Source organism: Myotis yumanensis, unplaced genomic scaffold (assembly GCF_028538775.1).
Source record: "Myotis yumanensis isolate MYYU_CA2020_CCGP unplaced genomic scaffold, mMyoYum1.0.hap1 SCAF_15, whole genome shotgun sequence".
In the NCBI taxonomy this organism is placed as follows: domain Eukaryota; kingdom Metazoa; phylum Chordata; class Mammalia; order Chiroptera; family Vespertilionidae; genus Myotis; species Myotis yumanensis.
In genome coordinates, this window is record NW_027223766.1 from 31,643,331 (window position 1) to 31,787,509 (window position 144,179).

At 40.8% G+C, this 144,179-nt stretch overlaps 1 protein-coding gene and 1 pseudogene across 1 annotated transcript; one reads left to right on the plus strand and one right to left on the minus strand.

Moving 5' to 3' along the window:
* Positions 1-5,077: 5,077 nt before the first annotated feature.
* EIF3H (eukaryotic translation initiation factor 3 subunit H) lies at positions 5,078-91,498 on the plus strand. The gene is made up of 8 exons (XM_070392065.1): positions 5,078-5,243; positions 21,627-21,783; positions 75,794-75,961; positions 77,424-77,523; positions 78,718-78,867; positions 86,112-86,232; positions 89,256-89,388; positions 91,276-91,498. The coding sequence occupies exons 1-8, from the start codon at positions 5,112-5,114 to the stop codon at positions 91,371-91,373; spliced, it is 1,059 nt and encodes a 352-aa protein (XP_070248166.1). The 5' UTR covers positions 5,078-5,111; the 3' UTR covers positions 91,374-91,498.
* On the minus strand, positions 5,352-10,457 carry LOC138993419 (large ribosomal subunit protein mL42 pseudogene; annotated as a pseudogene).
* Positions 91,499-144,179: the final 52,681 nt, after the last annotated feature.

Below are 144,179 nucleotides of genomic sequence, written 5' to 3' on the forward strand. Positions count from 1 at the left end.
CATCCCAAATTGAAACTCTCCACTCATTAAATAATAACTCCTTATTCCTCCCTCTTCCCACCTCCTGGTAACCATTATTTCACTTTCCCAATAAATTTGACTATTCTAGGTACTTAATGTAAATAAAATCCTATAATAATTGTTTTTGCATCTGACATTTCATTTAGCATGTTTTTAAAATTCATTCGTGTTGTAGCATGTATCAGACTTTCATTTCTTTTTAAGGCTGAATAATATTCAATTTCATGTATATGCCACATTTTGTTTATTAATTTATCTGTTGAATAGTTTTCAACTTTTGGCTATTTTGAGTAATGCTGCTATGAATACTGGTGTACAAATATTTGTTTATGTCCCTGCCTTCAATACTTTTGGGTATATACCTAGACATGGAATTGCTGGACCATTTGGTAATTCTTTTTTTTTAAAAAAAATTTATTTCTTTATTGATTTCAGAGAGGAAGGGAGAGGGAGAAATAGAAACATCAATGATGAGAATCATTGATTGGCTGCCTCCTGCACGCCCCCTATGGATCGAGCCTGCAACCCAGGTATGTGCCCTTGGCCAGAATTGAAACTGGGACCCTTCAGTCCACAGGCTGATGCTCTATACACTGAGCCAAGCTGGCTAGGGTGCATTTGGTAATTCTATGTTTAATTTTTTTAAGAACTGCCATACTCTTTCTCACAGTGGCTGTACCATTTTATATTCTGTTCATCTGTGTACAGATTGGGTAATTTCTATGTTGCATCTCCAGTCACTGATTTTTTTTCCTCTGTCCTTTCCATTCTGCTGTTAAACCCATCGAGTTTTTATTTTTAGTTATTGTATTTTTTAAGTTCTAAATTTCCATTTGGTTCCTATTTATATCTTTTATATCTTGGCTGAGACTTTCAATTTCTTTGCTGAAACATTTTTTAAAAATATATTTTATTGATTTTTTTTTTTTTTTTTTTTTACAGAGAGGAAGGGAGAGGGATAGAGAGTTAGAAACATTGATAAGCTGCCTCCCGCACACCCCCTACTTGGGATATGCCTGCAACCAAGTTACATGCCCTTGACCAGAATCGAACCCGGGACCCTTGAGTCCGCAGGCCGAAGCTCTATCCACTGAGCCAAACCGGTTAAGGCTTTGCTGAAACATTTTACGTGTGCTTGTAATGGGTAGTTGAGACATTGTATGATAGCTGCTTCAAAATATTTTCAGATAATCCTAACATCTCTGTCATGTCAGTGTTGGCATCTATTGATTGCCTTTCTTCATTCAGTTTGAAATCTTTCTGGTTCTTGATGAGATGATGATTTTTCAATTGAAGCATCGATTTTTGCATATTTTGTTATGGAACTCTGGATCTCAAGGCCTCCTGTTTTAGTTGGCTTTCTCTGACATAGCTCTGGCAATGGAAGGAGGGAGTCCTTCCTTTTACTGCCCCATGAGGGTACAAATAGAAGTTCCATGTTCAGCCTTCACTGACTCTCTCAGGAGTGGGAACAGTTCTTTGTCACTGGTGGGGGTGGAAGTTCCAGCTCCAACTAGGCTTCCAGTGATACCTTCTGGATGAAAGGGGTAGGATTGCCTTATTACTGCTTTCCAGGATGCCTTCATGGGGTTGATGGTCTCCTTACTGCTGAGGGGGATGGAGTGGCTGCCTCATTATTGTCTGATAAGGGTTAAAGGTCAAATTCTATACATAATCGCCACTGACAGTGTGCAGTTATTGGAGACTTTTTGTGTTTTGTTTTATTTGTACCTGATGGTGTTTCCAGGTCACTGGACTTCAGCTCCAGGCATGGAACATATGTGGCAATCACACCTCTCTTGTTCTTTGGGTCCCAATGTCCCTAGCCAGTCTTCCTTCTTCTTCCCACCTTGCAAAGTCTTCTAATTTTTCTTCTACCTATAATGCCCAGGGGTTTCGATGCACTTATTAGGAGAAGTAGGGAAAATATTTTTACATCTTCTCAGAAGAAGTCTGAATTTTGAATACATTTTAAGATGGAGCCTAGAGGAGTAACTGATGGATCAGGGGGTGGGGTGAGAGGGAAACAGAAAAGTCAAGGGTTTTGGTCTTATTAACTAGAAGAACAGAGCTGTCATCAAATGAGATGGGGAAGACTATGTGAAGAACAATTTTTTTTTTGCAGGGGAGGGGAGTTGGAGCTCAATTTTGCAAAGGTGAAGTTGGAGGTACATGTAAGTGGAGATGTTGAATAGGCAGATAGATAGACATGCTGATGTGGAGTTCAGTGGAGAGGTCTGGGAAAATATAAATTTGGGATTCATCAGTATATGCACAAAGTTTAGAGGTTTGAGAGTGGATGAGATCACCATGACAGGGAGTAGAGATAAGGGAACAAAGATGTAGAAGAATGGAACTCTGGTGCAGTTCTTTCAATATTAAAAAGTTGGGGAAGGGTAGAGAAATCATCAATGGTGACAGAAGAAAGGAGTAGCCAGTGAGATAGAAGCAAACCAGAAGTCCAAATGAAGGAAGTGATATTGCTTCTATATTGACTTCCTATTTCAAATTCTACTTCATGTGTCTCTCCCTTCCTCTCTTTGTGCAGATGCTCCTAGATTTATGAGGTTAGGTCCCTACAAACCCATTATAAGTTGAAAATATCTAAGCTGAAAATACATTTAATACACCTAAACTAATATCATAGCTTATCCTAGCCTTCCATAAACATGCTCAGAACACAATATGCATAAGACGGTGGCAACACAGTATACTGATGATTACTTACCATCTAGATCTCAATTTGACTTGGGAGCTGTCAATATCATAGCGCATATTACTAGCCTGAAAAAAGATCAAAATTCAAAATTTGAAGTATTATTTGCTTTATTAATTAATTTGAAGTATGGTTTTTACTAAATGTGGATCACTTTTGCGCCGTTATAAAGTAAAAGATATCTTAAGTCAAACCATTGTAAATTGGGGGTGTCTGTATATCTCTTGGCTGTGGGCTGTTTCATGCACAGGGGGCCACATGCATTGTTTTGGGTCAGGTTGAAAGAACCCATGTAGTGTGATTAGCACACATGTCTGGAAAATCTTAGTGGGATATTTCCAAGGCTAAAATATTACAAAGGAATTTAAAACTTTACTTACCAGTTTTATTGTGACTAGTAATATTGGTATTGTAATTTTGAAATGAAACCATATATACAGTAGGATAAAGCAATTAGTAAATGTATTATTATTTGTAAGTAACCTGGATGCTTTCTGGTGCTCATCATTCCAGCTAGCCAATGACAGGCACAAACTTCTAGATCTGGTTCTTCCATGAGGGATTTTCTTCTTCTCTTTTCTTTTTGATTATTTTTCTCTTACTGATTTCTAGTGTAATTCTACTACAATCAACCTTCAATAGTTCTAAACTTGTGGAGACTTTCTCTGTGGCCCAGGTTGTGGTCTGCTTTGATAAATATTTCATGTGTACTTGAAAATAATGGATACAAATTTTTATGTTGTATCATTAGGAATTTTTCAGGTGTAACTGTTTCTTTTCACAGATTGTAATATGAAACCAGACCCTCACAACAAAAATCTCAGGGCAGGAAATACCCTTCATTGGTATAACCACTTCATCAGTTCTGTCTAGATATTTATTGAATAAGTAAACATTTCCAAAAAAAAGGATTAGGCAAAATGTATTTGGAAGCAGAGAAAGTTATAAATTCCTTATCTAAGATGATTTTCTAAAGCTGTAAGTATTCCTTTAGATACTTGAGACTTGGCGCTAGCCAGTTTGGCTCAGTGGATAGAGCATCGGTCTGCGGACCTATGGGTCCCTGGTTCAATTCTGGTCAAGGGCACATACCTCGGTTGCAGGCTCCTCACAATCAATCAATGTGTTTCTTTTACATCGATATTTCTGTCTTCCACTCTCTCTAAAATCAATGGAAAAATATCCCCGGGTGAGGATTAAATAAATAAATAAAAATAAATACTTTAGATGTGTATTTCACACAAGTCAGTGTTATTTTTATGGAATATATTTGGCATCATACTTCAACACTTTGCATAAAATAACTTCTTGGTCCTAATGTAATCTTACATGAAACTAATAGCAGCAAAGGGCTATTCTGGTAATTCTGAAAAAAAATTAATTTCTGTATAATCTAAGTGGTTAGAGACAGTTATCTGAAATTACATAAGACAAAATGCAATACTGCTCACCAGTAATGAACAGAATAAGGTTGGATAATTCACGTCTGTTTCCTAATGTGTGTAATGGGAGTTAGTGAAACTCTTCATAGTTTGCAAGATTGGGAATTGGGATTAATAAAAAAATTAGAAGTGAAAGCATTTTTACACATGGGACACCATGTAAGTGTGAATTATAATGCTATTATCAATAGCCTAACGGAGGCTGACTAAACATAAAGTGGAAAACATTCTATTTTTTCTCCAAAATAAAAAGATTAAAACGGCAAATATTCAATATCGTTGCTCTCAAACTCTTTGCACACTATAAGTTAAAAAGACTAATGTTTTAAACATTGGTTTTTCACCTTTACACATTTTTCAGTACCTATTTCAGTGGATGTTTTATAATGTGCATAATACATCAATACAGTAGCACATAAATAAGTGGTATTAATTTCTTAGGGCTGCTGTAACAAAGTACCACAAACTGCATAGCCATAGCTTAAAACAGCAGAAATGTGTGGTCTCACAGTCTGAAGTTGGGGTGTCCTCAGGGCCATGCTCTCCCTGAAGGCAATAAGGGAGAATCTGTTCCATGCCTTTCTTCCATGCCTTTCTCTTTGTTTCCGGTGTTCCCGGCAATCCTTGGGCTCCTTGGCTTCTAGACACATCACTCCAATCTCTGCGGTGTTTGTCACAAAGTCTTTTTTTAAAAAAGTCCACTTATCTTCAAGCATTTTATGGGGGGGGGGGGGGGGGGGAAGCTGCAAACACACAATGCGCATGCGCAAAGGATTCCGTTAGGGAAGGAGTTGACGGGAGGCGGGGCCCTACTCTAGCCTTTCCTTCCCGCCCCGCCCCCTCGGACGGCGCACTGCGTGTGACGTCACGTGAAGCTCGTACTTCCGCTTCCGATCACTCACGTTTCTCTTTCTTCCTGTCCCGCTGGAAAGATGGCGTCCCGCAAGGAAGGCACCGGCCCGGCCACCACTTCTTCCAGCTCCGCCACCGGTGCGGCCGGGAAAGGCAAGGGCAAAGGCGGCGCCGGAGATTCGGCCGTGAAGCAGGTGCAGATAGACGGCCTGGTGAGTGAGGTGCCGTCTTCCCCGGCCCCCGCGGGGAGCGCAGTTCCCAGCCGGGTGCCGCCCGGCGCGCTTGCCGGCAGCCTCCCCTCTGGACCACGTGAGGCTGGGCTAAGGTTTTCCCTGAAAATCTGCCTCTTTCGTCTCCGCTTTTTGTTCGGGAGGCGCTACAGCTTTCTCTGCCATCTGACGGGGGAATGGAGGGCTGAGAAAGGGGACCGAGGCTCGGGGCGTGTGTGACAGGTCCCTGGGGTCTTATTTTGAGGTGCTTGGGAGAGAGGACTTGGAGAAAAACTCTTCTGGGCGACAGGTAGGTGACCCCTGGGTGTCGAGAAGGAGCTAGGACCCGGGGGCTATGGGAAGGGGATAGCAGGGTAAACTTTTCTCCAGTCTGCTTTTTATACTTTTATTAACATTGTTTGCGGGTAGTTTTTATCGCGCGCTAACAGGTGGCTCTACTTCTTACAGTCAACGTAAAACGTATAAGTACGTTTCCCGCATACAATGTGTTTTAAAAGTGTGTGAAAGTCCGATCTTGTTAACTGCCTTTCTGAAATGTTTTCAGTGGCTTTGCAGTGAGTTCAAGGCCCACCAAGATGTCCTTGCTTTAGTGTTTAGGTTTAATTCCTAGTATTTCCAAACTTCCTAGGAGCTGTACATTGTAGCCACACAGAACTATTTGGTAAGCCTGATGTTGAATAGTATTTGTTCCTGACATCTTGATAGTGACCAATTGTTTCTCTTATATTCTTGAACCTTTTCTTTCCTACCTTTGATCTTATTTATCAATTCCTCTGTTTCTTTAATATTACCTTTCCCTTCATGTCTTAACATTTTCAAGACATTCCCATAGTAAAATGTTCAGCTCTGTCTCTTAGCATTCTGTGTTCCCTTCTCAATCCCCATATTTTTCCTCTTTAAGTCAGTGGTTAAAAATTGTCTATATTAGTAGTCTTCCACTTTTCTTTAAGTCACTGCTTTTAGAATCTGCCACCACCAATTTCCTATGTCTTTAAAAATATAATTGATAACATTAGCAAAGAAGGGTAAAAAGAAAATCAAATGTCATACATGCAAAATAGTGTCTATAATACATCTTCTATAAAAATAGGCCCTGACCGGTTTGGCTTAATGGATAGAGCGTTGGCCTGCGGACTGAAAGGTCCCAGGTTCAATTCCAGTCAAGGGCATTAAAAAATAATAATAATAAATAAAAGCATAATATGCTAATTAGACCGGATGTTCTTATGGAAGACCTTCCGAAGGAAGGACAAAGCTGGGGCTGCGAGGGAGCCTGGGTCTGGGGTGCCAGAGGGAAGCTGGTGTCGGCAGCCGGGGGAAGGAAGGCCTACTCGTGCACGAATTTCGTGCATCAGGCCTCTAGTAATTTGAATAATCACAAAATACATATCCAGTCACCTGCTATTCAGCTTCAGAAACAGAACATTACAAATATCTTTGAAGCCCCTTTCCATTTCATCCTTTTCTCCTACCCTTCTCCCCACCCCATTGTCACTATTGTGATCTTTGATTCAGTAATTTTTTTAGTAGCTTCACTACACAAATATTCTCAAGTAGTTTGTTTAATTTTGCCTGTTTATATTAATACATATGAATGAATTAAATCATAGTATGTTTTCCTATGATACGCACACACACAGATATATATATATATATATATATATATATATATATATATATATCACACCATGATTGAGATTAGTCCATTCTAGAGTGAGTAATTGTAATTCATTCATTTTCATTGCTATGCAGCATTTCATTGTATGGCTATAACAAATTTCTTTATCTCACTGTTAATGGACAACTACATGGCTTTTTTCCTTGTGTGAAATGGTATCTCCCAATCATCTTTTAATTGTCCAATTGTCCATTCTATTAGACTTGTCAATGTGTCTTTTACTGTACCCTGCACAGATTCAGTGCTCAGCATATCTTTTTGGGATGGAGGAGTGGATCTTCATTGTAGTCAGATGGTCTCATTGTTCCTAGACAAGATCAAGCTAATTCTTCCTGTTGAACTTATATAAAACCTACTTTGTTCTCCCAAACCAGAATGAATCTTATCTTATGTGCATTACACTTTAAAAAAAAAAAAAAATATTTTATTGATTTTTCACAGAGAGGAAGGAAGAGGAATAGAGAGAAACATTGATGAGAGAGAAACATCGATCAGCTGCCTCCTGCACACCCCCCACTGGGGATGTGCCCGTAACCAAGGTACATGCCCTTGACCAGAATCGAACCCGGGACCTTTCAGTCCGCAGGCTGACGCTCTATCCACTGAGCCAAACCGGTTACGGCAGCATTACACTTTTGATACTTAACAAAGTATGGTCCATGGACCAGCAAGACAAGCAGAATTGGCCTCGGGTAGCTTGTTAGAAATGTATAAATAAAGTATCTCACAATCTCAGGCCCCTCTCCTGACCTTATATATCAGATGATTTATAGCATATTAATGTTTGAGAAGTACTGCTCTGGTCCACATTGATCTTTTCCTTTCTCTGAACTTTTTATGATGATGGCTTGTATTGTTCATCTTGGCATGTGATCATACACTGTTAATGAATGGTTTACTGTTTATGTATTTTTCCTTTGCCACTGAGATGGTAATCTGAAGGCTAAAGTGTAAAACATTTCTGTCTTACATAGTTCCAGTGCTTAAAATCCATTACCTTTTTTAAAAAAGTGTTTTTGTTGATTTTTTAGAGAGAGAGGAAGGGAGAGGAAGAGATAGAAGCATCATGATGAGAGAGAATCATTGATTGGCGTCCTCCTGCCTGCCTCGTACTGGGGATTGAGTCTGAAACCCTGGGCATGTGCCCTGACCAGGAATCGAACCGGTGACCTCTTGGTGCATGGGACAGCATTCAACTAACTGAGCCATACCAGCGGGCAAAGTCTATTACCTTTTAAATTTTGTTTTCCCTTTTATGTAAAAAGTTGCCTTATTGTTTAAAATTATTAGCTACCTCATCCCTCCTTTATTGGAAGTAAGGTGGAGAATGTTAATAATAAATGAAAAAGTCAGAGTTATATATACTTCTTTTAAAAAATATATTTTTGATTTCAGAAAGAGGAAGGGAGAAGGAGAGAGAATCATTGATTGGCTGCCTCCTGCATGCCCCCTACTGGAGGATCAAGCCCACAACCCAGGCATGTACCCTGACCAGGAGTCAAACTGTGATCTCCTGATTCATGGTTGATGCTTAACTGCTGAGCCAAACTGGCTACGCTCCATATATTTTTTGTCATCCAGATGTCAGCTCAGATGTCACCTCACAGGGACCTTCTGACTAATCTAAAGTGTCCTCATCAGTTCACTGACCCTTCTTATATCACTATTTACTTGTTGCTTGTCTTCTCACACTAAAATATCAACTTCCTGAGAGCAGGACCAATGCCAGATTTGTTCAGTACAACTTTTACAAGTGTCTAGAACATTGACCAACACATAGAAAGCACTCAAATATTGTGAATGAATTATTACAGTCCTGTGGTACAGAAATATTCTTGAAAATGAATCATGAGGAAACTGGTTCAGTAAATGCTAGTGTGTTGGTGAGAAAAGAGCGCAGGAGTGAGGCTAGAAGACCAGTTAGCCTTATAAACTTGCTTATAGTTCTTTGTCTTTTTAGGTGTCATCAGTAAGAAAAATCACTAATGTTACTTAAGCATCTACAGTTTACAAGACCCTGTGTAAGCAAGTTTGATTAGGTTATATCTGATCCTGTGATAGCTTTGAGAGTAGATGTTATCTCTGCCCTACTTACCTGATGGTTTTAAGCTCTAATGAGAAAATGTTGATCAAAGTGCTTTGTGAACTGAAATGAATAATTAAGATTTATAAAGGGCTTATATAAGGCTGTGATATCTATCACTATTTTGTGTGTGTGAAACATGAAGTTACAGAGTCTAGATAACAGCTTGTTAACCGTTAGGAAATGGAAGCTCTTGTTCAAATTCTGGTCTTACATAGAAATGGTTTGGCCTTTTAACATTTTAACTAAAATAAAAATTGTATGGCTCTTGGCTCCTTTCATTTTCTGACTTTAGTGGAGAATAAGTTACTTTACATGTGTGAATATAGTTCAGTGGGATAACTTGAAACTCTTGGAAGCATCAATTTTTACATTTTAGCCATTTTAAGTTTGAATCTTTCTGAACTGTATTACATAACTTTCTGCCCCTGTAGCCAGAAAATATTGAACACAGCTTAGCCACGTTTTGATGCCTAGTATTATCATTAAGAGCATAGTTTATTGACCCATGCTGGACAAGGTCCTCAAGAATGTATGAGAAAGCTAGTATAATCTTTGTAATAATCTGTCATATTCTATCTAGGAGAAGATTTATAGCTAAAAGAAATCAATTTAGTAAATAATCTAAAGTTGGAAAAAGGCAACCTTTAGTCTCTGGGTCATACAGATTAACAGTGGGAAAACAAGGTATATTAAGGGTAGTTAGGGAAGAAGTATTAGTAGGTATTCCTAATTAAGGTAGTTTCCTAACTAAGTCCATCTGACTTTTCCATCGCAGTATGCTTCCAAGATTTGGATAAATTCTGCAGATATTCTGGCCATTGTTCCTTTTCCTTAAGGTCAGAGAGCTTACTGAAATTGAAATCTATTGCCTTTAAAAATATTTTTTTCTGACAGGCCTCCTGTGTTCATGGCATGCACATAGTAGTGGATATATCTGATTGCATTTTCTCAAATGGCAAATGAGAACAGGACAGCATTTTACTGAAAACCTCAATATCATCTGTCTTGGAGGATTCAGTTTCCTACGACATGTATGATACTGTCCATAAGGATACCAACGGTGCTTAGTAGTAAATAACATTTTGCTAAGTTGTTCTATCATGGGTCCTTGCTCCAAGTGTTCATCTTTTACTTCTAATCTGGTTTTCAGTATTTGATCCTGTGTTTCTTCATAATTATGCACAGGATCTGGCCGAGGGATAGGCTTGGTGTGTTCATATGGAATATCCACAGAAGGATGGTAGCAAACTATCATCCTGCCATCAGATGTCAAAGCAAGTTCTACTTTACAATTATAGTCATCTGGAAGAGAAGAGTATGTGGATTTATAACAAACGCAGGATAAAGCTCCATTTTGGATTGGAAGTAAATGTTTCAGAATAGTTCTGTTTGATATCGCCCATTTCACTGCTGATACGGCCATGGTGAATCAAGATGCTTAGGTGGTATGGAAAAAGATTTGAAGAAAAAATGCTTTTAAAATTTGCTTCTAGGCATACCTATTTTCATCCCTTGACGTCTGCTCACCGCGAGCCTGCCGTCTTGCCTCCAGCCTGGCTTCTTATTTCTTGTCACTTTTGGCTTCAACTAGTTTCTATAAAATTATAAATTCTGATCTTCTGCTTTATACCCAGGATTTCATGAGTTTGGCTGAGCAACTCTAGGTGTTTTACACCTTGGCAGCATTTTCTGGATTTTTAGCTCAGTTCTAGCCCCAGTTTTGGGGAGAAAAGCCTCTACAGAGCATTGGGCTTTGAAGAGGGTTTTTGCCAGTTCTTATTTTTGTGGTCAAATGTTCTCATTTTACTTTATCAACTCCACCTTGGTTTCTCTGATGAGAGCTTCCGATTTCAGCACTTACATGAAAATTTAGATGCATTTGCTTTTCTCTTGTAAATTAGTTTATAAGTTTGTTTTTGTAAAATATTGAAAGTATGGTACTTGGATATTATTTCATTTGGCAATATATGAAAAAATATACTCCAAGGCAAAATATACTAAAAGCTATAGTTTTTCTCATAAGCTTCTATTTGTAGATCATTCTATAAAAATGGTTATATCCTGTAAAGATTTAGATTTAATAGCAAAGTATAGTATAATTTACACATCCATCTATCTGATGGCAAACTGTATTGTTTCATTAAACCTGAAAGGACTGAAATGGATACTACTTTGTGCCAGAATAGTGTTCTGTATTTTTTTTTTTTTTTTTTGATGTTGGTACCAAGCATACAAGAAAAAAAAATTGATTCAGCAAAATAATGGTAACTCAGTATTAATTTAGTCAAAATACAAAACTTTTTTACTCTTTGAGTCTAAATATCGGCTGTATTTTGGCATACAATTTTAAGATTTATATCTTCCCCAAATAGTACCTAAATGTCAAGGGTATAAAAAAAAAACAGCCCTACCTGGTTTGGCTCAGTGGATAGAGCTTTGGCCCCGCGGACTGAAGGGTCCGGGGTTCTATTTCAATCAAGGGCACATGCCCAGGTTGTGGGCTCGATCCCCGAGAGGGGGCGTGCAGGAGGCAGCCGGTTAATGATCTTACTCATCGTTGATGTTTCTCTCCCTTTCCCTTCCTCTCTGAAATCAACAAAAATATATTAAAAACAAACAAAAACACAAACCATTATTTGTAAGCAAAGTTTGGAAAAATCACAAAAAACACACAATGATAATTAGCTAGATTATAAGGTCATAACAGGAGGTTGGTTAGCACCATTAAGATTTTGGGCTTTACTAAAACAGCATAGTGTTTTTCCTATGCTTTACTAAATGACTAGAATTGAAGTTAGCAGGTTAAAGGTTATGCGTTTTCTTAAGTGTGTTGCCAAATTGTTCTCCAGAATAGTTGTATATATGGTTCAGTTTAACCCCCCCCCCCCCCACCCCCAGTATTGGAGTGCTGTGCTATTTCTTGGCACTGAAAGTTTCGATTTTCAAAAATCTTTGTCTTTATTTTAAAAATTAACCATGCTTGTTAGTATGCTTATTACAGTGATTCAATTCAGTAAATATTTCTTGTCTGTTAGTGGTAACACCAAGTTACCCAGACTTCTGGTATCATCTTTGATTTTTCCTTAGTTTTCCTTGGATTCTCTTGAGGTCACTTATATTTTAATCTTATAAACTGTATTGTCTGTACTCTTCATTTCTTGCTCTCCTTTCTGGTTTCAAAACGTTTTTATTTGCATATTAAAAAATTGTGCATACCAATAATTAAAAGGATTTTAACCAAAAGAAAATGGCACTCTGGTTACTCTGCATTCTACAGCCTGCAGGACATCTTGGACCAGCTTGATTTTTACTCTGGATTTCACTGTTGTCCCACCGAGTTTCTTCCTTCACCAACACATGAGTGCTCTTCCTTCCCTGCCAGCCAGACAGGCAGATGGAGAGGCAGGTGCCTCCTTCTTGGTCAGTAGTTCTCTGATAGGAAAAGGGGCAGCTCAGTCATTTAAACTTGATGGAACCTCTTTGCATTTTATAAAGTTAAGCAGTTAAAAGAAGAATGCAATACTTGTGGAATGTATAGTGCATACTGATGGTACATGTACGATTTTCTTGCTTCTCCTGTTCAGTCATTTCTTTTGAAGGCAGTGGTTTTTTTCTCTTGCATTTCTGTCTTCAATTTTGACTTACCAAATTTCTCAATCTCAGCCATGTCAGGTTTGTCAGACGTGGTTGCAGAAGAAGTGGAGTGAGGCCGAGAACGAGAGGAGTCAGATCTGCTCAGTGGCTGCTGCCGAGCCTTGGTCTCTTTCCTGAACTATTGGAAAGGCCTCATGTGACTGACTGGCCTTACAGATTCCATTTTGTACTTGACCATCACACACAGTGCTGCTGAATAAATAATCATCTTCATATTAAAAGGACAATTGTAGTCCTAGAATGCAAAAACCTGTTGGAAATTCTCACACAAAATCAAACTTTATAGCTTGACTTTTAAGATCCTCTTTACCTTTTGCTTTTAGTTGCCAAGAGATGGCTGTAGGTACTGTTTTCAAGTTTGGCTTAAGGGTAGTCTTTGAAACAATTAAAACCAAGATTTTTTTCCTTTGGCTACAAGAAAACCCCTGTTTTAAATTTTGTGCAGATGTGCCCAATCTTCAATTTTGTTTCGAACGACCTCATTGGCAAGGGGGAGAATTTCCCCCTCTACTCTGTTTTAGTTTTTTCTAGACTAATTAGTTCTGGACTAACAATAAAGCTAATAATAAAACAAGACAAGCTACATAGAAAAACTGATTTAATACATGTGCATGGGAGAAATCACAATATGATGCTCAGATCATAAAATGAGGCTCAAAGATGTGATTGAACCAGGCACCTTTTAATATTTTTTAGACAAAGAAACAATTTGTGAAGAATTCACAGGACAAAAAGTTAGTGCTCCTGAGAAAGGAATCTAAGCAAGGTTTGGGTATTAGCGAGGAGTCTGAACAAAGTTTGGGCTTGGGTAGTAAATTAATAAAGTGTTTATAGAAGCTCTTTGCCTCTGGATCTCTTAGCTGTAGTGATAAGGGTGTCTCTCAGCCCTCCTGGAGCAGGGAGGGCACCTTTCACAGGGGAGATTTATTTCCTGCACTCAAGGAGACAGTGGAGGGTCAAGGTGCTCTTCTGTCACTGGCTGCTTGTCAAGTAACCTTAATTCAAAGTAATCAATATGCCATTAGGGGACATTTTGGGGTGGCCTGTCTCAAGCCCAGCATCCTCTTCAGGAGAAAGAAGGTGAGTAATCACTTCCTGTGATTACTGTGGCATACTTCTTATACTGAAAAACTAAAGCCCTTTTAATTTATTAAACCTATTAATGAAACAGCCATTACACTGGATACACATGGTACACAAATCAAAAGACAAAAAAGAGTACATAGTGAAAACTTTCATTTCTGTCTTCAACCACCGTCTTCCCAGAGGCATTCACGTTACTCTTTAATGTTTCCTTCTGGACCTGTTTTAGGAAGCACTGCTTCCTGTTAAAGAAACAGAAATAAAAACCAACCCAAGTCACTGAAAGGCCTTTTAATTATGCAGTGGTCCATGCTTTTTGGTGTGTGTGAGATTGGGGGTGGGCCAAATGGGTGAAGGGAGTCAAAACTACAAACTTTCAGTTATAAAATAAGTCTTGGGGATCTAATATACTATCGTTAATATTGTAAAGCATATTTGAAAGTTGAGAGAGAGCTTAAAAGTTCTTATCACAAGAGAAAATATTGTAACTATATGATCACTTACATGAAGTACCTAAGAAGTTAAACTCATAGAGATAGAAAGTTGAAGGGTAGTTGCCAGGGAATGGGAGAGGGGGAAAGGGGGAGTATTGATGGGTATATACTTTCAATTTTTCAGGATTAAAGTTCTAGAGATCTGTTGCACAACAGTGTGAATATACTTAATACTACTGAACTGTACACAAAAATTCTTGAGATGGTAAATTTTAAGTTATGGTTAAAAAAAGTGCTTACATATATAAACTATTGATTTTACAAAGATTTCAGATTTCCAACCAAATTTTTTGGTCTCCTACTAAAAGGAGTTCCGATGAAAGCATGTTTCTAGTTTTTGTGTGTCTGAGTTTACTCACGTTTCTAGAGTACTGTGTGTTTGGTTGTGTGTGCGTGGGTGCATGTGTATGTTAAGTGAGAAAATAGAAATAATATAGGAAGAGTGGGCCTGGATCACCTGGCTGTTCTCGCTAGGGTCTGCTAGAGTGGCAGGGGCTGGCAGAGGACTGTGAGGGGCGGTTGGGGACTGCCAGACCATGCTGAGTGGAGCATGCGGCAGGTGTGGGGGACACACGCACCACTTTCAGCGGTCTTCATAGGTGCCTGCTCTGTCAGGATGGGGGAGCTGCCCTGCATCTTCCACCTGGGGCTGCTGTAGTTTTTTTTTTTTAAATATATTTTATTGATTTTTTACAGAGAGGAAGGGGAAGGAATAGAGAGTTAGAAACATTGATGAGAGAGAAACATCGATCAGCTGCCTCCTGCACACCCCCCACTGGGGATGCGCCCGCAACCGAGGTACATGCCCTTGACCGGAATCGAACCCGGGACCCTTCAGTCTGCAGGCTGACGCTCTATTCACTGAGCCAAGCTGGCCAGGGCTGCTGTAGTTCTTGGTGTGACCGCCCTTCAATTCAGATATCCATGCTTCTGAATTTAATGAGCTAGATATGTTAGGAAGAAGACAGCTAGCTCATAATAGTTTTGACATTTTTTTGTTCGATGGAGGAAAGAAATTTTGTTCCAGCTAAGCCTGTTTAGCACTCTTTTTACTTTAGAAAACTACTTTCCAGCTACGTGTGGGAAAATTTTCAGGTTGTTTATGTTGAGTTGGTAAAGTAAAAACTTAATGTTATGAATTGAACATCATTATCAATTAACATTTAATTGTTTTAATTGCGATTATACATTTGTATGTTTGATTGCATCATTGTAGTTTGTCATGACTGATTTTTATGATGAGAGCAGTGCTATTTTGTTGAATTTCTTGAGGCTACATTGCCTTTCTCCCCCTTTTCCCAGCAATTATTAGTTGATTTAACTTTAAAACTATGGACTATCAGTGAGCATTAGATCCAAGAGAATAATAATGAAATATGCTCTTTCAACTGAAATATTGAAGAAGTGATATTGATTAAGCGTATTGGAGCATTGTAACTAATCCCATATGTGTCAGAGCAAAATATCTTTTTTCCCCCATTGAAGTTCCTTAAAATTCTTTCACATCAAAACTTAACAGCAATGATTTAAATCCTGTTTATTATTTGACTTAGCCAGTTATGAAATGGAACCCCAATCCCACTCGAGTCATAAAATGTGTTAAATTTAAGGCTAATGCTGCTTTCTGCTTTTTGAATTTACATTTTGGCAATAACTACCTTCTTTGTTCAGTGTTAGAAGAAATGATCTAGGCTTAACCAAATAAGAAAACTGCCAAGTTCACAGATCAGTCATTGAAAGATGTCAGAATTAAATGAAAGTCTAGATATTGATTTTACAGAACATGCTAAGGGGAGATTCTGTGACATTACAGTTTCTTTGAGACTAAAATTCTTTTACAGTAATAGCTGTTCTTTGATGGTGATTGATGTGAGAAATTCAGGCTGTGGACCTTACCTCCCAGAATCTATGAAACTGGAATAAAGCCTGCTAGGAGTCATGCATCCTGCCCTGACCTCTTCAACTGGCCAGCAACTGGTGTAGTTTGGGGTTTGTCATTTTATTTCAGACTTTTAAGAATCTTCGGAGTGGATTTAGTCTTTATTTTTAGCAAGGATAATGATGTTTATAAGGAAACATAAAAATATTTGAATATATATATGTACGTACAAACACATGTACACACAAATATTTTGAATAAATCAGTTTAATCTCGCTTTTGACTTTTGAATACAGGTTTTTAAAATGTCCTAAATCCCTGTAGGTTGATATGACTAATGAATTTTAAAAATATAAGTTGGTGTCAGGAGGATGATTTTTAATAAGCATTTACTAAGTTACATCCTTTGAGGAATAGACTCTGAATGTTGTGGGGAGACAAGTCTTAGTGCCATATCTTGCATATTCTAGTCACTCACTAAATATTTGTTGGAGAGATGGTTGGATGAGTGGAGGAGGTATAATTAATTTGGATATTTTAGGTTATTATTTGTATTTATCTTATAATATCAAGAATACTTTCTGTCTTAGAAGTGACTGTGTTGCTTGTATGTAGCCTTTTTGAAAAAAGCCCCACACTTTAAAAAATAATGTGTTCCTTAGAAATTACAAAATAGTCTGCTTTGCTCTTTCAAATTGTCTGCACTGAATAATAATAATAGAAAAAATTGGTTCTTCTTGAGTAATTTCAGCAGACAGGACATCTCTTTACTATCTTGCAAGTTGGGATTCCTTGCTAAGATCCGCCCAGCCTGGGAATGTGTAAACCTCAAAGCTGGAGATAGTTCTAGAGACAGCTGACCTATTCATAGAACAATATTCTTTAGGGCAAATCAGGTAGGTTAATAAGTATTTAGAGCCATACTATGACCGTTTGGGAGGTGTAGAAGAAGTTGGTAATTTAAGGTTCTGCTGCTCAGTTTCCATTCCTTTAAGCATAATTTATAGAAAAATCCTTATTTACCCACAGTTTTATAGGATAAAGGAACCTGGTCAGCATTAATACATAAGCAGTCTTAAATATGGGTCAAGCCATGAAGCCTAAAAGTCTTTGCTATGGGACACTTGAATGCTTCTCAGATGGGTTGCAGCAGCACTTTTCCTCTCATTTCTATACTGTGGAGATTCTTCCAAGGGCTTGAGTACCACTCATGAGGGGGTTATATTTATGCTTTTATACTAGTAAATAAAATGTTCACTTTTATGTCTGTATTTCTCAGTGTACTCACTTTTCAGCAACACAGGGAGTCTTAAAACAGGAAAGGAAAGTTGTGTTTCAACCAGTTATGTGCATTGTAATCACCTGAGGAGTTAAAACAGAAAAGGAAGGCTGGTCCATACTCTCATTAAAAGTTAGAATGAAGCCCGGCCGGCATGGCTCAGTGGTTGAGCATCAGGAGGTTATGGTTCCTGGAGGAAGGAACCAGGAGGTCATGGTTCGATTCCTGGTCAGGGCACATGCCCAAGGTTGTGGGCTCCATCCCCTGTAAGGGGTGTGCAGGAGGCAGCCGATCAATGATTCTCTCTCATCATTGATGTTTCTATCTCTCCCTTCCTCTCTGAAATTAATAAAAATATATTTTAAAAAAGTTAGAATGAAGTAGAATTTTAGAATCACCTGCAGAATCGAAAACCAAAAATAGGAAGAAACACCCCCCAAACAACAACAACAACAACAACAACAAAACAAAACAATATAGGAGTCCCAGCTCAGGTCAGTTAACTCTGAGTTTCAGAGGTTGGGTTCAGCATCAGTTTCTTTTTGTTTGTTTTGTTTTTTAAATACTGATGACTGTAAGACTCCTCTTCATTTAAGGCTCCTCAGGTCATTTTGATAAGCTGAGAACAAGTGCTGTTATAAAGCTCCGGAGTATGTGGGGTCATTTGTGACACTTTATAAACAAAATCTAATATAGGAGCATGTTTTTGTTTTGGACAACTATTAAGCTTTCCATATATCTATTTTTAAGTAAGAACAAGCAGCATGGCATCAATAAACAAGATTAATTAAAAGCGTTAGCACTGTTTTATGGATAGAAGCATGTGATTGGTTGGAGGGAGAAAAAAGACATGGAGCAGGACAGAAAGGGAACTTCTATGACAGAATGTGTGGCTTGTGAGAATAGTGCTGGTGATGATTAAAAGCTGCATTGCATTCTTGCAACTAATGGAGGTTTCCTGCTGATGCTACTTGACTTCTAGTGATTAGGGCAGGACAAATTTGACCTCTAGCACCATTCCCTATAGCCGTGATGGCGAACCTATGACACGTGTGTCAGAGGTGACACGCAAACTCATTTTTTTGGTTGATTTTTCTTTGTTAAATGGCATTTAAATATATAAAATAAATATCAAAAATATAAATCTTTTTTTTTACTATGGTTGCAAATATCAACAAATTTCTATATGTGACACGGCACCAGAGTTAAGTTAGAGTTTTTCAAAATGCTGACACGCTGAGCTCAAAAGGTTTGCCATCACTGCCCTATAGTCTTGTCTTGCTACCTCACCCTGTAACTCCACACTGAACTACTCCATGCACAAAGTGCTGCTTCTGCCACCTAGTTACAGGGATTTCTTCCAGACCTGTTGCCACTGCATTCTATCTGTTTCAGCCTTCTTATTATAAACACTTATGGGTCACTTAAAGTTACTCATTTATTGTGAGCTACTGTAACTAAAAGTACTTTGGGAGTCAGAAGTGAGATCACTTTCCTGATTTAACCTGTACGATTACCTGTTTCCTTATCTGTCAAATAAATGGGAAAGTAATATTACTGACTTCATAGAGTGGTTATAAGAATTATTTGAGTCATTGCATGCAAGATAGAGGACTGCTTGACATAACATAAATGATCGATAAATGTTTACCATTCATTCCTTCAGCAAATGTATTTTGAGTATCTTTCATGTGCCAGTACCTGTGGTAGGCACAGGTGAGTAAAGCATCTCTTCATGAGCAGAACATTGATTCAGTCACTTTTAAGTACCCATAATCTATGGAACATTTTTATGTATACAGTAAATTTCTGGTTATTTACATAGAATATTAAAAGCCCTTCCTGTATGTCAATTAGTTACTTTTGATCAGGGATTTCTTTTGAACATCTCTCAAGTTTGTAATATAATTCCACCACATTGTTTTTGAACAAAAGAATTGAGATTTTTAGTGTATGTGAAATAGGAAGGCCATAAAATGTCGGATTGAAGAATGTCAGCTTAGTTTTGATAAAAATGGCATTTTTCCCCTCAGAATGCTTTATTTCATCAGATTATATTAAAATGGCAAGATCATATACACTGAGTGGCCAGATTATTATGACCACCTGATGTTTGTAGGCAAATTAGCTATAATTTCACACTGAAGTTGCTAGAGGGCCAGTCCATTATAAATAGGGAAGCAGGTTGTTTACCAGCCTTTGAGGCTGTTACATCGCATTGTTTACCCATATCTTCAGAAAAAAAAAAAAAAAATCACTTCTACTGTCGTGGTAAACAACCTGCTTCCCTATTTATAATGGTCTGGCCCTCTAGCAACTTCAGTGCGAAATTATAGCTAATTTGCCAACAAACTTCAGGTGGTCATAATAATCTGGCCACTCAGTGTATACTCTAGTTGGAAATTATTTTAGTGCTCATCATGCCTTTCCTGAAGGCTTTTTATTTTGGACAGCCACAAATGCTAGAGAGAATTCATCCTTAAAGTGGAAAACTTCTTTCCTGAAACGATTATCTGTCCTAAGCTTGCCTTCTAAAACAGTGGTCCCCAACCTTTCAGACCTCGCGGACCACCGGTTGGCAACCGCTGTTCTAAGACACATCCTCTGGTGCCTCAGTATTTGGAAAGTGCTCATTGTGATTGTCCCTACTCGAGAGAAATTTTAATTCATTGAACTTGTCCTCCTCACAGGGTTTTAAGCTTTCTGTCTTATAATTACCCCTTTCTGTGTGTACTTATTCACACTCATTGATTTTGCCAGGTAGTTAAACCATCGTGCTTTTCCCATTTCTCATTTGGGTACTGACTTTTTGGTCATCGTAGAGAACTGAATATAACAGGTCAGTTGTGCTGCAAAATGAGATAATTTCTCTTGGAGCACTGTACTTCTGTTGATGCTGATAAAAGTTGCATTGACTATGGGCAGGCATATCAAGTTGCTGTGCTGTTTACATTGCCCCTCCTTCAATCCCTTTAAAATTCATTTTTGTTAAAATTGAGGCAGTTTTTAAATAGAAGACTTTTTGTTTGTTTTTAAATTTATACTCACCCAAGGATATTTTCCACTGATTGATTATTTATTTATTTATTTACTTATTTTAGAGAGAGTGGAAGGAGGAGGGGGAGAGTACTATTCAAAGTGCTTTACATATATTAAGCACCTCATATATATACATATATTCGTGCACCGGTGGGGTCCCTCGCCATGGCCTGTGTGGATCGGGCCAGAACCAGCTCTCTGACATCCCCCAGGGGGTCTCAGATTGTAAGAGGGTGGTTCTCGGGTGATGCACCCCAGAATCAGGCCCCCTCCTCTCTGGTTCCGGGTGTGTCATTCGAGAACCTCAGCTGCCAAGTCACCACAGCTGAGCAGCTCCTGCACTGAGCGTCTACCCTCTAGTTGTTAGTGCCTGTCATAACTACCGGTCGGAGTGTCTGCCCCCTGGTGGTCACTGTGTGTCATAGCTACTGGTCGGACGGTCGCTTAGGCTTTTGTATATATAGGTGGTTACTGTTACTGTGAACTTTTAATTGTCCAATGGAACAGTGGTTACCTCATCTTTATGGAAATATTACAGGAAATATAAGAATTGTTTATTTTATCCTTAGAGGTTATTTGGTGTATCTTTCTGGTTGAGGAAAATTAGGTAGTGCTGGGGTGTTGGTTTTTGCTTTGTGTTCTCTGTTGCCAATCCTCTTTGTTTTATGTTCCTGTTGATGCTTCCTCTGACTAGTGAGATGCTCTGTTCAGGAACCATCTTGAGATGTTGAGAACTTGTAAGAGGAACAGTTCTGCTTTCAGACATTCAGATAATTGAAGTCTTTATTTCTGTCTTATTGATGGTTCTGTCAGGAAGTTAACAGGATCACTTCCTCTGTAATAATCTCAGGTCGAGGTGATACTGTTTGATTAGACTGAAAGAACTCCTGGATGCTAGATCCTCAGGGAGCCTTGACCTGAAAGGCTTGAGTGCTGCATGAGGATATTTTTGACATGTCTTCAAACTCGAGGAGTTTCAGATGTACAGTTAGACTATGTGCACTTTATTGTTTGTGTAAGGGTAAAGGAAATGATTTGTAAGAAATTTGGTTAGTCCTATTATATAATTTTGTGGTTTTTGAAACCCACTAGTATGATTTATTTTTTCTTTGAAATAAAGGAAATGTAAACTATAAGAATGGTATTTAAGCTCGTTTCTGTGTTTTCTTTTAGGTGGTATTAAAGATAATCAAACATTATCAAGAAGAAGGACAAGGCACTGAGGTGGTTCAAGGAGTGCTTTTGGGCCTGGTTGTAGAAGATCGGCTTGAAATCACCAATTGCTTCCCTTTCCCCCAGCACACAGAAGATGATGCTGACTTTGATGAAGGTAAGCATACTCATCTCAAATGTGTCTTTGCAGTACACACAAATGGTTATTAATATAATTCCTACTATAACATTTGATTATTAATACAATTAATAATCTATTAGGGTGGCCTAGTTCACTTGATTTCTGAGATTTTTAAAAAAATTATACAAATTCTCTGAAATGAGGATGCATATAAAAAACTTTATTAGTTTGTCCTTTACTTACTTGGAATTTGTGATTCTTATTTTAGTAGTTTGGATAGGAGCTTTACATTGTGAAGCACAGGGATCATCATTATGTGCCCATCCATTTTTTTCTATGGTATTTTGACAATGTTTATGAAGAGATGAGCTGAGCTCTCTGTTTCGGAAAGATTCTTTTCGAGCATTTCAGTTTTGTGCTACAGGTATAATTGCTTTGTTGGCAAAGGCTAATAGTTAGAAACTCACCAAAGGCCAAGGGCGATAATCTAAAGATTTTTAAAAAATCTAGTGGGAAATAATCTCCCGGACAGTGATGTTGAATATCTTTTTATATGTTTCTTGGTTATTTGTATGACTTCTTTGGAGAAATGTTTATTCAAGTTCTTTGCTCATTTTATAGGAGTTTTTTTTTGTTCTTGAGTTGAATGAGTTTTCTGTTGCAAAATATTAATACCTTATCATATATATGGTTTGCAAATATTTTCTCCCATTTCATAGATTGCTTTTTCATTCTGTTGTTTCCTTTGCTGCATAGAAGCTTCTTGGTTTTATGTAATTCAACTTATCTATTTTTGCATTTGGTATACTATTTAAGAAATCATTGCAAGACCAATGTTATGATGCTTCTTCCCTTTATTTTTTTCTAGGACACTTATGCTAGTACTAGAGGCCCAGTGCACGAGATTCATGCACTGGGGTGGGGGTGGGGGGTCCCTCAGCCCGGCCTGCGCCCTCTTGCAGCAGTCTGGGACCTCTCGGGGGATGTCCGCTTGCTGGCTTAGGTGGTGTTAAAGATAATCCCTCTCACAGTCTGGGACCCCTTGCTTCTTACTGCCCGCCTGCAGCAGAGGCAGGAGAGGCCACCGCCACTGCACTTGCCAGCCGTGAGCCTGGCTCTCTGCTCCTTAGTGCTGTCTCAGAGGCGGGAGAGGTTCCCACCACTGTTGCTGGGCTAGCCAGCCATGAGCCCAGCTTCTGGCTGAGTGGCGCTCCCATGGAGTGCACTGACCACTCTACGTTGAGCATCTGTCCCCTGGTGGTCAGTGCACGTCATAGTGACCGGTTGTTCCGCTGTTCAGTCGATTTGCATATTACTCTTTTATTATATAGGATTATACCGTTTTGGTTGCTGTTGCTTTGTAATATGTTTTGAAATCAACAAGTGTGAGACCTCCATATTCCCCCCCCCCCCCCAAATTTTCCTATTGTATGGGTATATCCCAGAATAGAATACTTTTACATGTTATTTTAAGTTATGCTAAAAACCCATTGTTTTGCTTACTGCTTTTCCTTTATTTTGTGCCAGCTCAAACTATTATCTTCAGGGAATGATTTTTTTGTTGTTGAATAAGCACTGGGCTAGCACTTGATGTTTATTTTATTTATTTTAAAAAATATGTTATTTATTCTTTTTAGAGGAAGGGAGAGGGAGAGGGAGAGGGAGAGGGAGAAACATTGATGTGAGGGAGAAATATTGATTGATAACCTGGGTATGTGTCCTGACTGGGAATCAAACCTGAGACCTTTCTGTGCACAACGCTCAACCAGCTGAGCGATGCTGGCTAGGGCAGTGTTTATTTTCTCATTGATTTCTACCTCCCTGTGTAGGAAGCACGTGCCTTGGCTTCATTTTATAGGTGAGGAAACTGAGGCCCAGAGAAGGGGCAACCTTCTCAAGGCTTTGCAAGCACCAACTGGCCCACCAGCTTCAGGGAAGGATCTTTTCTTCTGTCTTCTCCCTTATGAAAGTAAAATACTCACCAACTATTTCATAATTTTAGTGATTATGTATTTTGAGTTGCTTACCTTTTTCTTTTTTTAAATTAAAAATTTTGTTTTTGGCCTCAGGTAAAGTATAAATTTTAAATCTATGATCCAACAGTGAGATGTTTTAAATTAGGGGTTGGCAAATTAGAATTCTTGGACCTACTTTTACATGTAACATTTTATTGGAACACTGTCATGTCCATTCATTTCTGTATTTTCTGTGGCTGCGTTCCTGTTACAGTGGGTTAGTTGAGTACTTGAGACAGAGATCATATGGGCACCAAGCCTGAATTTTTAAATGTCTGACCCTCTAAGAAATATTGACCAGTCCTTTTTTATATATAGTTTTTTCTTCTTTTCCCTCATTAGATTGAAGAATAAGGTGGTAGTTCTCTCTTTTCATCACAAATTGATGACCTTTTGTTTGTTATTTCTTCTACGTGTTTCCCTTAACATTGACTGAGTTCAGAATGTATTGTGGGCACTATAATTAAAATGTTGCTATTACTGGATGTTTGTTTCACTGGTACATCTGGAAAGTATAAGAATAGGTAGTGTTTGCTTTAATTTAAATCCTTTTTGCCTTTAAGAAAACCCCCATATATTGAATTGCCGCTGCTTAGGGGAACTGTCTATATATAGATAATAGGGAAGAAGGGCAATGAATTCATGGTTGCAGACTTGTGATCAGATATTGTGGAAAGGAAATGGTGTGAGGCCTATAAACTTGGGTGGGAATTGAAGCTCTTTACTTATTAGGATCTGTATGACACTGAATAATTTCACTTCTGATCAGATTTTTTTTCTGACTTCGTAATATCTTTCATTGATTTAGTACATATTGTTCTTACTGAGTACTGGAAACATAGCTGAAGGATAATTTCCTTATAAGATTATTAACATTTTGGAGAGTGCTACCTTAGATTATGTTCAATAGATTGATCAAAATCAAGGAAACTTGGGGCATGAAGCTTTTCTCTTTTTGTTTCTGCCATGAATTCACATTTTGTTGTTGAACATGTGATAAACTCTCCTTTGAGTGGTTTAAATCTTGGATACACTTTTATATAACAGAATTCACTTTTCCAGTTGCAAGTAAGATAACTTGCTCACATTAGAAAATATAGGCTTAAAAAATGAGGAGAAAAACTCATATTAAAATTCCCATTAGGGGGCACTATTATCAAGCTTAGGAGAAGTAGAGACTAATTTGTTTTCTCAGACATGCAACCTGAGGCTTGCTAAAAAGGAAAAATATTTTCATCTGATAAGATTCAGATACTGTTTTATACAACTGAATTCCTTAAATATGTTATAAAGTGCACTGAATTAAACACAGATCCAATAACTCACTGTCTTGTTTTTCAGCAGACTAAATCAATTTAATATTGCAGGTGATATAGGAAGCCTACTTTATTCTGCATCAGAGCCAAATCCATAATTTTCATATCTGGAGCAGACAAATTTTTTATTTTGCTTTCTTTAAGTCAGTCCAAAGGATGATCCTTGACTTTAAATAAGTTTCCTCCCAAAATGAAGCATGGAAACTGTATTTTACTACGAAAAAATGCAGTTAGGGGAATGAATTGATGTCTTATTCAGATAGTATTAATGTGTGCAAGATTGTAATTACTAAAATAATTCCACACAATGAAGTAATACATATACAAAAATATATAAAATGAACAAAGTAGCTTTTTTGTTCCTTTTTAGGTACTTGAAAATTATTTTCTTTTTTATTACTTTGGTGTTAGAGTAAGAAATACTGCTGACTGCTGTACATAATTGTTTTATCATTAAGCTTCCAAAAGAAAAGCAATGGTGAAGAGTCTTAAACAGATTTTTCAAAGGCTAAAATGTGAGTTGACAAAAATGTAATTAAAATAAAATGTATTCAGTGTAATTTTTCACAGCATAGGTGTTGTTTTTTGTATCACAGGGTTCAGCGAGAGAAGGTTTGTGTAGTTATATTATTTGCAATACTTTCTATATAAGTAAATTATATTTTAAGTTGGAAAAAAATTTCTGCTTAATTACTTCCTGAAGACTCACCTTTCTTAGTTTGCCTGCAGTCCACACCCAGTGCAAAACTGCTTGAAACATAGCTGATGCTTACTATTTTGGCTTTGTATTGCTTTTGAGTTCAGCGAAGTGTTGAATCAGGATAGAGAAAGCTTTTCATATTTTTTTAGACAGATGGGTACCTTTTGTGAAAAGACATGATATTTACTTACTATTTTGTATTATCTTCTATCTGTATGGATCAGTGAGCATTGTGATCTGTTTGACAGAATCTTTTTTTTTTTAATCCTGTTTCTGGTCCTGTCAGGTTGCTCAGTTGATTAGAGTGTTGTCCCCATACACCAAGGTTGCAGGTGTGATTCCCCGGTCAGGGCACATACAAGAATCAACCAAGGAATGCATAAATAAGTGGAACAACAAATCAGTGTCTCTCTCTGTCTCTCTCTTTCTCGCCCTCCCTTTTACTCTCTCAAATTAATAAATAGAAAATTTAAAAAATTCTGTTTATTTTATTGCATTTTTATAAAAAAGCTTTTCTTGGTAGAAATATTGGATAAATTGGATAGTTTTGGAGTGTTTTGAAACATACTGGATAAGTAGGAACATGTTTACTTTGTGACCTCAAATCATTAAGTTGGAGGTATGATAAAAATGGTTCAAATATCTCAGAAAAAATATCTTAGTAATTCATTTCAGCTTTTTCCAGCAAATTACATATGAGTAGGTGGTGAAAAAGACACAAAGGTAAGAAATTCTGGTTACTGCTTTGAAAGATTTTAACTGGGGGAGACAAGTGTGTAAATAAAGAATTGGGAAACAGAATTGATACAACTCTAGAGTGAGGAAAGAAACAAAAAATGATGGGGATATCCAGCTATGAGCTACTAATTCTACTTGGAGTGCTTTGGGCGGAGGGGGGGGGGGGGGGGGGGGGGGGGTGGGGAGGAAGGGGGTAAAGTGTGATTTTGTAGGGGAATGTCAATTGTATTTTTAAGTATTTTTTAAGGAAGTTATGTCTTGTGAGATATGTATAATCATTCCCATTTCTAGTCCCTCAAATAACACAATCATCTCTAGAAATAAAGAATAAACTCTGTAATATAGATTCAACTTGTCATTCTTACTGTTGAGATAACTTTTTTGACAGTATTTTTCAAATTTGTTGCCGATTTTATATTCAGTAGAAAAGTTGTTTTTTAGGTCTGGGCTCTTGATCTATGAAGGGACTCATGACAAGAACTTAGTAACACGTTTATACAAGCTTGGGACTCATGCTGCACTTAGCTGTATTTAAATATTTAGTATATATAACATTGTGTAGGTCAGTAACTGGAGAGAATCTGTACACTGAATTAGGCTATAATTCTGGAAACTGATCTCTGTTGTTTTTCATGATAGTATTTTGAAAATGTTAAATCATTCACATTTAATGATTTATCATAGGGCAATGAACTTTAGACTATTGCTTGCTTAACTTATTTTGATTGATTTAAAACTAACTTAGAACCTTAAACTTACTTTGTATGATCAGTTTTTGGTTTACTAAGGTGATTAGAATACAAGAAGTAAAATCCAAATATGAAGCATCAACTCCAGTATTTTTATGCTTTTTTGTTCTTTTTTGGCGTGTCTTAAGATAAGAGTAGGAACAAAGTCTAGCTTCATTTTGAAAGCTTGGAAACTATTTTTGCGTTTACCTCATGTTTTAAAACTTAGGGTTTTCTTTTGTTTTAAATAAGTTTAGAAACTCTTGTGCATGGAAAATGTGGTCAAGGTAAAGAATTTTCTGCTTAAAGAAATTAAAGCGCTTTACACTATACCTTCCCTTGGTCCCTAAAGCGTAAGTGCAATGGTTTGGAAAGAAGCCAAGTAAAACCTGTTCAAATTTTGTGCAGACTTAAAGTAATACTTTAAGATTTGAAAATTACAGGTGGCTATAGTACTTAAATAGTATTTAAAATTCCTAAGTTTCCCAAGTCTAAAAATGTAATACTTAAATTACTATTCCCAGTGGTTTAAATTTTAATTAAATAAAAATTGTCCTAGTTTTGAACAACAACAACATTATGTATAGATAATTGAATTTACTTCTAAACTTTAAGATAATAACCATTAAAAATGAACTGTTTGGCACTAATTAAAATGTCAAAAAGCCACAGTTACAGTGTGTGACCAAAGATCTTTGCTATTTTTTTTCCTTCAAAAATTGTTCTAACCAACACAATTTAAGCTTGCTATCTACCTTACCCAGAAGTGCTACCAAGCTTCACTCCCCAATTAAATACATCAACTAATGTGCAACTTTTGTAGATTGATAGGTTAATTATAATGAAATATGATGTTATGGTGTCAATACTGAGTTTTCCAAAGTGCCCTTTATATTAAGAGTGGTACTTTAGTCACGCTAATGAAGTATTCTCTTTGTTTTATATTTCTCACTAGGTGAAAATTTCATATCTCTTGGAACTTTCACCTGTTTGAAATTATTCTTCATGGTTTAACTATTATTAGTTTCAGAGGTGTTTTCATACCTTTATCTCTATTTCACCATGAGGACTTTTTGCTGTTTTTTAAATTATTTATTTATTTATTTATTTATTTTTAAGGGGAGAATGATGATTTTTATTTTCTTTTTAAAATATATTTCATTGGCTTTTTTACAGAGAGGAGGGGAGAGGGATAGAGAGTTAGAAACATTGATGAGAGAGAAACATTGATCAGCTGCCTCCTGCACGCCCCCTACTGGGGATGTGCCCGCAACCAAGGTACATGCCCTTGACTGGAATCGAACTCGTGACCCTTGAGTCCGTAGGCTGACGCTCTGTCCACTGAGCCAAACCGGTTAGGGCTGCTGTTTTTTTTAATCAATAATTTTTGTGAGTGCATTTTAGATGCTTTCTGATAATATTTGAAAACAAAGGCAATATTTATTTTGACTTAAGTAACAATAGAATGGCATAGGTTTATAATGCAACCCTGCATCTCCACCCTACCCTCACCCCCATTCACGTTCACCCTTTGTTTTCTCTAATATTTAACCTACGGACACTTTACTATACATAAAGAAACCCTTTCTTCCCTGCTTGATTGGTGGGAGGATCATAATATTATTCCAGTGGTCTTTGCAGAAATGTACTTGCCTTGTTTCTGTTTTGCAGAATTGGGTAGGAGATACCTTGTAGAGACATCTTTTGGGGACAGGTTTATAACTCCCACCAGTAATTGGCTGTAAGAGCCCAGCAGCACAGTACTGTTTGGGGCTCTGGACTTGGGGCATACTGCTAACCACAGTAGGCAGCAGTGGCCGCAGCAGCCCCGTCCCACAAATACCAGTTGTCCCCAAGCCACTATCGCTGGTTCATCTGCTCTCACTTTTCACCTTTTCTTTTCTTTATTCCTTTGTTATCTATTCATTAAATCAATATTTCTGTGGGAACTACGTGCCAGGCATTTCCACTGGTCATAGCATACCTATATCTCTGCTAAGGCTGTTTTTTGAAATGTTCATTATTTAAACAACTTAGCTGTTCTAAGCAGTATATTTGGATAGAAACATAGGAAGATTTGTTAGCACATTATGTTAGTGAAGTCAAATTATTAGTATGAAGTGGAGATTATGCAGCTATTCAGGTGAAACATATTTTTGTGTAGTTGGAGAATGATTTGATTTACAAATGTATATATGCAAATCTATACATCTCAAAGTTTGCAATTCAAAGTGATTCCATTCCTTTGTAAAGTAATTTTGTTTCTAAAAATTATTCATCATGTTTTCATTTTCATATTAGGAATATTTTGTTTTTACTTTTTAGCTCACTTGGCAGTAACTTCCAAAAGTTTAAAGTTTCTTTGTCAGTAATTGAATTTGTAAGTAAATGTACTCAGTTTTTAAAGTATATTACCAAAATTCTTAAGGTAATATGAATTATTTCTACTTAATTTTATTTTAAATTTATTATTTTTTTAATCCTCACTCGAGGACATGCCTAAAGAGAGGAAGGAGAGAGGGGTGGGGGGAGACGAGAGGACACATGCCTAAAGATAGGGGAGGGGAGTAGAGGGGAGGGAAGAAGAGGGGAACGAGGGGAGGGCAGGAGAGAGGAGGAGGAGAAACAGTGACCAGTTGCCTTCTGTATGGTCCCCATCTCCCTGACTGGGGACCGAACCTACAACCCAGATGTGTGCCCCTACCCAAATGGAACCGGCAACCTTTCGGTGCACAGGATGATGCTCAACCAACTGAGCAACTCTGTCCAGACTTTGCTTACATTTACAATTTCTTCTTTTCTTCCTCTTACCACTCCCACCATTACTACACAGATAAAACAAAACATTAAAGAGATTCAGTGCTAGAAGAGAGTGAAAGGTTGTGTGAAATGAGGTAATGTAATACCTTGATGGATATTAGCCTTTTCTCTGGTGATAAAATGGGGCATGGGATGGTATAGACATAACATGAACTATAAAAATCACTGTAAGCCTTACCTGGGTTACTTCCCTGCTCTTTAGGAGATACTTGACATAACTAACAAAGAGATTGATGTTTTGTCACAATCCAGATTTGTGTTTCCAAATTGTCTCCTCAAACAATGGGCAATCTGGTAAAAAATTATAGTAGCCAGTTCTGTATATATGGACATGATGCCTGTACACATAGACCATTATAGCTCTCATTGAGAAAATTCCTAAAATCATTCATATATACACAGATCTTGCAAACTTTCTGAAAGGTATAATAGGAAGGAAATTTAGACTGAGTTCAGGCGAAAGTTCTCTTAAAGTTGGCTGACCACTGATTGTAACAATGGGTCTCTCCAGCCTCAGTTTTCACTTTTGCGGAGTAAACCACAATAGGAACTTCCGTGATTCTTTTTATACTAAGAGTGTGTGTGTGTGTGTGTGTGTGTGTGTGTGTGTGTGTGTTTTAATTGATTTCAGAGAGGAAGGAGAGGGAGAGAGAGATAGAAACAACAATGATATGAGGGAATCATTGATCAGCTGCCTCCTGCACATCCTCCACTGGGGATTGAGCCAACATCCCAGGCATGTGCCCTGACTGGGAATTGAGCTGTTATCTCCTGGTTGACACTCAACTGCTGAGCCATGCTGGCTGGGCTGTGATTCTTTTTTATTTTATCTTCACCTGAGAACATGTTTATTGATTTGAGCGAGAGAGAGAGATGTGAGAAACATCTATTGACTGCCTCTGATACGTGCCCCGACTGTGATCGAACCCATAGCCTTTTGGTGTATGGGATGATGCTCCAACCAACTTAGCCACTCGGCCAGGATGGAACATCTGTAATTCTTTTAGGAGGTGGGAAACTGAGGCCCAGAGAGGCCCAACTCTAAAATTAGTGGCAAATCCTGAACTAGAAACCCTACAATTTAGAAGGGTTGTCAGTAATCCCAGTATTTTGTCAAAATCACTGAGTGAGTGATACAGATGCCTGCAGTTGTGACTTGTAGGCATGATATATTAACTTAAAAGGCTATTTTTTGGTGTTATCCTTTAGTATCAGCACAGTTGGAATTAAATGATTGTTAAATTTAAGACTGGACTTAAGAAAGTTTCCTAAGTTTGAATGTATATACACCAGGTATTAAATAAAAAATAAAGGGCAATTCTAGTTTTCAGTTCAACAGAAATTAGTGGTAGTTAAGTATAAATAGCTCAGATACTCTAAACCCAATTATATACTGCAAGTTAACACAGCTTCTGGTATTTTGTTACATGGAATAAAGAAACTAATTGAAAATGTAGATTGATCTGGGGTGGTTCAGGAGAAAAGTGTATTCTTATTAAAGGCCACTGAATGCAATTATAAGCAGTTTGAATAGATGGTTTAATCCGATTTAAGAAATCAATGTCTGATTGATGACACGGGAAGAGTTTGTAGAATCCATTGCTGTGCAGATGACTTAGTACTGATAAATCTGGTCATGTGAATTTCCTTCCTTACACAGTATGGTTAGTGGTATGTTGTGCAGTGCTTCCAATCTGCTGTGACTGCCATCTGCACAAGCAGAGTGAACGAGAAGGGAGCATGGAAAGGAAATGAATCTGTTAGTTGTAAGGAATCTCTGAACACTGAGTGCCACTCACGAAACACTGAGCAGTTAATGATTTTCCTTTGTAACCAGTACAACTAGCTGTCTGTAACTGGGAGGTGTGCAAGTTGTACACAGTTCACCTTTTCAGATATCTTGGTACCTATGGTTGAGACCAACTGGGGAATCCAGGGACAGTAACAATGATTAAGCTTCCATTATTTTATTTTTCCCTATTTTTTTGTTGTAATCTTTTTATTGCTTCAGTATTTGGCACCATTGTTGAGGTAGATTTGATAATCACAGTATTTTTACTTTGCCTAAATGGAATCTTTTTGGAAACAAATTATGATATAAAACAAATTTTCTGAGAAACATTTAAATACTTTAAAAAAAATCTTAAAGTTGTAACCAACAGGGAACCAGATGATGGAGAATTTGTGTATGAATAAGAGGACATGACTGGCAGAATCTAACCTGTATTCCTTTGTCACTGGATAAATCTCATTTCAATCTGAGGTTTATAACTTGTAAAATAGTTCTTTTTGTGTGCATATGGTTACCTTCTTGAGGTAAACATGTGAACCCTATAAAACTGTGTTAACTATGAATCATCTGGTACCTCCTTAGAAATTAACATAACCTTATATAGATGACTAATAATACAAAGCCATTGTGGTTTCTGTGGTTTTTACCAAGCATGGCTCCAGTTCTAAAACATTTAAAATGAAACCTGCTCTCTTTAAAAATGTTTTTAGACAAAGAATTGTCTTATCAGCAAACTTCAGTAACTTAAGCAGATCCATAACTGGGGGGAATTAATAGCAGAGAGTTTTTGTTGACACCAGGAAGTAGATTAAGTAGTGCAATTGTGGTAATGAGTACCATATATGATAAGCCTGAGCCACCTGGGTTTTATTAGGCTGCTTGATACTTTGATCACAATATTATTTCAAGGCTTGTCTATTTAAATTGCTAAGTTTTCTTGTCATCTTTGTGATTTAGATCATAATTTCTTTCACTGCAAAGAGATATTTAAAAAAAAAAGGAAAAGAAAGGCTCTAGCCAAGTCAAAAATTCTGCATAGGTACAAGTTAACAACTAAGCAAGTCGTCATAGAATGAGAAAATCTGTTAAACATAAAATGAAAAACTGAAAGTATAGCAGTTGAATATCAAGTTCTTCTGACCTTGCTTCTCTTTAGTTTTTGCTTGGATCATAATCACACTTTTGTTTATCATGTGGTAATGGAGTACTATAAGGATGTTGGGTATAATTATTGTTTGGTATCAATATATACACTTAAAATATATATTTCATATTTTGAGAATATAGTATTGCTATCGGTTTCCCTTTAGTTGATATTAAGTGGTTTGGATGAACATCTTTGAGAATTTATGGGAAGATTTTTAACTACTTCACCCATAATGAATGAATTATACTAATCACAGAATTTAATTTGTTTGATAAATCATCCTGCTTTGTCTTTGAACTTGAAATTTTATACTTTAGTTAGTCCAAAATAGATGAATGAAATTTTTAGTCATCAAAATCAACAGACTTTCCACTAATTTTCTTTACTATAGAAGTAGTGTTTTACAGGTATTTAATGGCATCTTTGTTATGTATTTAAGCAAATGTTTTAGCTTGGGAAAATAAATTTTCATTTTGACTAGTAAAGGAAGGACAGGGAATATTTAATAATTTAAGATGTTAAATTACTGCTAGCATAATGATAATCATTATTAAGTGCCATTTTGAATAATACATGTAAAATGCTTTGTAGATTTATTCGCATACTCATTAATTTTCAGTTTTGATTTTTGAGTACTCTTACAACTGCTGTAATTTGGCTAGAAGTTTCCATGTCCCAGTGTAACTTTTAAATCTTGTTAAGGGCTAACTTAAGATGGTCTTTTTTTAATAATGATTTGCCCTTGGCAGTGAAACAACAGCCTTTTTGTTTTCCCTGATAAGAAAAAGAAAAAAAGTATTAAAAATAGGAAAAGATGTGAACCTTGGAAAGATTGTTTACCAAGAATTTGTAACATTCTTATTTTTTGAAAATAAGGTAGTAGCACTTTAAGTTTTAGAGGTATGTGAACACTCATTGATTTAGGCAAGATGAACTCATGTAAGAGGCAGAGGGATAGATTTAGGAACAAGCATGTGGTACAAGCATAGAGAAATGAGAAGATACGTTGATTACAGCAAAGAGTTAGTTTAGGGGAATGGTCTGAAATAATAACAGGGTCAGATTACGGAAGGCTTTGATGCTTGGAAAAGAAGCTTAAAACTTGAAGCAGTTGTGAGTTATCCTAGGTTCCCCAGCAGAGATGTGATAGTATAAAATCAATATTTCGTGACTAGTGGCAGGAAAAACAGGCAGATAATGAGGGTTTGGATGAAATGTGGATAGTAGCAATAAGAATTGAAAAGGTGAATACTAGAGAGAGATATGGAAAAAATGGCAAAAGATTGAGTTCAAGGGTATATACACATTTTGAGGGTTTGGCTTCATGTATCAAATAATTTTAATATCTGACATATTCTAGGAGAATTAAATTCCTGTTTGTCATCCCTTTCCCTCTTGAATCACTGTGAAAAGCACTTGTTCTGTGATAACGGGATGTGTGGCAGAGCAGATGGGTATAGAAAATGTAAGCTGTTGATAACCACCAGGGGGATTCCTGCACATTTACTGAAATATTAAATATTTAAGATTTTAAATCAGGCAGCCGCTTGGACCATTTTGAAAGTACATACGTGGTTTGGAATAGTCATATATATATATATATATATATATATATATATATATACACACACACACACACACACACTGATATTTTTAGGGCTGTCTTAAGAAAGAGAATTAAACTTTATTATAAAGCTCCAATGGATAGAACTAAGATTGCTAAAAATAGAAATGAGTGAAGTAAATGTACTTCACTTCATTCTTCCAGCAGAATAGTCCATTCATGGGTGGGTTTCCTTAGGCTGTTGTGCCCCATCTTAAGGATAGTTTTTGCAACTTGTTGGATTCACTCATTTAGCAGAACCTTGCCAGCTATATTAGGAACTTTGCCAGATAGTGGAGAACATGATGAATACGTGGAGGAAAGAGACAGTAATATATAGTTAAACAAATAAAATATTTGCAACTTGTGCTAAGTACTGTGGAAGAAATAAACAGATGCTTTAATGGGTGGTGCCCCACCTTAAACAGGTCCCTCAGAGAGTCTCTAGTAGATATATTAACCGACGGATATAGTGAATTTATTTGAAGTGAAGGATAAGAAAGAGCTTTTGTGTGAAAAACTAGTAGTAGAAGCAAAACAAGTGCACAGGCCACTCCTGAAATGGGAATGAGCCTGGCATTGTTTGGCAACTCTCAGAAAGCTAGTTTGGGTGAATAAATCCTGCTAAATGAGACATTAAAGGGCTGTGTCTTTCAGAGCCTTATAGGAATTAGGGCAGCCGTGGGCGTTTGAAATGAATAAAACTAAAAAAAAAAAAAAGACCGTACCCTTTTATGTAATGATGTTTACTTTGAATTTATATTAGTTCACACAAACACTCCATCCATGCTTTTGTTCCAGCCCTCCGGTCCAGTTTAAGAACCCATTGTGGCCCTTGAGTCAAAAAGTTTGCCCACCCCTGAGTTAGGGTCTTACTCATTAAGGCAGCAAGAGACTACGGAACTCAAGGGCTTTAAGTTATATGTAGTAAACTAGCTGAATTGATGACTATCATGCTCTTTATAATTCTGTAACTTAATCAGGACTTTCTTCTTGGTATTGCATTTGAAATATTTATGGGAACTGAGCTTGGTTTATTTTTTCCAAGAAAGTTTATCCATGCTACTAGATAACCTTCATAAATAAATTTTTCTGGTGTCTATTTTTTGTTATTTTTAAAATTTGGGTATATGTTATATATTATGTGCCTTAATATGTAACTTTTCATACAGAAGGACATTTGCTTTACTTATATACTATACCATCTTCAATATACTTTTGTGTATCTGAGATCATGCAGGTAGATTAGGATCCATTTCTGACAGAATACCAATCAGATGTTGGAGAACATTCATAGTAGCTCATCAGCATTTCAGTATCAGAAATATTTGGTATAGCAGTTAACTTTTTCTGGGGTGATGCAGTGTTACTGGCATAGTTCTTTTCCACTGCAAAGTGCCTTTTGAATAGAGGAACTCCCTGGAATTTTACATTTAGGGTAAATACAACTTTGACCACTGTCACAGAGTATGCTACCAGTGCGAGAGCTACATATCGGCACACAACCTATGAACTTATTTAAGAGACGAAGAAAAAAAAATGCTTGAAATAATTTACTTTAAAATAGCCTTAAATAGGTTCTCTGGTCTTTCTTGGATGTTTGAAATATTCCAGCTTTAAAGTATCAAAGTTAAGAAACTAGGAAAAGATATATTGAAGTTTTAGGGACATTCCTTGGACTTCCCTTTTATGCAGCTCTTAAACTTTATTTGAGTATTGGCTTCAAGGATCTCTTCATGTTAGTGGACTATCCTCACTCTTCTGTGTATGGCATAAAACAGCAACTGTACATCAAGAGTTTAATATCAGTAAAATAAATAGTTTTACTAGTTATTAGAGCAGTATCAGGCTTTCTTTTTCCTCTATCTTCTTAACTGGGAAAGATCTTTACAAAGTAAAAGCCTTGAAAGTTAACCACTGGGAGGCAATGTTCTCAATGTTGTCATTTTCTTCCTTAGTGTTTATTATACTGGTAACGATAACATTACAACCACAGTCGTAATTACTAACATTTATTGAGCACTTGCCATGTGCCAATCCTTGTGCTGAGTACTTAATATGCATTCATTTAATTCTGTGGCTACTTTATGAAGTAAGTACTATACTGTTGTTTCAGGCAGTATGTGGTTATAGCCAAATGGTTGGTATAGGAAATGATTTCAGAAGAGAAGTCACTTCAGCACTAGGTTAAACTAGTGGAATTTGAGCTGCATATTGAAGATGTGGTTCCTGCATCTCTCTCTGAGCTTATCTCTTGTACTGCTAAGGAAAGTATTAGCTGTACTAAGCCATTTTGTTCTGTCTTGTTCCTGGATGGTATCCTTCTTCTTCACCCCTGCTGATTAACTCCTTATATTTTCAGGACTCAATTTATCCTCAGACATGCATCCCCCTTCTCCCCTCCACCACGCCCCCCCCCCCCCCCCCAATATCCTTGAAACTGCCCTCGCTGCATGCTCTATATGCTTATTCCTGATGGTACTTACCAGATTATATACATTTAAATCTCTTAATTTGAAATAATTTTAGACCTACAGAAGTTTGCAAAGAGTTCTTGTATACCTTTACCCAACTTCCCTTAATATTGACATCTTATATAACCTTGGTGCATTTGTCAAAACTAAGAATTGGTATAACACCATAACTAAACTACAGACTTTATTTAGATTTTGTTCTGTTCCAAGGTCCTATTCAGGATACCATATTGCATTTAGTTGTCATGGTCTCTTTAGTCTGTTTCCATCTGTGTCTTATCCTTCTTTTTTCTGACCTTGACACTTTTGAAAAGTACTCTTAGCTATTTTGCCCATTGTCAATTTGGGCTTGTCTGATGTTTTCTTATGATTAGGTTGAGGTTATGGATTTGGGGGAAGAATAGAAGTGAAGTGCCTTCTCATCACATTCTCTCAACATGTCTTAGTATTGGTGATATTAACCTTGTTCACTTGGTTTAAGGGGTGACTTCCAGGTTTCTTCATTGAAGAGTTACTGATTTTCCCTAGAAGTGAGTTAGCTCCTAAGTCCAGCCCATACTCAAGAGGAGGGGAGCTAAGTTGCACCTTTTGGTGGGAGGAATGTCTAACAATTTCTGTAGATGTATGAAAAAACACCCCAGTAATAAATATTTTGAGTACTATCAGACTATATTTTAATTATCTTCTCAATTATTGTTCACTTTTACTAGACTGGATGCACATTGAGTTCAGGGGCTAAAACTGATTGGTTATTTCCCTTGTATGTAGTGGCATATGGTAAAAGCTCAATAAAATATTTGATGAATGGCTAGAACTGAAAAAAAGAGTTTGTGAATTGAATACAAAGCTAAAGTAGTTAAACTTGATCCTGTAGGAAGTGGAATAGTATTAACAGTGTTTGAATAACATGACAAAAAATTTTACTGTTCTGGTTTCCTTTGTTTTAATTTTGTTTGTGATTAGGGAATATTTTCTTTCTTAATTTTAATACAGTATTTAGAAAAAGCGTTTTTTCTTGTTAGCTTTGAAGGAGAACTGATTAGAAGAAAAGAATTTTAAAAAACAAATTTAGACCAGAAGTCTTATTTTATGATTAAAGATAGCTGGTTAAATGTTTTGAGCATACTTTATATTTAGAAGGGTGGACTTAACTTGGGAAAGCATATAATTTCTAAGTAAATTAGCAGTGATAGAAAATCCCTTCCTATTTCTCAAAAAAGGTGTTTAAAAGTGCCAATGTTAAGTTTAACCTCGCTATTGCATTAAAAAGGGACCTCTCTGAACCCTAAATGTGCTAAACTTAACTTCCTTGTTGGATGCCCATTTTACTTATGGATGCCTTTCTGGCTTCCCTTCTAATTGTATAAATCTCTTTCTTCCTTTCCTTCCTTCCTTCTTTTCTTCCTTTCATGTTGGTTGATCCACTGGAAATATGAACAGTAAGTCATACTTGCATTTGACCATTGATTGATTTCTCTGCTAAGTTGTAGCTAAAAAGTGAATTTTTTAAAAGAACTTGAAGATTTTAGGAGATTAATAAGTGAGTTTTAATCTTTTGTTTCAGCTGCCATTGCCACCAGCCCAAAGGATGAATTTTCTCACCTGCTCTTTTCCCTGGGCAGTTAAGCAGTTCTTGCTCTAGTGCCAGATTATCAATGGCTACTTAAGACTGTTAAAATATTCTGCCTTCTGTTTCATTCTTTCCATTAAAAAAAAAGTCGGCATTGTCATTTGCCATTGATCTTATGGGCCCTTGCCCTTAGAAGAGCATGATAACAGCACCTGTGTGTTCATTAAACTGTTTGGTGATATTTAAGGAAAAGATTTTTGAGCTTAGAGGAATCAGATGTTGAGTGTTTTACTGATAACAAAAAGTATTGGGAAATTGAACTATGTAATAAAATGTAAATGTATATCATCTAAGCCATATATAATATATATATATATATATATGTATGTAATAATTCATAAGATGATAATAGTTGGGTGATTTTAGAATAGTGGACCTGTAACTCAGTGGGTTTAGGTATGCACACCCGTGTGTGTGTATACATATACACATATGTGTGTAAAGTAATCAGGGCAAGTCAAAATTTCTATATACAAATTCTTCACAGCCCCCCCACTATGTCCTTTACTAAGATGAGCTACTGCTATTAACACTGTCTTTTAATCTTTCAGTATAAAAAAAACTTAAAACAATGAAATTTAGGGGTTGGTGACATTAAAGAAGTAGGAGCTGACATGAGAAATTAGGATTTCCCAGAATGAGGAAAGAGATAGGTGGTAGAGAGAGGTTTTGAAATAAGAGCTACTGCATGAGAGGTATGTTAAACATTAGTCTTTTAAGCTTCAGTTTTCTCATTTATAAAATGGAGATAGTTGTGACCATTTTGTTCAAGAGTTTGGCCTTTTGTACCATTGACAGTGGGCAACTATGCAGGCTTTTGTGAGTATTATGACAATACTCAGATCTATTTTAAGAAAAAATATTAGACTGAAGGAAGAGCATTGGTAATGGGAATGAAGAGAAGGAGTAGATATGAGAAATTTGATGCCTTCTGAGTAAAGCAGTAATTTGCATCAGTGAGTGACACCTAACTTGACTTGTAGACTGGACTTGTTATGATTGGGAAAATTTTGGCATAAGTTCATTTTAAAAGAAATGTGTATGGTTTACTTCTTTGAATAATCAGCCATGTCAAATTTATATCAGATTGATCAACATGTTAAAGCTATGGTAAAAATAACTACTATTATATTTATTTTGTATGTGAAATCATAGCTATCTAGTAGTCATGATAGTGGCCCTCAGGAATGGTAGTGGAGGCATAGGCTCTGGAATTAGACTTGTATCTGATCTGATAGTCACTGTGATAATACATTTACCCGTTAGGGTTGTTCTGGGAATTAAGTGAAAATGTATGTAAAACATAAAGGCAGTGCGTAGTAGAAATTGTTTTTTTTTTTAACAAATGCATAATTTTGGGTACATTTTGGCATCAATTTTGGGTTTATTGTACACCTGGAGGCAAATGAAATGTATAGGGCCTTATCTCCCACCACAGCATAATTTAACTTAATCAATTGAGATTATGCTTATCAAATGTCAAGATCAAGCCTTATTGAGTAGACTAATTTGCATTGTATAATTCAAGTAATCAGGGCAAGTCAAAATTTAGAAGATTTTTAAACAGCGTGATATTTAATAGGAACAAATAAAGGTTTAGACCCTGAGGGAAGAAACATAAACCATTACTAATTCAGTGAGGAGGACAGGCTCAGCTAGTGGTTTCCGGAGAAGGGGGTAAAAAAATAAGTTTGTAACATAGTGCAAGGGGAGCCTCACCTCCTTGTAGGAAATGGGACAGTGGCTTGAGTACAGACCGAGAAGGTTGTGGTCATCCTGACAATTCCAGTTTAATTTATAAGCTCACTGGTGGAGTGAACTTCACTCTGTTTCCAGTCTGTAGGAAGGTATTTGAATTGATAGTAGAACAGAGGTGGAAAGCCAGCAACTACCAGCATTTGAGTCTGTAAAGGCAACAGTGGTTTTCAAATAGGCATGCATTTAAAAAATATACATTTTTCTAAAAATCTAAAAATGTCTTCTTTTTAAAAAATTTTATTCAGGCCCTTTAAGGAAATCTGCAACTCTTTGGAAAAGCCACTACTACTTCTGTGCCCTTATTGTATGAAGGAACATGTGATGAGGAGGCTTGGTGTGCTTGCCCTTTGTGTTTAGCTGCATATACTGTTTTTGTTTTATTTGGTTTGTTTTTTTTTTTAAAAAAACTTTTTGGGTTTCTGTGCTTTTCATTCTGTTTTTGAGCAAGGCTGTTCTGCCTCATATATTTTGTAATCATATTTACACTTCATCAATTTTACCCTCACAAATTATTTTGCTTTTTTTTCCTCAAGAAGGGTAAGCATGATACAGCGATGAAATATATGAGCGTATAATAGAAATTCAATATCATGCTAACAAAAAACAACTGTATTGTAAGTATTTTGAAGCCCTAATCATGGAACTCTATATTTTAGGCAGAAACACTTTCTACTGTGCTATGGAGTCTGATCCTTGATGCAGTCATGAAATATGCTTATCTTCTATTAAGTTTCAATCATTATTCCTATTTATTAATTACTAGAGGTCCAGTGCATGAAATTTGTGCACTGGTAGGGTCCCTAGCGGCTGTGGCCAGGGCCTCCCTCCTTTCCCCCAGCCTTCCCTGTCCCCTGTTTGAACTCCCGGATGAACTCCTGGTCAAAGGAACAATTTGCATATTATACTTTTATTATATAGGAGGATATTAGAGCTAGAAAAGTTTGAATAGTGTCAGGCAAGAACCATTTTCTAGTATTTGGGGGGAGGGATATATATATATATATCTGTATATACATATATATTTTTTAAATATGTTTTTATTGATTTCAGAGAGAGGAAGGAAGAGGGAGAGAGAGATAGAAACGTCAATGATGAGAGAGAAACATTGATCGGCTGCCTCCTACTGGGGATCAAGCCCTCAGCCCAGGCATAATCCCTGACTCGGAATCAAACTGTGACCTCCTGATTCATGGGTCGATGCTCAATCACTGAGCCCACTGGCCGGGCTGGGGGAGGGATATTTTAAAATATCTATAAATACTAATGGTTTTCTCTTTAATTCAATGGGTTATTATAGTTATTATTTACTTTGGTGTTTGTTTTATCCCTGCTTTGATCAGTAGGATTCCATTCAGGATAGTTGTGTCCTTTTGCGATGTCCCAGTCAATTTTTCAAGCATTTCCTTGCTGTATGACATAACATGATATCCGGACTCATTTCATATTTTCTGTGTCACAGTTATTTCTCAAAGGAGCCCTATATCCTCCTGGAGAAGAATGCTATTTAAGAGACAAGAACTGGGCCGAAACCGGTTTGGCTCGGTGGATAGAGCGTCGGCCTGCGGACTGAAAGGTCCCAGGTTCGATTCCGGTCAAGGGCATGTACCTGGGTTGCGGGCACATCCCCAGTGGGAGATGTGCAGGAGGCAGCTGATCGATGTTTCTCTCTCATTGATGTTTCTAACTCTCTATCTCTCTCCCTTCCTCTCTGTAAAAAATCAATAAAATATATTTAAAAAAAAAAAGAGACAAGAACTGGGCACTGAGTGTGCTCATTGCTATTGAAGTAGCACTACTTCTGGACCTTTTATGCTGACATACCTATGGAATGTATGTGTTTAAGTTCACCAATAACATACAGATAAATATGTTACTTCTATATTTACCTATACTGAAACCATGAGTTCACACTGAAATGTCCAACTCCAGTGTACTACAACAGAGTTTATTCTAGTTTTCTCTCTTTCCATATAAGTAATTCCCTTCTTTGGCAGTGAAAATACTGGCCCAAATTATAATACATTTATTTATTTGGTTAATTTCTCCTGTATGTGACTGATCTATGTTTGCATTTGCACCTTACCTGTGCAGATGCCTTCCTCCCCTTCTCAAGCTCTCCACATGCCATCCAATCTCCCATGCCACCTTCCTTACCCCAGTTGGCCAGACCACCCACCCATGGATTGCCCTGCCTTCCTTACCTTGCTCAGATGCTGACTGTTCCCCACTCTCCCACCTTCTTCACTTGACAGAATCTCTGACTCCCCATGCCAGCCACCCTCTGTTGACCACCTTTCTTATCCTGTTTAGGCTTGGACATTGCTCTGGGCCATTACACACCGCTTCTCCCAAGGTATGGACCTTTTCTTCAGGGGGAAAAAAAAAAAAAAGTACCTATGCACAACTAGGCACACGCCTTAAGGAGATTAACTCTAGTTTTTAAGTCTACCAGACCTGAGGCCCTGAACCTAACTGTCCCCTATACCTGGGCTCCTGAGCATTAAAGAGAAAAAACCAACATGATATAGAAAAATGTTAGTTACATGCAAACAAGTGGTTAGAATAAGATGGAACTTGGAGACATTGTAGAAAATAGGTCTACCTTTCATCTACCTTTCATCTAGCGCCAATATTCCACCTTTGTGTGGAAATTACCTAAAAATCAGTACAACGGTCTGGTAGGGTTAAGACCTTTGCATTAGATGGGATTTTCTTATTGCTATAAAGGCAGTGTGGGCATGGTCATGGGATAAATACAGGAATTGTGGAGAAAAACATTTATTTTCTCACTCTCTGTTACTATGCTGGAATACAGTTCCATGAGTTAGTTTTAGCTAATGCTTCCTTCTTTGAAGCATTAAGGTAACTATCTGCATCACATTGTATCTATCTTATCTGAACATATACAATCTATATTACTCAGCTCTTGTGTATTAAGCTTATTTTCATTGGCTCCATTTGTTCTTTGTTCTAAAAACACTCATTGTAATTAATGATTGGATGAAAGAATGTAACTTGTTCCTACATTCTGCTGATGGGCATATTTATTTAATTCAGAAATTTATATTCATTTACAAATATAATTTGGAGGATTGTTCCAACTACATTATTACTTCTAAACTTGAAGCTAGAATAATTGTTCTCACCTGTATTGATCAATTTTACACATTACTATTTTTAACAACTTTATTGAAGTACACTTTCTCTGCCATGTAATTTTCCCATTTAAAGTATACAATTCAGTGGTTTTTAGTATATTCACAGGTATGTACAGCCATCCCTACAGTCACTTTTAGAACATTTTCATCACCTCATAAACCTGTGCCCTTTAGCTGTCACATCTCTGTCTCCCAGCCTCCACCTCTAGCCTTAAACCACCATTAATCTACTTTCTGTTTGCATAGATTTTTCTGTTTTGTACATTACATATAAATGGAATCATATATCATATGGTTTTTTGTGATTGACTTTTCACTTAGCATAATGTTTTCAAAATTCTTCCATATTGTAGCATGTATCAGTACTTCATTAATTTTTTTATATACCTATGGTAAAATGCAAAAACAAAATTTGTCATTTTAACAATTTTAAGTATACAATTAAGTGACATTAATTATAGCCATTATGTTTTATACTCATTTCCACTGTTTCCTCAAGTTTCTTATCATTCCAGACAGAAACTCTGTGCCTCTTAAGCTGTAACTTATCATTCCTTCTCTGCCACCCCTCCCCCTGTCAAGCCACTGGTAATCTTTAATCTATTTTCCTCTCTAGGTACCTCCTATAAGTAGAACCTTGCAGCATTTGCCCATTTGTGTCTGGCTAAGTTCCTTTAGCATGTTTTCAGGGTTCATCTATATTGTAGCATGTATTAGAATTTCATCCCTTGTTATGGCTGAGTAATCACATTTTATTTACTATTTATCAATTGATGGGCATTTGGCTATTATGAATAATGCTGCTGTAAACATTTGTATACATGTTTCTGTGTGGACATTTTTTAAAAAATCTATTAAAATTCTGAGCTTTTTGCCTCATTTAAAAAAGTTTTTAAATATACCATTTAAAAACATTTTTATTGCAGAATATATTCACAGGAGAAGTCCATACAACAAATGCAGTTTTGGTGACTAATTATAAAGCAAATATCCACATAGCCACTACTTCTTGAGTCAAGAAATAAAACATGGGTAGCATCAGAGGTCTCCCTGTTATGCTGCCTGATTACATCTCCCTGTGTTCTCCTAGAACAGTGGTCGGCAAACTCATTAGTCAACAGAGCCAAATATCAACAGTACAACGATTGAAATTTCTTTTGAGAGCCAAATTTTTTAAACTTAAACTATATAGATAGGTACATTGTTATTAACTTAACTAGGGTACTCCTAAGCTGGCCTTTGCTAAAAACGTCCTCAATCTGATTGAGGTACGTTCGCTGAGGTCGACCCCTTCCAACTCTCCCATCCACACTTGTCTTGTATACTTGTTTCGTCTATCTCCTTTCGTTCATCCTCTCTATATGTCCAAACCATCTCAACATACCTTTCTCAATCCTCGACACTACATCTTCTTTCACTCCACAACGTTCCCTAAAATTAATTTAATAAACTTTACTTAAAGTTTTAAGTCTTAGTTAAACTATAGGTACATTGAGTAAAACTTGATATCATACTTAATAACGATATTACTTAATAATGATATTTATAAAATTATTGATAAAATTAAATTCCTTACAATTTACCTTACAATATCCATAAAATTAAATCATGACAATGACTGACAAACACTAATGTGAACAATGGCCTTGCATCTCCTTGGAAAGTTTGGGTAAGTCAGGTTTGTATGTTGTTTTTAATTTTAGGCACGATTCCAGGTTCTCATCAATAAGATGACTTCTCAATTTACTCTTGATAAGGTTCATGCTTGAAAATGATTGTTCGCATAAATATGTAGACCCGAATAAGGAAAGAACAGCAAACACTAGTTTTTTCAGTTGATTATATGAGTCAGGAATACTATTCCAGGTGTTAAAAATCAACATATCTTCCTTCTCCAGGTCTTTCAAAGCAGACCACTTGTGCTGTGAACTAAGTTCACATTTGTTTTTCTCCAATATTTCTATATCAGCACAAAGATGTTCAGATTTCGAGCTCCACAGTGCTTTGTTTTTTTAAATCTAGCAATTACATTTCAAAGTTGCCGATGTCAATATTAAAGGAAGAAAAATTTAATTCTGTTACAGTAGCATTGAGAGGTTTAACAAAGGCAAACGTCGCTTTGCTGTTTCTGAATTCCTGAAACCTGTTGAGAAAAGCTTCCCTCATATTTAAAAGTGTTGTTTTGAAATAGCAAATGTCAATATCAGAATTATTTTCTTGGCGATGTTTCAACAGGCTTGGAAAGTGAATCAAAGTTTCTCTTTGAAAATCTTGAACAAAAAGAGATAATTTGTTTTCGAATGAAATAACTTCTTCTAACATCGAAAAAACTGTGTTTCCTTTCCCCTGTAGTTTACGATTAAGCTGATTTTGATGAGATGTAATGTCTACCATGAAATAAAATTTTTGGATCCACTGATCGTTAGTTTTGGATAGTGAACACCCTTCTCAAGGAGAAATGCTTTAATTTCTGTTAATAAGGAAGCGAAACGTTTCAAAACGTTTCCTCTTGATAACCAACGTACCTTGTTATGCAGCAGCAGATCTGCGTACTCACTCTCCATTTCAACTAAAAATTCTTTAAATTGGCGATGATTAGCAGGGGTCCTCAAACTGCGGCCCGCTGGGTGTTTTTGCTGCCTCTGTCTGTTGCTTAGCAGCTGACTAGTTTTTTTTTAAACTATAGTCCGGCCCTCCAACGGTCTGAGGGACAGTGAACTGGCCTTGGCCCCCTGTTTAAAAAGTTTGAGGACCCCTGATTAAGAGCCTTAGCTATAATGGAGTTGATAATCTTAATCACCAATTCCATAACATTGCAAATTTCTTCTGGAAATGTCGTGCACAAAGCGCTTCTTGATGAATGATGCAATGGTAAGTAAGTATCTCGTGATTAATTTTTTCTTTCAAAATAGCAACAAACCCGTTTCTTACGCCGGTCATACTTTTCGACCCGTCTGTTGAAATTGAGACAATTTTATCGAGTGGAATATGATGTTTTTCAATGCACTCAATTACAGCATTTGCTGTATCCTCTCCCCGTGTTTGACCTTTGAGTGGCAATAATCCTAAAAGTTCTTCCTTAGGACCTGTAGATGAAATAAATCGTACAAAAAGTGAAACTTGCGCTGTATAATTTATGTCACAAGACTTGTCAACTGCTATTGATAAAGCTGAAACCAATTTAAGATCTTCGACTTGCTGGTTGGTTATATTCAAAGATGACTGTTCTATCTTTCACTGTTTTAGCAGACAATGGTAACGCTTTAATTTTTTTTAGAATATCTGCTTTGTTCTTAAAATTCCGAAATAGCTTTGCGGATGCATTTATAAAACAACTCTTTATGTATTCACCGTCTGTATATGGTTTTTCTCTCTTAGCAATCTCTTGACTAATTACAAAACTTGCAATATTAACATTGTTGGAAGATTGCATCCAGTAAATACAGAACTTGATTTTTCTTGACTTTTCTGAAGTTCCTCAACTGCTTTCTTCCTTGCATCACCGACAGGATATTTAGTACTAAATGACACGTGTTTAGTTGTAAAGTGTCTCTCCAAATTTGATTTCTTGTTATGGGCCAATTTTTCCTGACAAATAAGACAGGTTGGAAGGCCATTTAAGTTTTGAATAAACGCGAAAGTCTCGGTCCATTCAACTTTAAATTCACGGTTTTCGTCTTCCGTTTTTGTTTGTGCTTCTTCTTTATAGCCTTGTCAAACAGGGCACCTAAAAAATGTTTAATTTTATAATAATAAAGCCACCAACACAAAAGAATTACAATTCTTAAATTGATGACAAAAATACCTGTAGGATTTGCAGCTGGTTGGAAAAATACAGGTAACTTTATGTTTCGAGTAGGTACTTTTGTCACCCATGCGTGATTTGCGGATGCGACTAGCACTAACCACTGCACAGTGAGACTGCTGACCGATTGGCTCACTCAACTCGTGCATGAATCACACCGCCTCCCCCGAGCCGCGTCTCCCGTCGCCCGACCAACCGACACCCCCCACTTCTTCTAACGCCACTTCTTCAAAATAGACTCGCCCAGGCCGAAAACCAACTTCTGCACATGGGCCACGAAGTTTCAATCGCACTGTACGTGTGCGCCCGCACGTGGTATTTTGTGGAAGAGCCACACTCAAGGGGCCAAAGAGCCGCATGTGGCTCACGAGCCGTGGTTTGCCGACCACGGCCCTAGAAGTAATGAGTATTCTGACTTTTTTGAAGCTTAATCTTTCCTAATTTTATCAGCTATGTTTGTATGCATTATGAATTTAATTTTGTTTCTGAATTTTATAAATGTACTAGAGGCCCGGTGCACAAAAATTTGTGCACTCGGGGGGAGGAGGGGGGTCCCCCAGCCCGGCCTGTGCCCTCTCGCAGTCTGGGACCCCTCGGGAGATAACGACCTGCTGGCTTAGGCCTGCTCCCGGGTGGCAGAGGGCAGGCCCAATCCCTAGGTGCAGCCCCTGGTCAGGCTCAGAGCAGGGCCGATTGGGGAGTTGGGGCACTGCCCCGTCATGCACAGAGCAGGGCGGATCGGGAGGTTGTGATGCCACCCTCAGTCACGCTCAGGGTAGGGCTGATTCGGAGGCTGGGGCACCGCCCCCGTCACACTCAAGGCAGGGTCGATGGGGAGGTTGCGGCGCCACCCCCTGTGATGCACAGAGCAGGGCCAATCAGGGGGTTGGGGCGCTGCCCCCTGTCACTCACAGAGCAGGGCCCATTAGGGGGGTTGGGGCTCCGTACCCTGTCACACACAGAGCAGGGCCAATCAGGGGGTTGAAGAGCTCCCCCCTGTCACTCACAGAGTAGGGCCGATAGGGGAGTTGGGGCACCGCCCCCTGTCACACACAGAACAGGGCAGATCAGGGGTTGGGGCACTGCACCCTGCCACACTCAGGGCAGGGCCAATGGGGAGGTTATGGCTCTACCCTGTCACACACAGAGCAAGGCCCGTGGAGGGGGGTTGGGGCGCCACCCTCTATCACCCACAGAGCAGGGCCGATCAGGGGGTTGGGGCGCCGCCACTGTCACACTCGGGGCAGGGCCAATGGAGAGGTTATGGCTCTACCCTGTCACACACAGAGCAGGGCCCGTGGGGGCCTGGGGATTGGGGCGCCGCACCCTGTCACACACAGAGCCGCAGGGCGATCAGGGGGTTGGTGCGCTGCACCCTGTCACACACAGAGCCACAGGGCAATCGGGATTGGGGAGCTCCCCCCTATCAGGCACAGAGTAGGGCTGATCAGGGGGTTGGGGCACCTTCCCCTGTCACGAACAGAGCAGGGCGGATAGGGAGGTTGTGGCCCCGCCCCCTGTCACACACAGAGCCACAGGGCGATCAGGGGGTTTGGGCGCTGCCCCCTGTCACGCTGATCCCGGTGCCGGGAGGCATATTACCCTTTTACCATATAGAATAGAAGCCTGGTGCATGGGTAGGGGCTGGCTGGTTTGCCCTGAAGGGTGTCCTGGATCAGGGTGGGGGTCCCCCCTGGGGTGCCTGGCCAGTCTGGGTGAGGGGCTGAGGGCTGTTTTCCGGAAGCAGGTGACTGAAGCTTCCAACCGCTCCTTGTTTTCTTTCTTTCTTTTTTTTTATTCTGGGCCAGCTTTAGCTCTGAGGCCTCGCTACTGAAAACATCGATACAAAGTTTCGGTCCGCCTGGCTTTCAGTCCAGCTGGTTTCTGGAGTTTTGTTTATCTTCTTATTTGCAACATAGTACATAGTTTCTTAGAGTTGTAGCTCAGAGGCCAGCAAGTCAGGCGGGGAACGTTGGGGTTCGCAGTCACTGGAGCAAGCAAGCCTCATGTTCGCTTCCAGCTGCCTGGCTGCCGGCCGCCATCTTGGCTGACAGTTAATTTGCATAAGGATATGCTGATTAGCCAATGGGAAGGGTAGCGGTCGTACGCTAATTACCACGTTTCTCTTTTATTAGTGTAGATTGTCTTTATTCATGTCTTGCTTCTTTTACTCAGCATTGTATTTGTGAGGTTCACCCTCACTGTAGTTCATTCATTTTTCCTTGCTACATTCTATTGTATGACTATTTCACATTATTTATTCATTCTCTCCTCAGTGGGCATTTGGATTATTTCCAGTTTTTATGTAAAATTTCTAGACTTTTAAGAGCCCTGGACATGTCAAAACATTTTGTATGTTAAAGTTGGCCATTTACAACCCTTATTTAAGGTTTGAATACTGGAGAGATTAGATGCCATTCTGTGTTTAGAGCTTATACTTGAGAAGACATTTCACTACTGTCTAATTTGTTTGTGGTGAGTTTGACAGTAGTTGCTTGTTGCAAAATTTTTGGAACTTTTTCACTGGTATTCAGGTGTTTCTTTAGCTTTTCCCAATAAAGTGAATACCATCTATCTATATCTATATTTATAAAAGTTTAAGCATTTGTTACAACCAAATCACCAGAACAACCAGAATGACCAGTTGATGAGTCGCTATGACATGTGCTCACCACAGGGGACAGACGCTCAATGCAGGAGCTGCCCCCTGGTGGTCAGTGTGCTCACACAGCAGTAGCGCTGCTCAGCTGACCGACCTGTCCTGGCTGCCCACCAGCCCGGCAGCAGCCACTCACTCCCTCATTAGTCCTGCAGGTCGGGCCAGGCATCGATGGACCAGCGCCACCGGCACAATCCCAACAGCACTCCTGGCCTCCTGGAAGTTGGCCTCAGGCACCTCAGCTTCTTCCCTTCCTTAGATGCTCCTCAAGGAAGAAACAATATAAAAGCGGCTGCCAGGTGGTTCCTGACAACTTGCACAAATGTCAGCGGGATAGATCCGGATCCCAGGCTGGATAGGGTGTCTCACTGCCCACCCGGAGGGCCAATCATGTCCTGCCCCCCCATTCTCCACCCTCTTCGGGACCCCACCTGTGCACGAATTCGTGCACCAGGCCTCTAGTATAGGTAAAAATGAGGGAAATTGTGTGTTAAATTGAGCCAACTCAAAATGATACTTATCTTTATATTTCATTGCTTTGCATTGACCAGTAACATTTTGTTGTGTTTCATTAAGTTGTAGTTAGAATGTGTCCCCTGACCTTCTGAAGTACTTATTTTTAACTATCCTTAGCTTGTATTATAAGTGTAAGCAGGCAGTAGCCAGAGTTGATTCATTCTAGATTAGTGTCTTGGGCATTTTAGGTTTCTTATTTGAATGAATGATTGCTTTTGTGGCTGCCTTTCTATTATAAGTATCTTCAGAAGGAATCATGAAGTACATAGAAGTTTTTCAAATGTAGGTGGTTTTCAGTAGGTTTGAAAATTATTCAGAAATGAAAGAGCAATCATGGTAAACACTTTGGAAGTGTGCAGTTTAAAAACCCTGTAAAAATGCCCCAATTAAACAAATGTCTCCTGGCCCTTCTAAAAAAAAAAAAAAAAAAAAAAATCAGAGCCAAGTAGAAAACACTTTATAAATCCTATCACATGGCTGAATCAATTTTCTTGAATTCCTACATTTATTTGTCTTTAGATGCGATAGTAACAAAATAATCTATAATAAAAAAGCATAATATGCTAACTAGACTGGACAGCTGGACGACCTTCCGGATGAAGCTGTGGCTGCGAGGGTAGATGCAAGCCACCAGGGCTGCGAGGGTCGAGCCCCTTGCACGAATTTCGTGCATCGGGCCTCTAGTGTAATTATAAATTGTAGCAGTTGTTTATTTGAAAACTTGCAGGTTGCAAGTAAAGTTGTTGAGAATATTCCATGTTTCATGTTAACTGCTCAGTCTGTTCACATTAACTTCAGGTTTTCATTATCATCTCTTGCCTGAATTACTGTGATAGCTTCTTAATGGGTTTTCTTGCCCAAATATTTTCTTATTAGTCCTTCATGCACTCCAAAGAGATACCTTAAAACAGAAGTCTGAGAGTGTCACTCCCCTACCTAAAACCCCTTTTTAGCACCTCAAGTTTTCCTGGCTTGGATGGAGCCCTTTGCAATTTGGCTCAGGCCTATGTTTTTGCCTTTTTTCGTGTTCTTTCTCCTGTGTACATTCCATAGTATGAGATTGCTTATAGAGTTCCCTAAAAATTCTTTCACACTTCTATGCCTTTGCATAGTGGTTTCCTCAGGCCAGAAGACTGCTCTCACTTTTTTGCCTGGCAAACTCTTAAACATCCTTCAAAACCTAGCACAGGCTTTTTTGAACCTCTGTAAGCCTTTTCTAATGCCCAGTTCCCATTGTCCTCTTGTTAATTCTGCACCCTATACTCTGTTGAATTTATTGCATGATATTGTTGCCTACCATGTGGCTCTCTTACCTACTGTGAAATGCTTGAAGGCAAGGACTGAGTCTTAATTTACAGCTGGCTGTCAGCTCTTACCTCAGAGCCTAAAAATAGAGATAGGAAATACTGGCAGAGATCATCTGGAATTGGAGTTGGGACTCACTCTGTAATGACTTTGAATATCTTTTCACATCCTCCTATTTTTCATGTAATACGGATGATTTGAACCCAGTGGTCATTCATTTTTCATTTTCCAGGATATGTTATCCTTTCTGATTAGTAGGTAGTCAAGATATCCACAGAACCACCACAGACATACAAAATTAACTCCATAGAGCTTATCATTGACTTTGAACTTGGTATAAAATCAGTTCCTGATGTGATGATAAATGTTTTATACTTAAGTAATACGGTTTTAATTCCGAATATGGGACCCAAAATAAGTTTCATAAATAACTTTTGTAAACTATTCCCTAAGGCTTTTGTAATTAGTTGTTTTCATCCAGTAGTAAAGAGGCAGAAATGGGAAATCTATTCATTCTTTTCATTGATGACTTCCTGTGTTTAATAGTAGAACTAGTCTGTAATTGTATTCTCTTTTTTTACTGCCAGTAAAGTTTATTGTATTAAAATGCTGGGTAAAATCCAGTGTCTCTGTCATGGGTACTAATGGAAGTAGCTGATAGTGTGAGGTGATGGAAACATTTTATTTCTAAACACTTTTCAGTTTGCAGTTGATTTCTGTTACTCTAGGGGCCTGATCCTTCACAGCTGTTAGAAAATGTAAGTGGGTTCCTCCCCTGCTGTGCAGATCTTTCCTTGTTTGGGAACCTTTCATGGCACAGTAGGGGCTTTTAAAAGTGTCACAAATGTAAGGCAATTTATACTGCAGTAAGCATGGAATTTTGTTGTTGCTGTTTATAGCAGAGCATTGAAAGTTAAATGGAGGAGAAAGGCTGCTGAGTCTGGTGTGCTCGTGAAAGTAGCCTATTTTGAGTTAATAATGCCATCTCTTCTGGTCATCTGCACTTTCTCTGTTTTCCTTTTCTCTTTCTTCTACTCCCAATTGTTTTATTGTGATTTGAAAAATAAAAGCAGAGTAGATTGATGAATCACAGACAAGAAATAGCATACATCCTGTCTTGATTAATATACTTGGGAGAGGGCTGTAATCAGCCTTTACATGGTAGAAGTAGTATATTGAATAGGTACGTTTTGAACTGGTGTGTACCTATTACAGAAATATTTCTCCAAGCACTCTGTGAGGCCCAGTTGTTAGCACATTGCCTAGAAAAAAAAAGCACTCTGTGGCTGAAGAAGATGCTTTTTAGTACCTTTTTATTCTCCGTTATGCTTTTACCACTTAGCATGGAGATTATAGCTATCACACTGGAATGCTAACTTCGCAGCAGATGTGATCCTGAAGCATGTTACACATTCACCAGATGTTCTCTTTCTCTTTAGGGCAAACTTCTGGTTAGTTTCTTGTATCAAACACTATAAGAAATCAGAATTTGATGTTTATTTTAGACATACTGTGGTTGTTTATAAATAAGAGAGAAAAGTCACAGTCCTTTATAACCTGAAAAACTGGGTGATTTGCATAATATCAAATGAATTTGCAGCAGCTACATTTTATAAATCTTTTCCTAGTTGATATTGTGTCTACATTCTGTATGAAAAAGTTTGGGAAATATATATTTCAAGAAGTACCCCTTATGAAATAAACACTAGTCATATTCTTTGTTGATTGTGCAACAAATATTTATGATTTACATGCTCTTTCCAAATGAGCATTTGAAGCAGCTATGAAAGGTTTCTTGCTTATTTGACAATTTAAAACGTTTCATAATTGAACAAATTGTGGATATTCTTAATCATAACATCTGCAGGATGTTGATTTATAAACACTATAAAATACTGTGTTCTTTTCGTGCTATGCATACTTCCTGTAGTGTATGCTTATAGTTCAAAAGAAGTATTTTGTTATCTATTTCCTTCAATCTTTGATTTTTAGCACTAGTCATAATTCTGAGTCTGGAAGAGATTTCATGATATTCCAGATTTCTGTGTTTTTCCTTCCCATCAGTAATGGTCCAGCAGTTTTATGTAACTTTAAGGATTATTGCTTTGAAAAAACAGCAGTAGTATCTAAGGAGAAATGTATCATCTTGTTTCTTTGGAGTAAAAGGAATAGAATAGCTGTTGGGTAATTTAATAATTGAAGGAAGGGAAGAATCACAGTCTTTTCTTTTGGGAACTTTGCTTTATTCGTGTTTGCCGTACATCTTCACTTTAGGGCTTCCAGCAAGAACAGTTTTATAGTGGATGTGTTTCAGAAGATACACTCTCTGTTCTTCCTGTTTTGAATAAAATATTTTGGAAAAAGCCCTTATGTCTGCGAGACTTCCACTGGTGAGAACTTGATCCTTTCCATCAGTCACTGTGGCTCTCTGTAGTGATTGTAGCATAAATGCTTCTCTTTGAGATTAAAACAGAACAGCGACAGGCTCTTTTATTAATAATCAAACGAAAGACTACAGATAGGTGATTAGTCCTTTTTCAAAACAGGGAATTGTTAGAGACAGGTATTATTTTCTTCTTTTAAACTCTGTGTTTTAAAATTATACTACTGTAGTAGGCAATACTTACACTTCCTTTGTCTGTTAAATGGAGATGGTAACAGTACCCACATCATAGAACTATTGGGAGGATTATCATAAATACATGTGAAGTGTGTATGCTAATAATAAATGTAGGCTGCTATTAGTCACTTTGTGCCTTAAAAGATAGAGATAGCTAAAATGAAAAAGAACTGGATATATGTAACCTGGTTGGGTTATATGTACATTACTCAGTGCTGACACGACCTTAGCGTTTACAAAACAAGCCATCTTCACGATAACCAAAGATTATGTTTTTTGCATTGCCTTTGATACTGTTTTCTTATAGTCCTTTCTGTAACTATTGACATCAACCATTTTTTTAGTTCAAAAATTTTTGTAGTTTATTTAAGCTTATGTCATCTATCCCTATGTATACACACCATTGCCAAGTTGAGAAAGTTAAATAGAAGTTGGTATGAACTGAATGTTTGTGTCACTCCAAAGTTTATTTTATATGTTGAAGCCCTAACCCTAATGTGATGGTACTTGGGGTCTTTGGGAGGTAACTAGGGTTAGATGAAATCATTAGGTGGGGCCCTAGTCCGATAGAACCTGTGTCCTTATACGAAGAGATACCAGAGAGCTGGTACCCTCTCTCCCTCCACAAGGAAGAAGGCAGGTAAGCCAGGAAGAGGGCTCTCGCCAGGAACCAGATGAACCAGTACTTTGATCTTGGGCATTCTGCCTTCCAAAACTGAGAAAATAAATTTCTGTTATTTAAGCCACCCAGTCTATGATATTATGTTAAGGTAGCCCAAGTAGACTGATAATAAGTGAAGTTCAACAATGGTGGGCATATTAAGGAGATAAAATGCATTATATAGGGCATTGCAGCCAGGAAAAGGTGTTCTGTTTAATGTAGGGGGTATGGCTCTGACCACTTTTATTCCTGATCAGAGAGCAGATATCTATTGAAGTTTTTGTTTTATGACTCCATCTGTAAAATGTTACTGTTTAGTAGGATGGTAGGTACTTTGAGATATTTTGACCTTAAATATTTATGCAAGTTTAGTTGATTTTTTTCTAGATAGGCACTTAATGTACTAGTCATAATTCAGTGTCAGATGATTATCATCTAAGCAGAGGTCTCTGTGGAAAAGTTCATGCATTACAACCATAGCAAACAATATATCGCAACATTTCATTTTTATATATCTCCTTGGTGAGGTTGTTGAAGAGAAATAACGGGCATTTGGAAGATAAGACTTCCCTCTTTACCGCCCCATATCAAACATTTCCTGCTCAAGTGTATTCATACTGCCCTTCATGTCCTTAATCAAATTTTATTTCAATTTTGTAGGGAAGGTACATTTATTAGATATAGACCAAACACTTAGAATAATTTTTACCTATTATGAGTAATTCAACCAGAACATGCATCTCCTACCGTCTTGAAATGTGACCTGTAAAGTGTTTTGAGGACATTTGAACCGGGCTGCCTCTGGGGACAGGAATATCTTTTTAAAGTTTTCCATCTGCTTTTTGAAGTCCTTGGAGAAAGTGTCTATAGCATTTTCTAATCTATGTAGAAGTAAAACAGGAGAGAGATGCTTGGAGAGAAAGACATGGTGGTAGTGAAATCAAATAAAATGTGTATTTGCTAATTATTCTTAGTAAATTTTTATGGCCTCAAATGAGACACTTTTTCACTTAAATTAGGCTTTTGACCTCTCTGTTTTGAACTGATTGCCAAGCTTCCTTTTCCCAATGAAATGCTTGAGGTAGTAGTCTTCCCATCTTTCCTGTACTTTCTTAACAGCCCTTAACTGATTTTAATTTTGAGTTTTGCTGAGAGCTTAGTGTGGCTTGATCCCTTCAGTGTAATGGACAGTTCTGCAGCAAATGGACCCGACTCTTATGCTCTTTGATCAAATCGTAGCCTTCGACATTATGAATTTCTGTGTCTTGGACCCTCTGTGCAGTTCCTTAGAAACATCTGGTTTACCTCTTGAAATGCTTCTGTTACTGAACTCCTCAAATTCTTGCACCACTCTTTAGTTTTTCTCTTCCTATCTTATCTATATCTTTAAACTTAACTATCACTTTTGTGAGCATGTGATTTTTGTTATGAGTTAGAGAACAGAATGTACTCTATTTGAACTTTTAACCCTTGCTCAGTTTTTCTTTTTTAAATGATTTTTGGATTATAAAAAATTAATAGAACAATATTTCAGAGAATTTGGAAAAGAGGAAAAATTCTCCATCTTGTCTCTTTAACACAACGATGGTTAAATAATTTGGTGTTTTTCCTTCTAAAATTTTAAAATATGCTTTAAAATTTTTAATGTTCTTATTCTTTTGAAGTATCTGTTTCACATTATATTACATATTGTGTTATTGAATGATCTTTACCACCATTGTGGAAGTGGTACTATAAACTTTTGAAGGTATGAACACATGGCTGTGAATTAGGTAGTATCTCATTTTTGTTATTATAAACATTTTTGATGACCACTTAAAAATATAACTTGATATTGTCCCCTTTCCCCCCAAATTTTACTGATTTCCAGCAAAGGAAAGTCTGCCTTTGAGTTGTGGTGGTCACTTAACTAATACCTTACTTAGGAAGTATGGGGAATATCTGATTTATTGATTAAAATACAATAAATTAAAATGCTCAGTAGGTGGAAGCTGTTCTTAGAACCAGTCTTTTTCTTTTCTTACATATATTTTTATTGATTTCAGAGATGAAGGGAGAGGGAGAGAGAGGTAGAAACATCAATGATGGGAGAGAATCATTGATCAGCTGCCTCCTGGGGATTGAGCCGGCAACCGAGGCATGTGCTCTGACCAGGAATCAGACCCTTGACCTCCTGGTTCATAGATTGACACTCAACCACTGAGCCACACTGGCCAGGCAGAACCAGCCTTTTTCCTTATAGAGGTTGTTGCTCTTAGTAGTATATGAGAGTACCATTTGAGTGTGACCATATACTTTATTATGCGATCTGGGCACTTCAGTCCCAAACCAATGCTAAATCATGTGGAACATCAGGACAAATGTAAACTGGGATCCAGCCATATTGAAATATACACCATCCTGTGATTAAACCACATCTTAACCATAAGTGGCATTTTTTTTTAAAGTCACATTTTTCAAGTGAAAATTACATATTTTAGTTCAAATTTATTTGATTACAAATACTGTTGAATTATAGGTTGCTTTGAATAAGCCCAATGGAGTGAAATTCTTCATTTAAAAATAATTGTAAATATTATCTTTATTTTTTTACAGTGCATTATTCTAAAAGAGACGTAAGTAAAATTTGCTATGTAATGTCGAGTCATCCTTTCTAAATTCATAGACAGTCTTGAGCAGTTCTCATTGAAGTTTCTAATAACCTAGCATCTTTGCAGTGTTCCAGATTACTTTGAATATTTTTTTCTCCTTTCCTTAATATTAATTACTCTGGATAAATCTGCATATTTTATTATTCTTGTATACCATAAGGAGAGCTGTTATACAATTCATCCAAATCTTTTTTAACAAGGGCTTATTTACTAAAGCACCCATTTGTGCCAGGCATTTTGCTTGGTGCACAGGACACAGTGGCTTCATTGGGAAAATGTAGATATAGCAAGGCAACTATAGCATAGTGGGATAATCTTGTGAAAGCAGTAGTATGGTGCACAAAGTGGGGACACTTAACCTGAACTTGGGGAACCTGAAAAGTTTCCAGAAAGAGGGGACTTCTGAGCTAAGACCTGGAAGATGAGTAGTATATGTTTAGCTTTTCTCTTGCCTGCCATGTATATTAGTACTGCTGTATTAATTAATATATGGTTCAGACTTGTGGTCCACCCACCTCTTGTCCTTTCTTTTTTAAAAAGATATATTTTTATTGATTTCAGAGAGGAAGGGAGAGAGAGAGAGAGATAGAAACATCAATGTTGAGAGAGAATCATTGATTGGCTGCCTCCTGCACACCCCCCATTGGGCATAGAGCCCGCAACTTGGACATATACCCTCCACCAGAATCAAACCCGGGACCCTTCAGTCTGGAGGCTGACACTCTATCCACTGAAGCAGACCAGCTAGGGCTCTTGTCCTTTCTATCATTAGTATTAGTAATATACCAAGAGACAAGCTTATGAGATGGTATAATTGCTGTAATTGGTCTCAACTTTAGGCTCTCAATTGTACATGTATCTGTTGCTAGTTTTTCTAAACCTTTTAAAAATTCTGCCTGTTCTTGGGCTATATCACACTTAGATAGTAGTGAATTTATAAGTTAAGTCTTAAAAGAAACATTTTTTAAAATTTCACTTTTTATCCTCAAATTTGAGGCATTGAAACCATTCTGTACATATCAATTTTACATATTAAGGTGTAAGATTGATTACGACTTTCCTAGAAGACTTCCACATTCTTAGAAATGGTTAAATTCTTAAAGTATAGTGAGTTGCTCATTGTGTCTCAGGTAATAGTTTAATAGGGTAGTTTGTTTTGGTTACATCAATTGCATATTTTTGTTAGTTGAATTTGGATTTTTAATTTTTATTATTGTGTTGTAATTCCATCTCAAAGATGGGGGGAGAGTGGTTAATTCAATCATGAAAATGGTAACATAATCACCACATCTCAGGATAACATGAATGTTACAATTGAACAGGACTCCAGTGCCTAAATCAGTGTCCTGAGGAGAGTTGGGGTTTGCTCCAGGAACATTAGGCAGTGTTTGGGGAGACATGTTTGGTTGTCACCACCTGGGAGTGTGTTACTGGCAGATGGTGGGTAGAAGGTGGTACAGGGAAATATTCTACACTCCATAGGACAGCTTCCCACAACAAAGAATTTTCTGGCCCCAAATGTTAGTAGTACCCAGGTTGAGAAACCCTATTCTAAGTGGATTGTGGATCTGTATATATGGTGAATTTAAGAATGTGATGACTTACATAAGCAATTGGGGGAAAAAAAAGTGTGAATAGGAATTACTATGACACATGCCTGGAAATAGATTTTATTGACTTTTTGAGTTATTTGCCTCTAGTCCCCAAAGTTTTTGGTTATCCAGAGAAAAGAGTATTTATTTATTTATTCATTATAGCTCATAGAATACAGTAGGTCCTTGGGTTATGTCCGAGTTCTGTTCCTATGGCGCGACGCAACGCGATTTTTCTCGTAAGTCGGAACCCACTTACATAAGCACCTACATAAGCACTTACGTATGTCACTCACATGGAGCACATACACAGCAGTAATTAAGTGAAACAGTAAAAAAAAATTAAAAGAAAGATAACAATTCCTGACCTTTACTTGTGGTAAATAAATAATAAAAAACATAAAGCACATATGTACATACGTCAAAATGATGGAACTACTTCTTTTTTTTAATATATATATAAATAAATGGAAGATGGTGATGTAACCACGGAACGATGTACGTTGAGTCCGACGTAACCCAAGGACTGTTCGGATCAGTACTGCTAGAGTGCAGTTCTATATTTTGGCAAGAAAGGGCCACTGGTACCACAGTGCCCACTGGCCCACTGTCTAGCTTCATTGGCTCTAGCATTCACTTCTCCTGTTTTTGCACCTGAATGTCTATGAAATTGGGATGCATTTTTAATGCATGGTATCTTGTAATTAAAATTGCCAGCCCTCTTGTCTTATATTATACTCAGTGGAATTTTAGACTTGATGAAATAATGTTATTATGCTTTCTAATCTTACTTTGCACAGAAGGAAGTAGTGAAAAAAATAAAATTAAATTGCAATCTCTGAGAGTATTTACCTTAAGTCTATGCCGAGTGAGAAATGTGTGGCAGGAGATCGAATGACTTGCTATTTCATACTGCCTGTGCGGAGAAAGATGGGAGAAGAGATTACATTGTTACACCTTCTTTAGGATACAGTCAGTGCCAATAAGAGCTATTTCCATTCCTTTAAATAATTTGCTAAAGTGGCATGTTTTAGCCAAACATGTAGTACCCTGAGTAGCTTTACAGAATTACTTATGAGTGAAAGTATTACAACTTTTAACTTTGAGGTTATGATACTGGGATGAGTAAAGTGTTCCCATTGCATCTAAATATTGCAGTAGGTTAGGAATAGTTCCAGTGCTTAATGAGATCAAGGGTTACAATCTAGTCCCCAGAATTTCTCCAATTGAAATATTAATTTTTAAGTAAAGTGTGTTCCTTGGACAGAGATTTAACGAGAAATCTCCATAATTTTGGAGTCTCTGTTGTCCATATATGTAGGATCCTGAAAATGCTTGATGCTTTTCCTTATGACCTAGTTTGAGTAAGGAGCTTCCGATTTCATAGAAATAGAATGAGAAAAGAAACCTCCTGACTGTAATGCAGGTCATTGATCTCCAGGCTGTCTATTAAAACCCTGGAGGTAGATGTAAATCGTCTCTGTCGGAAATATACGGCAGTTTTGTTTTGTTTTTAATTTATTAAAACATATAATTAAAATTAGGGTAACAACTTTCTAAAACTTGAAATTGGTGGTTTTCATGAATGTCAAATGTCCATTAAATGATCTGTAGATGATACATTTTGAGAGGCAGTGTTGCAGTGCTTGTTGAAATAAAATTTTAAGTGTTGGGAGAAAAAAAATCTAATGACCTACCAATCTCTTCCTCCTCCTTCAGGGTTAGCCTCGAACTTTTGTACTTTTTTCTCCTCCCCCCTCCTTTCCCCTCCTCTCCCCTTCTTCCCCCCTCCCCTTCCCTCCCCTTCCCTCTCCTTCCCTCCCCTTCCCTCCCCTTCCTTCCCCTTCCCTCCCCTCTCCTCCCCCCCCCCCCCCCCCCCAAGGGCTGGAGAGAGAGAGAAAGAAACATCCATCAGCTGCCTCCCATTAGTGCCCTGACTAACTGGACTTGAATCTGCAACATTTTGATGCATGAGACAAAGCTCCAACCAACTGAGCCATCCGGCTGAGCCACCAGGCCAGGGCCTCTTTCCCCTTCTTAAACTTTGTCGTTGTTACTGCTGCCCTTCTTCTGGCCACCCTTGTTGTTAGAGTTCCTACACCATATTTTTAGTGAAACTGACTTATTTCATTTATCCATCTATACTATTAGTACTTGAAGACACAATAGAGATAATTAACTCAAATTTCAAAACTTATTTTTGGAGGATTCTTATCTGGTACCTGCTTTAACTCTTTTAAGATGTCAGATTTCTTTCAAGGGTAATTTGACTATTATTACTATTATAACCATCACTATGTGATAAACATTCAATCAAATCACTTTTTCATTTGAGGTAAATTAAAAATTGGTTGATTTAAAAACTGTTTTTTTTTTCAGGCAGTTTGGTTATTTGGAGGGGTTCTGCTTCATTGTAGTTAATGGCAAAGCCAGAATTGCAGTGCAGGTCTCCTGTTTTCTCAGCCTGCAACTACTCTTTTGCACTGTATTATTTTGCAAGGTAAGAAGTCAGGCCTTTGACTACGAAGATTGATTTCTTCTTGGTAGTTATTAATAGTTTGTTCACTTTAAAGGCCCAGATACTATGTGGGATTACCCAGATTTTTTTTTTTTTTTTTTTTTTTTTTAGGGAACATTAAGCATTTGCGTAGTCTCAGGAATGTCACTTTTTGTGTCCTGTTCCTCTCCACTAGAATGTCAGCTGCAGGAACCTTTCTGTCTTCATCATCCTGTGCTGGACAGCACCTAAAAGTCTGGCACATAAGAGCTTGGAATCAGTACTTGTCATGTGAATGTATGAATTTTCTGTTCAAGATTTCCTTCCCCAAAATAAAAGGAGGAAACATCTATAAGCCATTTGTAATGCCTTTATCTAACTGAGTTGTAATCTTCTCTGCAAGGAACAGACATACCTCCTTTGGAGATAAAGGAGGGTGTTGCTGGTGGTGTTTGTTACGGTGGTATTACCTGGTTTGAAAATGCTTTGAAATATTGCATATACTCTGATTAAACTTAGCTTTTTAAGTAGGTATTGTTTAAGCAGCCTTTGGCACATTTTCAAAAGCCTCAGCATAGTTGCTGGCCCAGTACCTGTGGACACTAGTGTCTGGGACTAATTTTTTTGTTGTTGTTAATCCTCACCTGAGGATATTTTTCCCATTGATTTTTTAAAGAGGGGGGGGAGGGGGGAGGAGAAGGAGGGAGGGAGGTGAGATAGACGTATCATGCCCTGACTAGGGCTGGGAATTGAACCTGCAACCCAGGTACATGTCCTTGATCAAACCTGTGACTCTTCAGGTGCAGGCCAACACTCTAACCACTTGGCAACATCATCCAGGGCTGGGACAATTTTTTTGGTGGAATTGGGTGGGGGAAATGATCTGAAAGAAGTTCAGTGAAAGTAAAACAAAGATAGTCCTTCCCCAGAGAGTTATTTGTGCTTCCCTAGATATTTATTTATTTATAGTTGTGCAGTTTATTTTTATTCCTATCAGTGTAGCCCATAGAGGTTAATTCTATTTCAAACATCTGGCAGGATCCTGCCTGCCAATTGTGGAAGGGAATTATTTGGTCTGTTTTGTAGCCTTCCAACATCTTTCTGCAGTAATTTTCTTGGTTTATACTGTATTTCATCTTCCTCTCTAATCCAAGAGGCCCTCCTTAGAAAAGCATCTTCAGGAGCTTCAGATTACTTAATGACAACTGACTCGACATGTGGCTTCTAGAGCTCTCTGTGTAAAAACTTCAAAAGATAACAGGACTACTGAATTGCTTAAGGTTGGTTTTAGTGTGTGCCTGTAGAGCCTATACCTCCAAGGTGCATTTGTTACCTAGCAGAGTACCATTTGTGCTGAGCATATTTTTATAATGTAACGTTATTGCTAGAGACCCACTTTCCCACAAATAGAGAAGGGTTATCTCTCTATTGCAGTGATTTTCAGCCAGTGTGCCTTGGTGTACTAGTGTGCTGCAAGAATTTTTAAAATGTGCAATACATGATTATTTAGTCAGGGGCACTGACCTTTTTTCCCTTAGCTTGTCAAATTAAAAAAAAAAATGACAACAGCCAACACAATAATAGTCATTTGGTGTGAATGAATTGAAATTATACCCCCTTTTTTTGGGGGGGGGGTCAGATTGGCAAGAAGATCTTTAAAAAAAAAATTTTTTTTTGTGCCTCAGAATTTTAGTAATTTGTTTGTGTGCTTTGCGATGAAAAAGGTTGAAAATCGCTGCTCTGTTAGGATCACCACTCCTGGCCTTTGGAACAGTCTTGCCTTACTAGCTCCAGTCATATCACATTGTGGGTTAGGGCATGTATTTTCCTTTTCCCCTTGGGAATTACTAGGTTCTTTTTTTTTTTTTTTTTTTTTAAATATATTTTATTGATTTTTTACAGACAGGAAGGGAGAGAGATAGAGAGTTAGAAACATCGATGAGAGAGAAACATCGATCAGCTGCCTCCTGCACATCTACTGGGGATGTGCCTGCAACCCAGATACATGCCCTTGACCGGAATCGAACCTGGGACCTTTCAGTCCGCAGGCCGACGCTCTATCCACTGAGCCAAACCGGTTTCGGCGAATTACTAGTTTTGATTACAGAGTGATTTAGGTGAAGCCTTCATCCAGCTTCCTCATGGTAGACTTCCTGGTCTGGATAGGACAAGGGTAGGAGTGACATTCTGTTGGGTCTCCTGCTGAGAGCTGGTTGTTCTCTGGACCTTTGGCCTGTCCTTCTTCTTGCTCTTCTCTATGGTGTATCTTTGGTGATCTTAGTGCTGTCTGTGCTACTATTTGGCTGCCGCTGAACTGAATTGATTACTGACGCACACTTAGCCACTCCCCTTCTTCCCCACCACATACATACAAAGGAATGAAGTTCCATAAGAGCCAGGACCACATTTGGATGGTTCTCCATTGCATCTCAGTCATGGTTACTCACTTGAATCTTGAGGCCTTTTGAGAATTTGTGAAAGCCTTGGATCCTTTTTCTACAGGTGCGTATGCATATGGTTTTGGGAAAAGGAGATTGCTGCAGGAAAGGTAACATGGCCTCCTTAAAAACAAGCCACAGGTTTTCTAAACTCAGATTTATTGTGGTTGCTGTGAAGATTTCTGCTTGATCATTTTCTCAGCATGGTAACTCTGTATTCCTTATCCTATAAAAATAAGTTTGGACAAAGAGGAGCATGTAGGGAAAAAGATGGGAACAAGAGAGGGTGAATGAAGAGTGTGGTTATAAGCACCTCTGTTTCTCTGATTTAAATGCTTCAAAGGAAATTATTTGCTTTTACTAACCTTTTCTATAATCTGTCACTTCTAACTCTTGCTAGCTTTCTCTTCTTTTGTTTGCAGTTAAGGATACTCTTAAAAGATTGTCTTTCAGTCTTTTTTCTTTTTTTTTTAATGTATTTTTATTGATTTCAGAGAGGAAGGGAGAGGGAGAGATGGAAACAACAGTGATGAGAGAATCATTGATTGGCTGTCTCCTGCACGCCCCTACTGGGAATCGAACCCGGAACCCTTCATTCCGTAGGCCAATGCTCTATCCACTAGGCCAAACCGGCTAAGGCCAGGCTTTTTTCTTATAGCACCTTTAATACTGACTTTCTAATCCAAATTGTCCTGATGTTTGAAGGTAAAGGAAACCATCTTTGGATATTTGAGGCAACCAGAGTGGATCATCCCACTTAGTGATACTCGGCCATTATTGGTATAAAGCTGTTTGTTATATCTATTTGAGTTTAGCTACTTCACTTGGGTGGGCTGCATTTCCAATAACCTTTACTCAGTCCTCTGGGTAAGCTGGCACTACTGCTCAGTCCTCCCTTCCATCCCCAACCCCATTCTCAGTGTTGTTTTTAAAGTCACCTTTTAGGGAGAGGGCAGGGAGCTTATTTCCTTTATTTGGAAGATTTATAAATAGGATCAGGAGATAGAAGCTTACAGAGCGCAAGCAATTATATTGTTATGTGCACAGTAATAATAGAACATCCAAGATTACTTTTTCTTGAAATCTAATTTCTGTACCTTGTCTTTGTTATTGAATCTTTTCTTCATTATACTGAATATAATTAGCTTATAGGTTTTTTTTTCTAAGAAGTATTTTTTCCTCTTATAATTTCTTTTCATGGTAGATTGTTTTTTGACCATATTCACATTTGTACATATGAATTCTATTTCATAAAGTGGATGTTACAAATTCATAGTCCTTTTTGTTTAAGTCACATATACAATATCTAATCTCTTTTTCCATTTTCCTGATTTTTTCCCCTACTCCCAATATGGAGATGGAAAAAGGAGATAAGTTTGCACAACACTCTAGGACCACTGTAGTCAGACCCAATTCTCCAAAATTTTTTTGACTCTGGTAACTAACCTAAACTGGATTATAGGTAGCATTTTTGAATAATAGGTGATGTTTTAAGTCTGTTGAGCGCTTCTTTAGTTTATTCAGTGTATTGAGCTCTTGTGAATTATTTAACTACAGTATGAAGTAGGTACTGCTTTCTCTCCCATTTTACAACGGAGCAGATCCAAGCTCAGATAATTTGTGGTAGGTTACACAACTACTGTGTGATAAAGATGGTATCTTTCTTAGCGTGGGCTGCCTTAACAAATACCATAGACTGGGTGGTTTAAACAATAGGAATTTATTTCTCATAGTTCTGGAGACTGGAAGTCTAAGATTAAGGTGCCAGCAAATTTGGTATCTGGTGAGGGTTGTCTCCTTGGGTTGTTCACAGCCACCTCCTCACTGTATCTTCACTTCAGTCCTCAGTACTGCCTGTGGGGAAAACATACACGTGCACACACACACATGGAGAGAGAGACAGAGAGAGGGGGAGAGAGAGAGATTGCATGCTTTTCTGGTTTCTCTCCTTATAAGGGCACTAATCCCATTGTGAGGGCCCCACCCTCATGACCTCAGCTAAACCTAAGAGAGAGACAGAGAGGGAGGGAGAGATTGCATGCTTTTCTGGTTTCTTTCCTTATAAGGGCACTAATCCCATTGTGAGGGCTCCACCCTCATGACCTCAGTTAAACCTAATTATTTCCAAAGGCCTCATTTCTAAATACCATTATATTGGGGGTTAGGCTTTTAACATATGAATTTGGGTTGGGTCACAATTTGATCTATAGAAGATGGTATTCAGACCAGGTTGGAAACTTGAGATTCTAAGTAAGTAGTCTGGCACACCATCCTATTCCTTGCTTTCATAGTTTAGGAGTGCTGGTACCCAGAAGGCAAGTTGGCCAGCAATAGTGAATTCTGTCAGTATGGGTGTATTTACTCCTTTAGTATCATATGTATTGCACAATTCTTTTGCCAAAAACACACAAAATCACACATCCAAAGAAAACATGGAAAATAAGAGTAAATATAAGTAAGAAAACGAAAGTCATCTATGACCTCACTCCCTGGAGAACTATTGCCATTACCATTTTAGTATATTTCTTTCCAGTCTTCCTCTTTAGGAGAAAGGACTTACATAATGGCTTTATATGATTCATAGTTTTATGTTCTGCCTTTTTTCTTTTAGCATCTCATCATTCCATGCCAGTTATATTTTTTAGAACCATTCTAAATGATTTTTGCCTCAAAGAAAACAAATTTGAGAGCTTCCAAGAAGGTAGATGACCGTATGAGCTTAGTGTGGGAGAAGTAGTCAAGATTGATGACTCAGAGCCCCTCAAAGAGAGAGAAAACATAGAAGTAGCAGGTGTGGAAGGTGGAATTGATAAATTCAGTGTATACTTTTACAGAATGTAGTACCTCTGAGACTTCCCCCTGAAAGTGCTCATTAAGTAAAGAGCCATCTGGACTGGATGTCAGTTTTTTAAAATTGTCATCATCAGCCCTGGCTGGTGTGGCTGAGTTGGTTGGGTATCATCCCATTCATCGAAAGGTTGCTGGGTTCGATTCCAGTCAGGACACATGCCTGGGTTGTCGGCTTGGTCCCTGTCTATTAAAACCCTGGAGGTGGATGTATATCGTCTCTGTCAGAAATATATGGCAGTTTTGTTTTGTTTTTAATTTATTAAAACTTATATAATTAAAATTAGGGTAACAACTTTCTAAAACTTGAAATTGGTGGTTTTCATGAATGTCAAATGTCCATTAAATGATCTGTAGATGATACATTTTGAGAGGCAGTGTTGCAGTGCTTGTTGAAATAAAATTTTAAGTGTTGGGAGAAAAAAAATCTAATGACCTACCAATCTCTTTCTCCTCCTTCAGGGTTAGCCCCAAAAGGGGGCGGGGTCAGCTGGCCAACCTCCTGCAGCCCCTCCCCCTGGCCGACCCCACCCCTGATGGGCCCCCACCACCCTGATCAGTCCTTGGTCCCTCCCCCCAGCCAGCTGCGTCCCCAATCGGCCCCCCCCCCCCCCCCACTCCAATCAGGGCCAGGGCTGGCTGGCCAACCACCCATGGCCCCTTCCCCAGGCCACTGGCCCCCAATTGGCCCCCATCACCTCATTCGGGGGCAGGCTGGCCAACCTCCCACAGCCCCTCCCCTAGCCCCATTCAGGGGCAGGGCCGGCCAGCCCACAGACCCTCCTCACGGCCGGACTGGCCCTAATCGGGCCCCGATTGGGGCAGACCCACCGGCCAACCTCCTGCTGTCTCCTCCTCCTGACAGGCCCAGCCCCAATCTGCTGATTGGGGCCGGGTGGGCCGGCAGGACCCCAGCTGTGCATGAATTCGTGCACTGGGCCTCTAGTATTTTAATAAGCACCTAACTGTGCCAGCATTAATTTAATACCTGATACAGAGCTGTAAATGTGACACTGGTGTTACCTGTCCTCTTGAAAGAGTCTATTGCATGAAAAAAATATATTTTTCTAAATCTCTAAATTCTCATTTGGTCTTCTAATATATCAAGCTCGTAATTGTTGCCAGAGATAGCAGTGGCCAGTAGGTTATTCTTTAAATGAGACTTCTTTGTGGTGAGAGGTAAGGGGTCTAAAACTGTTGGTACCGTGAAGGTGAATTCACTTTGTTTGTGTAAACAGATCTCAGATGGCATCGTACAATTAACTTAGTGGCTGTTATCTAATATCCACTTATGTGCATGTGTTTTTATGACCAAGGGCCTATATATTTCAACTTCTGATAACTGCAAAGAAATAGGATCTCCTGGATGTGTTTCATGAAGTAGGTAAGAAGATAACAATATGAATTTGTTACAGTTTGTACGTGTTACTTCATTATTTTCTGTGATGAATCTAGTTCATTTCATAGAAGACTTCTTGAGACACATTAATTATTGATTTCCAATAATTTTCAAAACTCTTAAAAGGTTTAAAAGCTGGAGTGACAACCCTCTTCCTCCCATTCCCTTATTCTCAGCTTGGTATTAAGAAGAGATTATTTGTCAGAATTCATCAACATTTTAAAGAAGAAATTAAATCACCTAAGACAAATGAACTATTTAAATATTTTCTGTAAGATTATTAAGAAAGGCAGTATTTTTGTTACTCCAATTTAAATGGAATAGGTAGAGTAGAAATTATATTGGACACTTTATTGTGAAAAATTGAACTGTTACCACACTTGTTAGGCAGTCACAGGGGTGGCCTTCATAACAGATGTACTAATTGAAAGAAAAAAGGATGAATATGTGGTACAGACTGGGTGAAGATAATATGAAAGTTTTAAGAAATGTGTGTACTCCATTGTTCTCCACCCAAAGAAGACTCGTATTTAATTCTTTTTCCAAATGCACATTCTGTTTGCGTAAATCTACATCTGCTACTAGCTTTGAACATTGCCTGAAACGTATGTGCAGCTTGGCAGAAAATCTGATAGGAAGAGAAAAGTACAGGATCATTTGTCTTGTTAAATAATGGAGCAGAGCCTTCACAGTTCCTAGCCTCCCTGTGCTCGCTGGTGTCCCATGGTGCTGCTGGGAAAGCAGCTTGTGATTATTTTCTTAACAGTCCTGCATGGGTTAGCCCTCTGCTAGAACAGATAGGAGATTCTGATGTATTTCACTTCCCTATTCTGTTTGTTAAAATCATTGATTTGTTTCAGAGTTGTGGAGTTTTGTTTGTTTGTTTGCTTTTAAAGCCATCTCTTGATTGGGCTTAATTTGTTTCTCTGCTACAAAGAGTGTGTACTAGATCTGGTCTCTGTTCCCTTACTTGATGTGTTTGTACAGGTCATCTGTGATCTGAGCCAGTTCTTAGTTATAAAGCAATCTTGGCATAAGTTTCAAATAGTAACATAGAATGAAATATTTTAGGAGTTTGATTACATATTTGCTATAATGATCAACTTTGACATTTAAAAATCTTTGAAGGTAGTTTCATCATTTAAAATCTTACTGGACTGGTAAATTATTGGTTAACTTAGTGGTAGTATCAAACAGGTACATGCTGTGGTGTCTGGAAACCTTTAGAAATTGTGGATTTCTGTTGTATTTCTTTATTATGCTTTATTTATTCAGAAATAATTTATACTTTGCCAGTAAGAAGAGATGAATTTTTGTAAATGGGTGGTTGCCTGGGCTTTGAAGTCAGATTCTGAAGTAAAATTGAGTCCTGCTACTTTACAAGCTGTGGGAAACAGCTTTCTAAAAGGATTTCAATAATCGTGATTAGCTCGTTAGAGTTATTGTGAGGAATAAAGTCAGATAACATATGTAGATCACTTAGCAGGAAGTCTGACATAATAAGTGCTCACTAAGTGCTAGTTTCTTTCTTGGTGCTTAGCTCTACTCTTTCCCTCCAGGCTACACTATCTCAATATATTTCAAATATAATTTTATAACATTTTAGGATTTGATACAGTATTAAGTCATTTAGGCAATAGATCCATTAAATTTATAAAATTTAGATTAGGTTACTTTGTCCTTTAAGAGTTCCCTAATGAGATATCTGTAAAACATTTTCTTCCCCTTGATCTGAGAGAGCTCGAGTTTTAGAGTATACTGCAGCTGTACCAGTAACTGTCCACTTTCTGCTCATCCCTAGCCTGGCCAACTATGGGCTGTTCTTTGTTCCTGTTTTTCAGAGAGAAATTGTGTTTCATGAGGACTCCCTTAAAATAATGAAATAAAAAAGAAAATTTTAAAAATGAGAGTGAGAAATTGAAGGTGAAAAGAATGCTAGCTAATTATTCGACTGCTACTGAAAAGCTTCTAATCCATTGTCCTCCCCAGTGATCTTCAGGAGAACTCAAATCTCAAATGCCTGGTGATTGTTTGGCAGAGTAGCTATAGCATTTAAATATAGGACAACATATTATTTTCAGTGTTTTCATATTTGGAGATAAAACCAGAGAAAGCCCAACAAATGTGGTGGATTTTTAAAAAATATATTATTGATTTTAGAGAGGAAGGGAGGAGGAGGGCGAGATAGAAACATCAGTGATGAGAGAGAATCATCTATCAGCTGCCTCCTGCAAGCCCCCTACTGGGGATCAAGCCTGCAATTCAGATATGTGCCCTGACTAGGAATCAAACCTTCACCTCCTGGTTCATAAGTTGACGCTCAACCACTGAGCCTGGTTGTGGTGGATTTTTGAAAGGAATAGTTATTGGGCAGCCTGCCTCAGTTACGACAGTTTTTTCTCTCAGCAGTTTAAAATGGACTGTTTTGCAAAGGATATCTGGAAAAAGTGAATATGAATATATTGATGCCAGACTTCGGAAAATTATTTAGTTTTGTAAACCAGGCTCCTCTTTGCTTCGGGGAGACTTAACAAATTAAGACAATTGTAAAGGTTGGAGAGATTTATAAAACTTCAGCTCATTTTTACAATCCTACAAAGTTTTGTAGCACCACCTCAGTTACATCTAAGTGTAGCTTTTGTAGAAAATTGAATTGGCTTAGTAGTAATTACTAATTTTTCTTTGGATTTCATTTGCTGTGTACTACTTTGATAGGGTGTTATCTTTTTAAACTACGAATGTTTCAAAAGTTCTTTTCTAAACTTTTCACTATGCAATTCTGAGCCCTTCTGTTGAATATTATCATAAACTCTAAAATAGTCCCCCCTCTGAAAATTTTTTCCCCTTGCTGTTCATCTTTGAGAAATTCCCCAGGATTATTTAGCCATTAACTCAGAAGTGAGTATCATTGGTTGAAATTGCTGCTTGGGTTTCTGTTAAATAAGAGAACTTAAGAACGAAAATGAAAGCGTGTCTAACCTGGACCAGCTCTACAAAATTGCCTATAAGTGCTTGTTTCTTACTTCATTGACCTGCATTAACTCAACAGTGCGGGAGTTGAGGCACTTTATGTCAAGGGGCCCCATTTTTCCTTTTCCTCTTGTTTCTTTGAAGAGATTCTCTTTGTTCTTAGGTGTGAGGCACTCCCTAGATAGGAGTGAACCTAATCTCTGTCTAGTCACGTCTTTTATATCCTCCTATATTAAATAAAACTCCAGCCCAGGAACATGAGGCTGGCTGGCATAAGAAGGCAAACAGTTCAGCTCCCACTTGCCAGAGCCTGTGGGCTGACACAGCATTGTCACAGTCACTTCCTGAGAGTATGAGCCTGAACCCCGTGCCTGGTAAATTAGTGCTATAGCTCAGTTGGGTTTCTTGTTTGTGTACCTACCCACCCTTAATATAACTCCTGAGAGAGACTAGCATAGTCACGCAAGCAATGGCATTTGTCCCGGAGATCAGAATCTGGAATGACCATTTCTTATTTTTTTTAATAAAATTTACAAAATTTACATGTCACCATTTCAGGATTTCTTTCTTTGTCTGTTCTGTAGGCCAGAGGGGTAAGTAGGTGTGGTGTGAGATCTGTTCATTAATTGTGCTGCCTGGAAGCACACTGTTGAGACAGTTAGTGCAGTGGTCGCCAACTTTTCAGACCTCACCGACCACCAGTGGCCCACGGACTATAGGTTGGCGACCACTGGTTTAGTGGACAGTCTGCTCTACATTTCTTATCTCTACTTAGGTTTACTAGGATGCTTTTGCAGGTTTTTGGTTTTGTGCTTTTGAAAACTTGGGTTGGAGGAGGAGAAAAAACTGAGTGGATTAAGGAAGACAAGGACTACATATCAGAAGGACACAGACCTAAAAGTCTGCAGAGATAAAGCAATTCACTTGGCTGTTTGTGAGTTGTTTCTTGTTCCTTGGCTTATATATACATAGAAAAAAAATCACTTCTTAAGAATTTTGTTGAATCAAAATGACCTTTTCAAACCATGCAGTTATTGGAGCTTTATATGAATAATCCTGGAAAGGACTGGCCCTCAGTGCTCCCCAACTTTACTTTGGAGCTCAAGCACCCCATCCTTACCTTGTCACAGATCACTTGTAGTCCTTGTTTTTTTTGTGTGGGGTCTCCAAGAGGACATTGTATCTTCTTTTTTTTTTTTGTTTTTTTAGGTTGTGTGTTTTTGTTTGATTTTTAAAATTGGGGTGTTAATTCCAAACCAAGATAGAGAATATCTGGAAATTTCACATAGAATAGGCCCAGCACATATTTTTTTGTGTGTGTACTAGTGAAATATCATTGCATTGTAGATTTTCAAAAGCATTTTTGTCAACTCGCCTCTCATTGATCTTAACTGTTAAATTTTTATATTCATCTATAATATTTAGGACATATGAAAATTTTAATGACCTTAAAAACAAGTTTTTATTAAAGTCTTGCAAAATCTGTGTCATGGTTTTCTGAGCTGTAAGAAGCAGAAAGTGGAAGTGCCTCCCTCTGTCTCCAGTAATATCTCTCTCTTTCTATATTCTGATTCTCAGAAATAAATACAATGGAGGATGATGGTAGGTAACTCCATAGGATGGCAGGCCTCATCCCTTAGTCTCTTCTCTTGCTGAGAGAAACACTTCATTTTCATTCTTTTCCTTATCCAATGGGCTGTAAGGTAGGTAAGACTCTGGATGAAGAAGGAATTTGGAGGTTTGCTACTAATCATATAGTTCTTTACTGCCTGCATCCTGAAAATGCTATTGTATTTAGGCTACTGGAGGGGAGACTTAGTAAGATATTACAGAATATCTTTCAGAAAAATGCATTGCTTTTTAAAGTATTAATATATGCTGCCTCAAGGCCTGTTTTAGTTTATAGAAAAATCATTACTTATAGTTACCATATCTGATGAACAGTGTGGAGTCATAGCATTTTGTCTGGGATGAGTTCAGATCTTTCTGGAGATGGGAAAATTAAGCATCAGAGAAGGCTCATTAACTCGACAGCAAGATTCCCCATGGGAGAAATCTCAGAGCTGGCATGAGAACCTCGATCTCTAGATTCAAGTCTTCTTTTCTACTAGAATCTAACTTCGGTCTAGTTATAGCTAAACGGTACACTAACATGTGCTTTGGAAGTATTGATTGTTTAAAAATTATCCTAGAAAATCATGTTTGTACTGTCAATTGCTTGGTAATCTCTCCCCATCTCTTCTTTCCTATCCCTTTAAAATAAATGGTAATTTGTCTGGTTCTCCCTTTACTTGTGATATTGAAACTTTTTTATTTGTAAGTTAAATTGGATTAAATTTTGTTGGCCAAATATGATTTTACTTTACTTTCAAAAAGTTATGGAATTTTAAAGCAGTAAGAGACCATAGCAGTGGTTTTGTCCTAAATTTATGTGACTGATATGAATCTGTTAAACTAGCTGGGAAAAGGGGTCTCATGTGCTAAAGAGACAAAAATTTAAGAGAAAGATAATTGATATATTATTATTATTAATTTTATTCCCCTTCTTGAGACCATCATATTGTGTATAAAAGGAAAAATGGAAAAAACAACAATGTAATTCTTTCTAAAAATATTTTTATTAATTTCAGAGATGAAGGGAGAAGGAGAGAGAGAGATAGAAACATCAATGATGAGAGAGAATCATTGATTGGCTGCCTCCTGCATGCCCCCATTGGGAATCGAGCCCGCAACCCAGGCATGTGCCCTTGACCGGAATTAAACCTGGGACCCTTCAGTCCCCAGGCCAACACTCTATCCACTGAGCTAAACCGGCTAGGGCAGTGGTTCTCAACCTTCTGGCCCTTTAAATACAGTTCCTCATGTTGTGACCCAACCATAAAATTATTTTCATTGCTACTTCATAGCTGTAATTTTGCTACTGTTATGAATTGTAATGTAAATCCGATATGCAGGATGGTCTTAGGCGACCCCTGTGAAAGGGTCGTTCGACCGCCAAAGGGGTCTCGACCCACAGGTTGAGAACTGCTGGGCTAGGGCATCAGTGTAATTCTTGAGTAGTTGATGAGTTGGCTGTTATTTTTTAATTATGAAATATAGAACCTCCCTTGGAATAAGAAGATTTATAATTTCTTTGCTAGTAACAAGTGTTGAAAAATAAGACCGTATCCATCCAAGGAAGGTTCTTTTACACTTTATGATCCTGAATTTTGTTTGCTTTGCGAAATTGTAGTGTTATAACCAAGGAAATGATAGACATATAACCTTACTTTTGTTGAAACCTGATTGTGCTTTAAAAATGAAATGGTTAGATTTTGAATTAAGAAATATATTTGCTCAACATAGTTATGCTTTCATTATGTAGAAAGAGCTTAGATGTTTTATTGACTATAAAATTTTCTACTGTATCACATATTTGCTATTCATTATTGGGTTATATTGCTCTTCTAACGTTTTATTTGTTGTCAGTTTGCACCTATTTTTCTAGTAATGCTGCTTTATTATATACATTGTAGTTATTAATCTGACAGAAGCAAAAGTCATCCAATCCTTTTATTCCATACATGGAGATTAAAACAAAAGCTCTAGTCTAATAAAAATATTATCTATTACTTAACACAAAGCAACACAGAAATAAGAAAAAGGAATTCTTTTTAAAATTTAGCATATGCAGCAGGGGGCACCAGATGAAGGCAAAAATGAATTCTTATATTTTAAGCCGGCTATAGCTTGTATCCTGTTCATATTTAAATAATGTGGTAGTTTCCCCATTAGTTTTCTTAATGGTTTTAACTTTTCAGTTCTCAAAGCTGTGTTGAAGAAGACATTGATAACAATTCTCACTTATTGATTCCAATGAAATTTCTTAAAGCCAGTTTAGTAATTACACAAATTTTTTTCTTAAGCATATACTATTTTTAAGGTTTTCAAAGGGGGAGTGGAAACTACATTTAATAAATCATCCCTTGTTTAGCACAGGTATTACTGTGTTTAATACCTTTTCTACAAAATGTTTTTTCACTAATTAAAAAAGGAAAGTCCCAGTGATTTGAAATGATTCAAAAGCTTATTTTTTTCTTTGTATGTGAGCTGAATGAATTTTAAGTTTGGAAACCTGTTCCCTTTAGCTAATAAATAGTTGTACAGAAATTATATTGGTGGCATCATTCAATAATTTCTCTCTTATCCCCCTCCTCCCCTTGTTTAGTCCAGTATCAGATGGAGATGATGCGGAGCCTTCGCCATGTCAACATTGACCATCTCCACGTGGGCTGGTACCAGTCCACATACTATGGCTCGTTCGTCACCAGGGCGCTCTTGGATTCTCAGTTCAGCTACCAGCATGCCATTGAAGAGTCTGTTGTTCTCATTTACGGTTTGTAGGAGTTTCCTTTATTATTCTTTTCTTCCCTTAATATTATTACTGCTACTATTTTTGCTTTCTGTCTTTTTGCCTCTAAGAGCAGCCTGGCAGGACTTCTCAAGTAAATACCAACCCTGTTTCTGCAGCAGCCTCAGCAGCAGCTAAGTCTAGACAGGGTTTCCTTCTTTCTGTTTATTTTTCTTGCTATCAGAGCCCTGATGTGTACATTTTGGAATGCTGGAGTAGCTGCTTCATTTTTATTCCTCCATCTCCCCTCCCTCATTTGAAGGGGCTGGTGGAACTAGACCAGATGTCTAACAAACCCCGATTGCTGGAGTGTCTGGCTCTGTACGTGACTGACCAATCATAACACAGCGTGCCAAGTTTTTTTTTTATACCTCTGACAGCAGCGTACAAAACCTGGACTGTTTCTTAGCACAAAGATTTTTTTCTTTTCGGCCTATTTAATGGTGTTTCCTCAAGCTCTCCAGACCAGATGTTCTGTGCTGTATCAGAACTGTAGGCAATTTAACAGCTTTATAGCCTCCCCCTCCCCGAACACTCACAGTTTGCCATATCTGGCAGACTTGCATATAGTTTCCAGCTGAGAAGTAAATGTAACGTCCTGAGTATCTGTCAGAAAAAATACTAATGAATACGATCAATCTTATGAGCTGCCCCAAAATTGTTTCAGTATGTTAACAATTGGATTACAGTAAAGAACAAGTTGTTAAAGTGTACTTATATTGGCTGGAAACATTGCATCATCAGACCTTGATGAATTTTCCACTTGCTTCAATCTATTTTGGTTTTCATTTTATCACCTATTGCTAAAAGTTTCACTGTGTTAAGTTTCAGACAACATGAATGTTAACACAGGTTTTAGGCGAATATTGGCATGCCAGAGCCGTTATCATGCAGCAAGTGCTAAGCTCCCTTACTCATGGACTGTTTAAGCAGTTAGTTTTGACATAATGAATTTCTCTAAAACTAAAAAGACACTTTTGTCATAGCACTTTGACTTTAGTGATTTTTTTAAAAAATCTGCTTTAACAAAGAACTTTAAATAATGCATATTAACATGGATAAATTTTGTTTGCAGGGCTATTCAATTAAATTATTTGACCAAAAAACCACACAAATGCATGCACTGAATTTTAATATTTAATATTCATCAGTATTTTTCTTCTAATTATAACAGATATATATAAAATGTATAGAACATATATTTGATTTTCATCATGATTGCTGGTTCTAGCTGAGGAAATTATTTTACCTATTACAAGTAGGATAAGTTCCTCCATTTTCACTTCCTATTTGCTATACTGGTTTGAATCTGTTTCAAATTGTGTTCTGATTATTTATTTTGTAAAGATTATATGCTAAATAACAAAATGTGCCCAGAACCAATGTCATTCAAGTACTTGTCCTGACAAAATTCTTAGTAATTTTTTTTCTCTTTTTCTCATTTGAGATCCCATAAAAACTGCCCAAGGGTCTCTCTCACTGAAGGCATACAGACTGACTCCTAAACTGATGGAAGTTTGCAAAGAGAAGGATTTTTCTCCCGAAGCGTAAGTGTTTGGGGGCCTATAAGGCACACAGTAAAGGACTGGCTGTTTTTCTTTTAAGATTTTAGTTTGCCACATTTATTGAATCCTTGGTGGCATGGAAATGTTTTTGCCATGTCAACGGAAGAAGTTTTCTGCATGGCCGAGTGCCACTTGATTTCTTCCTTTCCATGTTTAAACTGTTCTGTATGGAGTATCTCATCTGTTGTTCTCACCACGGGCGGATTCAGTTGGAGTGGGAATTAATTAGCTACTAGGCTTGAAGAAAAAAATGATTAAATGACGGGAGATGGATGAATGGTCATCAGCTCTCAGATCAGATTGGAAACTCTGTGTCAGTCTGGTTGTGAGCTGTGTGTCTTATTTTCTGAGCTCCTGTTTCATGGGTGGGTGTGTAAACATTTTAAAGATTCAGTAAGGAATGCAGCTTACTGGAAATATTACGGGTGCAAGTATGCATAGAATTAATAAAGCTGTTTTGTGATCCTACACAATGGCATTGGAATATTTATGTTAAAAATTCTAAGAAATACTCAGAATTCTTCATTTTGTGTTCATAATAGAAATTTTTATTTCTTATTATAGTGGCTTTAACTTCATGTAGGATCGACAGACAGTTCATTGATAGTTTCTCTTGAAATTAAGGTGCAAAGAATTTAAAAAGAAAAGCTAACTCATGAAGAGTTTCTGGGTATGGTAACTATAACTAAACTATGAGAAGTTGCATTCTTGGAAATTTACATCTGAAGCATTCATGTGCAATATTCTATGAGTAGTGTTCTGCTAGTTGTTAATCTCTCCATTTCAGTAGGCTTTTAAAATGAACTTGCCAAAAACTTGAGTATTTCTCTTTTCTAGCTATTTATTTTAAATGTTTTAGAGATAGATTATATAACATAACTTCCTATGACACATTTTATTATCAAGTAAAATTTGAAGATACCTGATTACAAAGAGGGAATAGTTTCTTTTGCCAAGAATCTTATTTTCTGGGCTTATAGTGCAAACTCAGATCATTTTCAGTTATCCAAATCTCTCGAGTTATGCTTGACTGTAAAACATTCTCTCCCTTTTTAGAGAGTTCTAATGAAACAAAGATCCTGGAGAGGGCCTGTAATTAAGGGAAAATGTATGAAGTAGTCAATTTAACATTTATTTCTGACCACCACGCTAAAGTATTTTTAACACGCTTCACAGATTGAAAAAGGGAAGTATCACCTTTGAGCACATGTTTGAAGAAGTGCCGATTGTAATTAAAAATTCACATCTGATCAATGTCCTAATGTGGGAGCTTGAGAAGAAGTCAGCTGTAGCAGATAAACATGAATTGCTCAGTCTTGCTAGCAGGTAAGAGGTCCTGCCTAATGAATGTGCCTTTTTATCACTTGCTGCAAAAGATTCTTTTATTTAGACTCTAACCTATCAAACAAGAAAAAAGAATTACTTAAGCACATTTGGAGGTTACTAAGACATGTAACAACATGTAGTACTTGTCCTGCCTTGCTAAGATCCCAGGAAAAATGCCAAACTGATAAAGTGAAGCAGTGTTTGAATACAAATTAGTTCCTGTTCTAGCAACCCTCCGCTGCCTTTGCTGGATCATTTTTGCTCTGATAAGGTAAATGCCCTTAGGGGAGGGTTTTTATTTGGCTTAGAGTTATTTATTGTACATTGCCCTCAGAGGCTATGGTACTATGTCTGGATATTTAATAATGCTCGGGAGAAAAACAAAAAAGTACTTTTTTCTTTTACTGGTGGCTCTTGCCCTTGTTCAGATGCAGACTTTATTAGTAGAAAGCTTCCCGTTTGATTTCCAGCTAAACTTAGAATTTTCTGGACCTGACACTGTCTTGCTATCTTAGACAGTGGTGACGTAATTTCCTTCAAGTGGCTGCTTTGGCTATGTAGTTGCTAAGGTTATTTATTATATTGGTAAAACACTGACTGAAGTGTTTCAAAACAAATAGTTTCCTTTATAAAATTACTGTCGTTTCCCCCCCCCCCCCCATTTATTCTCTTAACAGAAATATGAATAGATTCCTATATATAGCTTCTCTTCAAAGCCCTTTAGGCTTGATATTAGTAATTGTTTTATGGTGGGTGGAGGCTAACAACAGATACATATAGTGAAATTAAATGGACAGAGTCAGTAATCAATCAATATGCATTTGTTTGAATGGCTGAAAGGAAAAAAAGTGTGTGTTTTTTTTTTAAGCAACCATTTTAGAACAAAAGCTCAATTATTTATCAGTTTTCAGTTATCCCAGATAGAAGCTTGTACAACAGAACAATATAGGATTCTTTGTCATAAAACAAGTTCGATAAACCCAGAAGGACCAGAGAGCCCGGTGTCTTCTCCAGCGTCTGGGATGGGCAGAACTGTGGTTGAAGTGCCACTTTTCATTGCATGAATGTGCCACAGGCCCAGAAAATCTTCACAGGGGAAGGAGAAGGAAACTGGATGGTGAAGGAGTGCTAGGTGAGACAGCCAGGTTTCAAGACTAATTTGGCACTAAAGAATATGCCGTTTAACTGCAAACATAGCCATAGTAATTCTCCAGTTCGTCTCTTTAAGGAGGTCATATTTTTCTTTACTGCTTTACAAACCCACTCGGCACACCTGTATTTAAAGCTTTGGGCTAAGAACCTTTTTCAGCAGGGTTACAATTTGATGAATTTAAGTATATAGTTATATAAAAATTTTAAATTTACTATGTGAAAGCTTTTGCTTATATAATTTATGTCTTCACCTTTTCCCAAGCTTCCTTACTGAGCATACAAAACACATATAGCCCTTCTGTGCTTTAACATTACCAGTGGCCTGTGATGTTTGCTTATCCAAAGCGTCAGCTCTAATGGCCAAGAAAACGTTCCCAATTCTCCATAGCTGCTAAGATCTTCTAGACAAATACTTCATGATAGTGTTTATCTTCTGTATTTTATGTGAAATAAGGAGAGAGGCCCTTTGCTCTTCATGTTACATTATTTTAAGAGTAAATTGGTATTCCTGTTGGGAGAGAAAACTTGAAGCAGAGCTTATATCAATGGACTGTTAAATTGACCCAAATTGATAATACTACTTTAAAAACTTTGTTCATCTTAAATTTTAATTTATAACATTAATCAGGCCAGTTGCCATAATTTTTTTTTCTAAGAAACCGCATCAGAAATTATTCGTAAGCGTCTCCTTAAACATTTTGCTTGATCTTGCTTTTCACAACTCATATGTGGATACCAGTTCATTGATTTACCTGGTAAATTTGCCTGTGTTATGAATAAAACATACTACAGTTCCTTTCATTTAAAAAATTCTAATTTTATTAAATAAAAGTTCTAATAGCTATTTTATAACAACTTTTATTAATTTTTAAAAAATGTGTTACATAAGCCTGGAGCTATTCACACATGAAAAAAACGATTGTTTTTAGTTGCTTTTAAAAAAAAAAGTAAACGAAGGGTGGGCATCATACTTTAAAGATAAATTGATACTGTAGCCAGAGCCGACTTATCACTGCATGTCTTGGTTGACATCTGTTTAAGTTATCTGTGTTCAGTTCTTTGTTTCCTTGGCAATAAAAGAAAAGGCTATTTTATTGGAACTCCTAACAATAACTCCCTGTTTTAGAATTCTAGTCGAACTAGTACTGAAAAGATCCCTATAAAATTGCCCTTGGTAATGGACCTGTGATTTCCTGGTATCTGTGAAATAGTTATGTATTACACTTAATTCCTTTTGCCTTAAAAAGACTATTGTGCAGATTTTTTAGACTTTTTTGTTTGTTTGTGTTCTTTCACTATAATTGCATTTACCTATAATGATAGCACTTTAAAGAGAGTTTTTGGTGGAGAGGAAGGGTTTATTCTAGTAATACCTTTCTCATTGCTACAGTGTAGTCAGCCTCCAAGATTTAAGCTCTAGAAACAAATCTTTCTCTGCATCTGACAGTAACTTGCCTTCATGGTTTTTCTCCATTGTCAATGTGCACCCCCATTCTCACCTCCCCAGTTACCTGTTCATAGGATTGATGGTGAACTTTCTCTTTTAATGGTTCCACTTACAGACATAAATGACTTATTTAACAACTATAACCGTGTAGTTAATTTTGGCATTTCTTGCATTTAATATCATTTTGGGGGCCTCAATTCTTCTAAAATGAGATTAAATGCAAAAAATGCTGTAATTAACTTAGGCCAGTTCCAGCCCTGCCTCTCCTGCCTTCTCAGTATCTGAATTTTTTCCTCTGCCCTCCTTTCTGAGATATCTTCAGTTTCTCTGGGCTGTTTCTTTTCTACTATGTTTATTGACTTGTTTTTCCCAATTTTAGAAATTTTTGAAAATGTTCAACTCTTCAGAAAAATAATACAGTGAACACTCATATCCCTTTACCTAGATTCACCAGTTGTGTATCTTGCCACATTTGCACTGGCTCTCTGTCTACTACATACATTAAAAATGTGTATTCCCCCCATACCCCAACCATTTGAAAGAAAATTACAGACATTGACTCTTAACCCCAAAAGACTTGAAGTGCATCTCTTAAGAATAAGGACATTTAAACTTGTTTAAGTCTGTCTCATTTTGAAATTGAAGTTACAAAAAGAACATCTTTTGAACGCATGCCATTATTATCCATTTTCTTTCACCTTTTGCTTCATTTTCTTTTTTTATAGTCAAATTTTTTAATAGAATTTTCTACACGTTGTGTGTTTTCTCATTTCCCACTTATCTTCAACACTTAGTGCTCCATCTATTCTGTGTTGTTGGAGCTCTCACTAAAGTCACAGAAGATGCTTTTATCACTATAACCCTTTCTTCCTGAAATAGTTTCTTTGGAGTCTGAAACCTCAACTCCTTATTCCCCATGGTGAACCCTCTTCTGCCCATCCCTGAATATCCGTGTTCCTCGGGTCTGCCTTCCCCGTGTGCACTCCTGGAGTGACTTCATCTGACTCCCACATCTCTGCCTTCAGCCAGGACCTCATTATTTCTGCTCCTCATTCCTCTCAGTTTCCTAACATCCTGTTTTTAACCTTTCCCTTTTTCATTGGAGTGATCTTGTTAAATGCAAATTATATGTTCCTCTTACTCCTTTGCTTAAACTTTTTTCCCTCCAATTAAGGATTAGAGTGTAACCCTTAGTATTTAACAGTGCTGGCGAAGTTAGTATGTCCTTGCTTCTAAGAGTCTCTGCGCTGTGACTGTGTCTGCCTTAGTTTTATTGCTCTTTATTTCCTCCGATCTTGCCCTTTTCCTGCTCTCCTAGTGTATGAATTATTGTAGTTCCTCAAGTGCATTGTGCTTTTTCATGGGAGTTTCTGAACATGCTGCCTGTGCCTAGTATCTGCTGTGACCCCTCCTGCCTTCCTTGTTTGTCTCCAACTCCCATTTCCAACTCCTCTTCAAAATCTCAAAATTCAGCAGTCACATAATTCAGAAAGTCTCATCTGATTTACCAAACTATCTTTTATGCTTCTGTTCTGTTATAGCAGTTATCACCACTGTGTTATATTTATCTCATTGCCTTCCTCTCGCTAGAATGTGTTGAGTGCAACAGTGGCATACGGAGTGTAACCCTTCGTATTTAACACTGCTGGCGAAGTTAGTATGTACTTGATAACGTGTGTTGGAAGGATACGTGGGAGATAACACAATATTGTTAAATTTTATCCCTGAAGTTATTTGGAAAACAGTGTGACTATATAATGAAATGGACCAGTATATTTGATTAGCTATGGGGAAACAAAGTTGAAAGTGATTCACAAAATTACAGTGAAATAAGATAAATAGGAAATAAAGCTTTAATTTGAAAAGAAGCGCTTGATTCCTAGACAGGTTAATTCACTTGGCCAAGGTTATGTAGGTAGTGCCAGACCTGGGATTAAACGGTAAATTGATTTACACACACACATACACCAACAGACACACCAGTTCTATGCTCTTCTATTTAAGAAAGAGCCAAAAACTTTCTAATTTTCTTCAAGTTATAGATGAAATCCATATAGAATTCATATTTTAACTGGATTTACTTTCATTCATTCCCAGTATTTCCAGTCTCTGTCTTCCTCAGCTTTCCCCTTCTCTGGATGCTGAAACCAACCATGCAATTGCTTAAAGCAGGAAACTGGGAGTCCGCCTTGATTCTTGATTCCCTGCTCAGTTCTGCCCACTTTTCTCCATGCTCACTGCCCCACCCTAGGCCAAGCCAGCTCTGTTTGTCTCTGTACTACCACAGGAGAGGTGGTGTGTGTAGTTTTAAAAGTAGAGATAAAATTCACATAGAGTAAAACCCACCATATTAGCCATTTTAAAAAGTACAATTCATTGGTTTTTAATGTACTCACAGTGTTGTGCAACCATCACCACTAATTCCAGAACATTTTTATCACCCTGAACAGACACCCTTACTCCCTAAGCAGTCACTCCTCCTTCCCCATCCCCTGGCCGCACTGATTACTTTCTGTCTGTATGGATTGCCTATTTTGGACATTTCATATAAACGGAACCATATAGTAAGTGGCCTTTTATATCTGGCTTCTGTCACTTAGTGTAATGTTTTTCAGTTTCACTCATGTTCAGTACTGCATTCTTTTTATGACTCAGTAATATTCTGTTGTATAAATAAAGCACAATTTATCCATTCATCCTTTGATAGACATTTGGGGTTTTTCCACTTTTTGGTTGTTATGAATAATGCACCTATTAACGTGCATGTACAAGTTTTGGTGTGAGCATGTTTTCAGTTCTCTGGAGAATATATCGAGGTGTGGAATTGCTGGGTCATCTATTAACTCTATGTTTAACTTTCTGAGGAACCATCAAACTGTTTTCCACAGCAGCTGCACCATTGTCTTTTTTTATTCCTACCACAATGTATGAGTGTTCCAGTTTCTCTGCATCCTTGCCAGGGTCCACAATAGACTCTTTTTTAAAAAATATACTTTATTTTTTAAAATATATTTTATTGATTTTTTACAGACAGGAAGGGAGAGGGATAGAGAGTTAGAAACATCGATGAGAGAGAAACATCGATCAGCTGCCTCCTGCACAGCCCCTACTGGGGATGTGCCCGCAACCAAGGTACATGCCCTTGACCAGAATCGAACCTGGGACCTTTCAGTCTGCAGGCTGACGCTCTATCCACTCAGCCAAACCGGTCAGGGCTCCACAGTAGACTCTTAACTGGTTCCCTGGTTCCTACAGTCCAGTCTGTTCTCTGCATGGCAGGCAGAGTGGCCTTCTTTCTTTCTTCCTTTCCTGTCCTGTCCTGTCCAAAATTTTAGAGGAGGAAGAGAGAAAGAGAAACTTCGATCAGTTGCCTCCCACAGCCAGGGTATCTGCCTGACCAGGAATTAACCTGCCACCTTTTGGTGTAAGGGGCAATGCTCCAACCAGCTGAGCCACAACAGTCAGGGCCAGAGTGGTCATTTTAAAATTTAAGGCAAAACATGTCACAGACATGTAGAACTCTAGGGCACCATTCACCTGAAGGTGAAGAGTCTCATTCACACTGTTAATTAATGGGCGCTGTGTGGTACAGCTGATGACTTCCCATATGTGCTTGTCTGAGCTCTCTACCCTATCACTGTGCTCCAGCCATGCCCGTCCTCTTCTTTTTATCTGTCTAGTTCTCTCCCATCTCAGGCCTTCAGCTCGGTGCTTTCTTCCACCTTCATTCCTTCTTGCCTGGCTGATTCCTCTAATCCTTGCTTTCACCCTGTCATCTCCTTAGAGTGATATTCTGGCTGTACTACTTAAAGTCTCTCTCTACTTCCCCCGTCAATTAATAAGCTCAGTGAATATAGAGACCATGATGAACTGGGACATAATTGGTCTTCAGTGAATGAATGAGTACTGTTTGTCAGCTAGTTGCTTTATAGTACACACATGTAGTAGCAGGCCTTCCCATGGCAGGAGATAGTTGCAGGCAGAAATCAGTATGATGGTCACCGTCCCAGCTGGGACATCAGTGACGCACATAAAGTGACGTGCATTAGTATCATGTTATAAGAAGGTTTTGGTAAATGAGCTGCAGTAGAAGTTTTTGGAGAAGCAAAGAAGTATAGGTGACTACATTACAGATTCTAGGAAGGGCAAGAGGAAAGGAGCCCACTTTCTTGCTTCACTTGGCTTTACAGAATCAATGCTGCTGCTGCTAATTTAGAACCTACTAGATAGAGACGTCGTGTGCCAGAAGTCTTAGTCTGTTTGCATGGTTCTTCCTTCCTATGGCTGCCGATTTAAATGTTCTGGAGCACAGTTTGGGGAAGGGGATGCTAAGGAAAGGGGCTCAGGAGTACTGAAACTTGGTTGTAAAGAAAGTATTCATTGGCAATATCCTGCCAGGTGTGTTAAACAGTTCCTACCCTGACATTCGAATGCTCTGACAATAGGAAGCTGAGCTATTTCAGGTATGGAAGGTTTGAATACCAACCTGACTCAGATTCTTTCCTCTACCCTTGCTTTCAAGTATACTGGGCTCCTATTCTTTGAGCAAATGGCAGGTAGGTTTAATATCTCAGAACTCTTCAGAGCAGTGGCAGAGCCATAACTTGAAAACATGACATGTCATTATATTTACTTTACGTTTCAGCAATCATTTGGGAAAGACTCTACAGTTGCTGATGGACAGAGTGGATGAAATGAGCCAAGATATAGTTAAATATAATACATACATGAGGAACACGAGTAAACAGCAGCAACAGAAACACCAGGTTGGTATTACAGAAAAATTTGACAAACAGAATTCATTTCTAAGTACGATGCTTCAAGAGTCATCTTCAAAATGACCTAAGTTAACTCTGATGAAGCATTGAGATATAAAGCGAGTAGCTCTATATCATATCTAAAAAGATTATTCTTTTATGTAATTATGTTCCTAATATGTTATTTACAAGTTGTACTTAACAATACCTGTCTTAGAGAGCCAGTGTATAAGCTCAGAGTGTAATGCCAAGGTTATGCAAATAAGAGTTACATTTATTGAGAAAATCAGAGGCAAAGAGATTCTAGAGTGTCACAGCTCATTTCTTTACTAACTATAATTGGTTTGGTAGTGGCTCATTGCAGCATAGTTAGCAATCTTCAGTTCATTTAAAAAGCTGAGCTATTGTGATTAAGAGCAAGCAATTTTGATAGGAAATAATAGACCAACTGCTGTGAAATAGATGGTATAATATAGATAAAAACCCTAGAATTACCTGAAGACTCTCATATACACATATACTGCTATGACCATTTAACCTTTTCTTTATTAGCGTTGCTGAAGGCCACATGATTTTCACAGTTCCTGGAATGTTGTTTTGGGGCTATATTGCTCTGCAATGTTTTTTATATTTGATTCATAGATAAGTGGATTCCAGAATGTTTATATGGGAAAGTGTTTGTATATAACTATTTTGTGTTCATTAAAATGCACTTTAAACTAGATGTTAATAGTAGAATTCTAAGCATAACAAAGTGGTTCTGAGAGAGTTGTATTAAAAAATTTTTTTTTAATTGTTTTATTGCTTAAAGTATTACAAAGGGTATTACATATGTCTCCTTTTTCCCCCTGCCCTTGACAATCTCCTGGCCTCCCCTACCCCCCAGTGTCTTATGTCCATTGGTTATGCTTAGATGCATGCATATAAGTCCTTCGGTTGATCTCTTACCCCCCGCTTCTGCCTCCCTACTCTCCCCGGCCTTCCTGCTGCAGTTTGACAGTCTGTTCGAGGCAGCTCTGCCTCTGTATCTATTTTTGTTCATAAGTTTATAATGGTCTTTATTATCCATGAATGAGTGAGATCATGTGGTATTTTTCCTTCATTGACTGGCTTATTTCACTTAGCATAATGCTCTCAGGTTCCATCCATGCCGTTGCAAATGGTAAGAGGTCCTTCTTTTTTACAGCAGCATAGTATTCCATCATGTAGATGTACCACAGTTTTCTAATCCATTCATCTACTGATGGGCACTTAGGCTGTTTCCAGATCTTAGCTATGGTGAATTGTGCTGCTATGAACATAGGGGTGCATATATCCTTTCTGATTGGAGTTTCTGGCTTCTTGGGATATATTCCTAGAAGTGGGATCACAGGGTTAAAAAAATTTTTATATCAGTGTTCATTTTAGTGAAATTTAAATTCTTTGTTTCTGCCATACTTAGAATTGTAAACACGCATAAATCTATAAAGTATTTTAGCTGAAAAAAATGGTGGTGAAGATGATGATGGTGAAAATATCTGATAAACTGAGGGGGGAAAAACTCAATCTGGGGTGTCAAACTGAAAAATCTGTCACCTATGAGACTATTGATTCTGAAAACCAATCTTACAAATATTTTTCAGATTTCTAATCTGTCTTAAATTTTTGTGTTTGATGTTTATTCTTACTGACCATTCATAACCCCTACTAAGTATAGGAATCTTTGCAAAGCAAGTTACTTCTCTACTTTAGGAAGAGCTGTCATTTCTCTTGGTTGTGTAGGACTCCAAGAACTTAAAATTTTAAGACACTGTGTGGGATGTTATTTTCCCCTGCTTTTGTAAGCAATCTACAACTATAAGCTCTTTTTTTTCAAAAATATATTTTTATTGATTTTTTTACAGAGAGGAAGGGAGAGGGATAGAGAGTAAGAAACATTGATGAGAGAGAAACATCAATCAGCTGCCTCCTGCACACCTCCTACTGGGGATGTGCCCGCAACCAAGGTACATGCCCCTGACTGGAATCGAACCTGGGACCCTTCAGTCCGCAGGCCGACGCTCTATCCACTGAGCCAAACCAGTTAGGGCAACTATGAGCTCTTGATTGTGATTAGATTCATAAGTTTGTAGGTGATCTATACCTTTATTTATATCCCCACCTTCTCTTCAGAGAATCATAGGAATCCAGAGTTTGAAAGTTTTGGAAGCATTATCTGAGCTAATATTCATTCTTAGCTATAGACCTAAAGCACAGGTTTATCTGTTGTTAATACTAATAGTAATTACTAATATAATAATAGTGATGATGCTAAAATAATCTATATATATAAAAGCCTAAGCGACTGTCCGACCAGTAGCTATGATGCACAATGACCACCAGTGGGCAGATGCTCTACACAGGAGCTGCCAAGCTGAGGTGATGGCAGCTGCGGTTCTCGGGTGACGCATCCGGTACCAGAGAGGAGGGAACCCGATTCTGGGATGCGTCACTCAAGAACCGCCCTCTTGCAATCTGGGACCCCATGGGGGATGTGGGAGAGCTGGTTTTGGCCCGATCCCCGCAGGCCAGGCCGAGGTACCTCTAGTATAATAACATTATCATCATTATCATCAGTATTGTTGTTTTGGTCAGTAGGGATAAAGTTGAAAGAATTTCCAATGTGGTAGTTCCATTTCTTAGTTACTAAGATTAAGATGACTCGTACTTACAATGTTGTCATTTACCCCATTGTCATAAATGGTCATGTTTCTCCCTTTCACGCACTAACTAATCCTGAGCTGCTTTGCCTTGTAAGCCCCCTGTTTCTCACATAATCTGTTGTGTTTTTCCAAATCGTTAGTCATAGACTCTTAAAGCTCAGAGTGACTGGAATTTACAGCAAAGGAATTTTCTTCTAAGGTTGCAATATTTAGTCTCTTAGAAGCAAGAGTTACCAAGAATTAACCCTGATAAACCAGATTGGAATTCAAAGCTGTGGTCACACTGAGGGAGCCCTTTCTTTCTCCTCCGGTAGAGAAAAATAACCAAGTCCTTTACCCTCTGAACTTTAGTATCAGCAGCGTCGCCAGCAGGAGAACATGCAGCGCCAGAGTCGAGGAGAACCCCCACTTCCTGAGGAGGATCTGTCCAAACTCTTCAAACCACCACAGCCCCCAGCCAGGATGGATTCTTTGCTCATTGCAGGTACTGTCAGCCAGTGCAAATGTGGCGGTTTTCTCTGTTCTTTAGAAAGTAGGTGGCAGAAATTTGAAAAAACAAACAAACCAGAATGTACATCATAAAAGCTAATGCATTTAACATGGTTGAATGACGTATTTGAGTCTAGTACCTGCAATTTCTGAAATTAAAGAATTTGTCAGTCTTTTTTTTTTTTTTTTTAAATATATTTTATTGATTTTTTACAGAGAGGAAGGGAGAGAGATAGAGAGTTAGAAACATCGATGAGAGAGAAACATCGATCAGCTGCCTCCTGCACACCTCCCACTGGGGATGTGCCCGCAACCCAGGTACATGCCCTTGACCGGAATCGAACCTGGGACCCTTCAGTCCGCAGGCCGACGCTCTATCCACTGAGCCAAACCGGTTTCGGCAAATTTGTCAGTCTTTTATTTTCCAGGTCCTTTCAGTGCTTCACTGTGTTTCTCTGAACATTTTTGAGATGGTATTATAAACTCTCTAAAATGGGAAGGTTTTATTTGTGTTATCTTCATGGGAAGTAAGAAAACCTTTTTACAGTCTCGTAAGGTAGCAGATCCTTTAGCTGGAGCCTTTTGCTTTTCCTGTTGGAGCACAGCACTGAGCCCAAGTCTGTTTGGGAGTTTGAATTGAATTGAGTTTTCTGACTCAACAGCAGAGTGTTTCCCTTACTTAGACTTAAATTGTAGCAACACGAATGCAATTCTGAATGGACTTTCTCTGGGGGTACTTAACATTTAACTCCTCCTTTAAGTGGTAGCGTTTTTATTTCATACTCTAGGACTTGATTTAGAATATTTAACATTCATGATCTTAATAGCTACAAATAACTTACTTCTATATAAACGTTAAATACTGTTCGATTCAATACCTTATTTCTATATACACATTAAATACTGTTTGAGGCATTTATTGGAGTAAAAATCCTACGCAAAGAAAAGCTGATATTTCACGATTCCCATTTATATATTTCTATTGATCTATTTTTAGGGTGGAGGAAAATCTAAATTCTATAAAGCTTTCTTGTACCCACATAAATTAAATTTGGTAAACTGAGACACATTCCTTACTTAAGGTCCAGTGCAAGCAGAATTGTATTTCTAATACTTTCAGAAAATACGTAATTATTGCAGCAGTTTAGATCATTAGTTTTATGACTTAAAAGCAGTGTGTGTCCTTTCTTCATGGGGATTCTGTCTGCTCTGCTCTGTGGTGGTTTTGGGGGTGGAGGAGTGCTCAGTGTTTCCAGGGCACAGACTGGAAACCACTGTACTTGCTCAGGCCTGGGTCATCTGGGTCGGCGTGGTTTGCCATTCTTTCCACCTGCTAACGACCAGTGCTGTTTTCTACCTTGTACAGTGTTGGTTTCAGCTGCATAGTCAGCACATTTTGATTGACAGCTAATATGTTCTTAACTGCTGATGATCTTTTTGAAAGTTGTAATTTTTCTTCTCTGTGTAACCAAGAGCAGAAGATAGCTTAAGATTCTCAACCTGTGAGTCGCGACTTGGGGGTCCAATGACCCTTTCACAGGGGTCGCCTAAGACCATCGGAAAACACATATAATTACATATTGTTTTTGTGATTAATCACTATGCTTTAATTATGTTCAATTTGTAACAATGAAATTGGGGGTCACCACAACATGAGGAACTGTATTAAAGGGTTGCGGCATTAGGAAGGTTGAGAACCACTGCTTAAGAACTTCTAATCTTTATTATCCCTGTGGCAAAATAGAATTGATTCTTATATTCTCTTAACCCAAAACAAAATACTGGTGGTTCTGTGCTGTGTTGACCTTCTTGTTTGAGTTCCAGATCATTTTATAATTTGAGGAACATTACAATTCTTTCTCTCACTTTCCCAAATGCACAGGCCAGATTAACACTTACTGCCAGAACATCAAGGAATTCACTGCCCAGAACTTAGGCAAACTCTTCATGGCCCAGGCTCTCCAAGAATACAACAGCTAAGAAAAGGAAGTTTCCAGAAAAGGAGTTAATGTGGACTCTTGAGATCACAATGGCGCAGCTCTTGGAAGAAATATATTTGCATCTTGAAAAGTCTTCTAGCCAATAATAAAATATTAATTAAACAATCTTGAGTGCTTGCTCATTTGGATTGAGACATACTAGTTGCTTATTTTGTCTTCCTTCTACCTATTAATTTCCAAAATATAAAAGTCTTCACCAGAAACTTCACCAGGCTCTGACCTCCATCCATCACTTTGGCTACCCCTGAGCTGCCACTTCTCAACCACACAGTCCAATACTGCTTGTCCCAACTCCTGACCCAGAGGCCTGGAACCCAGTGTGAATCCTAGCACTTCATCGCTCAAGCCCCTGGAACCCAAGGCTCCATGTCTTCGCCCCATCGGCCTCCCCCCAACCCTCCTGCAGGCCTGGAATCGCTCAGGGAGCTTCCCAGAGGTCCACCTTTTTGTTTCCTCAGGTGATGATTGGCCAGTCCTCATGCCCATAGACCACTGGGCACAGGTATTTAAAAGAAATCACTTTACTAAAGGACTGTATTTTGTATGACAACAAAATTCTTTCTGTGTGTATTTTTAAATTTAGAACTTCATATTTATCCTTTTCATACCATGATATAAATTCTGCTAAAAGCAGGTTTTGGGGAAGGAAGGAAGATTTGGGAAGACAGTAGTACATTGGAGAAAAACTACTTTATTAATGTTGAGTTTGAAAGGTCATCAAAGATCCCGCTGTTTGTAATTCCGCAGTCAGACTTACCTGCTGGTGGCGGTGTGCCTGTGCTACTTGTGATTTTCACCTTGAAGATGTAGATCCTGGAAGATCATAAGAAGGAGTGGACAAAGGGTAAGAAGGTGAGAATTCTCTTTTTCAACAACATTTTTTGGAAGCACCGAGGGGCTCTGGGATCAGGCAGCCTGATCAATATCTGGCTCTTTTCCCTTTAGTGTGTCCTTAGACCAGTTGCTTAGCCTCGCTTGGGTGAAGCACACGGCACAGTGGTGGTATTTAGCAGACACTCGAGGCTATTTGGGCTATGGGATTATTAGCAGGTTTTTGCTTTAAAAGCTCAGGTCCTTGATCACTGTAGAATCCAAACATTTGCTCACATGTGATTTCTTAGTTGAATCAACACCCGTTCGAGCATTACTGTTAGGCAGAGGGGTATTATCGATAAACAAAACTGGCCATGGTCCCTGCCCTTGTGGACTGTATACTCTATTGGTTAACTTCCCTGCATTCTAATCGCCTGGACTTGGAATACATATTATTGAGTTGAACAAAGCACCCTTCAAGTAACAGCAAAATGAAGAAAAATCAGTTCAAACATAAGCTTAATTACTGTTTTCCTCCTGGTGTAAGATTAACAAAATTCAATTATGTTTTTTAAAGGTGTGATTGAAAAAAAATTTTTTTTGGTGTAAATTCCATATGACTGTTTAGATACCCATAACTCAGTAATACGTGAGTACATGCTTAATGGGAGAGTGCAGTCATTTTTGAATTAGGAATTACTGTGGTGGGAAAACTGTTTAGGAAAACATGTCAATGGAAATTAAGTCTCCACAGTATGTAGTGTTAGGGAATAGCTTCTGTTCTGCATTTGATGTGAGTGCTGCATTCTGACATTTTTCAGGAACAAATACATGTGGTTCATCTTCTATAAATATTTGCAGTTTCTTCAAGTTGAAATGAGAAAAGCTCATAAATTGAGTACCAGGTCTAATAAATCATTCACTTACTCAAGAACAGAAAAGACAGAGAAGTCTAGTATGTTCATCTAAACGAAAATTATGAGTCAAGAAAGTAAAAACGTTTGCCATTAACCCCGTAATCATTGATAATGCCTTATAAGGTTCTAGAAAACAAATTATGCTTCATTAAAAAATACCTGAGGGAATGAATCTTGAGACTGCCCAAAATACCTTATCCTTTTAATATCGAGGTAAAGTAAAACCTTTTTCCCCCATTTTTGAAAATTGAGATGTGGTTATCTAATATTGCCCTAATTAATGGAGGTTGTTGTGATTTCTCATTTACAGAATCTAAATATTTCATATTTAGTGTCTTCTAAAATGTTACTCCATTCATGCTTTTTATAACGTTCTTTAGAAAACCTGCATTGGCTTCACTTTCAAATTGTGCTGGCATTGAACTCTGGTGTGGATATCAGGATGTTATGAAATAACTTTTTATTTGAGTTGTAAACTCCATTTTTATAGTAAACATTCCTCATTTAAATTAAATATATGACATACCATTTATCAATTGTTTCCCCTTCTGTTCTCACTGGGCATCTTTTGCTATCATAGTTCTTTCATAGAAATGGAGCAAGGGTGCTTAAAGGAATAATACTAAATGGGGCCAACCAAACCGCTATAGGGCTTGCTTTAACAGAGCATTCTCCCTTATTTGGGATGTATGGAAGGGCTGACAGTGGTTAGTAGATAAGTAGCGAAGGGAAGGTTGCAGATGTGTGCCTATCATATTAATGCTGACACAGGTGAGGGGAAAGCAGTGGATGGTTTCTGCATCCCCTGACTCAGGGCTGCACTGGAGTAGTGAGAGCCTGCTTGTGTCTGAACCTCTGGATGGATTGGGTTGATCTGACTCCAAGTTACTCAAGACTGGGCATGAGTAGGTGGAGATCCAGAGCCACTAGGAGGTCACAGTGCATTGGAACCAACAGTTGTAGCCTCATTCCCTCAGCCTTGAGCTTTTTACATAGATGACACTCCCTATAATGTACCTTAAGCCTGCTTGGCTCCACAGCTCCTGGCAGTACCCAGCATGGCTGTACTTACTTCTCAGTGGTGATTTTAGGGATGCAATCCATAGATGCAGAAATGGCTTCCCAGGGCCACCACTCCCACACTGGGGAGTGTGGACCACCTTGTAGGGATTTAGTCTGCCCCAAACATTTCTTGACCTGTATCCTCCTTGTTCTCATAGGCTACTCAATCATATAAAGTTTTTTAGAGTCACAATTTGATTTCATGGGATTGATGTTGGAATTTCTTACAACTGTGAGGCATCCATTTTCAATCCTTGAATCAGTGGCAAGCGGTCTACCAAAGATTGGATGCAGCCTGAGGTCTCACTAATTTAAGTATTCCCAGGAACATTCGTGAGCTGCAGGGATAGTGGATGGGGTGCTGAATCCATGCTTCCTGGAAGTTCCTTTTAACAGGTTGCAGATACATATTTAGTTTCTTTCCATGTGTATTTTGTCCCCTTGAAAAGTATAAGAAGGTTCTGATCCACTGGTCTTGAATTACAAAGAAAGGTAAAAAGATGACTTTCTGTTTCAATCCAAAAATTACTGATTTTATGTTTGGACAAAAGTGAGGTACTCTACCATTTATTTTTAAAAGAATATATATTTTTATTGATTTCAGAGAGAGGGAAAGAGAAAGAAACATCAATGATGAGAGGAAATCGGCTGCCTCCTGCATGCCCACTGGGGCCTGAGCCTGCAACCCGGGCATGTGCCCTGATTGGGAATCGAACCGTGACCTCCTGGTTCATAGGTCAATGCTCAACCACTGAGCCATACCAGCCGGGCTCCTACCATTTCTTCCGCAAACCTGTAACAATGCAGGGTGGCCCATTTCCAAGCATCCTTATTTAAAATAACTCAGTCAACTCAGATTGCAGCAAGGATATATTATTGCTTCTGGCATTTGTGTCAATCCAAAGACATAAACTCAGGTGTCACTTCTACTTCCTTCCGTAATATTTTTTTTTCATTGACCCCTCTTTAGGGCACAGCCGTTTCTGGCATCTTCCATCTTCCTCTGTGGACATGGAGGCAGAGGATTTGTTTAACTTCCAGCAATGTTTACTACTTCTGACAGCAAATGGTCCTTGCCTTTTCTTCCTGGACCGTAGTCTCTATTGCCAATGTTTTACTTTGTATGTATTGGAAACGGTTCTTGTTTTGTCAAATCCCCTGGGTAATCTTTCCCCACCTTTGTTTATCTTGTCATTTGGCTTAATTCATTCCTAAAGTCAATCTGCATGTAATTCCTTAGTTTTGATTCTTTACCCTTCTCTATTTTGAGGTTTTTAAATTGCATTTCATTTTTTTAAATAGCTGCAAAGATTTTAATTTTTTTTTTGCCCTGATCTAATCATGCCTCTCCGAGTGCCATAATTCTGCAATCAGGCGGGCGAGTGTCCCAATAACCTCATCCCCGAGATCACAATGGTGAGGGTCTCTTTCTCTTTGATGCATGCAGCTCCCATTATTGCTAATGAAAGGTCTTCATGTGCATTAAGGGGAAACTAGCCCTCTAATGAGATACAGAGAGGAATTGCAGCTGGTGATTTCCACTTCTAGCCACTGTACTATAACAGAAACGCACTCTCAGGAGGCAATGGGCCAGAGAAATACAAAATGCGTGTGCTGCCTATGTAAAATATCCAGTCTGGTCTTAATGGATGGGCGCCATTGTTTTGGCTTGTGGTTTCTGATGTTCCATATCTGCCAAGGGGGACCCCTATTATGGAGGCGAAAGACCCTGATACTTGGAGAAGAAAGTGAATAGACTAATTATGTTGTATTTGAAGCGGCTTTTAAGAACAATCTTCAACATATCTTACAGTTCACAAAGCACTTGCTTGTATAATTTCTCATTTGGAAGGAAATGGGAAAGGGGCACAAATGTGTTGCGTAGTCAATGTGCTTGGTACTGGGAATACCAAAGGGAGGAGAATCACTGCTCAGGGATGGTGAAATCAGACTTCAAAAACATGATTAGAGCTAACACACTCCTAGGAGACAGGGCCAGGACCGGAGCTCAGGTCTTGGGTTCTCTGACCAGTGAGTAAGTGGCACAACCTCTAGAATAATAGTTTGTTTCAAAATAGCTTCCTATTTGTATGGTATCTTTTGTGGTGAACCGTTGTCTCCCCTCCTCCCACCAATTTGGGGAACTGTTTCATTCCCTAACTCACCCCACCCCCTAAATGCAGAGGATCCCAGTGATGAGTTCCCAATGTCCATGTGTATGATTGGACCCTCGCGGACACCTCGCCCAATCAGTAACCCTTTTCTGGTGAACAAGAATTGAGATTGAGTCCACTGTCCATCTGGGCTCACTTCCTGAGAATATCTAACCCCTGGTTAAGCCCTTTGTAACCAAGGGCTGAGAAGCCACGAAGAGCACAGAGGAAAAAGCAGAGAGGGGCAAATGTGAGAGAATGCTTCCCGGTTCCTAACACCTGGATTTCCTGGTTCTAGCCCCTTTCTGAGGCGTGTTTGTATTCTTGCCCTTGGGTCTCACAAAACCACGTTTGAATCTTCTTAACACTGCCTTTTTGTTTTCCCCTTCAGCCACTTTGAGTTGGTTTCTGTTGCTTTCATCCTCAAAAATATTGAGTCCAACTGAGGTATGCGCCCAGGCTTATTTGCCATGAGGCCTTAATAGATTTGAGGAGGTGTAGCTTAGGAGGCGATGGGAGAATAAAAGTTACATTGCAATTATGTTAATAGAATTTTAAAGCGGAAGGCGGCCTAGCCTGACCTCTTGGCCACCACCAGCTCTCCCATTCACAGCTATGGGAACAGGCACTGAGAGCTTTAAATATTGTTTCCAAAATAGCCTAGATCGTCTGCTCTTCTTTTGTGTTATTCCGCGTCTCAACATTTCCTTTATTGTTATTATTTAAAGATCTAGCCGAACCGGTTTGGCTCAGTGGATAGAGCGTCGGCCTGCGGACTGAAGGGTCCCAGGTTCGATTCTGGTCAAGGGCATGTACCTTGGTTGCGGGCACATCCCCAGTGGGGGGCGTGCAGGAGGCAGCTGATCGATCTCTCTCATCGATGTTTCTAACTCTCTATCCCTCTCCCTTCTTCTCTGTAAAAAATCAATAAAATATATTTTTAAAAATCTAAATTTTTTTTTATGATTTCAGAGAGGAAGGGAGAAAGAGAGAGAGAGGGAGAGAGAAACATTAATGATGAGAGAGAATTATCAATTGCTGCCTCCTGCATGCCCCTACTGGGGATTGAGCCCATAACCTGGGCATGTGCCCTGACCGGGAATCCAACCGTGACCTCCTGGTTCATGGGTTGATGCTCCACCACTGAGCAACACTGACTGGACTAAGTTTCTTTTTCAATTACAGTTTACATTCATTATTATTTTGTATTAGTTGCAGTTATACAAATCACATTTCTTAGAGTTTGATGATTGCCCCTTACCTGCTGAGCCTTTCTATTGGTGAGATGCCCACTGCTCATGGATGCACCGTGGCATTAAGGTGTGTTCCCTGTAGCATTTGGAGCACAAAGGCTTCACACTGTCAAGAAGGAACAGGGAGTTGGGGGCTAGTGAAAACCCCCTCCCGCCTCCCCATCACCCTGACCGTCCGGCAGGGAAGTGGATGTGAGAGGTGGGCTCCTGCTGCTTTGCTGAGATTGGTGGTATAAGCAGGTGGCGGGGATTCTAAATTTGGTCTGAGATGGAAACATTTCAAGCAAATAAAATTAAGCTTGATTCTTTTGACAGTGAAGTTATTTCTTCAGAGATGCAGATGTCAGTTTATGAAAGTACAAATCAGTGTTGGAAAAAGAATACTTGAGGGTGTGTGTGTGTGTGTGTGTGTGTGTGTGTGTCAGAGCTACTCCTGACAAAACGCTTTGGAAAACTCACCTGTCTCTGCGTCCTGAACTTGAAATGAGATGGTGTGTGGAGTCCATTCCCTCCCTCTCCCCAAATTACAGGAGGAAGGGAGCTGTAGCGATTTGATAGGAACAAAGACATTTGCATTTGCGATGTTCATGTCATTCTGTTCATGCTCTGTGAATTCACAGATGTACAGAAGCTCAGCAGTCATCTGGGGTAGGAGAGGCAGACAGGGAAGGTGTTGATTTTGCATTTTGACAAAGCCCTGATGGGGCAAATCTCAGATGACAATCTTCTGTCTTGTATCAACGACCTGTGGCACTTGTTGGGTGCTCTGTGGAAAGTGGCTGGAGGCTGGATTCTGGATGCGTGTTAGCAGTAAACCACGGCTCCCAATTTAAAGCACCTTGTGATGAAAAGATGATTCTTCTCCTGATGCTCTTATGTACTAGAGCTCTGGCTCTGGGAAGAAAAGTCAACCAGCCATCCAGGAAGAGCGGCATGACTTCTGAGTTTGTGTCAAACTTGGCGAGTGGGCTGTAACTTTGCACATGGAGCATCGCTGTCGAATGAAAGTGGAATCATGAACTTACCGTTCAAAATGGTGCTGCTTATGGGTTTTCCTCTGTACTGTGTTAGCGTAAGAGCACCTCCTGGTGGTGACTCAGCAGACAAACATCAGGAATGAAAGGGCAGTAAGTCCTGACCCAGGGGCTTCCCCAAGGGCTGTGGTTCTCTAAGTGCCCCCCAGAGGAGCATCCGCTATGAACTTGTAGGAAATGCAAGTTCTCGGGCCTCAACCTGGACAGGGAATCAGGAGCCTTGAGGGTGTGGCCTAACCACATGTGCTTTCACAGGCGCTCCAGGTGATGGGATGTTTGCCAAAGTTTGCTCTGGAACAGTGGTTCCTGAATCTGGCTTCGGGTCATTATTACCTGGGGAGTTTTTACAGTAAGGTGTGAAATAAAGCCTGGAAATCATACCCCCACCCCAAGTTAACAGATGATTTGGGGAGACATAATGCAATAAAGTATTTTAGAGTAGCCACCTCTATTAGAGGTTGAGGGTAGCAGGTCAGGTCATGAAGAAGGAAGGGGAATCCAGACACAGCAAAACATAATAAACTCAGGCCTGGAGGAAGGGAGTGTGGGGCAGGGGTGGGGAGAAAAGGGAGAAGGGAGAAGACAGGACGCCCTGCAGGTCCAGAGAGCCTGGTATGCAGGTGCCCGAGCCTTCCCTTTGAGAGGCCTCAGCTTCCCAAACCAGGTGTGCACGGAGCCTGAGACGATAGCAGGGCTTTGCTTACTGGCTGCTGACTGCAGGGGACCAGGCACGGCAGCTATAAGGACAGCAGAGTGTGTGCCACTGCTCAGCCTTGCCCCGAGCCGGGCCTCAGTGTGGAGCCTCAGTGATGCGTTCTGTGCTGAGATCTGTGCTGAAACCCAGCAGCAGGAGGGAGAGGGATTAAGACAATCTGCCTCCTCCTACCTTCACTCTCAACTCCCCCTAATTAGAGTCAGATTTGAAAGAAGAAGAGAAAACAGAAGATTTAAATACGTATTATTTTTCTAGCAAAAATGTAATTGCTAAACACAAGCCCCGTAATGTAGGGCAAAAACATGTTGATGTTGGCACAAGGAGCCACCCTGTTCTCCTCTGTCTTCGCATTCAGTCCGAAGCCTGTGCAGTTCTGCCTGGACGGAAATCTCCAAAAGATGACCCATTCCATCTTCGGAGAGATTTCTTGTGTGTGGGAGCACCATGGATAGAGTGTTACACCAGAGCCCAAGGGGTACCCCCATTTGGTGAAGGGATTTCCTCCTGAGCACCTTTATAAAACTGGCGCGGAGCCATGCATTTTTAGCCAAGGGCAAGGTTTTGCAGGCAGGGCCCGAGCAGAATGGGGACTGTGTGGCTGCTGGGAAGGGTGTCTGCGCGTCGGAGGCCCGGGAAACATTGGAGGCAGCCGGAGTTCTGGTTTCTTGCTGCCGACATCTCTTTCTTCCTCTCTACTTCAAACTTTTTTTTTTTTTTTGCAGTTTTCTGAAATGTCTTTTTTTTTTTTTTCAAGTATGCATATAGAAATTTAGATTTAATTTGTTACAGCTTGCATTTCAAACTCTGGAAAAATGAGAAGTAATTGGAAGATAACAGTGGCAGCTGCCTAACCAGTTGTTTAAAAATATGGCAATAAAGTATTAAATTTGAGGCTTGCTATTTTTATGCACGGATGTCTGTCATTGGTTTTGATAGATTTCTAACCGCACTACCAAGTTAATATTTCTAGGAGGGGGCAGGGGAGGACACCTATTCCCGAAGAAAATTTGCAGTGAATGAAGCCCTGATGTAAACTTTACATAAAGTAGCAATTATTCTCTTAAAAAAGGGGGTGGGGGGGGCGGAGGTGGGACATCTAAGCATATACCAGGTTGCTCAATTGACCTGCATTTCAAGGCAGCCTCAGATTTTGGATGAAATTGGGGAAAGGCTGACTGGTCTGATACATCGATCCTAAGGAGAATTTGGACTTGGAGGGAGAGGGAGCAGTTTTGATAGAAGAGGCAGTTTATTTGCATTAGAAACGGGAGGTATGGGATGGCGGACGTGTAGTAAATGCACATCCAATGCCACACAGGACGGAGCTTCGTTATTCCTGTAAATGGAATTAGCCCGCAGCAACAGCATGAACTATTCAGGTTTTGTTTTTTTTCGTGAAAGTGGAGTTCCATTTGCCCGTGGAGCAAGGTACAGTGTGTCTCAAATTGGGCATGTCCAGAGCAGTTGTGTGGGCCTTCTGGGGAGGCAGCAGCCAAGGACAGGGGACAGCAGGCTCTTTGATGGGATGGAAGGTGTGGAGGGGTTTCCCAAGGAAGACAAGTTTTGTGTGATATTCATAGGTGCTACTTGGGGGCAGGGAACCCACAACTTTTCTGGTCAAATAAATTAGAGAAAGGCTTGCTGAAACAGCATTAGACTGTTTCCAGAGTAAAGAACAAAAACCTTTTATACGTTAGTGAAGTGTAAAGTTGAGTTAGTGGCTGCCCTGAGCACAGAGCTGGTTAGTAGCTGCGCCCTTTCACTTAACTGAGTGCCTAGGGGCCTGTTGCCACACTTTTAAAATGGAGATAAAGAATTAGATTGACCTCCATGGAATTGCCAGTATTAAACCTATGGAAAAAAATAGCAATTTCATATGGTTCCACCCAATTTTATCAGCACACCATGTATGTGTGTAATCGTGCATTAGATTGTTGGAAAAAGTATGTGGGTAGAGCTCTTTGCACTCACAGTAAGTAGCAAGGCTGTGTGACCAAAACTATGACCACAAGCAGTTGATCCAGGATTGATAAGGATTCTGGGGATGGGGGGAGAGGTGAGGGAGGTCAGCAAAGGACTGATAGTGAACATTTCAGGCCTTGTGCGCCATACGGTCCCAGTGGCAACCACTCAGCTCTGCCCTTGTAGTGGGAAAGCAGCCACAGACAATATGTAAAGAAATGCTTGTGGCTGTGTTCCAGTAAAACTTTATTTACAAAAAGCAGGCAGTGGTCTGGATTTGGCCCCCTGCCTATAGTTCTCAGATCCTGACTTTAGCCCAAGAAAGCAGTCAGTGGTAAAGGTGAGAAGACTGGACTGGATGTTTGGATACCTAGGTTTTGTTTCCAGATCTTCACGAAGTTGACTTGGAGCCTCATCTGGCTTGTCAAGTGGTTTGGTAGTTTCTGTCCTAATAAACTCGGAAACTGAGGGTAGCATGGAGGAAGATGCTATAAGGCAGTCTAAAACCTATGCAAGTATAGAGTGGTATTTTCCTAGTGCCGTTAACTGTGCGGTTCTTCCTTCGTTCAACAAATTCTTTCTTAGCATCCCCTCTGAACCAGTACCTTGGGGATGTGATGGAGAATAAGACAGATGTTGCCCTTGTTCCGTATGGTGTATACATTCTCTTGGGGGTATTTATTTTTGGAGCATTGTTATGTGATGTATATGGAAAGTATGCTGTAAGATCATTGATCCTTCCACTTTTTACAGAAAACGCTTTGTCCCGAGTAGAATAGAACAAGGTACATGAGAAAGGAAGTTCCTTAAATAGAACCTAGTCCAGAGGAGAAGAGAGGGCCTTCTCCCTAGATACTTACTGAACAGGACTTGGGATGAAGTTCGACACGGCTGGTATTTTGAGCGTTTGCACAGTCTTGCAAGAATACTATATTCTGTTTATACAGGGGACTCCGCTTCCAGCCACAGATGTTTCCGGCACCTGGTTAATTTATCCAGGAAAGGCCAATGCTCACTAAGACTCCCAAGTCCCAGGGGTAAGTTTTATGGGTGGGGAAACTGAGGTACTGAAATTGGTGATGGGATTGGCTCAGATCACAGCTTGCTTGCGGTAGGACTCTGGCCAACACAACGGGAGGTCCTAGGAATGGGACCAAGGTCTCCCTCCCTGGGCCTCCCTGGGCCTCCCTGCTCTCTGAGCACCTGGGACTTCTCAGAACCCCGACTCCAATTAGGCTTAAGAAGTACTAGAGGGACTCGCGAGCCTGCTGGGGAGAACCCGTTTGACAAAGGAGAGGCTTGAATCAGGAAACCAGATGTTGGGTCAGGGCGAGAATTTTGGCAGCATCTGCTGCGAGTTGGAGGCTGTGTGTGTCAGAGACCAGCGGACAGTGTGGAAACCGTCTCTCTTCTTCCTTTCTCAGGCTGGTTTCTTTTGCCCCTTGAGCGGCCCGTGTTGAGGTGTCTCTCCATGGAGAAATATCCTGGAACCAAAAGGGATTCCTGTTCAGATGGTTGTGATATCATTTCTCACTTTCAGTTTTAAATTATTATTATTATTTTAAATATATTTTTATTGATTTCAGAGAGGGAGAAGGAGAGGGAGAGATAGAAACATCAATGATGAGAGAGAATCATTGATCGGCTGCCTCCTGCATGCCCCCACTGGGGATTGAGCCCAAAACCTGGGCATGTGCCCTGACAGGGCATCGAATCAAGACCTCATGGTTCATAGGTTGAACACTGAGCCACACCAGCTGGCCAGTTTTAAATGATTAAGCATGCCCAGAGTTGGAGCTACATGTCTTATTCCTTCTCCCCAGTCTGTGACGGTCACCAACCGGGAGGGCGGATCAGAACCTGCCACAGAGGTCCAGGGGGCTTGAACAAGCTTATTAAACAGTATGGTTTAATTTTGTGTTGGGGGAATTGAGAAAGAGAACCTATTGTAATTTGCCTATCTTGCATTTGCCAAAAGTGCGCTTCCAAGAGTGAAGCTCAATCAAATTTTCATGGCCAGTGGGGATGACCAGTCATTCTAAAAATTGCTGGGAGATTTTAATGTTTATCAAAAGAAGATTTAAATGTTTATTTTTCTTTCAAAAAAAGAGGAAAACCGAAATAAAAATAGGCTCTTTTCTAGTGGCCTGGCTGAAACAACAAGCCTAGAGCAAGGCATTCTGGGACAGTCACCGCAGTCATGTCAGGACTATAGAGAAGAAAGGAAAGGGCTGAGGCGGCTTTCCTCAGGGACAAGAATGGTGAGCAAGTGGCTTTGCACTGCGTCAGGAATCCAACTGGTTTGGGCTCACCAAGCCTGGTGAGAGCCAGGGTGCCAGTCCAGAGCAGCCCTATCGCTGTGACCACAGGTCCCTGGAGCTTGCCTGCAGCAGGGAAGTTGTGGATGTTCCCGGGTGATATAAGGTCCGAGCTAAGCAGGACCTCACCAAGTCAGGATGTGGGGTGTGCCAAGCCAGCTCAGCCTAGGGTTCCACAAGCCTGAGGGAGGGTGGCGAAAGAATGAAGAAATGACAGACAGAGAGAATATGCTGGTTCTAGGTGGATCTTCCTGTGCCTGGCTGAGGCCACAGAGAGAGATCCAGAGGCAAGCTGAGCCTTTATTTTATAGCCAGAGGTAAACAAGGTAGTGGTCACCATAGTTACAATGTTCTTGTGAGTTTCACTTGTTTTGGCAACACTTGCTGCACCTCCCACAGCCCATTAGCTATCTAGGAAGGATCTAGGGAGTCATAAGGTCAAGCCTAATTATGCTAAGAGGACTGTGCCCTCTAAGCTGGGACTTGTTTGTGGCTTTGCCAACAGGTCAGTCCGAGGCTTAACCCTATAGCCGTGCCCTACAGTGGGGATCACTCTTAGCACCTGGAGCTGTTCAAAGGTGAAAGGTGCATTAGTTCCTTCTTTGGAAGGAGGGTAGGAGGCACACGGATGTCAAGAACAAACCCCATATTTGCATACAATGGTTTTAAGCCACCAAGATTTGGGGAGGGTTTGTCGCCATAGCAAAACTTAAATGGTTGTGATTTACTAAACCTCAACTTTCTCCTCTGCAAAATGGAAGTAAGAGTAACTCATCCTGTTCTGTGAGAATTTAACAAACGGTGTTTACAAATTGTAGTCAATGCCTAACCATAAAGGTGGCTATGTTGATGCTAAAGTTACAGTATCAGCTTTCTTCTTCCGCCATCAGTATGGTCACTCTTCCAACGGAGCGGCTCTGAGCAGTGGCACTGGTATGGAGTCGTGGGCCACGTCCTTGGAGCTGGTCCCACAGGATGAGTTAGCTTTGCTCGGATCCATCCACACTCACCGGCCCTCACCATGCCTGCATTTATTCATCTTGTGCATATTCATTGAGCACCTCTATACACCGGGACCGGTGCCAGCCCTGGGCAAACACGTGGGGGATAAGCAGGAATTACTGCCTGCATCAGTGCGCATGCCTGCGTCCTTAGGGAAGCAGGTGCCCTTGGAGGGAAAAAAGGCGAGGGAGCTGGAGGGGTGGGGAGGGCCTGCAGATGACCCTGTGAAGGAGAGAGGGCGGACTGAGCATCAGGTAGCAAGAGTCCCCGACTGCAGCCCAGTTCTAAGACAGTTGGGCAGCCCTTGATGTGAAGTGGCTTGTCAGGAGTCCCTGTCTGGCAGGAATGGCCTGAGGCCAGTGCTGTCCTCAGTCAGCGGCTGGGAACAGCCCATGGGCAGTGAGGCCTGGGCACAGTGTGATGGTGGATGCAGAGCACAGCAGCTGGGCCCGGCTTGTCATTTACCCTCTCTGCAGCCGGGGACCTGAGTGGCACATTCTAGGGCTAGAGTTTAAACAAATCATCAGACAAGCTGTCAGTGCTTTGCCGTTGTGATGAGAGCCATGGAGAAGTACAGGGGCCACACGGTGGTAGAGCAGAGAACGTGCTGCTAGTAGGGAAGGTTAGGAAGCCTTCCTGGAGGAAGGGGTTTCCTGGGGCTGAGGTTGGGAAGACAGGCGGGAGTTGGCCAGGTGAAGATGGGCTGGAGGAGAGAGGTGGCTTGTCAGGAGTCCCCATCTGGCAGGAATGGCCTGAGGCCAGTGCTGTCCTCAGTCGGTGGCTGGGAATAGCCCGTGGGCAGTGAGGCCTGGGCATTTCAGATGCGGTGGGGAGGAGAGAGAGAGAGAGAGAGAGAGAGAGAGAGAGAGAGAGAGAGAGAGAGAGGGGAGAGGAGATGGAGAAGGAAAGATAGCAAAGTTGCTATCTGAGAAATTGTCATAGAAATATAGTAATTCTGGGGACATCTGATAAATTGTCATAAAAATATAGAAATTCTAAAGACTTAGAAAGATCATTTCTGTTCTTTCCTGATAGTCTTTCCTTTGAGATTCCATGATTGCATTATTTTTCCAGGAACAAGAACCACTCCCCTGAACTCCCTCAAGTGCACACTCTCAGACCCGATTGAGCCCTTGTACATAAACTATCAAGGAAGTCTGGATTTATCTGCTCCTTGGGGGACACGGGGACATGCTGCCTTATTGATGAAGACTTCACCAGTCACTGATACCAGGGCCACTCAGTGTGAGGAGCGGTCCCAACCATCTCCACCCTATTAAAACATGATGAAACGCCGACACGGGTTACAAAATTGGTCCTGGGAGTGTACCTGGACGACACAATCTGTCACTTTAATGTTTGGAGACTGACAGTAAGAACCTAGGCATGAGGCTGATGGTGTCTGCCCACCCAACCCCCACTGCCTCCCAGCCAGAGGCCCTGTGGAGTCCTCGGTGTGTGGGTGGCTCTGGGTGTCCCCGGGTCACCGTGGCAATGGCAGAGGATGGCTCCTGTGCACCCACAGATTCCTGTAGGTCGAGTTGGGTGGGAGATAGAAACATCAGTGATGATAGGGAATTATTGATCAGCTGCCTCCTGCTCGCCCCACACTGGGATCGAGCCCTCAACCTGGGCATGTGCCCTGACCAGGAATCGATCCATGACTTCCTGGCTCGTAGGATGACGCTCCACCTTTGAGCCATGCCCAGCTTTTATTAAACATTAGAAACCGCTGATTTCTAAAATAGGCCAGCGTCCTTTAAACCTGTTTCCTCTCACCGAACCACCACAGCGGGCCCCTCTGATCTGGATTAGCAAGGACACCTGTTGTGAAAGCAGCTCAAATATTCCCAGCCTCTCGGGACAGGGGCCCCCACCTGTAGCCCTGACATCGCCTGTTTCTATTCGGTGCCGGTGCCCCTGTGGGACACTGTTGCCTTTCCCACTTCTGCCTTAAACATATTAGCAATATGTATCATCTCCGCAGCCGTCGCCTGCAGGAGTAGAGCATTTGCTGGTATCACCGGAAAGAAATCAGTTCTGCGTGATGAAGCGCTCCATTCTGCTTTCTGCCCGTCTGTGCGCCTGAGAATGATTCTTATTAGATTAGAATTTGTCTTGGAACTGATTGTCAAACTGCAGTGGGAAGGCCAGGGAGGGTTGGGGGGGAGGAGGGAGGGGATTAAGAGATCAACCGAAGGACTGGTATGCATCCATATAACCATAACTAATGGACATAAGACACTGGGGGGTAAGGGAGGGCAGGGGTCTGTCAAGGGCGGGGGGGGAAAAAAGGACACTTATGTAATACACTTTGTAATACTTTTAGCGAAAAAAAAAAAAAAAAGAATTTGTCTTGGGCTGTATTAGCCGCAAGTGTTTTATCGGCTCTTGCTGGAGGGAGGAGCGCTCCCACCCACACTCCCCCAGCCCATTTCCCAGCCTCTGCATCTCACTGTGCAGCTGCTTCAGCTCTACCCGGCCCGAGGAGCCGCTGACAGTGACTGGCAGAAAAGTGCTTCCATGGTTATAGACATATATTCAATGGAAAAGAAAGGGAAGAGCAAAGGGAGGGAGAGAAGCAAGCAAATTGAAAAAGAAAACAACCACAGAAGTTTTGTGGGAGAATGACAAAGAGCAAACAGACCCCCTCTTGCCTGTTGTGATTGGAGGACCAAGATGCTGGCCCTTCGCGTTGCAGCCACCAGCAGCACTCGCTGTGTCGCCCGCGGGACACCGTGTTTGGAGCTGATAGGTCCTGTGTTCAACGTGTTGCCCGGGTGCTTCTGGCTTGCCTTTGCAGCCCCTGCGTTCCTGGCTTTTAAGCAACGAGAATCCGGGGCCTTACAAAGGGAAGGAGGGTGGGTGAGGGCACACATAGTTCCCTCACACGCCCCGCCATGTGAATTGTGGTTCAGACACAACACAGGAGCCAGAATGCCTGGACCCAGACAGGCTGGGCGGCCAGCTCCCGCCTTCTAGTCACTTTCTCCACTTGGGTGTGTCTCCTTCCTTTGGGAAGAGAGAGGTTTTGGGCGGTGTCTCCACAGCATTAGAGAAACCGTGTGGGAAGAGTGAGCCTCCTGGGATATTTCCCAGGGGCTGCAGGTAGATGCCTTTTGTGACTTGATCTTCCTAAAATGGAGCTCTGAAGAGGCCCCGTTCCCCCCCCCCCCCCCCCTTGCTGAAAATGCTTCTGTGTGGCTCCCCCATTGCCCCTGCCATGGGATGGGCAAGGAATTTGGTGGCCTGGCCCCTGCAATGCCCTTGAATGTCCTTTTGGTGATGCTTCCCTCACAGACACACCTATGTGCCACAGGAGGTGCCAAGCAGGGTCCAACCAGGAAAATAACCCTTGTGCGTTCTTAAAACAGAGAGGGTTAAATGCAGGGACTTGGTCAGACCAGTAAAGAAGAGCGGAGAAGCCAGCAGGGGATGTGGCGCCCAGTGGTTCGCAAGCAGGAAGGCGTCGGTGGAGGGACAAAGGTCACTGGTGGGGCCTGTTATGTGGCAGAAGCAGGAGCCGCATGAGCCTGTCCAGCCGGAGCCACTGATGACATAGAGCTTTCTGAGTCAGGGAAGGAGGGAGAAAAATACTCCAGGTGTGTCCCCCCCTCCCCCCTGTTTCTAACCTTCTTAGGAAGGCTGCCAGAACAGAATACCACACGGGGAAGGGGGGGTGGTGGGGCGGCTTAAACAACAGACATTTATTTTTTTCTCACAGTGCTAGAGGCTGGAAGTCCAAGATGAAGGTGCTGTCAGGGTTGGTTCCTGGTGAGGCCTCTCTTCCTGGCTATCAGATGGCCACCTTCTTGCGTGTCTTCTTCACATGGTCTTTTGTGTGTGTGTGTGTGTGTGTGTGTGTGTGTAGCGGGGGGGGGGGGGTGGGAATGAGTCTGGTATCTCTTCCTCTTCTTATAAGGACACACCAGTCTATCAGAGTAGGGCCCTACCCTTTGGACCTCATTTAACCTTCATTATCTCCTTGAGGCCTTATCTCCAAATATAGTCACATTGGGGGTCGGGGCTTCAGCTGTGGAATTTTCAGGGGACACATTTCAATCCATAACACTTCCTCTCTCCTACCAGGGCCTCCCATGGGTCAAGCCAATGGCCGCCATGGGAACCTGGGAAATGAGCATACAAGGATCAGGGCCTGTGAGGTAAAGAACCAAGTATGGGGTCAGTGTGTACTGAGTTACGTTGTGTACATGCCTATGAGTGTGGCTGTATGCTCAAAATTGGGTTCTGTTAGAGGGAAATGGGGGAATGGGCACTGGTGGGCAGCCAAAGTGTGCACCTCCGAGTGAGACTGAGTCTCTGCGTCTGGAACGAGCCAGGTCTCTTGCCTTGTCCATGTTTGCTCTCTGCCTGGAGCCCCCTTTTCTCTTTACTACCCTTTTACCTGGCTGAGTTCTCATCCTCAGTGCCATCTCGCCTATAGGTAGGATTCTTTCATGGTAAGTGCCAGGCACTGTTTTAGGCTCTGGTGCCTAAGAATCAACCAAATACCTGCCTTCGTGGAGCTGACATGCTAGTTGGGGATGGGGCGGGGGAGAAAAACAGGGACCTGCTCAATGGGGGGGGGAAAAATCAATAAATGAGCAAATAATAGTATTTCAGATGGTGATATAAGAAGTGGAGAAAAATGAATAAGGAAGGCAAGGAGTGGCAGAGGTACAGGCAGTGTGTGTATTTTATGGTAGATTATTGGCCAAGAAGACCTCAGAAAGAAGTGCAGTTGACCCTTGAACAATGCTGGGTTAGGAGTGCCAATCCCCCCACATAGTTGAAAATCCATGTGTAACTTTTCACTCCTCAGAACGTAACTACGAATTGCCTACTGTTGACTAGAAGCCTTACTGGTAACATAAACAGCCAATTAACACATACTTTATATGTTATATTTATTAAATACTGTATTCTTACAATATAGTAAGCTAGAGAAAAATGTATGAAGAGAATTGTAAAGAAAAGAAAATACATTTACAATATTTATGAAAAAAATCCAGGTTTCAAACCCATGTTGTTCAAGAGTCAACTATAATATCTGAGCAGAGAATTTAAAGACAGGAGTCACAAGGGCTGTGGAACACACAAAGGCCTGTAGAGTGGTCTCCTTGGGTATTGATGTAGCCACTGTTGCCTGGATTGTGGATTCAGCATAGAAAGACATGGGGGCATCAACTGGCTATTCCCATGGTTTTCAGAACACTGAGCTGAGGTTCGGACGTATTTGATCAGGTTCCATTCTCATCCATCGTAAGGCCTGGGGAGGGGGTGTTAGTGTCACTCATTCATGGTGATGGGGCTCAGGGAGCACTGTGCTGACGAGGGCAGACCTAGGACCTCAAGGTCACCGCCTCATTAAAGATTTTGCTGCTTAGTTCCTGTGTGATCCTTTCTGAGCCCAGCTGCCATGGTAACTGGGAAGTTCTCAAAATCCTTCCGCAGGTCTGAGGAGGTACTCTCCCTGCCCGCATCTCCCTGGGGTGGTCTCTAGCTCCATGTCTGCCTCCCAGCTCAAACCCACACCTCACCAGCTAGGGAAAGGCGCTTTCATCAGAACCCTTGGATGCGGTTCAGGGGGGCTGTACCCTGATTTTCAGGCTCTCTGCTCACCAGCGTCTTCATTATTTCACACTCCAAATACTTGAAACTGCCATTGGGTCACCCTCAGCTCCCTGCAATTAACCATTGGCTTTGAAAATCCAGCTGTGCTCAGCATTTCACTGACGATTACAGATGCAGGCAGGGAGGTTGACGCTAGAGGAAGAGTCGTTGCTGGAGGAAGGGAAAGTGTCAGAGGAAGAAGAATGTCTGGGTGTGCGTGCAGGGGACAGCGGGTGCTGGTGACAGAGAAGGGCAGCAGGAGAGAAAGTGTGGAGGTGCAGAGAAGGGCTGGGGACGGTGTCAGCGCTGAACGTTAGGACAAGACAGGGAGAAGGGGCCCACAGGGAATGAATGGGGAAACGGGATGAGAGGTGGGGGTGTGTGTACACATGTTTATGTGCTGAGGTTGCACTTAGGGATGGAGGGAGGTTGGATGGATGTTTATGGAGTTTTAGAAACAGAGCGAGGGCCTCTACCTTTGTTATCTCCTGTAGAGTTCCCTCACATGTGTACGTGTAGGCATTGTTATCCTCATTTTACTGATGAGGAAATGAAGACTCAGAATGCTTAAGCAGCTTGCCCAGAGGACACATGGCAAGGCTGTGAGTGCTAAAGACAGGATTCTAACCCAACTCAAGCTGACTGTGGGTCGTTGGCCCACTCTAGTACTTATCATCTCAGATCGTCTTCAGGTTCTCAGCACAGTGTCTGGCACATAGTGGACAAATCCGCAATAACAGCTTTCTTCTCCTCTCCTCTCCCTCTCCTCCTTCCTGCATCTCCCTCCTCTCTCCTCCATTATTTCTCCTCACCCTTCTCTTCTTCTCTTCCTCTTCTCCTCTTCCTCCTCTTCTCCTTTTTCTTATTCCTCCTCCTCCTTCTTCATCCCTTTCTCTCCTCCCTCCTCCTTGTGTTCCTCTTTCTTTTCTTCCTCCCTTCCACTCTTCTTTTATCCTTATGATCACTGATTCTTAGAGTTTGGAAAACATTATATCAAGCCTCTTTGTGGTTTATTCTAAGTCTTAGTTCTAAACGTGACAGGTATAGTCAGGGTCTCCGCAAGAAACAGAAGACATGATCATGTTGGGTAAATTGAGGAGTCTTGAGCAAAGGAACTATTTAGAAAGGCTTAGTAAGGATGTGGGGAAAGCACAAGGGGTATAGCAAAACTCTGAACCTAGGAGCAGTAGGTGCTGGTAATACCCCTAGGTCTGAAGGGGCAGCGAGAGTGTACCAGTTGACTTTTGCTGTGATAACAAACAACCACGTGGTAAGGACACCCAAGGGTCCCTGTATAGATTGGCCACCCTCATCCATTTGGCTGCTTGGGTCAGAAACCTGGGGTCTGCTCACAGATCGAACCGCCTCTGTTGGAATGGGGAGAAGCCTCAACTTCATGCTCCTCCCCACGTTACCTTAGCGTTCCACTTTATGGGAGGTTCTGCTTTTGCATGAATGATATTTTGTTTTTATTTGGTATTTTTTCCCTCTGTGAATGCTTCCTTAGCCAAAAACCTTAGAGAAGAGGAGGAGCTTGGGAGGAAGATTTGGGCACCAAGCCTCACCCCAAACCTAAGCTTACCATCACCCTCAGGGGCGTATGACAACACACGTTCATTTCTTGTGCATGTGACCCGAAGGTGGGGGGCCGGCTCTGCTTCTGCTCCACTCTGCGGGGCTCCACGGGGCTTAGCTCTGCTTGGCTGGCTGAGCTCATCAGAGAGCCCAGGCTGACCCGGACAGGGACATGCTGTTCTCACCGTGGAGGGCAGAGCCAGAGCACGCAAGAGCCACACACGCTGCTTTCCTTCTGCTGAGGTGAATGCCGTGCCTGCTTGTGTTCCACTGACCAACGCAAGTCACATGGCCAGATCCACCATCAGTGGGGTGGGGGCTGTCCACTGCCTTGAGAGAGGAAGATCTATGAGCAGGGGATGCAGTCTATGACAGGGAGGGAGTGGTCACTGGAACCTGGAGGCAGAGAGGACTGTGAGGAGTGGACTGCCTGACAGCAGCTGTGACCATGCGTCCAGGGTGCAGCCAGGCACGGAGCATGGAGCACGGAGCACAGAGCACCTAGCATCTGGGGGACTCCATGCCCCAACCCTGACTCCTTCCTCCCCCAACACTGGCCAGTTCTCCCTGTGCCCATCCTTAACTAGAAGCCAAAGGCAAGAGAGCTTATTCTGTGTCTTCCCAGGTCAGTTTCCTGGGCCAGAGAGCCAGGTGGAAAGCATTACAGAGGGAATCTGGAGAGGCAGATGGGAGATGATTTGGTTCCTACTCAAGGGCATTATAATCTGATTCATAATAAGGACATTAATATTGCAGAAAATGTACCACAAGCATTTCTTACAAGCCAGCAGCTCCTCATTGCTAAATAACTCGGGAAGAATTCCAGGCTGACGGCTCACGACGTTAAAAGAGGGGGAAAAATTAAGATGACAATCAATCTTCCCTTAGATCAGGCTCTAAATCCTGGGTGAAACCCTTCTGGGTGACACAAGGCATAACCTTTAACAGCTAATAGTCTAGAAAACTGTTTGCATCTGACCGTTCCGCGTCCCTAAGTGGTTTCCATCCCAACGTTGTCATTTGTCTTGTGATATTTACTTTATTGTGGTAAGTTGCGATGCTTTTTTCCCTTCTTCCTCGGTGAGCCTGTGATAAAATAAACTCACCAGAGGAAGATGAATGCCAACTTATTAACAAGTGTCACTTAGCAGGGAATGGAGCCAAGCCGGCCCAGCAAGAGGCATCGGAGTTCTGCATGGCTCACCATCAATCTGGAGGAGGTGCTCATGTAGGCATTTATGTGCTGATGTTTGAGCTCTAAATTCTGAAAGATCTTGAGCGAGATGGTGAAGGGGCCCATGGGATCTCTGCGATGCCCGGTGGCTTTCTGTTCACCTTCCTCTCCTCGAATCTTTTTCCAGTTCTTGAGGACACGATACCCTCGTGTGTCCCAGGTTGTCCAGATACCCTAGGCCAGTGATGGCGAACCTATGACATGCGTGTCAGAGGTGACACGCGAACTCATTTTTTTGGTTGATTTTTCTTTGTTAAATGGCATTTAAATATATAAAATAAATATCAAAAATATAAGTCTTTGTTTTACTATGGTTGCAAATATCAAAACATTTCTATATGTGACACGGCACCAGAGTCAAGTTAGGGTTTTTCAAAATGCTGACACACCGTGCTCAAAAGGTTCGCCATCACTGTCCTAGGCTCTAGGATCGGGAGTTCCCCATCTGGCCTTCTCTCCATAGGGAGAGGAGAATGCTCAGGATCTTCTCCCCATGGCCTCACCTCTGCCCAAAGAGGGTGAGGAATTCTGTCTGCCCTTCCATTGCTTTCTTCACCCATTTTCTAGCGTCCTTTTCCTCACTCCAATACAAGAGTAAGAACTGCCAGTGTGGGTGGTCAGCGCCTGAGACGTGGATGGACCTCGTCCTCCATTTTCTCTCTGCCTGATTCTCATGTCTCCTGCGGGTCCTGCTCCCATGTAGTAACGACACCCAAAGGTCCCTGTTACAAGTTGGACATCCTCATGCAGTTGGCTGCTCAGGCCAGAAGCTTGGGGTTTGCCCACAGATCACACCTCTGTTGGAATGGGGAGAAGCCTAAACTTCACACTCCTCCCCAAGTTCTCATAGAGTTCCACTTTATGGGAGTGTTAGGGGTTTGTTCTGCGTTTACAAGAATAATATTTTGTTTTTATTTGACATTTTTCTGTGTGAATGCTTCCTTAGTCAAGAACTGTAGAGGAGAGGAGGAGCTTGGGAGGAAGATTCGGGCACCAAGCCTCACCCCAAACCTAAGCTCTTTCCTGAGGCTTAATTCCCTCGCTCCATTCCAGCACAGGATGTAGCTGAGTGCATTCGGAACAGCACAAAGGACTGAGTGTTGAAAGAACTGGGTTCCAGTCCCAGCCTTGCCCACAAATGCAACTCAGCGATGAGACTTTGGCTAAATCATTAACACCCCTGAATGTTTCCCATTATCAGACAGGACTAAGTTGCAGCTAACATAAACCGCTCTGGCTACTTTCAATCAGAAAGGGAATTGGGAGCTCATAAGGTCCTTCCATGGCGGGAAGAGTGGGCTCAGCCTTGGAGTGCCTTCCAGAGGAACATTACAGAAGCAGCCGTGTGGGGGCTGCCCCCTTGGCAGCCGGGGAATCAAGAAGCTGACAGAGCCATTGATGGGCCCAGGAACCCGGATGTAATCCTGGGATGGATCACAACGGCGACCGTTGCCTCCAGGCTGTTGCCACGGCTTCCAGATCCACATCTGCAAAACATGGACCTCCCCTACTTCGCCTCTCTCCTCCCTGAAGTCCGAGATTGGACACTGAGACCTCTGCCATTGCTGCTGCTGGAACGCCCCCTGCAAGCCAGTCAGCAGCAGCCAGCACCACCAGGACCCAACGTGGAACCTGTGGAAGCTCTCTCTCCCGGGTGTCATCTGTGTCCCCACAGCACTGTTTGTTTGTTTGTTTGTTTATTTAGCTATTATTACATCTCCTGACTTGTGCTGTCTGTGCCTCCTCTTGGATTAATCTTGAATACAGAGATGTGTCATTTTCACTTCTGTGTCTGCAGCGCATGGCTAGCAAAGAAATGTTGAATAACAACGATTTTAGCAGTTCAAACCTGTTTATATTTTAAGAATAGTTTCTTTCTGCATGTAGCTTTAAAAATATTCACTGGGACACAGCCAGGTTTTCCATCCTTCTTCTGTTTTCCATCCTTTAGCCTGAAACTCAGATGTGATGGCAGGGGCCCTAGCAACCATGTTGGCTCAAAAGATAGTGGAGTAGGAGGGTGGATGGACCTGGGTCCTTGATGACTCTGTGGAGTCACTCTCTCAGCTCTGGACTGTCGACCGCTGAGCTTCATTCTTTGTGAGAGAACAAAATCTTGAGTGTTGAAGCCACTCTTCATCTGGATTTTCTCTCACAGGATGCCATTCCTAGTTTTGACTGATATAAACTCTCACCGGCTCACTGATGATCTTAACTGCTAGCTGTCAGACCCCAAGGTCTTTCTTTGTGAGGTACAGGGTCGAAGGGCCTGGAGATAGGTCTGACCCAGGATTGCAGGGATCAGAAGGGGGCACATCTCATCTCTTCCTGAGGTGGGTAGAATCCCTTCAAGCTGGTAGCATGCCAATGCTCTGGTGTCAAGGTGAGCTCCTAGTTACACAGGAACTTGGACTACAAAATATATGTCCCACTTGGTTCTCTAGGAGGGCCCAGCCCAAGGACACCCATACATTACCTGGGAGGGCTAGGACGCCTCTTTGCTTTGTCCCGGTGAAGGGGAGGGTATGGCAGTGTGACTCCTCACCTGAGCTATCACCTTGCTGGGGGCACTGTCTCCTAGGATGCCACTAACCCTGCGGTCATCAACGGCAGGATGGGAACTCTGGAATACAAGATGTTGGAGACAGAAAAGAGTTGAGTTATATCTAATGCAGCTAATCCATTTAGTAGATGAGACAATGAGACTTTTAGAAATGGGCTGACATGACTAGAAAGAGCTGAGACAAGGATCTGGGTTTTCTGCTTTCTACTTTGATGGGCTTTGCCTGGTGTGTTAGTCCAGATTCCCCAAAAAGCAGATGCCAAGACAGGATTAAATATGTGAGACTTTTCTTAGGAGAAAATGGGGAGGGAACTGGAAAAGCTTGGGAAAGTTGGCAGGTCATGATGCAACTCTGACACCAAGTGAAGGAGGTGGGGGGAGGGGGAATGTTGTAGATGCCGCGTAGCTCAAGGAAGGCCTTGCGAAGCTGTTGGTGAGTCTTTGAACCACAGTTGGCCATCACAGATAGAGGTTGGCCTTAGTGTCCTTGACACAGAAAGGGCCAGCCCATGGGAAGTGTGGCCTTAGCATAAATGCAGCCAGGAGTTCAGAGCTGAACCCCATGGTCAATTATGCTCCCTGCATGAGAGGTCTATGAGGTACATTCCCATGGCTGCCATACCTGGCATTGATCCTCTTCTCATCTTTTTGCACCAGTAATTTAAATTGCACTCCTGTGTAATTTATGTGTGTTTTATAGACAAATAGGCAAGATAGGTACATCTTTGTGCGGGGACTGACCATGCAGTTGAAGCGATCGAGGTGCCCTTTGATGGGGAGGGGTCCAGTCCTTGCACCTGATAGGTGTGGCCTAAATGTCAACCATGGAATCAAAGCAACCACATTACCCGTCTTTTCCACATTTGTTTAGGGGGAAGTCAACAGGTTTTCTGGGTAAGCTTAGTGACATTTTCTAGAAAATTGTATAAAGTGAGATCTTAGGCAAAGTCCAAAGGCAAGCATGGGGCTAATTCTTCGCCATTGCGTCTCCATACGTTTCTCTGCTTGCTCCCTTAAGTCAGGGCTGCAGGGCAGGCGTGGGGTGCAAACCTGTGTCCTGTGCTATGGACTCTGCCCCTCGCGTGCCATCCAAAGAGCCCCGCAGAGCATCTGGTGAGACGTGGACACTCAAGCGCTTCTTCTGCCCAGTGACTGCTCAGCATTCCCCAGAGCCCGGAATGCTGCAGGCCCAGCGCCTGCGCCCCACAGAGCGAAGCGGTAAGTGTCTTGGGTTGGGGCTGGGCCAGATGGAAAGAGGAAGTCTGTAACAGCAGCTGCTGCCTCCCTCCCTCCCGGTGCTCAGGTTGCTAGAAGGAGGGACTCATTGACTTCACATTCAATAAACATTTATAGCACAGCACTTCTGGGGGCCACCACGAACAACAGAACATGGTTTTCATCCTCAGGTATCGCCACGCGGTGGTGGATGGACTCCCACACAGAGAATGAAAACTAGGCTGATCGGGCAACGTGAGTGGAGCGAGAGCAAGGGCCAGGGAGAGCCAGGGTGCGCTCCCAGAAGCCAGAGGAAGAGCGCCCAGCTCGGCCTGCAGGGCTTGGGGCTGACTTTACTGGAAGAAGCCATGTCTGAGCCTTAAATGAAGCCTAAGTTCACTACTTAAGGAGGGGAGCGGGGAGGTGGCTCCCGATCTGGTGAACAACAATGTTTTGTGCGGTCAATCGCAGGCAGTTGGTGTTGCTAGAACAGCAGTTCTGAAGTGTGGCCCCGGAACCCCTGGGAGTCTCTGAGATCTCCTCAGGGGCTCATGATGTCTCATGATCTCACAGATTTACAAGGGAGTTTTCCACGTTTTCCTATATGAAGTGGGATATCGTAACAGATTCAATGCAGGAGCAGATTTGAGAATCTAGCTGTTTGCTATGTAGCCAGACATTTAAGAGATTTGTAAACATGTAAGACAATACCATGCTTTTCACTATCTTTTTGTTTTAGAAAGCAGTGTTATTTTTTATCAACTATACATTATTTATTTAACATTTTAGGGACTCGTTATTGTTAGTTTAAAAGCAATTAATAAAATATTTTTTAAAATTCTCAGTTTAAATTTCTAATAGAATAAGCCATAGATACAATTTGTGTAAACAATAGCTCATTGGAATCCTCAACATTTTTCAATTAAATTAAATTATTTTTTTAACATAGTAATTTTCATTACTGCTTTAACAATCACAAGGCATTTTATCATGTTGCTATGACATAATTTATCTGACTGATTCTCTATCCGTGTGCTCTTAAGTAGTTTTAATTATTTTTGCTCACGGTAGTCTGGCATTCAGTATTGTGAAACCGATAGCTAACAACATTTTGACTTATCCTTCCAATGTGAAAGTATATTTTTTTCCTCCTTGATTCTTGTATGATCTGTTTGTTACTGTTTAATCTCTGGAGTTTTCTCAGTCTGCTCTTTCTTTTTCCTTGTAAGTCATGGGTCATTTTGATATTCAAATTCAGGTCTTTCTCCACATCAGGGAAGCTTTGTTAGTATTCTATCATATTCGAATTCTCTCCCTGTCACATCGATTACTTGTGTTTGTAGCTCCTATTCAGTCCTCCACGTATCTTATTCCCTTTGATCCTTTTCACTGCATCCTAGAGCCATCCCAAGCTCATCCGCAAACACATAGATATAATTTTCTGAAAAATAGATATTGTTTTTCTTTCTACTGGCTCTAGAACAGTTTTTAATTTTTCAGTGAATTCCTCCTAAATTTTACAATTTTACTCCATGTTGCTGGATATATGGCCAATTAAAATTATATGTGTGTTGTACAGTTTTTTACAAACATGAAGTTTGCTAGAATTTCTTTAACCTAATAAAAGATAGTCACCATTTAATTGGCATGTTATTCACTTGCAGGGAGTATAATTATCCTTATCTGTGGAATTCAGGTGCATCCCGATTTTGCCTACTCCATTCAAAATCAGTTTGTTCAGATCCGCTCAAGGTCTGAAGTCAGACCTCACTTCACACGGACAGGTAATGCTGCCACACGGGCATGGATGCAGCTAGAAGACATGAGGCTCCTGGGTCTGAGACAAAGTACTTTTCACTCCCACCAATAACAGTAGTCAGAGTATTAGCATGTTACCACTTCCCCTAACCTCACTTCCTTTGGAAAAATATGAATAGGGCCAGGTGCTGTGGACCAAATGTGTCTCTTCAAAATTCACGTATTGAAGCCCTAACCCTCGCTCTGATGACACTTGGAGGTGAGGCCGTTGGGAAATAATTCGGTTTATTTACTTTTTATTTTATTTTACATATTAAAAAAAACTGGAATCCTCGACATTTTTAAACAAGAGTATAAAGAGGTTGCATTACATTGCCAAAGGGACGTTGCATGCATGCTCAAGGATTTTGGGATGGAGAGATTATCCTGGGTTATCTGAGTGTGCCACAGTAATCAGATTCACTCTGTTCTCCTACTTCCTGGTTTCTAAGCAGGATGTTCTCATCACCTGGAGGCTCGCGTTTCCCCAGCCTCTGCCTGATGACCTGGTCCCTGTGCCTCGACATGGATCACATGCTCTTCTCCGCCAGCACTTCCCCACTCCCAGGCAGAGGTAACCCCACTGTCCTCCCTGCTCCCGAAGTGGATGGGGGTGCCTCCCTGGAGAACTCACTTTAACTCACTCTATCTCATATGTGCTTATGCACAGCTCGTTTCCTTCAGAGTCATACATAAATGAGATAGGATGGACCACAGTGAGCCAAGGCAGGGTTTTATTGATTTATTGTGCCATCTCAATAGTGTCTAGTACCATTTCGCTTTTGCTTAGCAACAAACCATCCCCCAAGTTTCGTGGCTTACAATAGCACACCTTTTCTTTAGTTCCCGGTTCTGTGGGTTTCTGAGAGACGCCTTCGGTTTAGGCCAGGGCAGGTGATCTTTGCTGGGTGCCAGTGGAGCAGACAGGCAGCCGGGTTGGTGGCTGGTTGAACTAGGATAGCATCCCTGACATGCCTGGCTGTTGGCTGTCTGTAAACAGAGCCCCCTTGAGTTCCCTTCGTGGGTGGTCCTCCGAGACCCAGCCTCTGTCAGTTTGTTAGTCTCTAGACTGGAGACAGGCATGCTTGGCGCAGAACCCCATTGGAATCCCATTTGATTACTTATGAGGTTTATGAACACCGGTCACATGGTCTTCTTGTGCCCCGATTTCTTTATCTGTGAAATGGCTAGAACAATACTTACTAGAAACACTGACTTCCGAGTCAGCCTCTGTCACTTACTCTCTGTGAGTTTGAGCAAATGAGCTCACCTCTTTGTGCCTCTGTTTCCTCATCAAATGGTGACATACTTAGCATACTTACCACTTCGGTGGTTGTAAGGATCACGTGCGTCCATACACAAGAAGCATTAGAATGGTGCCTGGCACATGACGGGCACCACGTGAACATTTGCATGAGATACATTTCAGCTCCCATGAGTCTCACAACAACCCGGCTGTCTTAGCACGTGAGGTGCCTGCCTCAGCCCCTCGTGAACTTCTGCAGGTGAAGTTCACAAGCTTAGGACAGGGAGGGCTCGCAAGCTTGTCTTTTACTTCCACACACCCACTCTCAGGACCTGGTTCTCTCCCGGATCTTCCGTGAGGAATGTCAAAAGCTTCATGGGTGTAGGAGATGCCCTTTAATCCCTGATAAGAGGAATTAAGAGAGGAGTACAGCCCAGCGATACTAAAGCATAGTGGGTTTAGGGTGTCACATTAAGGCTGTTCTGATCTCTCTGGTCTATGAAACACCCCATATCAACTATAAAATAAAATATTTACATTTCTACATACCTAGAAGTCCCGGGGGAGAGTGGAGTGATTTGGTAAGTTTCCAAATCCACGAGGCTTCAGGGATTCTGCTTTTGCTTCACCCGATACAAGGCGATATTTGACAGATTTCACGGAAAGCACATTTCTCCACATAAATTATTCTTAGTTGGGGAGGGATGCTGGAAGAGCTTAAAGACAGGCTGCAGTGGCTCTTTGAGTGAATAGTCACACAAGCTTTTGATAACCAGAGCAGAGGGAAAATTTATATATATCTATATAAGATTTATTTTTCTGTTTATACAAAAAGGAATTTTAAAGTCATGAAACTTCTAAAAATTTCTGCTTGCAGCTGGTTAGTTTTCTGAGCCACCACGAAGATAGAGCTAACACCCTGCCAGGGTTTAATCAGACGCTGATAGCTGCAGCTCCGAAAGGGGGAAGAGGGGTCTGATTTAATAAGCTGACAGATAAGTCAAACACCCACAGACGGCAATTTACAGCTGCAAAGGGCAGTGTTTTCAAATCGCCCTGGTGAATTATAGGTTTCTGAAAAAGTAACTATGTCTCTGAAAAATTATGTTCTCTGGTCACGCTTTAGACAATATTTTTCTGGCCGCCTCGCCTCACTCAGGTTATAAATAACACAGTCCTTTCTACTTTTCTTCCCCTAGATTAGCTGGTGGCCACCGGCTCCAGTTTCTGGGCTGTATTTGAACTGCGTCTGTTGGGCTGCAAGTGCACCGTCCCTCCTCCGCACGGCCACCCCCAGGAGACCTCGTGGGGTGTGGCCTTCAGCTGCCCGAGTGGGAGCTGAGTGGCTTTGGGGATCTTCTCTTCCGACCCAGTTCCTGTCTCTCTCCCCTACCTACGCTGTAGACCACCACGTTGAAAGGAAAGCATGGCTCTTTCTTGTTCATTCATTCTTCACATTGTCAGCTTTTCACTGTGGGCCTACGACGTGGAGAGTGTGCTGCTAGGAGGCGGGCGGTGGCAGACACAGGTGTGCCCCGCAGAGGCCACCGGTTGTGGCATCTGGGACTGCCATCCCCGGCCGTGCATCTCCCTGGAAGACAGGGCACCTTTGTGTAAGTTACACCAGGAGCTTTCTCGGCTAGTGAAGGGCGCTGGTTAGGAGCACTGGGGACCCATGGGGGAGAGCTCTCTCCTTCCCACCCCTCCAGGCTCAAGCTCTAGTGGCATTTATGGTCCAACCTGATTCCCACTGCCTGGTGTCGCTCACTGATTGTTTCCGATGTACCTTTTTGGTCCCCTTGAAGATGGTAGAAGTTTTTTGGAGAGTTTTACTCTTCCCTTTAATTCCTTGTATGGGTGGTATTGGACACTTAGAACTTAATAACCACTCAACAGTCGATTGATGAATATGGACCTGGGCTGGACAGATCCAAAAACCTAGAAATAAAAGGGTTCAGATACCAAGAGAAACTCTTAGACGGTCATTTGCACAACTCTTAGCATGCATCAGGCATGGACCTGCGTACTTTCTAGTCATTCACTGATAGAATCTTTACAGCTCAATAAGGTGGGTACCGCCATTCTCATTTTATAGCTGGGAAAACTGAACCGTAGAGGGTGAATACCCTGGTCAAGATCAGACATCTAGTTAAGTGGTAGACCTGAGTTTTGAATTCATGGTACTTCAACTCAGGTTTATTTATGCTTCCACCATGATACTTCATCGCCTTATTTCTGGAGTCCAAAAGTGTCAGTCAAATGGGGTTGCCTGTCAAGTATAGTGTAGTTTTTATGTGATTCATTTCCCAATTTCCTCAGACTTTACAGTTCTAAAGCCTACAGGCTTGGGCTTACATTTAGCTGTCTCTCATTTCCAGCCCCTCCCTTAGTTTGGATATCAGATTCAAAAGATTGGATCCAACGTGTCTATTTCTTGTGGAAGCAAAACTGTAAATTTTTCCACATTTGTTACTTATGATTGCACTGCATTAAATTACAGTTTTGGATTTAAATTTCAGAAAATGCATCTCAGTACCAAGAATTTCATGTGGAAATAGACAAGGGTGGGAAGTAACTGATACCCCTCCTTATGTTCCTTCAATGGAGGGAGATGTGTAAAAACATTCAGGGCCCAGGGACATAGTCCTGGCCTGTTCTCCATCTTCGGAGGAGATTGTGGAATGCCATACCTGTGCTGATGCTGAGGACCAGAGTTCACACATGCCTCCTGCCTCCTTAAAGCTAGACTGGTTAGCCCCAGACTTTTCCCTCAGTCACCACCTGATCACATTCTCCATCTACAGCAGCTACAGCCATCCTCCTCTGCTGCACCGAGTGCATCCCTGCTGGGGAGACCCGAGTAGACGCCATGGACAGTGTCTGAGTAGAAGCACTGCCATATGCTCTCATTTCTCAATCAAGGCCCTTAGGTCAGCACAGCTGTCCTTATAAATCAAGTTAAAGTAGCATGGACGAGGGAAACGCATACGAAGCAATAAGAAAATGACTAATTGGATAGAAATATGGGTAAAAGATAAAAACAGGTGTGTTGGTCTGTTTGGGCTGCCATAAAAAACAAAACACACACACACAAAAAAAACACAATGGAAATTTATGTCTCACATTTCAGGAGGGTGGGGAGTTCATGACCAAGGTGCCAGCAAGGTAGGTTTCACTCGAGGTAGGTTTAACTCAAGGTAGGTTTCACTCTTCTCGTGGTCTGTAGGTTGCCACCATCTCTCTGTGTTCACCTGACATCTTGTTTGTGTGATCAGTAAGAGTCATCTTTCCGCTGACTCTTTCTTATAAGTACACTAACCCTATCAGAACAGGACCCCATCCTTGTGGTGGTATCATATAACCTTAATTACTTTCTTAGCTGCCTCATCCCAAATTCAGCCATAGGCTTCAACATGTGAACTTTGGGGGGACATAAACATTTAGTCCGTAACATAGAGCATTCACAAAAAGATTAATACGTATAGCCAGAAAACATGTAATCACAATGATAGTATTAATTAACATTAATTTGGAGCTTACTGTATTCAAGCATTGTGCTCGCACTTGATATCTGTTCATTCATGGAATTCTTTTTTTAAAAAAATATACTTTTACTGATTTCAGAGAGAGGAAGGGAGAAGGAAAGAGAGAGATGGAAACATCCATGATGAGAGAGAATCATTGCTTGGCCACCTCACCCCCCACTGGATTGAGCCCACAACTGGGGCATGTGCCTTGACCGAGAATTGAACTGTGACCTCCTGGTTCATAGGTCAACACTCAACCACTAAGCCACACCAGTGGACTCATGGAATTCTTATAAGAACTCTATGATAAGGTAGTTCCCATTGTTATTGCATTTAACAGAAGAGGAGCCCGATACATAGAAAAGTTAGGCAACTTGGCCAGGGTCACACAGCTAGGAAGTGGCAGCGCCAGAATTCAAGCTTGAGATCTGGCTCCTGAGCCTGCACTCTCCACAACTCTCTAAGATGCTCAGCCTTCATAGGAACAAACTAGGACAATACACTGGTTTTTAGCCATTGGATTGATAAAAATGTAAAAATCTGATAGAGCTAGCGCTGGTAAGAATTCGGAGAAAATGGCATTTTTACACACTTTTGATGCAAGTGGAGACTTTTGAAGGGCATTTTGACAATACCTATCCAAATTAAATATGTGTGTGTGTTTATACTTTGAGCCAGCAGTTCTGCTTCTGGGAATTCACTTTATAGATATAGTTATAACTTATGCCAGAATAGCAGTGCCAGGGCATTCACTGCAGCATTGTTTGGATTAGCCAAAAACCTGGCGTCAATGTGTCAATCAATGGGGCAGAGTTTACAGAAATTGTGATAATTTGCTGGAGTGTGGGTCTGTGAGCACTGGTATGGATATGTCACAAACATACGCTGATATGTTGTAGTCGTTTGCTATAGCTGCCATACAAAATACTGCTGACCGGCAGTATTTTCACAGTTTTTTTCACAGTTCTGGAGGCTGGAAGTCCAAGATCAAAGTGCTGGCAGGGTTGGTTTCCTCTGAGGCCTCTCTCCTTGGCTTGCAGATAGATGGCCACCCTTCACATGGCCGTCCCTCTGTTCAAGCATGCCCCTGGTGTCCTTCATGTGTTTAAATTTCATATTTTTTTAAAAATGAGGACCCCAGTCCAATTGGATTAGGACTCACCCTAATGGGCTTGTCTTAACCTAATCACCTGTTTGATGGCCCTATCTCCAAATACAGTCACATTCAGAGTTTCTGGCTTGATCAGTGGCAGGAGGCCTATTGATGTTTCTCTCTCTCTAAAAAAATCAATAAAAATAATTTTTAGAAAAAGTGAAGAAAGATGGGTAACCTATGATTAGTATAATCTTTTATGTGTAATTTAAAAAGATACATAAAGGCTGGAACATACATCGAAAATTTGTCTATTTAAGCTCTCCAAGGAACTTTTTATTTCTTTACTGATTAAGGTATTACATATGTGTCCTTATCTTCCCATTGCCTGCTCCCCGCCCCCCCAACTCCCGCTCATGCCCTCAACCCCCTGGTGTCTGTGTCCATTGGTTATGCTTATATGCATGCATACAAGTCCTTTAGTTGATTTCTCCCTCTTACCCCCACCCTCCCCTACCTTCCCTCTGAGGTTTGAATATCTGATCGATGCTTCTCCAAGGAACTTTTAAACAAACTTTACTTTAGAGGTGAAAAACTGGATGAGCCTGGAGTGTGGCTGAGGGTACATTCCTATCTTACTTTTCTATGTTTAGTATTCTAATGGTGTGGAAGCATTGCTTTTTATGTCATTGTTCAAATGTCGGCAAGGGCTACCTAGATAGTGGGGTTATTTTAACTTTTGTCTTCAATTTTTTTATAGAAGCCCTTTATAAATATTATAAAAGTAAAAATATTCTAAAAAAAAAAAAAAGAGCAAGAAGAAAATAGAGAGAAAATGGGCAGTATGTACATGGAGAAATTTTCTGGTTTATGGGTAACTTTTTCTTGTTTTCAGTGTGTTGTATTGATTGGTTTTAACAAAAAACTTGTATAAAGTTTCATAACTCGTGGTCCCTTCCCCACTTTTCTGGTAATTTTGATTTATAAAGTTTTCTTGAAGATTAACCTGTCTCATCCTTTCTCTTGACTGAAAATAGTCCAAAAATAGAAAAGGACTTCTGGCTATCTACATTCCATTAATCTGATTTAGGGATTAAGTATAGCAAATTATTAAAAATATCTTTATTGATTTCAGAGAAGAAGGGAGAGGGAGAGAAAGATAGAAATATCAATGATGAGGGAGAATAATCAATTGGCTGCCTCCTGCATGCCCCCACTGGGGAGTCAGCCCTCAACCCAGTGATGTGCCCTGACCGGGAATCGAACCATGACCTCTTGGTTCATAGGTCAATGTTCAACCACTGAGCCACACCAGCCAGGCAAAACAGTAAATTATTAATCACTGCCCACCTTCTGTTACCAGCAGGCTCCTGGGTCATCTTCTTAGATCATCAGTCTGTTCATTAAATGTCAAAGTGAATTTTACTCTTATTTCTTACATTGCCGATGGCTTCTTTCTTTTTTCTTTTGTAGATTTAAGAAACAAAGGAGCCAGCTATGTAGTGCACGGAGATGGTTTGCAGAGGGCATCTCTGGGGCTGTGTGGCCTCATTCCTTTTTATCAGTTACCAGCCTCGATAAGCTCTAGTGTCATCCTGAGTTTCTCTTTCATTTATTTTATTCTCTACATTTTCATGATAAAACATTAAAATATACAGAAATGTAAAATGGAAAGTGAAGTTCTATGTAATTTCTCATCCCAGAAATAAAAGTCTGGGCATAATCTTCCAATGCAATATCTTTTACTATGATATAAATGGATACACCCCATACTAAAGCCTAAGGTAAAAAGAAAAATCACAATACTGATTTTCTGTTTGTTTAAATTTTCCATATTTTTGTTTATCATGGTTTTCTGCATTACTTTGATTTTTAGAACATTACATCGAAATATTATTTACCTTGATTACTGAACTTTTTGGCACCCCTCTTAATTTTGCAACTGAGATGAACTCTGTTGTTCTTCTACCTCAGCCATCTCGTCCTAGCCCTGGCCCAGGAATATGTACATTATTAGTAAAAGCTTTTCCAGGTCTTGTTTTACAAAATAAAAAAAGCCACACTATAATAAGAGGAGTTTACACATCTGCAGTACTTACTATATAATTCTACAGAATCTTTGTGCTTTCCATGTGTTAAGTCAATTCTCATAATAGCCCAGTGAGGTAGGTACTGCTTCTATCATTTCCATTTCGCAGATGGAAAAACTGAGGCACAGAGAATGAATGTGCTCAAGGCCACAGAGTCAGTAAGTCGCTGAGCTGGGGTTTGGACTCACGCAGTGGAGGTCCCAGCATGTCTGCCCTAACCTCCCATGCACTTCTCTCTCTCTCTGCACACTCTGTCCTGTCACATACATTTTTTTCTTACTCTACCATAGGCACCTTTCAATGTCAATATGAAAGACTGGACTACATCTTTGAATCCCCAACATAAATAGTAAAGAAAAAAATCAACCGCAAGTCTCTCTCAGCAGCACCTGACCCCCCCCTCTCAGTCCGTGGCCTCCCCCTACACCTGCCCTTTAGCTCTCAAGACCAAGTGGGCTTTTGACCATTGTGACAGTGGCTTCTCCTCTTTCATGCCAGCGTTCTTATTTGGAAGATGATTGACTGGAGCCAGCAATCTGGCTGCTGTGTGTGCATGGCAAGCCACCTCCTTACGCTCAGGGAAACATTTGGAGCACAGATTGCAAAGCACCTGAATTTGAAATGTTTATTTCTTGGCTGGCTTTTATTTTCTTCCAACTATCAAAGGAACTCCGGCTGAAGTTGGCGCATTAATCACTTGTCTGATTTCATTTCTTAAAACCTAGTTATTTTTAAATGATAAGTAACATGATTTACTGCCCTTTGTGATTTAGAAACCTGTTCAGAATGCAGAGCGGTGCCTGCCTCTTTGTTGGCAGGGTCTTGAGATGCTTTTTTCTTATGCTTTTTGTGATAATTAAATGCTTATGGTTCTTTCAGCTAAAATGCACGTTCATTATTGATATAGTTCATGTACTCGGAACCATTTAATTCAGGCACTTGTTCTTGCTAGCAAAACGCAATATGGTTGGCGTCCCTAGAGAAGTGGGCTAAGAGGAATGCCCTGGCCCATTCTGATGATTTTGCAATGTGCTTCCTTTCCATTTGTGGGGAGTTAGCAAATCCTGCTAACGAGGCCACTCATTCCACCCCTCGATGGCTCAGTTCCATGATCAAAGTCTGCACTTCGATCATGACTTTGCAATGTGGGACATTCATCACAAAGTGTGTGTGTGTGTGTGTGTGTGTGTGCACGTGCTTCTTCAAATCTTTTATCACTTACTATGGTTTGAGTAGATAGCAGACCAAGCAGGGGCAGGTCCCTTTAAGCACCAGGGGGTAAGAACAGAGCTTGAGTGTGTTGTGTGTATCACCATGTGAGGGTGGTCAGGATAGATGTGGTGGGTAAGTAAGGTGGTGTTATGGGCTGAATTACATCCCCCACTAATTATATGTGGAAGTCCTAACCCCCAGCACCGCAGAAAGTGACTGTATTTGGAGACAGGGTCTTTAAAGGGTAATTAAATTGAGATGAGGAGATCATGGCCATTCTCCTTGTAAGAGGAGGTCAGAACACAGGCACACAAAGAGGGGAGACTATGGGAAGACGCGGGGAGAAGACGGCCATCTACAAGCCCAGGGGAAGGGCCTCAGAAGAAACCAACTCTGCCAGCATCTTGATCTCAGATGCCTCGCCTCCAGAATGGTGAGGAAGCTCATTTTTGTTGCTGAAGCCGCCCAGTCAGTAGCACCTTGTTATGGCAACCCCAGGAATCTAATTCAGGTGGGAAGTGGGCAAAACAGGGTGGACCTTTGAAATGAGTGACATGCATTTTTGGTCAGGTGGTCAAGTTAAAGAGCTCCTTAATTTGACTGCCCCTGTAATTTGCCTACCTGGAAATAGACTTCCTGTCCTTGAATTGTTGTGATTCCCCTGTGTTATACTGAAGTAGCTTTTGTCGTCTGAATGGACCAAGTGTCCGAAGTGGTTGGAAAACCCAGTGAGTCACCTCTGAGGAATGGAATGGGCTGTGGAACACCGAGGAGCGAAGCTGCCCTCCTAGGGCTGCTGCTGGGGGACGGCACCACACCCCTCTGAGTGGAGGGAAGAGAACCAGCGCTCTCACATCATAAGCCTTGTGCTAGGAGCGTCACATACATGGTCTCCTTTCATTTTTACCACAAACTTGCATGATGTGTCATATTCCCCCTATTTACAGATGAGAAAACTGAGGGAGGACATGGTGATTATAAGAACTTGTGACATAAGCACAACTGCCTGGATCCAAACTCCATATTGTTGTGTTTTTTTTTTTATTACACCATGATGCCTCTAATTTCTTTTCCTTAATGTTGTTGCTTTGGGCCCTATGATGGCTAATTTTATGTGCCTACTTGTTTAGTCGAATGCCAGTCTAGAAGTTGCTGTGAAGGTATTTTTTAGAGGTGATTAATATTTAGAATCATAGGCTTTTTGTAAAGCAGATAACTCTCTATTTACTCTCTTCAATCAGTTGAAGGCCTTAGAACCAAGATTGAGGTTTCCCTAAGAAGGATCAACTTTGCCTCAAGACTGTAACGTAGAAACCTGCCCGAGTTTCCAGCCTGCGGGCTTGCTTTGCAGATTTCAGACTCAAGACAGCAACATCAACTCTTACCTGAATTTTCAGCTTGCTGGCCTGCCCTACAGATTTTGGATTTGCTAGTCCTCATAATTGTGGTAGTCAGTTCCTTACATCAATTAATTTCTCCCTCTCAACCTCCCTTCTTCCCTCCCTCACCTATTGTTTTTCTGCCACCTCAGGAGAACCCTGACTAGTACAGTACATAGTTAAGTTGAGTCTTCAGCTTAGAAGGTAGGAATTCTCATTATTACATTAGAGTAAATTAGCTGCTATTAAAAAAACACCCCAAATATCAGTGGGTTGACACAGTAAAAAACTCATTTCCCACATATCATGATCCAGCAGAGTGTTGGCAGGTTGGCCTTCTCTAGGGTCATGAGGGAGCCAGACTTCTACCCAGTGGCTCCACCTTCTTCTAAGGGTCCTGGGGTTCACCCCGGAGCTTCTGTGCCTGGCTGGGAGAGGAGGGAACTGAAGGTGAAGGCTCTCACGAGGACTGGTAGAGGTCAGGCCTGTAGGCAGCATACATTTCTCCCATATTCCACTTCTCAGAGCTCTGCCACATGGTAGTTTCTAGCTGCAAGGACACAGGGAGATGTAGTCTTCCTGGGAGAGCCCAGAAAGCAGAGGAGAAACACATATATTGGAGGGTACTGGCTTTTTCTGTCACACCCTACAACTGTCCACATGGTTGCAGACATGATCAGAGGAACAGTAGGAAAAAATCAACAGAATTAATGGATGTTTTTGAATAGGAACACAGAATATCTCCATATGTCTATTATTTTTAAAGTTAATCTGTAGATTTATAATTTTAATGTACAGATACATAATTCCAATAGAAATAACTAAAGTATCTTTACTATGGAAATTCACAAAATTAAAAAAAAAAATTCATTTGGAAAAATAATGGAGCATACAGCCAGAGATCTTTGAGTAAGAAGAGCAGTTAGGGTGGGAAATCTGTTTCCACCAGATGTTAGAGAAGGTTATAAAATATTACAACTGATATACCACTTAACACCAATTGGTAATGGCCAATGCTGGTGACCTTCTAGAAAAACGAGTAAGCTCAGACTCTGTTGGTGGCCTTTTCATTTGGTACAACTCTTTCAGAAAGCAGTGTGAAGAGATATGTCTCTATATATTCCAGGAGCCATAAAAATGTTCCTACTCATTGACCCAGAAATATTGACCCTAGGACTTTATTTCAAGGAAAGAATTCAGCTTTATAAAAAGCTATAAATATGCAAGGATATATTCATTGCATTACTAGTCTTAATAGGGGAAATTGTTGCTAAATTTACAAATACCTAGCAATTATCTTTAGTGAGAGTCCTTGTCTTTTTCTAAATACCCAATGTCTCACCAGCTACCGGCAGGTAAAGTAAGAACAGAAAAATAGAATTTTGCTTTAAATCGATGAGGAAAAGCGGAGGCAAAACAGGCCTGGCCTGTAACTGAATCCTTGTTCACCACCATCAGGGGTGGGCAAACTTTTTGACTCGAGGGCCACAATGGCTTCTTAAACTGGACCGGAGGGCCGGAACAAAAGCATGGATGGAGTGTTTGTGTGAACTAATATAAATTCAAAGGAAATATCATTACATAAAAGGGTACGGTCTTTTTTTTTTTTAGTTTTATTCATTTCAAACGGGCCAGATCCGGCCCGCGGGCCATAGTTTGCCCACAGCTGACCATGGAATCCTACTGTCTTTGTAGATCGAAACATAAGTTTCCTTTTCTCTCCCCAGTCTGGGATGGGCACGATGCTCATTATTAAGACCCTATTCCTAACACGAAAGAGCCTCAGTCCTGCTTGCCTTTGGTGGTTTTCATGGGGGAACAGGAGAAAACAACAGATGAAAGTAAAACGCAGCCTCACGAAGGTTTGCCGCTGGCAACAGAGGTGGCCCAGGAAGGAACCAGGTGACAATGTGATCAATGTGTGCGGCGATGTGTGCTTGTGCAGAGACCCTGACAGGGCAAGATGCTCTGGCTTCTTCTTGTAAGTAGGACAGCTGTTGATTTGCCTTTTGTCCTAAGATGTGTGAGGTGGAATGCTGGGCCCTTTGCTGGGGGCATAATGAGATGTGGGCTCTGGTCTCTCCTCCTTCTCACTTCTCGATGGATCAGGAGCTGGTGTGCAGAAGTGAGTGGGGGAGGTGCCAGTGCATTTGGACACCCCTGGGCCGGTAGGACGTTGGAAATAGTAAATCCACTGGGTGGTGATATTGAGCAAAGGGGCCACGTGTGGTGGGGATGGGAGGAGGAGGAGGGATGTGGCAAAGTTGTCCCACCTGAGCTCCTTGTCTCGCTGATGAAAGCAAGGCTGTCTTTTCTTCAGCCCTCTACGGAGCGACCACATAACTTCTAAGCTTTTTCTGAGGAGTCACCCCAGCAGCCTGGCTATCCGATGTAATTTTCTAAAAAGGTTTCTCTGTCTAAGACACAAGAGGGAACAAATCTACCAAGAGAAATGGCAATGGAGACAGAAATCATCACAGCAAACACAATAATTACAGGATTGCCGAAGACACAATAACAGCTCTTTCCCAATGCCTCCCACTGTCCTGGCTGCACTCCCGGGGCCCTGAGGCCTGAGCTCATGACTTACTGTGGTCCCCGAACTAAGTGCGGGGCTGCTCCTCCCAGGTGGTTCCGAGAGCCTTGCCCGAAGTCTGGGCACGCACCCCCCACAGTGGCGGTGGGAGCTTTAAATAAACACAGCCAAAGGGAAGAGCGAGGGAAAGAAAAAGCCTGTATCCTCACACAGCACACAACAAGGCTCCTTGTGGCTCAGCCCAGGGAGCTCCCCTCCCAGCTGTCCCAAACATTTTCTCTTCCAAGAAAGTACTTTACAAATGATACGCCGGACAACAGGGACAGCTTTGAGTCACCAACCGCACAGTGAGCTGGAGGTTTGGGAAAGTCCCTTGATGTTGGGTCGAGGCAGGCGGCAACTTCAGGCTGGGACACGGTGTTCCTGTGGTCTCCAGGTGTGATCCAGGTGCTGGCTTTCTCTTCTCTTCTTAGGAGAGTGCTGGCGTGGGCTGTGGTCAGCCCGGCCAGCCCAGGATCTGTGTGGATTTCTTAGCTTTGCCAGGTTTGCTGCTGGGCATTCTTTATTCTCCCCCTTCTTCTTTCCCATCTGCACACACTCTCTCCTTCCATTTTATTTTCATTTATTGAGCATTTATTATGCACATAGTACCGTGCTGGACATTTAGAGATAGCAAAGAAGTAAAAAGCATGCTTTCACTTTCCAAGGAGCTGAGAGCCTGGTATTGGGAGATGGCCAACTAGACTAGGAGTAAAGAATCCTTAGTTCCAGAACTTGTCTGTCACAGATCAGTGGTAAGACCTTGGGCAAGTCACTGACCGTTGTTTGAATTTAGTTTCCCCATCTGTAAATTGGGGGAGGGGGGGTCCTAGACGGTTATTGTGTCTTTTCCTAGACTTTGTTGAGTTTTTATAGTGAGTGCTAAATAAGTTGTGTATTTACTTGGTGAAGAAAGATAGCATTTCAGAGTTAGTGGAGAAAGTTTTATGGAGGAGTTGGGACTTGGGTTAAGCCTCAAAGAATGCATAGGGAATATCAGCAAAGGGAAAACACACGAACCCAAAGGACTAGAGGCGCCTGGGAAGAGAAAGTTATGAAAAAGTTCTGGGGTGGAATGAGTGCAGGGGGAACTGAAGGGAAGGGGCAGGAGAGGCAAGTATTGAAAAGTAGGTCTTGGATATGAGAAACCAAATGGCTTTCGCTTTTAAGCACAGACCACCTCACTAATGGCGGTATTGTTGTTAGAACTAGAAGACGATAAAGGGAGTTGGCCTGATGAGGGAGATGCTGAGTTACGGTTCATACGTGTTGAATTTGAGATGGAAATAGGACATCTGTTGGAAATTTCCAGTATGTCTAACTAGCCCTTAGGAGATAGGTCATGAATGACCTTCAAAGACTGGGGAGTTGCTTGGTGAGGGGTTCATGCTGAAGTGATGAGACAGGATGAGCTTTGAAAAAAATGCGCGAGAACGGAAGAGCAGAGGTTAAGGAATGACATTTGGGGACTACACACTCTTCAAGGAGAAGTCACTGAGGGAGAAAGAGGAACAATCAGAGACAGCGAGCGTGAGGAGGGACCTGGTTTCCAGGCAGGTGGGAAGGGATCTAGTACTCCCCCAAAATGAAGGAGGCGTGAGAAAACGCTGCCGGGATGGCGAACAGATGGTCACTGTTGCACGTTGCTGATTTCCTTATTAGTTCTGACTTTTATGGCAACGTCTAATGGGACGTTTAGTGAAGTTTGATGGAATTGGGTTTCTCTAAGGGTCTTTTTGCTTGTGCATTTATTTTGAAGAGAAAACCTGAAGGAAATTGAGTTGATGTGTGGAAAAATTTTATTTTAAAATATTATTGCCAGATTTATGGTTGCTTTAGTGTAGTGACTACTTAAACATTAGTGTCTAGGTTGAGATTGAATCAAGTAAAATCTCTTAACTTTGGGGGAGAGGCCATGCCACAGGCCTCTTTGGGTAGCTCAATAAAATGTGATCCTTGTTCCCCCCAAAATACACAATCAATGAGCATACAAATAATATAGGTGCAGGTTCTCTAAAGCTCCTATGAGATCATGTACCCAAGTGGAAACCTACCTCTCAAACAGGTCCAGCTCCCTACGTTACACAACTTCTCTGTGTCCATTTTTCTTATTTGTAAAGTAAAGGCAATCCTTTGTATAATTAAGATTGAATGAGCAAACACAAAGTGCTCAGAACAAAACATAATACATGGCACTCAAAAATTGTTATTAATTATGATTATAATTGTTATGTTATTAGATGAAATTCCTCCATTAATGACTGTTCTCTGGACACAGCCTTTTCTCCCCGCTAAAGTATTCACTCATCCACTCATTCCCTCACGCATTCACTCATTTCTTCTTTCTCATTTTCTTTTCTTTTTAAAATATATTTTTATTGATTTTAGAGAGGCAGGGAGAGGGAGAGAGAGATAGAAACATCAATGGTGAGAGAGAATCATAGGTCAACTGCCCCTGCATGCCCCCTACTGAGGATCAAGCCCATAACCTGGACATGTACCCTGACCTTGAATTAAACCATGACCTGTAAATAGATACTTACTACCCTCCCCACAAAGGTTTCAAAGTTGAGGTTTCAAGTATGAAAAGAACAAGGAAATAAAACTGAGAGCAAAAGACAGTTTTTCTATTGGAAGACTTCAGAAGTGATTGTAATATGTTATATGCATTGAGGCCTTATGAGTTGGAATCCACTTATTTGGAGTTGAGAGTGGAGTTAAATCTTAGGGACACTGAATACCAGCATCACCTCCTACCATTCTTAAAAACGGGGTTTATTAAAATAGTAATGCAAAGAACGAAGGGGACTATCTGTTAGATGCTCTGATGAGACTGGTTTTATCTCCATTATAGAATCCTGAAGCTCAATAAAACCATTTGCTTACATTAGACTGTGAGCTACTGGAGGGTAAGGAGTCCATCTCCATCATTTTTGTGCCTGAGACTGACTAATTATATTTATGACTAGAGGCCCAGTGCACAAAAATTTGTGCACTGGGGGGGAGGGGTCCCTCAGCCTGGCCTATGCCCTCTTGCAGTCTGGGACCCCTTGGAGGATGTCCACCTGCTGGCTTAGGTCCACTCCGTGGGGGATCGGGCCCAAGCTGGCAGTCAGACATCCCTCTGGCAGCCCGGCAGCCCTCAGGGGATGTCCACTTGCCAGCAGGGAGCAGACCTAAGCTGCAGTTGGACATCCTTAGTGCTGCTGAGGAGGCAGGAGAGGCTCCCGCCACCACCGCTGTGCTGGCAGCCATCAGCCTGCCTTGTGGCTGAGCAGAGCTCCCCCTATGGGAGCACACTGACCACCAGGGGACAGCTCCTGCATTGAGCATCTGCCCCCTGGTGGTCAGTGTGTGTCATAGTGACCAGTCATTCCCAGTTGTTCTGCTATTAGGGTCAATTTGCATATTGCCCTTTTATTATATAGAATAGAGGCCTAGTGCACGGGTGGGGGCCAACTGGTTTGCCCTGAAGGGTGTCCTGGATCAGGGTGGGGGTCCTGCTGGGGTGCCTGGCCAGCCTGGGTGAGGGGCTGATGGCTGTTTGCAGGATGGTCAAGCCCCCCAGTGGGGACCCTCACCCCATGGGGGGTTGAGGGCCATTTTCAGGCTGCCCCAACCCCCTTCAGGGGTGGGGGTCCCCACTGGGGTGCCTGGCCAGCCTGGTGAGGGGCTGATGGCTGTTTTCAGACTGACCAAGCCCCCCCGCAACCTAAGCTCCCAGCCTTTCCTTTTTTTTTTATTTGCTCCAGCTCCGTGGCCATGATGGCTGGAAGCAGGTATCTGGGGTTTATTTACCTTCTATAATTGAAACTTTTTTGCCTTGAGAGGAGGCAGCAGCCGGCTGGGAAGCTTGGCTTCTTCCATCGCCGGGGCAACCAAGCCTCCTGCTTGCTCCAGCTCCGTGGCTGCCGGCCACCATCTTGGTTGGGTTAATTTGCATATAGCTGCTCTGATTGGCTGGTCGGCGTGGCTTGGGGGTGTAGCGAAGGCATGGTCAATTTGCATGTTTGTCTATTATTAGGTAAGATTGTCTTTAAAGGGGGAACACTTTCCCATTTATTCTTTAAGCCATTTAACAGAATGCATTTATGTAGGACTCATTAAGGCCAAATTACTGATGATTATCTGTTCATTAAGATGCCTACTTGGCAAACACCTTGTTAAGCTATGATTTGTATTGTTCTAGAAAGTATTAAGATAACTTTAAACATATTGAATAATTCAGAAGTTTCACTAACTCAGAATGACCTTATCAATTAGATTAAATTAGCATGATGTTAATATTTACTCATTTAGAAAGCTTTTCTCTTAGAAAAAAATGGAAGAAAAGTCTAATAATTCACTTACATTTGGTGTCTCTGGGGTTAAGAAGGGGCTTCATTAAACATGCTTTTATGAAAATTCCTTTGAAATCGTTTTACGTTCCACTTGAGTCCCATTATGTATTTTTTACATTAGGGCAGAACATGCTTCTGAATATAAAATCAAACTGGGATTTGCTCCTGAATAACATGAAGGGAAAAACATGTTGTTCTCATGATTGTATCTGGGTTTATTAGGAAAATGTACTTTGAGTTAAAACATTTTTCATAAGAACTAAAGACAAGTTGCCCCATTTTAATGAATAAAGGAGAATGTGGGACAAAACCCAAACTTCTTGGTCTGGCTTTTAAGGACGCCCAGTGTCCAAGTTCAATGTACTTTTTTAAGTCTGTCTTTCTGTCTTCCTAATCGTGCCCTCCCATCTACTCTCATGGGCTTTCCAGCCTGTAGCCCCACTCTGCACAGCCCTCTGCATTGCTCCCCCAACCCCAGGATTGAGCATTCAGATAAAATCCTTCCACCCTCTGGGAAACATTCTCATCTCTCTCTAGGTCCCATTTGGAAATGATTCCCCCACCCACACTTCTTTTTAAACGAATGGTTGTTGAGCCATTATTCCAGGCCAGTCTCTGTGCTAAGTGCTTTGCAGTTATTGACATAACAGCCCTATGACGTAGGTAAATGTTATTAGCCCCATTTTACAGCTGGAGAAACAGGTTTCGAATGGTTAATTGGTTTTCTTAAGATCGTGTGGCAAGGAATTAGCAGAGCCAGGATGGCAAACCATTTCCAGTTGATTCCAAAACCTCAGTTCTCAGCCACCATCTCATGCTGCCTCCCCTGAGCCCCCCTCAGCACTCGTGCATTTTTGTTACTGAAATACACTCCCCCCCGTCCCTGTTTTTTTGTTAAGCCTCATCTGAGGATATTTTTTTCATTGCTCTTTAGAGAGTGGAAGGGAATGAAGGAGGGAGGGAGGGAGAGAGAGAGAAACATCAATGTGAGAGACACATCAACTGGTTGCCTTCCACATGCACCCCGACCGGTGCAGGGAGTGAACCATCAACCCAGGTACATGCCCTTGACAGGGAATTGAACCCAAGACCCTTTGGTGGGCAGAGCCCACACTCTAACCAGCAAGCCACACTGGCCAGGGCTATACTTCCTTTTAATTTAAAAATATGTTTTTGTATTTTGAATGTTTCTCCCGCAGTTTTCTTTGATTTTCAGTTGGACCAGGAAGCCTTTGAGGGCAAAGATCATGTCTGCTTTTTAGTATTTGGTTTCTAGGTGTCTTTCACATAATTGATGCTTGGTAAGTACTTTCTAAAGAAGTAACAGTAAAATACAATGACTAGAATCAAATGCATTTCCTCTGTCTCGAAGGTCAGAATTAGCTCACAGTTTAGGTGACCTGTCCTCACAGAGTGTTATGGACTGAATGTTTGTGTCATGTGCTGAGGCCCTAATACCCAATGTGATGGCATTTGGAGATGGGCCTTTGGGAAGCCATTAGGGTTAGATGAGATCATGAAGGTGGGACCCTCATGATAGGATTAGTGGTCTTATGAGAAGTAGCAGAGAGAGGGAGAGGGAGAGGGAGACGGAGGGGGAGAGGGAGAGGGACAGTGGGGAGAGAGAGAGAGAGAGAGAGAGAGAGAGAGAGAGATTCTGGCCTGCAAGCCAAGAAGAAGGGTCTCTCTAGCAACCAAACTGTCTGGCACCTTGATCATGGACTTCCAGCCTCCAGAACGGTGAGGAAATGAATGTCTGTTGCTTAAGCCCCCAGTGTATGGTATTTTGTTGCAGCAAGTCAAGCACACGAACACACAGAGATATATTAGAAATAAGAGGTCCTTAGAAAATGTAGATAGTGTTGGGTTGAAAGGAAAACATTAAGAGGGGCATCGAGAGAGAGATAGGCTTGTGGGAGCCTCACTGTGGGCCTGGCTCCTATAAAGTGGCTTTGTGGACAGTCCAAGCACAGTGTTGCATCCAGAAAAAATAGGAATTTGATATCTAACTATGACAATGTAAATCTTTCTTTCAGTCTCAAATAATTAGAAAGGGGACCACAGTGCATTCTCTTCACCCAGGTTGTTCTTTCCAAGTCCTGCTGATCAGAGCTTGGCAGCAGCCTCTCTATCCTTCCTGGCCCCATGTTCACACTTGGCCCCCCCGGTCCTTCTTGCTCCCACCCTTTCTCCCAGTGCAATCTGTCCTCAGGTGGGTACTGCTAGCCTAGTGTGTGAACACATCTTTCTTAGAGGCTGGAGGCTGGTGTGTGTTGGAGGTGGGGGAGGTAGTCATAATTGTAGCAGAGTGAGATTATTCTAGAAATTCTGGTGAAAGCACTTGGGGGAAGATTTGAGAGACAGCTGGGTTTTTAGGTACTCTGGTGAGTTGAAGATTGTGTGAACACCCTATAGTGGCTCTAAAAAGGGATGTGAGCCTCAGAAGGGTTTATATCAGGGGTGGGGAAACTTTTCCTGCCAAGGGCCCTTTGGATATTTATAACATCATTTGTGGCCCATACAAAATTATCAACTTAAAAATTAGCCTTCTGTATTTGGTCAAACATTTAACTAACTCACCCATAGTGCCTTGGCAAGGCCAGACCAAAGGATTTTGCAGGCTGGACATTCCCCATCCCTGCTCTACCTGGTATACTGCGGTGGCAAGGATGAGAGGGGACAGGAGTGTCATTCAGGACTTTGCACATGCTGTTCACTAGGCACTGTTCCTGGTTTACCCGCACCATCTCATTTGATTCTTTCAATAAACTTCAGACATAGGCACTTTGGAGAACTTCCATTTCACAAACGAGGACATTGAGGCAGGGAGAGGCTAAATTATGTGCTCAAAGTTATGGATGATGAATGGCAGAACCAGGAATTGAGCCCACACAGATTGGTTCTAGAGTGTGTGCTTTGAATCACTCCTTTCTACAGCTTCAGGTGGGGGCGGGGGACACAGTCCAGGCTCCCATCTCTGACAAGGTCCAAAGCAGAAGAGTTGCAGTCACTGCTGGTTCGCTATTTTCTAGGGATCAGTATTTTAGAAGCAGCAATTTTTGAATCTTGACAATCATATGTTTGATACTTCCTGATTTCCAAAGGCATTCATATAGTAGTATAACTGATAATTTTGAGTGAGAGGGTAGAGGGGGTAGCAAGGCAAAAATGAGAAAGGGATCCTAACAGCCATCCTTATGGACCTAGGATGGGCTCATAGTACAATTACAAACCACCCCTCAACTCCAGTAGCTTAACATATCTGTTCTGTTTCTCATGCTACACAGGCAGCGCAGGCCAGCAGGGTGCTCTGTCGTCACTCAGGGCTCCAGAATGACAGAGCCCCATCTTGGTAAGTACTTTCAAGATCACTGCCATAGGGGACGACAAAGAGGTGACTCTTGCATCAACATTTAATGTGTTCAATTGGAGTCACTAACGTCACTTCTGTTGACATCTCATTGGACAAAGCAAATCATCTAAGTTCCAGCCTCATATCAGGGGGGTGGAAAAGTATAACCATCCCATCTTGCTGGAGGGAGAACCAGACATAGTTGATGAACAGCAGCCAAACGACCCCAGTGCCTGGACAGGCTGAAGCAGAGCGTAGATCCGGACTCAGCACAGGGATGGTGATGGATGTAGCATAATACAGTTTGCAGACACAACAGAGAGACTGAGAGGGTACAGCCACATTCTTTTACCCTCAATGACCACTCATTCCAGTGGGCGAAGACAGAGCATGCACTGAGAAGATGCCCAGAGAAAACATCATCGTTTAAAAATATTATGCTAAAAAAGTATTTCCTACTCCTCTGATTATGCAAACCAAAAGCAATTATGTGGTTGCATGGTATCACAGGAAACAAACTCTCCTTGTGTTCCTGTCCACACTTGGTAGGAACAAGCTTTATGGCCATTTTCATCTGGAAAAAAAAAAATCTACATGTAAAAACTCTTACTCAAAATCCACAGTTCATAAAATGTTATCAAGTGCCAACATTAAAACCCAATTTACTTGTCTCCCTGTAAGTGTCCTTTTGTATTTATTTTTTCTCTTCAAAGTTGGAGTTAAGAACCCTTTCTAGGTTGATAAGAAAACTCTTGTTTTCCAATTTGATGAATGTTTTTTTCAATTGCATTTCTTTAGAAATGGACACAAAGGTACTTTAGACAGTTTCTGATGCATCCTGGCTCCTCATAAAAGTATGAATTTAATAGGTTTGAATTCATTCTTTTCTCCTTCCCTCTCCTTGCCTCAAGTTATGTCCCCTCTGCTCTCTCCCCTCTCTCCCTCCATCCCACCCTTCCTATCTTCTATGTAACTGTCATTTTACCAGCCCCACATGCATCAACCAGCTCCTCCCTATTCCTAAGGTTAATGCCTAATACCATTTCCTTGGAGAAAATTCCCTGTCCCTTCACGCCCCTTCGTGTCCCTGGAGCGAACTGCTATAGAATCAAGTACTTTCTCTTCAGAGCTCTTATGGAAATGTATTTCCCTGATTGTGTGTGCAGTCATTTGTTCAATATCTTTCTCCCCAATAAAACTTCAAGCTCCACGAATGCAGGTGCTGGATTCTCCTGTTCATCACTGTGGCTAGAGAACCTAACCCAACACCTGAGCCCTGACAGGTGCTCGTAACCCTTTGGATGCCTGTGTAGTCAGCAATGCTATTACTTCTTCCATATTTATGTTTGGGTGACTTGATGGCTTCTTGGAGGTGGGGGGGGGGGGGCGTGTTAAAAGGTGCAGGCCAACTCAAGTGGGACAGAATGACCACAGAGAACCGCTGTAAAAATGAGAACAACAGTGACAAAAATACTCGGCACCATTCTCAGTGTTGATAGCGGTCAAGTTCAAGTGACATTTTAGACCAATGTAAGCTATTGCTTCAAAACTCTGAAGTTTAAAAGTGATATTGATGGAGTGGTACATGGGGGTGTGTGGAGAGGAATAAAACCCCCTTTTCCCCACTAGTTACGTAAGGTGCTTTTCTGCCTGCCAGCCTGTCTGATATGATAGACTGAAAGCACCATTTTCTTGGTAAAACAAACACAGACTTCTCTTTAAAAACACCTTTTGATACTTTATGAGTAGGGCTGGTGTATGTAACCGATCAAGACCGACATATGGCTTATTATGACATTTAGCTGATTAAAATAGTCTAGACATAAACCTGAGATTTCAGAAATGTTTAAGTTAAGTAAGAAATACATTTTAATGTACAGTAGATGTGTACTTAGTCCGAGGCCACCTGTATCCCTACAGGAATTACAGGGCAGGAAGTACTTTTGACTCAAGAAGTGTGTCTGAAAATTAAGGCTGTAAATTAACAACAGCTTGTCTATTAGATTATTTCAGCCATAAAGGACTCCGTCTGTTTCAAAATGCTTGCGATTTCCAATACATTTCTGCGGCTCGGTTTAATAAAGAGTGATGCTGGGAATGGCTCTGGCTTGAAGGTCTGCAAAAGCACATTTTTAGAAAATCCCAGAGAATAAATAGTAGCTGCTAGTTAGGCTGTGGTAAAACACACCTGCGGCTAATGGAAAAGGAAAGGCTTGAGCCGCGCCTTGGCACGGGCCTCTGGGCCTGCACCGGGGGAGTGCTGTGGTCTGTGCTGGCTCAGGGGTCTGTGCCTGGCCCCCGCCCAGAGCCGGGCGCCCCAGGGTTCTCATCCTGCCCCTGGGGCCTCGGGGACAGCAGCCATTCTCCCTGGTGTTGTTTTCCTGGTCCGTAACCTGTAAGTAATGAGGCCTGATGAACACGCGGGTGGCTGCGAGGATGACTTGGCTAGCGTTTGGGGCCCAGCTCTTTGGAGCAGAGCACATTGTATGATTCCTTGGAGGGCAATCCTGAGGCTGGGTTTGTCATTTTGATCGTTTTTCTGTCCATGTGACCCCTGTGGGGACTGTAGAAGGTGGGTGCAATCAGGGAAAGATGATGGGAGGGTTAGGGACATGCTTTGCTGGCTTTTGAGAGAGGTGGGTGGGGGGTGGGGTGGGCAGAGAGAGAGAGGATGCTGAAGAAGAAAAAGGAAAGAAGGAGGAGGAGGAGGAGGAGGAGGAGGAGGGGGAGGAGGAGGAGGGAGGGAGAGAGAGTGGGCATGTCTGAGGTCTCTCTGGGGCCTGGTTCCCAGGTGGTCTGAGCTTGGGGAATCTGGAACTGACTGGGACAGACCCAGGTAGAACAGAACGTGGCATCTTGCAGCCACCCCATTGAGCTGGCAGGAAGACACGGTGCTCCCGGAGGCCTGAAGCCCGTTCACTGGGCTTGTTTGGCCAACGTTTTTGTTCTGCCCACTTGTGTGAACTCTGCGGACCTTTTCCTTCCTGTAGCATTCAGTGGCCAGGACACTGGCCAGAGCCAGGCTCTGCTCCCAGTCCCATTGATTTACTGTGTAACTAAGTGGGGTGCTTCAGTCAAACTCATTGGCTTTCTAATTTGAAAAATGAGGAGGATGCGATGAGCCCCGGTGTATCAGTTAGTTTTTGCTGCGTGACAAACCACCCCCCAAGCGTTGTGGTTGAAAACAGCCAACATTTATTTAGCTCCTAGTTCTGTGGTTTGGCTTTGGGGACTGGACACTTCTGGGTGGTTTTGCTGGTCGCCACTGGGCTCTGCTGACCTTCGCTGGGCTTGCCCATGTGTCTGTGGTCAGCGAGTGGGGGCAGCTGGGGCCGGCTGGTGTGTGATGGCCACGTCTGGACCATGGGGTGACTGGAGCTCACTCATCCTCAGCCAGGCTGATTCATGCAGTGGTCAGAGGCTCTACAAGAGTGGGAGCTGCCAGTGCCAGGTCTCTAGAGGCCTGGGCTCAGAACTGGCAAGGTCAAACCACACCCCAGCCCAGACTGGAGAGTTGGGAAGTAAATGGCTTGATGGGAGCAGCTGCAGCTGTGGCCAGTATTTTCTCCAAACTACAACCCCAGGTACCTTTCCACTCCAATAGACAATAAACAGAAATGAGGTCTAAGAGACCAAACAGCATCTACTCTTTTGAGTTCAGCTTTAAGAGCTTGAGGTTTCAAGTCCTGGCTACTGTTCTGAATTTATTATGTGACTTTAAATAAGTCTTTCAACCTTTTTGTTGATTTCAATTACCATACTAGGTTTCTTTTGCTTATACATTACTAAGACAACTACCAAGTAGTGAAAGAAGGATTTTATAGAGAGATTTACATATCGACAAAGCCTGAGGAATAATGGGCATTTGGTAAATGATTTTTAAATGCAAAAATTAATACATGTATTCATACCTACTTAGGTCTTTTAAACATTTTTTTTCAACACAGTCCCCGCACCCCCATAGAAATTTAAGAGGACTATAAAGAGATGGAAATGGAAGTCATCTTTTACTCCATCTCCAAAAGTAATAATGTATAGCTGATAAATTTTTAAATTAGTTTCCTCAAGGATTTTTTCAGTGTATGTGTGGGGGTGTGTTCTGCGAACATGGGACTATACTACAATACCGTTTTTATAATCTGCTCTTTCACTTTGACAAATAGACATTTATTGCTTATTTTTGATGACTGCTTCGTATTCCAGGACACACAGGGCCCATAACTTACTGAACTCATCCCCTACTATTAGGCATTTAAATATTTTTTGGCTTTGAAAAATTATTTTTTTAAAAATCATATGAACATTTTAGTGCTAAATTCTTTGAATACATTTGTGGGATAGTAAGAGATATGTTTGGTCTTTGTGTCTAGTTCCTGGCACAGGGCTCCTAGAACCACTGGGATTTCCTGAGTGGTCAGAGTGTCTTTTGTCATTCATCTGGAGCCCTTTTTGGGCTCATCTGAGTTTATGCTAATGAGGTAACTTAGAGTAGGGACCCTGCACGGTGTCACCAGAAAGAATAAGTGATTAGAAAGTTGAAACTTTCAGCCCTACTCATCAGCTCCTGGGCAGGGGAAGGTGGGGAAGCTGTAGATTAGACTCTATAAAAACTCTTGAGCGATGAGATTCGATGGAGCTTCTGGGTTGGTGAGCACATCTGCATCTCTACCCCAGATCCATGGGGACAGAAACTTCTATGCTCCCCGACCCTCTGGATCTCACCCCGTGTACCTTTTCATCTGGCTA

Bases quoted from the DNA above. Each gene is read 5' to 3' on its own strand.
- EIF3H (XM_070392065.1), top strand. From the start codon at position 5,112: ATGGCGTCCCGCAAGGAAGGCACCGGCCCGGCCACCACTTCTTCCAGC. The intron at 77,524-78,717 runs GTAAGTGTTTGG...CACGCTTCACAG, and splicing joins AAGGATTTTTCTCCCGAAGC to ATTGAAAAAGGGAAGTATCA. The intron at 89,389-91,275 runs GTACTGTCAGCC...CCAAATGCACAG, and splicing joins GGATTCTTTGCTCATTGCAG to GCCAGATTAACACTTACTGC.